The following is a 122285-nucleotide window of genomic DNA, read 5'->3' on the forward strand; positions in this document are numbered from 1 at the left end:
TTTAAAAATAAATAGAGCCAGGCGCGGTGGCTCACACCTGTAATCCCAGCACTTTGAGAGGCCGAAGCGGGTGGGTCACGAATTCAGAAGTTCGAGACCAGCCTGACCAACATGGTGAAACCCCATCTCTACTAAAAATACAAAAAGTAGCTGGGCATGGCGGCGCGTGCCTGTAATCCCAGCTACTCAGGAGGCTGAGGCAGGAGAATTGCTTGAACCTGGGAGGTGGAGGTTGCAGTGAGCCAAGATCAAGCCACTATACTCCAGCCTGGGCTACAGAACAAGACTCCATCTCAAAAAACATAATAAATAAATAACCACAGTAGTAGCTAGTAGTTAATGGCTACCAGATTGAACAGGACAGAGTGGTACTAGACTGTACGCTCCCTTTGGGCAGAGACTGGACTATCTCGTTCACTCTTGTGTCCTGGTACATAACACAATTCCAACGCATAAACAGCAGGTTGTTGTTTTATTTTTTAAAGACAAAAATTTTTTATGTAATTTTTATTAAGTAAAATAGCATCTTATTTTATTTAATGTGTTCGCCAGTATCCGAGGTGTAAATACTGCCACCATGGTTGATTTAAAATGGTTTAATTCTGGCAAGCAGAATTTTCAAATCTAACAATCTTCTCAGCCAGGAATGGTGGCTCATGCTGTAATCCCAGCACTTTGGGAAGCCGAGGTGGGCGCATCACCTGAGGTCAGGAGTTCGAGACCAGCCTGGCCCACATGGTGAAACTCTGTCTCTAAAATAAATAAATAATCAAAATAATCAAAACAATCTTCTCATACTAGCTTTTGAATGAATGAGCAAATGAATGAACAAATAAATGAGCAAATAACCTACCAAGGTGAGCTTCTGCATGCCCCACCCAAGGCAAAGAGGACTAAGGAGAGTCGAAGAATATTTCAAGATGCCAGCAGTCCTTTCGCTCCCTTTGCAGGTCCTCTTTGTCCCAGGAAACAGAACCTAGTGGGAGAATGAATGATTGAACTTCCTCAACCTTGCTTCATACACATCTCCAGCTTTGAGAAAGCCCAGAATTTTTCTGTTTTTTGAGACAGTGTCTCGCTCTGTCGCCCAGGCTGGAGTGCAGTGGCGTGATCTTGGCTTCTCAGCTCACTACAACCTCCACCTCCCAGATTCAAGCGATTCTCCTGCCTCAGCCACTCAAGTAGCTGGGATTGCTGGCAGGCACCACCAGGTCCAGCTAATTTTCGCATTTTTAGTAGAGACGGGATTTCACCACGTTGGCCAGGCTGGTCTGGAATGCCTGACCTCAAATGATCCACCTGCCTCGGTTTCCCAAAGTGCTGGAATTACAGGAGTGAGCCACTTCATCCGGCCTTTTTTTTTTTCTTTTTTAAGGAAAAAAAGAAAAAATCTCATCTTAATTTTTTTCTTTTTTAAGAAACTTTCCCGACCAGGCACAGTGGCTCACAACTGCAATCCCAGCACTTTGGGAGGCTGAGGTGGGTGGATCACAAGGTCACGAGTTCAAAACCAGCCTGGCCAAGATGGTGAAACCCTGTCTCTACTAAAAATACAAAAATTAGCCAGGCACAGTGGCTGGCACCTGTAATCCCAGCTACTCAGGAGGCTAAGGCAGAGAACTGCTTGAAGGTGGGAGGTGGAGGTTGCAGTGAGCCGAGATCGTGTCAGTGCACTCCAGCCTGGGAGACAGAGTGAGACTCTATCAAAAGAAAGAAAGATAGAAAGAAGGAAGGAAGGAAGGAGGGAGGGAGGGAAGGAAGGAAGGAAGGAGAAAGAGAGAAAAGAAAGAAAGAAAGGAAGAAAGAAAGAAAGAAAGAGCCGGGCACGGTGGCTCAAGCCTGTAATCCCAGCACTTTGGGAGGCCGAGGCGGGTGGATCACGAGGTCGAGAGATCGAGACCATACTGGTCAACATGGTGAAACCCCGTCTCTACCAAAAATACAAAAAATTAGCTGGGCATGGTGGCTCGTGCCTGTAATCCCAGCTACTCAGGAGGCTGAGGCAGGAGAATTGCCTGAACCAGGAGGCGGAGGTTGCGGTGAGCCAAGATCGCGCCATTGCACTCCAGCCTGGGTAACAAGAGAGAAACTCCGTCTCAAAAAAAAAAGAAAGAAAGAAAGGAAAGAAAGAAAAAGAAAAGAAAGAAAGAAAGGAAAGAAAGAAAAAGAAAAGAAAGAAAGAAAAGAAAAGAAAGGGAGAGAAACTTTCCCAAGTCACTTTAACAGTCTTTGTAACAGGAAGGCACTCAAACTGTAAATCTCCCTGTCATTTAGGAATGCTCAGTGCAAATGTTTAGAGACCCCAGGTACCACTTTCAACCTCTCCTTTGAAGAAGGGCTTTGTAGTCCTCCTCTGGGGTCACTTCTACATTCCAAAAATGTTCAGCAAAGGAGGCGCAGGTGCCCACTAGTGGGACAGCTCGGACCCAGATCCAGACCCTCAATTTCAGCCCTAACTGGTTCAAAACAGAGCATTCAAATAGCAATTGAAGCAACAAAACATAAAGATATAAGAAAGGTCACGAGTAATTCAGAGCCAAGGAATGTCAGGGCAGTAAATGCTGCAGGCGTTCATGGGGAGGACAATGGCCATGATTTGTGGCAGAAGTGAAACATGAGGGATGCTAAGACTTGTGTGTGTGGGGTGGGGGGGGAAGTGAGAAAATACTGAGAACAAAGTCCCCAAGGCTCAGCTGCATGCCCAGCAGCTAGTGGGTACTGCATAAATACAAGTTCATTGGCTTTCCTTGAGTTGAGTGGCTGGGGTCCCAGAGACTCTGAACCTTGGCTGGTGGCTGCAGCAGGGGCAAGATTGCAGGGGTGGGTACATGCCAAGCCCCAGGCAGCATGTCCTCAGGGAGATAACCTCTAGCTGGCAGGAGCAGCCAGGCATGCAGTGGGGCTGAGCTGAGCCAAAGCACAAAACAAAAAGGTCTTGTCCCTGTAGCTATTATCAGGGATGCCAACCCTCCAGCTGCCCCAAGACCCCAAGCCTCGATAAGGAGGTGGCATCCTGCCTGAAGAGCATGGCTCTGTCCAGCCAGGGTCTCAAAGGCCTACTGCCCACTTTGGTGCTACCTTGGGCCCTGTCTAGCACCAGGCCCAGTCACAAGGAGCTCCTCGGGACTATGGCATCCTTCTGTTGGCCAGATGGTCACAGCCCTGCTCAAATCAAAGCCTTCTTGGGGCTCCCTGGAGCTGTCGCTCATCTGCCACCACTTTCAGGCCTGTTACTCTAACCCAGCCCTTCCACACAAGTTCTCTGGCTTCTTCAAGTTCCTATCGAGTAATACAAAATCACCCTTAAAAGGCTCTATAGTACTGTTCAGTTCCTTATCTTTTTTTTTTTTTTTTTTTTTGAGACGGAGTTTCTCTCTTGTTACCCAGGCTGGAGTGCAATGGCGCGATCTCGGCTCACCGCAACCTCCGCTTCCTGGGTTCAGGCAATTCTCCTGCCTCAGCCTCCTGAGTAGCTGGGATTACAGGCACGCGCCACCATGCCCAGCTAATTTTTAGTAGAGACAGGGTTTCACCATGTTGACCAGGATGGTCTCGATCTCTTAACCTCGTGATCCACCCGCCTCGGCCTCCCAAAGTGCTGGGATTACAGGCTTGAGCCACCGCGCCCGGCCAGTTCCTTATCTAATAATTTCAAATCCCAGAAAGCTCTGAAACCAAAAGTTCTTCATAATTAACTTACGTGCAAAACCTAACATGAAGTTATTTATACTTTTTTTTTTTTTTTCTTTTTTTTTGGGACGGAGTTTCGCTCTTGTTACCCAGGCTGGAGTGCAATGGCATGATCTCGGCTCACCGCAACCTCCGCCTCCTGGATTCAGGCAATTCTCCTGCCTCAGCCTCCTGAGTAGCTGGGATTATAGGCACGCGCCACCATGCCCAGCTAATTTTTTTTTTTTTTTTTTTGAGACGGAGTTTTGCTCTTGTTACCCAGGCTGGAGTGCAATGGCGCGATCTCGGCTCACCGCAACCTCCTTCTCCTGGGTTCAGGCAATTCTCCTGCCTCAGCCTCCTGAGTAGCTGGGATTATAGGCACGCGCCACCATGCCCAGCTAATTTTTTTGTATTTTTAGTAGAGACGGGGTTTCACCATGTTGACCAGGATGGTTTCGATCTCTTAACCTCATGATCCACCCGCCTCAGCCTCCCAGAGTGCTGGGATTACAGGCTTGAGCCACTGCGCCCGGCCCTATTTATACTTTTTGTATGTGCCGTTTAGTGTGAATATCCATCCGTTTCACTGCAGCCGTACTAATATGATTGAGTCGATGCTGACAGGTGCCACAGACCACACCCCCCACTGTGGTTTTCCTTATTATGCATTTTATGCACCATATTTCCTTTCTGAAACCTGACAGATTCTGAATCCTGAGAGTCATCTGGACCTACAGGTCAGGTTAAGTGATTGTGGGCCTGCAGCAGAAGCCCCAGCTCAGAGTGAAAGGATTCCAAGCTTCCATGCCTACGTCCCGAGAGGTGCAGGCTCCTGATAGGCAGGACAGACAGACAGGGCCTCAGAGCTGATGGTGGGAGGGCTCCAGGAAGACAAGGCAGGGTAGGGGATTGGACGGCTCAGGGCAGTGCCTCTTCGCCAGCTGGGGAACCTCTGCAGCATTTCTAGGTGTTCATAGACACACAGCAGCTCAGGATAAGCCTGGTGCTCACGGGGGTGACTCCACCTCTTCCCGGCAGCCAGAGCTTGAGCAACAACTTATCTCCCCACCTGGGTTTCTTCATCATTGCAAGGAACCCACCTGGGAGCCCTGGGTGGGGACGAAAGGAACTGAGGCATGCAGCACACTTAAGGAACTCAGTGGGGTCAGCTACTTGGATCGTTCCTTTATTCAGTGTTTCTTGACCACCCTGTACCATGGTAGGCCCCGTGGGCAGGACAACGTATAAATTACCCTGTGAACTCAGGGACAGACAGAAAGTACACAAATAATTAAAAGCAACATTGAAGAGATTTCAGAAGAGAGTTGGGCCTGGAGAAAAGATTCTTGGGAGGTAAGAATTCTGCCTGGGGCATCAGGAGCCCTGGGTCAGGTCGGGCTGACTCATTTGGTGACTTTCACAATGTCCTTCTTCTCTGGGCTGTTTTCCTCATCAGCCAAATATAGATGTAGCCTTAGATCTCCTCTAAAATTCCTTCCATTTTCTTTCTTTCTTTTTTTTTTTTTTTTTTTTTTTTTTTTGAGATGGAGTTTTGCTCTTGTTGCCCAGGCTGGAGTACAATGGTAGGATCTCGGCTCACTACAATCTCCACTTCCTGGGTTCAAGCAATTCTCCTGCCTCAGCTTCTTGAGTAAATGGGATTACAGGCATGCACCACTATGCCTGGCTAATTTTTGTGTTTTTAGTAGAGATGGGGTTTTACCATGTTGGTCAGGCTGGTCTTGAACTCCTGACCTCAGCTGATCTGCCTGCCTCAGCCTCCCAAAGTGCTGTGATTACTAGCGTGACACACTGTGCCTAGCTGGCTTTCTTGCTTGCTTGCTTTTCTTTCTTTCCCTCCCTCCCTCCCTTCCTTCCTCCCTCCCTCCCTCCTTCCCTCCCTCCCTTTCTCCCTTCCTTCCTTCTTTCTCTCTCTCCCTCACTTTCTTCCTTTCTTTTTTTTTTTTTTTTGAGATAGAGTCTTGTTCTCTTGCCCAGGCTGGAGTGCAGTGGCTTGATCACGGCTCACTGCAACCTTGACGTCCCAGGCTCAAGCAGTCTCCTTCCTCAACCTCCCAAGTAGCTGGAACTACAGAAATGCACCACCACACCTGGCTAATTTTCTTTTTTTTATTATTATTTTTTAGTAGAGAATAGGTTTCACTGTGTTGCCCAGGCTGGTCTCAAACTCCTGAGCTCAAGCGATCCTCCTGTCTTGGGTTCCCAAAGTACTGGGATTACAGGCATGAGCCACTACATGCAGCCTCCCTTCCACTTTCCATGATGCTAAATATCTGAAGGTCTCTCATTTAGAAGATAAATTATACCTACTCTCTATGATTCCCATGGGTACAACCAGACTGAAGTGTGGAAGCCAAAAGAGGCAGGCTTGCTCAGGTGAAGAACTTTCTTTTTTTTTTTTTTTTTTTTTTTTGAGATGGAGTTTCACTATTGTTACCCACATTGGAGTGCAGTGGCGCGATCTTGGCTCACCGCAACCTCCGCCTCCTGGGTTCAGGCAATTCTCCTGCCTCAGCCTCCTGAGTAGCTGGGATTACAGGCACATGCCACCATGCCCAGCTAATTTTTTGTATTTTTAGTAGAGACGGGGTTTCACCATGTTGACCAGGATGGTCTCGATCTCTTGACCTCATGATCCACCCGCCTCGGCCTCCCAAAGTGCTGGGATTACAGGCGTGAGCCACCGCGCCCGGCAGGTGAAGGACTTTCTGAGATGCTCTCCTGCTCTCAGGTGGCCGCCTCCTCCTCATCCCAGCACAGCAGCCTGGGGTTAGTAAATTAGGTGAAGAGTCAGAATAGGGGGCCACACGGTCCCCTCCCTCCACAAGTCCATAAACTCAACCTCAAAAACAGCTTTGGGTTTGCAGAGCATCTGCCAATTCACCAAGCAAGTCTAACTTCATCCTGGCAGCAGATCTAAAAGACAGCAGGGCAGGGACACAGGCCCCAGTCCTCAAGGAGGCACGCGGGACGAAGACCCTGGGGATGGGCGAGGGAAGAGCACCCGGACATGATGTGAGTTACACTTTAAGGGAGATTGTTGGCTCATGCCTGTAATTCCAGCCCTTTGGGAGGCTGAGGCAGGAGGATCACTTGAAATCAGGAATTAGAGACCAGCCTTGGCAATATAGTGAGACCCCCATCTCTACAAAATGAAAAATTTTTTAAATTGACCAGGCACAGTGGCTCATGCCTGCAGTCCCAGCACTTTGGGAGGCCTAGATGGGCAGATCACCTGAGGTCAGGGGTTCCGCCTGGCCAACATGGTGAAACCCCATCTCTAGGCTGGGTTCGGTGGCTCACGCCTGTAATCTCAGCATTTTGGGAGGCCAAGGCAGCGGGATCACCTGATGTCAGGAGTTCAAGACTATCTTGGCCAACATGATGAAATCCCATCTCTACTAAAAACAAACAAACAAAAAAATAGCTGGGCGTGGTGGCAGGTGCCTGTAATTCCAGCTACTCAGGAAGCTGAGGCAGGAGAATCGTTTGAACCCGGGAGGCGGAGGTTGCATGAGCCGAGATCGCACCACTGCACTCCAGCCTGGGCGACAGAGGGAGACTCTATCTCAAAGAAACAAAAAAGGGCAGGAAGCTCACCGTCATCTATGTATATAATACACAAAATACAAATTATACACCAAATAGCAGAATATAATCAGTGTGGGGTTAGTGGCAACAAGGGCTGGCAGGGGCTATGGAAGGAGTTTGTGTCTCACCCTGCCCTTCCCTCTCCAGCTGGGCATTTCTCCCTCTGTTCCTGTTCTCTGTCTCTCCATTTCTTTTTCTTTCTTTCTTTTCTTTCTTTCTTTCTCTCTCTGTAAATATCTCTGTGTGTGTATGTGTTTCTCTGTTTCTCTCTCTCTCTCTCTCTCTCTCTGTCTCTCTCGCCCTCTTTCTCACTTCTCACACCTCACACTGGCTCCCACCCTCCTGGACCACAGGACACAGGAGGAGACGAAGCCCCTGTTCTTGAAAGGTGAAAGGTGCAGCTGGGCAAACACCAGGCCGACCCACCCACAGGAAAACACCTCAGGGCCGAGGCCCAGCAGAGGCATCTGTTTTGGCACCAGAGACAAAGGATTGTTCCAAGGATTAGAGAGAAGGAGCCAGGCTGGCTGGCTGGGAGTGGGAGGAGGAGGAGCAGGGAGAGGGGCTTCCTGGAAGGGTGGGCCTCACACTGACAGCAGACAAGAATGAATGGAATGGGCCGGGCGCGGTGGCTCAAGCCTGTAATCCCAGCACTTTGGGAGGCCGAGGCGGGTGGATCACAAGGTCGAGAGATCGAGACCATCCTGGTCAACATGGTGAAACCCCGTCTCTACTAAAAATACAAAAAAATTAGCTGGGCATGGTGGCACGTGCCTGTAATCCCAGCTACTCAGGAGGCTGAGGCAGGAGAATTGCCTGAGCTCAGGAGGCGGAGGTTGCGGTGAGCCAAGATCGCGCCATTGCACTCCAGCCTGGGTAACAAAAGCGAAACTCCGTCTCAAAAAAAAAAAACAAAAAAAACAATGAATGGAATGTTCCTTTGCCGAAGACGGCCAGGTGACCCCCCTCAGGACTGAAGGGCTTCAGGTAGTGCTCCCGCAGCAAGCTCAGAGACACGTCCAGCATCCTCCACCTTCTCAGTCCTGTCCAGGAGAAATGGAGTGGCAGGGGGAGCCAGGACACGAAGAAAGGCACATAGCCTGCCTGGGGGCAGAGAGGGGTGAAGAACGATCCGGCGGCTGGGGTCCTAACACTCCTGCTGAATTGGATCTCCCCTCCTGTAGTGCCCTCTCCAATGGCCCCATCCCAGCTGCACAGACAGGTATCCCTGGGCAGAGGTCAAACAGCCACAACGGAACCATCCCAGAGAGGTCATTGCCTCCATCCTTCTGTCTCTAGATTCTCTGAGACCCCCAGGAATCAGTTCAGGACTTCACTCTGGTGCTTTTATTTTCTCAGGACATGACTTCTGTGGGGGAGAGGGGCAGAGTCAGTGAGGCTTGGGACTGGGGGGTCACAGGAGAGAAAGGACACTCTGGGGAACCGCTGTGGGTAGACTGAACCTCTGGGATGTCCCCAGGGCCCAGAAGCTTCAGACCAGCCCCCTTGCTTTTGAATTTCCACCCACCTGCTTCTCCATTCCCCACACCCACTGTCCTGGGTTGGGCTGAGGTAAGGGCATGGAGAAGCCACATGGCACTCAGTGTACAGAATCCTCCCCCGGACTCTGCCAGGCCCTCTGGCCCAGAGTGGGTCATCCTGTCCTGTGCTACCTGGGAGGCGGGGAGGGACTGAGGTCCAAGCGCCACCGTGGACAGAGCCCCTGGCCAAGCATAGACACAGGGCCCCAAAAATCCCAGGCCTGGGAGATGAGGGACTGTGTCTCATGGCTCCCCCCATCCTACCCGTCCTGCATGCTCATCAAGGTACTTCTGGGCCCCTTGGGACAGCGGTGACAGCTCAGGGTGAGGAGTTGGGGGTAAGAGAGCATGAGCCCTTCATCTCTCTACCCTGAACCTCACTAATTTGCTTCCAGAATTATCTTTAAATCTACATTATTCCCCTATCACTACTTCCCCTGAAACACCTGTGACGGCCTCTCACTGTTGAAAGCATAAAATCTCCCCCTGCATTCCATCTCTTATATCAGCCTCCCTGCTCAAATGCTCTGCCTCCCCTTCGCTAAACCTACTGTTCCACCTGCACTGACCTCAGACAACGTTTCCCAGACTGCCTCCTGCCAGGAGTTCTCGCCACCCCTCCATGTCCTGCATCCCATGCCTTCCTCGAGGCTCAATGCAAATCACACCTCCTCCCTGAAGCCTTCCCTGTAACTCTGCGGCCACCCTCCAGCTGCCTGACAATGCTCTTTCCTCCTCTGACACTTCTTTTTTTTTTTTTTTTTTTTTTTTTTTGAGACGGAGTTTCGCTCTTGTTACCCAGGCTGGAGTGCAATGGCGCGATCTCGGCTCACCGCAACCTCCGCCTCCTGGGTTCAAGCAATTCTCCTGCCTCAGCCTCCTGAGTAGCTGGGATTACAGGCACGTGCCACCATGCCCAGCTAATTTTTTGTATTTTTAGTAGAGACGGGGTTTCACCATGTTGACCAGGATGGTCTCGATCTCTCGACCTCGTGATCCACCCGCCTCGGCCTCCCAAAGTGCTGGGATTACAAGCTTGAGCCACCGCGCCCGGCCTTCTGACACTTCTTATGAGCACCACTCATCAAGATTGTCCCTTTAGTACCTGGGGCGCCTGACCCCACATGTTGGCTGGTATTGTGTATTTGAATGAACATCGCCTTGGTAAGATAACGGAGCCTGCTCTTCCTCCTAGAAGAGACAGGACAGAGAAGCCCAGAGCAAGGGTCAAAAACTCCCAGGCTGAATCTGGGAGACGTCCACATACTGATGAAATGAGAGATCCTCCTCCAGGTTCTGACGCACAGGCTTGGTACCAGATGAGGAAGCCATAGGGGATGCAGAGAGAGACCCAAATTGGGAGACAAGGGCTGAGGGAGGGGGGATGGAGGGAACTGGGGAGCCAGCAGGGAAAGAATGCAGCGTCCATTCGAAAAGAAGGAAAATTGAAGCTTTCCTGGGGGAGGAGGGTGCCTGATCTTATCTGCTCTTTACATTCCAGAGGGCCCCTGCTTCTGCTTCCCATCTTAGAGAATACCTGAGAAGCCCTGCACCCTGCAGGGAGAAAGGAATGCAGGCCCTTCCCTTCCCCCACCCAGGCTGCCCCTCACCTCTGACCTCCTGCTGGCTGTGTGGTCAGACTCTTGGGAGCCTGGTTCTGGATCCCTTTTCTGTTTTATGTTCTTTGGTCTGCAGTGGGCTGATCCATTAAGCTGGATTCCTTGAGAGATTATGTGAGAGGGTCTGGGAAGTGTCAGGGCTCCGCTACTGCAGGAGAAAAAAAAAAGTATCAGAAAGAGCTATTGAGAGAAACAGCTGATTCTCCCAGTCAGTCTGCCATCCTCCCCCACGCCCCCTCCACACACACCATCGCCCTCGCCCCACCACCATATCATCCAGGCAGGGCGCTGACACGTCACCATTCAGCACCCACCCCCCTGTCCTCCACTTATGCTGGGGGACTCTGCATGATAGTCTCTGTCCTCAGTAGTAGATGCTAAGAGCTAGGATCCACCTATAAACAGGCTGTGAGTGGATAGAGACAAAGTCTTGTCTCGTAAGGTGAGCAGGCAGTGAGGTCAGGAAGGGCTTCACAAGCAGACGAAAAAGCATGGGCAGAGGCCTGGACCCCAGCCCCACTTCACACTACCTGCTGACCCTTTCCCCTCTCCCCCACATCAGATTTCTCTCCCTCTCCTGTCTCTTCTCTCCCTCAACAATTCCAGTGTTGCCCACCTGAAAACAAGCTCCCTGGACGACCTTCCCCTGTGTCTTTTTGTTCCTTCTCACAGCTAAGCATCTTAAATATCTTAAATTATTCTCTCTCTCTCCTTTTTTTTTTTTTGAGAGGAGTTTTGCTCTTGTTGCCCGGGCTGGAGTACAATGGTGTGATCTTGGCTCACCGCAACCTCCACCTCCCGGGTTCCAGCGATTTGCCTGCCTCAGCCTCCCAAGTAACTGGGATTACAGGCACGCACCGCCATGGCCAGCTAATTTTGTATTTTTAATAGAGACAGGGTTTTATCATGTTGGTAAGGCTGGTCTCGAACTCCTGACAGGTGGTCCACCCGCCTCAGCCTCCCAAAGTGCTGGGATTACAGGTGTGAGCCACTGTGTCTGGCCTGACATTATTCTCAAAAGAGGTCTATACACAAGCTCTCCCCTTCCTCACCCAGTTCACTCTTCAGCCCCTCGAGGCTGGCCCAGCTCCTGTGGCTCCTCAGAAGCGGCACCAGCCAAAGTTCCCATAGACGTCCACGTTGTTGAAATCGGTGGACACTTGACATTCCTTTTGTTCCTTGACCACTTAGCTTGTAGCAGGCAGATGCACACTCCCTCCTTCTTGAAATACTCTCCTTCCTGGTCTCCCGGACACCTTGTCCAGCTTTACTCTAGTTATAACTTCCCGGTTCCTTTTCCCAATTTGTCCTCCTTGACATGGTCTGTAACTTGATGTTTCTTTTTTTTTTTTTTTGAGACGGAGTTTCGCTCTTGTGACCCAGGCTGGAGTGCAATGGCACGATCTCGGCTCACCGCAACCTCCGCCTCCCGGGTTCAGGCAATTCTCCTGCCTCAGCCTCCTGAGTAGCTGGGATTACAGGCACGCGCCACCATGCCCAGCTAATTTTTTGTATTTTTAGTAGAGACGGGGTTTCACCATGTCGACCAGGTTGGTCTCGATCTCTCGACCTCGTGATCCACCCGCCTCGGCCTCCCAAAGTGCTGGGATTACAGGCTTGAGCCACCGCGCCCGGCTGTAACTTGATGTTTCTGATCTATAAATTGACCTGGTATAAAGTTGATGTTCCTCAGGGCTGTGTCCTGTCCCCTCTCCTCTGATTACTGGGGACCATTTTCTTGAGTCATCTCATACATTTTCCCCTGGTTTTAATTGCATCTTCTGTACTTCAAAGGCTTCCACATGGCGATGTCCAACCAGACCTTTTTGTGAACTCCAGAGCAGCCTATGGAATGTTCTACTCAATGCCTCCTTTTAGATATCTGTTAGGCATCTCAAATTTAACCTGTTCAAAACTGGATTATTGATTTTAGCTCCTACCAGCTGCTTCATAATTCTTGTTCATCTTAATGAATGACACACCATCCATCTAATTGCTTGTTCCAGAAACCTGGTAATCATTCTTGACACCTTCTTCTTTCTTACTCCACCCTATGGATCTAATAAATTAGTAACCCAGCCAGGCTCGGTGGCTCACGCCTGTAATCCCAGCATTTTGGGAGGCTGAGGCGAGCAGATCACAAGGTCAGGAGTTTGAGAACAACCTGACCAACATAGTGAAAGCCCGACTCTACTAAAAATACAAAAATTAGCCAGTCGTGGTGGCGCACACCTGTAATCCCAGCTACTCGGGAGGCTGAGGCAGGAGAATCACTTGAACTCCAGAGGTGGAGGTTGCAGTGAGCCGAGATTGCGCCATTGCACTCCAACCTGGGTGACAGAGCAAGACTCTACAAGCAAGACTCTGTAATTAATAACCCTACTTCCAAAGTATGTCCAAATCTATTCCTTTCCCTCCATTCACATCCAGTATCCAGCCTGTAGGCGTCTGTCCTCTGTACTACGACTGCAACATCTTCCTAACAGCTGGTCTCACAGCCACCAGCAACCACCCAGCGTTCCTCCACACTCCAGCCAACATAGTCTTCTTTAAAAATAAATCTCGGATGGGCGCAGTGGCTCACACCTGTGATCCCAGCATTTTGGGAGGCCAAAGTGGGCAGATCACCTGAAGTCAGGAGTTCAAAACCAGCCTGACCTACATGGCAAAACCTCATCTCTACCAAAAAAAAAAAAAAAAAATAGTTGGGTGTGTGGCATGTGCCTATCATCCCAGCTACTCAGGAGGCTGAGGCAAGAGAATTGCTTGAACCCAAGAGGCAGAGGTCATAGTGAGCCAAATTGGTGCTACTGCACTCCAACCTGGTGACAGAACAAGACTCCAAAAAAAGAAAATAAAAATAAAAGGTCAGGCATGGTGACTCATGCCTGTAATCCCAGCACTTTGTGGGGGCCAAGGCAGACAGATCATAAGGTCAGGAGTTCAAGACCAGCCTGGCCAAATAGTGAAACCCCATCTCTACTAAAAATATAAAAAAATTAGCCAGGCGTGGTGGCAGGTGCCTGTAATCCCAGCTACTCAGGAGGCTGAAGCAGGAGAGTCGCTTGAACCCAGGAGGAGGTTGCAGTGAGCTGATCGTGCCATTGCACTCCAGCCTGGGCGACAGTGCGAGACTCTGTCTCAAAATTTTATAAATTAAATAAATAAATGAATAAAAATCTCTGCCAGTGATGCAGACTTGTAGTCCCAGCTACTCGGGCAGCTGAGGTGGAAGAATCACTTGAGCCCAGAAGTTTGAGACCCCCTCTGGGCAACATAGCAAGACCACATCTAAAAAATACATAAATACATAATAAATAAATAAATAGAACTAGATCTCATCATATCTCTCACCTACTTAACACCCTTCAGTGACCTAGGAAGCATCCAGACTCCATGGTCAGTGCCCTGGCTCCCTCCAGCTCCCCCTTTTGCAGTCTCCCCTGCTCACCAGCCTCCAGCCACACCATCCACTCCACACACACTGCCTTAGCTCCCTCCCACCTCCTCCTCAGCCATTTCTCCCTTACCGTCCCAGACTCTGGTATACAGAAGGAGCTTGATGAGTATGAGGAAGGAACGGGGACAGAGGAAGGGAAGGAAAAGCCATGGTGAGAGGGTGACACTTACAGCAAGGAGCTGTATGGCGAGGGCAGGGGCAGGTTGAGGGATGAGGCTTCAGAGCTCCCTTAAACTATCCCTTGAAGCATTCTGTAATGAATCCTATCCCTTTAAGCGTTCAATAGCAAGACCTGCACCTGTTTGAGTTATTCTGTTTTATTTCTGGCACTGCATCATTATAGCTAGCCATCGGTTTTATTGAATGACGCTGATGCCTTTTTTGTTTGTTTGTTTTTCTGAGATAGAGTCTCACTCTATCACCCAGGCTGAAATGCAATGGCATGATCTCAGCTCACTGTAACCTTTGCCTCCCGGGTTCAAGAGATTCTCCTGCCTCAGCCTCCTGAGGTTCACACCACCACGCCCGGCTAATTTCTTGTATTTTTAGTAGAGACAGGGTTTCACCATGTTGTCCAGGCTGGTCTTGAGCTCCTGACCTCAAGCCTCGACCTCCCAAACCACTGTGTCCGGCACATTGTTGACTGGTGACTCCAGCTGCCCTGAGAAAAGCAGTATTACCTCCCTCTGCCCCCTGGTGGCCTTCTAGGTGCAGAGACCATTGTTCCAGGCTAACCCTGGCTGCTAGACTGTGCTTTGATTTTCTGGCTTATAGCACCACCATTTGGCCAAACTTGCTAATAGCCAGCTGCTCCATCCACACTCACCTCCAATTTTTCAACCTTCTCATTGGCAAAGTTCACGGAATCAGAGCCTCTTGGAGCTTAAACGATGGATGTAGGTGCTCTCCGGAGCCTCATCCAAGCCTGCAGTTCGTTCTGGAGGACCATGCTAGAGGTGCAGACAGAATGGCAGTGACCATGGTGCAGGAGTCAAGGAACTGGCCCTGTGAATGTCAGGCATGTGTCCCCCTGGGTTTCCTGGTCCTTCCCTATTTGCCCTTGCCCTGACACCCCTCATCCTCCTTCACGCTGCTTCCTACACAACGTTTCTCCGGATTGGTTCAGTCCTATTTACACAGTCTTTGATCTCTGCCTTTCTGATCCTCACCACACTTTAAAAAATAAATGTTTTCATTTTTCCTTATTACGAAAGCAGTCATATTTATAGTAGAAAATTAGAGGCCAGGCATGGCAGCTCAGGCCTGTAATCCTAGCACTTTGGGAGGCTGAGGCAGGTGGATCACGGGGTCAGGAGTTCAAAACCATCCTAGCCAATATGGTGAAACCCTGTCTCTACTAAAAATACAAAAAATTAGCCTGGCGTGGTGGTGGGTGCCTATAATCCCAGCTACTTGGGAGGCTGAGGCGGAGAATCACTTGAACCTGGGAGGCAGAGGTTGCAGTGAGCTGAGATCACACTGCACTCCAGCCTGGGCAACAGAGCAAGACTCTCTCAAAAAAAGAAAGACAGAAAGAAAATCAGAAAACAGGCCAGGCTCAGTGGCACACACCTCTAATCCCAGCACTTTCGGAGGCTGAGGCAAGTGGATCGCCTGAGGTCAGGAGTTTGAGACTAGCCTGACCAATATGGTAAAACCTTATCTCTACTAAAAATGCAAAAATTAGTTGGGCTTGGTGGCCTGCACCGGTAGTCCCAGCTACTAGGGAGCCTGAGACACGAGAATTGCTTGAACTGGGAGGTGGAGTTTGCACTGAGCTGAGATCGTGCCACTGCACTCCAGCCTGGGCGACAGAGCAAGACTCTATCTAAAAAAAAAAAAAAAAAAAATTAGAAAACATAGATTGGCAAAAATAAGAAAACTTTAAAACCATAAGAATACTACTACCTAGGGAAAACTATTGTTAATATCTTGATATGTATCCTTCAATATCTTTTAACACATGACTTTTTTTTTTTTTTTTCCCAGCCTGAGGCTCACCCACCAGGGTAATGGGTTTTTTTTTTTTCATTTCACAAAAGTGAATTGACTTGTGTTCACTGTTTTACATTCTCCTAGTCACATATAACATATATAATGGGAACATTTTTTCCTGTCAGCAAATACTCATCTTACAGCCAGGTGCATGGTTCAAACCTGTAATCCCAGCACTTTGGAAGGTCGAGGCAGGCGGATCACCTGAGGTCAGGAGTTCGAGACCAGCCTGACTAACATGGAGAACTTCCAACTCTACTAAAAATACAAAATTAGCCAGACATGGTGGCACATGCCTGTAATCCCAGCTACTTGGGAGGCTGAGGCAGGAGAATCACTTGAACCCAGGAGGCAGAGGCTGCAGTGAGCCAAGATCATACTATTGCTCTCCAACCTAGGCAATAAGAGTGAAACTCCATCTCGAAATAAATAAGTACTCATCTTACACAGATTCTAATAATACTATTTTCAAGGATTTAATAGTGTCCCCTCAATGAATTTATATTTCTTTCTTTCTTCCTTTTTTTTTTTTTTTTTTTTTTTTAGTTAGTCTCGCTCTGTCACCAGGCTGGAGTGCAGTGGTATGATCTCAACTCACTGCAACCTCCACCTCCTGGGTTCAAGCGATTCTCATGCCTTGGCCTTCTGAGTAGCTGGTACTACAGGTGCGCAACATCATGCCCAACTAATTTTTGTATTTTTAGTAGAGACAGAGTTTTACCATACTGGCCAGGATGGTCTTGACCTCTTGACCTCGTGATCCTTCTGCCTCTCAAAGTACTGGGATTACAGGTGTGAGTCACTGCGCCCAGCCTGGATATAGCATAATTTCTTTTTTTTTTTTTTTTTTTTTTTTTTTTGAGATGGAGTTTCACTCTTGTTACCCAGGCTGGAGTGCAATGGCGCGATCTTGGCTCACCGCAACCTCTGCCTCCTGGGTTCAGGCAATTCTCCTGTCTCAGCCTCCTGAGTAGCTGGGATTACAGGCACGCATCACCATGCCCAGCTAATTTTTTGTGTTTTTAGTAGAGACGGGGTTTCACCTTGTTGACCAAGATGGTCTCGATCTCTTGACCTCGTGATCCACCCGCCTCGGCCTCCCAAAGTGCTGGGATTACAGGCTTGAGCCACCGCGCCCGGCTCAGCATAATTTCTTTAACCATGCCAGGTGCAGTGGCTCAGGCCTGTAATCCCAGCACTTTGGGAGGCTGAGGCAGGTGGATCACTTGACATCAAGAGTTCAAGGCCAGCCTGGTCTACACAGTGAAACCCCATCTTTACTAACAATGCAAAAAAATTAGCTGGATGTGGTGGTGGGTGCCTGTAATCCCTGTTACTTGGGAGGCTGAGGCGGGAGAATCACTTGAACTCAGGAGGGAGAAGTTGCAGTGAGCCAAGATCACGCCACTGCACTCCAGTCTGGGTGACATGAGTGAAACTCTGTCTCGAAAAAATTTTCTTTATCCAGTCCCCTAGTTTGGGATTTCTACTTTGTTTTTAGTTTTCTGCTATCATAAACTGAACTGCAACAAGCATCCCTCTAGTCATTTGAAAAGTAATTTTGTATTGTGAATGTTCCCATAAATGGCATGCTTAGTTCATTAAACTGTGAGGACCTGGTAGTAACTGCCCAGTGCCCCTCTCCCCCCCACCCCGATCAGCACAGTGGATACTTATGTAAATCCCACTCACCTCAGCTCTCAACTTCTCCGGGACTCGCAAGGTCCTTACTCTTTTTTTCTTCTATAATTTTATGTTTTACTTTACTTTTTTATAGAGACAAGGTCTCGCTGACTTTTTTTTTTTTTTTTTTTTTTTGAGAAAGGGTCTAGCTATGTTGCCCAGACTAATCTCAAACTCTTGGCCTTGGGTGATTGTCCTGCCTCTGCCTCTCACAGTGCTGGGATTGTAGGCTTGAGCCACAGTGCCCAGCCCCTTACTCTCTTCTTACCTAACATCTAAGTTAGTATCCATCAATGTATTCCTTCAGAAATGAATGATATTTTTACCCTGGTGTTTATGTCTTTATAATAATACCTAATATTTTTACAATGCTTTGTAGTTTATTAACTATTTTATACAGAGCTACCACTCTTCGAGTGCTTACTGTGTGCCATGTACTGTGCTAAGAATTTGAAATAAATGATCCCTAAGCTTTCCAAGATAGGTAAGTATAAGCAGTCCCATGTCATGAAAAAGGAAACTACTGGGTACAGTGGCTCACACCTGTAATCCCATCACTTTAGGAGGCTGAGGCGGGCGGATCACCTGAGATCAGGAGTTTGAGACCAGCCTGGGTAACATGGCTCTACTAAAAAAATACAAAACTTAGCCAGGCATGGTGGTGGGCACCTGTAATCCCAGCTTCTCCAGAGCCTGAGGCAGGAGAATTGCTTGAACCCCGGAGCCGGAGGTTGTAGTGAGCCGTGATTGCACCATTGCACTTTAGCCTGGGCAACAGAGTGAGACTCCATCTCAAAAAAAGAAAAAGAAAAAGGAAACTGGGGTTTAGGACGAGGCCAAATGACATAGTAGAAAAAGCTTTGAAGCCGGGTGCGGTGGCTCAAGCCTGTAATCCCAGTACTTTGGGAGGCTGAGGCGGGTGGATCACGAGGTCAAGAGATCGAGACCATCCTGATCAACATGGTGAAACCCCGTCTCTACTAAAAATACAAAAAAAATTAGCTGGGCATGGTGGCGCGTGCCTGTAATCCCAGCTACTCGGGAGGCTGAGGCAGGACAATTGCCTGAACCCAGGAGGCGGAGGTTGCGGTGAGCCGAGATCGCGCCATTGCACTCCAGCCTGGGCAACAAGAGCGAAACTCTGTCTCAAAAAAAAAAAAAAAGAAAGAAAGAAAGAAAGAAAAAGAAAAAGCTTTGAAATCAGACCAGACCCAAGTTTGAATTACTTATTTGCTGTGAGTATCACAAACTGTCAGTTCACTCCATGGATAAAAATCAGATGTGAACACCTCTAGCCAGGGTGTGCACTCCTCAGCCTTCCACAGTTTGCACCACTCCCAGTGACCTACACCACTTTGCACACTTTCCTACCTGAACCCTGACAGTATGTGAATTTGAAAATATTATTCCATTTGCTCTTTATCAAGGGCTTTCTTTGTAAGGAGGGCAGGAGCATAACAAAGGTAGGAGGGTAAGAGAAATCCACCCTGAGTTAGGCAAGAATGGGATGTTTAGTCCATAATGAGTTTTATTTTATTTTATAATTTATTTTATTTTATTATTTCAAATATGGAGCGCTTCACAAATCTGTGTGTCATCATTGCGCAGGGGCCACGCTAATCTCTGTACCATTCCAATTTTAGTATATGTGCTGTAGAGGCGAGCACTATTTTATTTTATTTTTGAGGAAAAGTCTTGCTCTGTCACCCAGGCTGGAGAGCAGTGACACAATCACCACTCACTGCAGCCTTGACATCCCAGGCTCAAGTGATCCTTCCACCTCAGCCTCCTGAGTAGTTGGGACTACATGCATGCACCACCACACCAAACTAATTTTTTACTTTTTGTAGACATGGGGTCTTGCCATATTTCCCAGGCTGGTCTCAAACTCCTGGGCTCAAGGGATGATCCCCGCTGGGCCTCCCAAAGCACTGGGACCGCAGGCACATGCCACCATGCCGAGCTAATTTGTTTTTGTTTGTTGGCTGGTTTCTGTAGAGATTGGGGTCTCACTATGTTGCCCAAGCTGGTCTCAAATTTCTGAGTTCAAACCATCCTCCTGCTTTGGACCCCACCCCACTCCTCTGCCCAAAGCACCAGGAATACAGGCATGAAACACTATGCCCAACTTTCTCTCTCTCTCTCTTTTATTTTTTTTTTTTTCTTTGAGACAGAGTTTTGCTCTTGTTGCTGAGGCCGGAGTGCAATGGTGTGATCTCAGCTTACTGCAACCTCGCCTCCCAGGTTCAAGCAATTCTCCTGCCTCAGTCTTCCAAGTGGCTGTGATTACAGGCATATGCCACCACGCTCGGCTAATTTTGTATTTTAAGTAGAGGCAGGGCCGAGCATGGTAGCTCACGCCTGTAATCTCAGCACTTTGGGAGGCCGAGGCGGGCAGATCACCTGAGGTCGGGAGTTCAAGACCAGCCTGGCCAACATGGTGAAACCCTGTCTTTAAAAAATAATAAATAATAAAAATTAAAGATAAAATAATAATTTTTAAAATACATTTTAAACCGGGCGCGGTGGCTCAAGCCTGTAATCCCAGCACTTTGGGAGGCTGAGGCGGGTGGATCACAAGGTCGAGAGATCGAGACCAACCTGGTCAACATGGTGAAACCCCGTCTCTACTAAAAATACAAAAAATTAGCTGGGCATGGTGGTGCGTGCCTGTAATCCCAGCTACTCAGGAGGCTGAGGCAGGAGAATTGCCTGAACCCAGGAGGCGGAGGTTGCGGTGAGCCGAGATCGCGCCATTGCACTCCAGCCTGGGTAACAAGAGCGAAACTCCGTCTCAAAAAAAAAAAAAAAAAAAGAAAAGAAAAGAAAAAAAATACATTTTAAAAAAAAGTAGAGACAGGATTTCACCAAGTTGGCCAGACTGGTCTCAAACTCCTGACCTCGGGTGATCCACCTGCCTCAGCTTCCAAAGTGCTGGGATTACAGGCATGAGCCACTGCACCCGGCCATTCTTTCTCTCTTCTTTGGAAGACAGTTGGCTTCCATTTCTCTATAAGCTCCAAGCCCAGAACAGATAATAAGCCCATCAAATTGGCTGCACAGGCACCTAGAATGTTTGAGGCTAAGTCACATACCCAACTAGTGACACTTCCTTCAGGGAGCAGCACAGGGCTCCCAACCCTGTTGAGATGCAGGACAGCTGAGCCAGAAAATTCAATCATAGTAGACAGCCTCTTTCTCCAAAGAACATACACTTGTCTTCTGCCTCTAGCTGACATTCTGTGACTGCACAGGCAGCACTGCATCAGTTTAGCAATTACTACATAACAAACCATCCCAAGAGTTAGAGGCTTAAAGCAATAATTTGCTCACAACTCTGCAATTTTTGCTGGACTCAGCTAAGCAGTTCTGTTCATCTCACTTTGAGTTGCTTGAGTGGCTGCACTCATATGGACAGGACGGTTTACGATGGCCTCACTCACATATCTGGCAGTTACCTGGGATTGTCAGCCAAAGGGCCTCAGTTCTCCTGCATGTGGCTCTCCAGCAGAATAGCCTTGGCTCCTGGCCTGGCATCAGCAGGTCCCAAGAGAGTGAAAGTGGAAGCCACGAGATTTTCCACAGTCTAGGCTCCAGAAGTCACATATTGTCACTTCTGACACATTTGTTAGCCAAAGCAAGTCACAAGGCAATGCCAAATTCAAAAAGTAAAAAACATAAACTCTACTTTTTGCTTTTTTTGTTTTTTTTTTTTTTTGTTTCGTTTTTGGTTTTTTTGGACGGAGTCTCACTCTGTCACTGGGCTGGAATGCAGTGGCACAATCTCGGCTCACTGCAATCTCTGCCTCCCGGGTTCAAGCTATTCTCCTGCCTCAGCCTCCCAAGTAGAAGGCTTAGACATCTTAGATGTCTCTAAGAGACGAACTGAAAAATTCAGGACTAGTCCAGGACAAACTCACAGGGCAGTGGAAGGCAGAATCCAAATCTCCGAAGAGTAAAAAACTGAGGAAAAAAATTTTTAATCAGAAGAGCAAGACTGAGTGTCAGGTCCAAAGAGAAATGTTAGGCCATAAATGGGAAAGTAAATTACTGGGTCAGAAGCTAATAAAGAAATGTCAATGTCCAATAAGAAATGTATGAAGAAAAGGAGGTAAGAGTCAAGCCATGAGAAAGAATCACTAGGGCAGAGCACGGTGGCACATGCCTATGGTTCCAGCTACTTGGAGGGCTGAGGCTAGCAGATTGCTTGAGCCCAAAAGCTCCAGCCTGAACATAGCAACCCCATCTCTTTTAAAAAAAAGAAAAAGAAAGAAGAAGAAGAAAGAAAGAAAGAAGAAAAGAAAGAAAGAACCATTAGGCCCCTAACAGTGTGCACTTACGCTGGCTGCTGGAGGCAGGTAGGACTGAGAGCCTAAAAAACATTCTGAGGCCAGGCAAGGTGGCTCATGCCTGTAATCCCAGTACTTTGGGAGGCCGAGGCATGCAGATTACCTAAGGTCATGAGTTCAGGAGCAGCCTGGTCAACATGGCAAAACCCTGTTTCTACTAAAAATATAAAAATTAGCCAGGCGTGGTGGCATGCACCTATAATGCCTGCTGCTTGGGTGAGGCTGAGGCAGGAGAATCGCTCGAACCCAGGGGGCAGAGGTCGCAATGAGATCTCACCACTGCACTCCAGCCTGTATGACAGAACGAGACTCCGTCTCAAAAAAAAAAAAAAAAGAAAAAAAGAATATGCTGGGGCTCCACTCCAGCATTTAAGCTAAAGCTAGAAATACAGGAAATACAGGGTTGAAGGCATCCACTGAGCTCACCAGGAGCTCATCAGGAGCTGTGACACAAAGATATGGTCTTTGCGCCCATCTGAACAGGAGTGACAACAGAAGCTTCGGGAACTGATGAGTCACTAAGAAAAAATGCAGAACACAGTTGCAACTGGTGGCCCATGGGCTAAAGGGGCCCGAGGTACACTTTATTTGGGCTACACAGAGTTGTAATTTTTTGAATTAACTATCCACTTTTAAATGTTGGAATATTTCACACAAAAAAATCTGTATATCTAGTTTATCTTGAAAAACTGGAATATCTGGTAATGCTGGGGCCGATTTCACTTGACAGTGAGAGTCAGGATTGAACTGTGACTGGTGACAGAGTCTTGCTCTGTTGCTCAGGCTGGAGTACAATGGTGCGATCCTGGCTCACAGCAACCTCTGCCTCCCGGGTTCAAGCGATTCTCCTGCCTCAGCCTCCCGAGTAGCTGGGATTACAGGCACCTGCCACCATGCCCAGCTAATTTTTGTATTTTTAGTAGAGACATGGTTTCACCATGTTGGCTAGACTGGTCTCGAACTCCTGACCTCAGGTGACCTGCCCACCTCGGCCTCCCAAAGTGCTGGGATTACAGGCATGAGCTACTGTACCAGGCCTGTCACCTTTAAAGAAAGCACACAGGGCCGGGCGCGGTGGCTCAAGCCTGTAATCCCAGCACTTTGGGAGGCCGAGGCGGGTGGATCACGAGGTCGAGAGATCAAGACCATCCTGGTCAACATGGTGAAACCCCGTCTCTACTAAAAATACAAAAAATTAGCTGGGCATGGTGGCGCGTGCCTATAATCCCAGCTACTCAGGAGGCTGAGGCAGGAGAATTGCCTGAACCCAGGAGGCGGAGGTTGCGGTGAGCCGAGATCGTGCCATTGCACTCCAGCCTGGGTAACAAGAGCGAAACTCCGTCTCAAAAAAAAAAAAAAAAAAAAAAAAAAGAAAGCACACAGGGTAGGCTAGGCCACTGTAAGAAAATGTCAGGGACTTAACACAATGAAGATTTGTTTATTGTCCAAGCAAAGTCCAGGGTGAACGAGGCAGCTCTCCAGGGTGGTTTTCTTCCTTGCGATGACTCGGGGATCCAGGCTGTGTACTCTTTATGACTCTGCTTTTCCAACTTATACTCTACATGACCCCATCGGGGAGCCAGAGCTGGAAGGCTGCTTTCTGGTGCTTATACACTTCCAACACGAAGCAAAATGGTACTTGAACTATCCGTTTATTTGCCAAAACTAGTCCCAGGGCACTCATCAGGGGCCTGAGAAATGTGGGGCAGCTCAAGGATATTGAGTAAGCAATAAATGTCTCTGCCATATGGAACATGTGCTCTGCAGTTTGCCACATGCCTGCCAGGCTGCTTAAATCATTCATACGATCTGCCTGGCTCCTGGAGACACTGGCATTTGCAGTCTTTGGTACAAAAAGTGGGGAGTGCTGAGAGGAGGAAACCTTGTGGAATGCTACCACGGAGGAGCCATCACAATAGAACCCTACACTAGCCAGGCGTTTCCTGCTAGAAAACAGAACCTACCTACCCCTGGGAGGTGACCTGGCCATATCTTTCATATCTCCTGGTCACACTGCTGAGGGGGTGCCTGCTTCTTCTCCATAGATGAAGATTCAAAATGTTCTTATGTTACAACCTTTGCATATTTCAAATTCCTTATAGTTAAGAAGACTCTTCTGAATTCTACCTACCTTCCTTCCCCCTACATTGCATTTCTCCTCGTTGCTCTTGTTCTGCAGGGCTGCCTAAAGACTGAACTGAGCAAGAACCTGCACACTAGGCTCTGGATAGTACCGGTTCCCATGTAAAATGTTCAGGAAGACGAATTTATGTGTTTTTTCCTGAATAGTGCTTGTTTTACATAATTTTATTTGACCCACTGTTTACTTTTTTTTCTTTTTTTTGAGATGGAGTCTTGCTCTTGTTGCCTAGGCTGGAGTGCAATGGCACGATCTCAGCTCACCTCAACCTCCGCCTCCTGGGTTCAAGCGATTCTCCTGCCTCAGCCTCCTGAGTAGCTAGGATTATATGCACATGCCACAACGCCGAGCTAATTTTTTGTAATTTTAGTAGAGACAGGGTTTCTCCATGTTGCTCAGTCTGGTCTCCAACTCCTCACCTCGTGATCTACCTGCCTCAGCCTCCCAAAGTGATGGGATACAGGCATGAGCCACTGCACCTGGCCTTATTTTTATTTTATTTAGTCATTTATTATTATTATTATTATTATTATTATTTTATTATTATTGAGACAGAGTCTCACACTCTGTCACCCAGGCTGGAGTGCAGTGGCACAATCTCAGCTCACTGAAACCTTCACCTTTCAGGTTCAAGCAATTCTCATGTGTCAACCTCCTGAGTAGCTAGGATTACAGGCGCGCACCACCATGCCTGGCTAATTTTTCTATTTTTAGTAGAGATGGGTTTTCAGCATGTTGGTCAGGCTGATCTCAAACTCCTGACCTCATGATTTGCCTGCTTTGGCCTCCCAAAGTGCTGGGATTATAGGCATGAGGCACCACACCAGGCCTTTTTTTTTTTTTTTTTTTTTTTTTTTTCAATTTTAAATTTTTTTTATTTTTTTGAGACAGAGTTTTGCTCGTTTCCCACGTTGGAGTGCAATAATGCAATCTCAGCTAACTGCAACCTCCACCTCCCAGGTTCAAGCAATTCTCCTGTCTCAGCCTCCCTAGTAGCTGGGATTACAGGCACGTGCCACCACATCCATCTACTTTTGTACTTTTATTAGGGACAAGGTTTCTCCATGTGGTTCAGGCTGTTCACGAACTCCTGACCTCAGGTGATTTGCCCACCTAAGCCTCCCAGAGTGCTGGGATTACAGGCGTGAGCCACTGTGCCTGACCTACATTACTTTTTAAATTCTTGCTCTAGGGCTTAGAAAATACATCCTTTACTTTTCACAGCCTAGGGTTAATATTCTACTTCTTCACGTAGAAAGTAGTCCCAAGTAGCTGGGACTACAGGTGCGTACCACCATGCCCAGCTAATTTTTTGTATTTTTGTAGTAGAGATGGGGTTTCGCCATGTTGGCCAGGATGGTCTCCATCTATTGACCTTTGGTTTGCCTGCCTCAGCCTCCCAAAGTGCTGGGATTACAAGCAAGAGCAACCTGCCCACCTTTGTTTTTTTTTTTTTTTTTTTTTTTTGTAGAGATGGGGTTTCACCATGTTGCCCATGGCTCGTCTTCCAGCTCCTAGGCTCAAGGGATCAGCCCACCTAGGCCTCCCAAAATGCTGAGATTACAGGCATGAGCCACCATGCCTGGCCCAATTCCCACGTTTTATGCTAAAGTTGCATGTTTTACATCTAAATAATTATAATTCCGCAATATCATGTTCTAATATTTGCTTTTGGCAGTCAGGTCTATTTTAAATAAATTAAGAGGGACAGGGCACAGTGGCTCAGGCCTCTGTAACCCCAACACTTTGGGAGGCTGAGACAAGAGGACTGCTTGAGGCCAGCAGTTCAAGACCAGCCTGGGCAACATAGTAAGATCCTGGTCTCTACCAAAAAAAATATAAAAAATAAAAATAAGCTGAGTGTGGTGGCACACACCTGTAGTCTCAGCCTCCCTCCCTTAGGAGGCTAAGGTGGGAGGATCACTTGACCACAGAGATTGAAGGCCACTACATTCCAGCCTGGGTCACAGATAGAGACCTTGTTTCTTTTTTTTTTGCGACGGAGTTTCACTCTTGTTACCCAGGCTGGAGTGCAATGGCGCGATCTTGGCTCACCACAACCTCCGCCTCCTGGGTTCAAGCAATTCTCCTGCCTCAGCCTCCTGAGTAGCTGGGATTACAGGCATGCGCAACCATGCCCAGCTAATTTTTTGTATTTTTAGTAGAGACGGGATTTCACCATGTTGACCAGGATGGTCTCGATCTCTTGACCTCGTGATCCACCCGCCTCGGCCTCCCAAAGTGCTGGGATTACAGGCTTGAGCCACCACGCCCGGCGAGACCTTGTTTCTTAAAAAAAGACACACAGGGCCAGGTGCGATAGCTCACACCTGTAATCCCAGCACTTTGGGAGGCTAAGGTGGCAGATCACTTGAGGTCAGGAATTTGTGACCAGCCTGGCCAACATGGTAAAACCCCATTTCTACTAAAAACACAAAAATTAGTTGGGCGTGGTGGTGCGCACCTGTTGTCCCAGCTACTCAGGAGGCTGAGGCAGGAGAATTGCTTGAACCTGGAAGGCAAAAGTTGCAGTGAGCTGAGATCATGCCACTGTACTCCAGCCCAGCAACAGTGAGATTCTGCCTCAAAATAAATAAATGAGAGACCCACAAGCAAACATGTGTATTATAGTTTTTGTTTTTCTTGTTGTTGTTTTTTGTTGTTGGTTTTTTTTTGATACAGAATCTCTGTTGCTAGGCTCAAGTACAGTGAGGTGATCTTGGCTCACTGCAACCTCCACATCCCTGGTTCAAGTGATTCTCCTGCCTCAGCCTCCTGAGTAGCTGAGACTACAGGAGCATGCCACCACACCTGGCTAATTTTTGTATTTTTAATAGAGACGGGTTTTCACCATGTTGGCCAGGATGGTCTTGATCTCCTGACCTCATGATCCACCTACCTTAGCCTCCCAAAGTGCTGGGATTACAGGCGTGAGCCACTGCGCCCGCCCTATTATAGTATTTTTAATAAATCAATAATAAATAAAAATTATTTCAAAAAAGGAATGAGAAACAAACATGCCTTTTACACTCACCCAGTAACCCCACCATGTAAGTACTCTTTATTCCTTCCCATAGATATGCGTTTCCCTCTGGTATCTTTCCCCCTCAGTTTGAAGAACCTCCCTTAGTGTGGCTGTAATACAGTCCTTTCTTTTTTAAATTTTTTTAAATTTTTGAGACAGGGTCTCATTCTGTCCCCCAGGCTGGAGTGGAGTGGCATAATCTCAGCTCATAGCAACCTCTGCCTCCCAGGTTGAAGTGATTCTTGTGCCTCAGCCTCCTGAGTAGCTGGGACTACAGGTGTGCACCACTATGCTCAGCTAATTTTTGTATTTGTATTTGTATTTTTTTGAGACGGAATCTCACTCCGTCACCCAGGAAGGAGCACAGTGGCGCAATCCTGGCTCACTGCAACCTCCATCTCCGTGGTTCAAGCACCTTTGCCTGCCTCAGCCTCCTTAGTAGCTGGGATTATAGACACATGCCACCACTCCTGGCTAATTTTTGTGTTTTTAGTAGAGACAGGGTTTCACCACGATGGTCAGGGTGGTCTCGAACTCCTGACCTTGTGATCCACCTGCCTTGGCTCCCAAAGTGCTGGGATTACAGGCATGAGCCACCAAGCCCAGCCAAATATCTGTAAATTTATTACCTCAAGAACAGGAAACTAATATGCCCTCTGAATATGTTATTTTATTTTAGCAGGCTATTAAATTGACTAGACGCAAAGTACTAACTCACCCACTTGAAGTAGATAGCAGCTTGGATCTCAGTTTGTCTTTATTATTGTTTCCCTTAGCTGAACTGTTTGCAGCCTGCTCCATGCATGCATGGTTCAAGGACCAGCCAGAGATTTGGACAGTCTGCACACAGAACTCTGGCTCTCTTCTGTATAAGATTCCCCAGTCACTTTCTGGTAATTGAGGAGATCCTGGGTAATGCCTTCCTAATGACACAAATGTGACACAAACTTCAGCCTCCGACACCCCGCTATTCCACTCCACTTCAGTACCTGCTTGCAAGTTTCAACTCCCCTCCAAAACTGCTTGCCTTTGTGCATTCTCTACAGCTTTCAGATAATTGTGGAGTTTCTTTTTTTAGTTTTGTCCAGAGATTATCATTATCTATTCGAGGATTGATCTGCTGGGAACTTATTTACCAAACCAGAAACAGAACCCATATACAATCTTCATATATATTTAAAATTAACCATACACATTTGAAACTCAGCAATAAAAATCTTTTATTCTGGAGAAATATACATCTTTAAAGCAGTGATATATTCTGCTTGGATTGTGGGGAGAGACACAGAAGACAATAATAAATCAATTATTTTAGCTACTTAACAAAATAGAAGTGAGTGGCATTTTATTTTATTATTTTTTTGAGATGGAGTTTTGCTCTGTCGCCAGCTGGAGTACAGTGGCACAATCTTGGCTCACTGCAACCTCCACCTCCCAGGTTCAAAGGACTCCCCTGCCTCAGCCTCCCAAATAGCTGGGATTACAGGCACGCACCACCACGCCCACCTAAATTTTTTTGTATTTTAGTAGAGACCGTGTTTCACCATGTTAGCCAGGATGGTCTCAATCTCCTGACCTCATGATCCACCCACCTCAGCCTCCCAAAGTGCTGGGATTACAGATGTGAGCCACCGCACCCAGCCTAGTATTTGTATTTTTGTGTCTATTGGATTTCACCTAGCATAATGACCTCCAGGTTCATCCATGCTGTCAAAAATGGCAGGATTTTTTTTTTTTTTCTTTTTTTGAGACAGAGTCTCACTTTGTCGCCCAGGCTGGAGTACAGTGGGTTGACCTCGGTTCACTGCAACCTCTGCCAATGGGGTTCAAGCAATTCTCCTGCTTTAGCCTCCCAATAAGTTGGGATTACAGGTGCCCGCCACCACACCTGGCTAATTTTTGGGTTTTTGTTTTGTTATGTTTTTAGTAGAGACAGGGTTTCACCATGTGGGCCAGGTTGGTCTCAAACTCCGACCTCAAGTGATCTGCCTGTCTCGGCCTCCCAAAGTCATGGGATTACAGGTATGAGCCACCGTGCCTGGCTAATACTTGCTGTTTCTGAACCTTGCTGTCATTACCTAAAAATAAGATTAATCTCATCAACCTTGTAGGGCCACTGTGAAGATGAAATAAGCTAGTTCATTAAGTGTTTGTCATAACATTGGAATATTTTAGGTGCTCAGTAAGTAGAAGTCCCTCCCTACCCCATGCATCCCTATTTTATTTGGCTTTTCTCTGAACCTTCTGAAATCTATTGCCTCCAATGGTCAACTTAATTCATTTTTTTTTTCAAGAAGGAGTCTTGCTGTGTTGCCCAGGCTGAAGTACAATGGTGTGATCTTGGCTCACCACAAGCTCTGCCTCCTGGGTTCAAGCGATTCTCCTGCCTCAGCCTCCTGAGTAGCTGGGCTTACAGGCATGCGCCACCACACCCGGCTGATTTTGTATTTTTAGTAGAGATGGGGTTTCTCCATGTTCGTCAGGTTGGTTTCAAACTCCCAATGTCAGGTGATCTGCCTGCCTCCCAAGTGCTGGGATTGCAGGCATGAGCCATCTCGCCCAGCAGTCAACTTACTTCTTAAATTAATGGTCTTAATTATCAGATTTCATTCCCTTTTAATGATCCAAACCAGAAGAAATACAAAATCTCAAGCTTTACCTCAGTCCTACTGAATTGGAATCTGAAGTTAAACTCTGCAGGTGATTGTTAAACATTAAAGTCTGAGAAGCACTGGACTAGTACATATCTCAAACACAGCAGGGCCAAAACAGAGCCCACACACACTCTCGAAACCTGTTCCACACAGGCTCTGCCATCTAAGTAAAAGGCACTGCCTGGCAGCTCATGCCAAAATCTGGGGAATTCTCTTTGATAACTGTTATACAGGTATTGATCGACTTATGACCTATGCAACTTACGACCATTCGACTTTACGACCACAATCGCTAGCCATGACTGCTCCGTGTCTGGCAGTGCAAACGTTGCCCAGCTGGGCATACGACAGTGCGGACCAGCTTCCAGCAGCACTACCATCTCCGCGTGTACCATTTCAGCTGTTATCCGAGACTCAGTACAGCAATTTGTGTTTTGTGTCTTGGATATTTTTCATCAAACCCCTCCCAAGATGTCTACCAAGAGAAAATTGTTTTTGTCTACACCTCAGCCTGCCAAGAAGGAAACAAAGGCCATCGATCTTGACACGAAAATGAAGGTAATTAAGCAGTACGAAGGAGGAAAGAAAGTGAATGTGATCGCACGTGACATGAAGTTATCACACTCAACTGTGTCGGCGATTTTGAAAGATAAAGAAAGAATTCGTGAAGCTGTGAAAGGTTCTGCACCCATGGGATCAACAGTTATAACAAAGCAACGAAGCGGGCCCATCCACGAAATGGAGAAATTGCTATATATTTGGATAGAAGATCAAATTCAAAAACGGACACCATTCAGTCTTTTTACTGTGCAGATGAAGGCAAGAAGTCTATTTCAGACTCTGAAGGAGCGTGCTGGAGAAGATTACAGTCAAGAATTTGTAGCAAGCACTGGCTGGTTCCAGAGATTCAAGAAAAGATTCCAAATGCATAGTGTTCGAGTGACTGGAGAAGCAGCGAGTGCGGATGAAGGAGCCCGTAAGCTTGTTGATAGTCTGGATGAATTAATTACAGATGAGGGATAACTAGCAGAACAGATTTTCAATGTTGATGAACTTACAAATGAAGAGCTAATGGAACTGAAAGAAGAAAGAGTGGCGAAAGAGGAAAGAAGAGAAGCAGAGAAAGAAGAGGAGGAGCCAGAAAGAAAGTTCACCACTAAGGGATTATCAGACGGTTTATCTTTACTGAATAAACTTCTTATACATTTCGAAGCAATGGACCCAAACATCGAACGATTTGCAAGGATTGAACGGATGGCGCACGATGTGTTTTGCCCGTATCCTGAAATTTATGAAGAAAAAAAGAAACATACAATTCAGACAAAGCTCACCATGTTTATGAAAAAACCAACTCCGGTAACCCCAACTGCTGCCTCAGATGACAACATCAACGATCCACAGCCAAGCACCAGTGGCCAATAAAATGTTTCGTACATGTTTATATATTTTGATATGTTTTGCAATTGGGAAAATGTTTCCTATGATATTTTTTACACCTGTATTTTGTATTTTTGTATGCACTGTATTTTGTCATTTTGTATGTTTTGCAAATATTAAACCAGTTGTACTGGTAATGCAGTGTTTTACTTAAACCTGACGAATGTAAAAATAAGAAACAAAATGGTGTAGAGATGATACAAATGGCATAAAATGAACAAAGGAAATTATGATATATAACAATAATGAAAGAAAATTATTTTAAAATATGACTTAACGTTTTATAACATCATTTCACAGTACTGTACATATAGCCTACTCAACTTACGACCAAATTGTGTTATGACCGGTCTGTCAGAACCAATCGCCGTCGTAAGACGAGCACTAGCTGTACTTATTTAGGCAAAAGTGCTTAAGCCCATGAAAAGTAATGTGGCCCTACCAGTCTCACTGTCACCCAGGCTGCAGTGCAGTGGCATGACCTCAGCTCACTGCAACCTCTGCCTCCTGGGTTCAAGTGATTCTTCTGCCTCAGCCTCCTGAGTAGCTGGGATTACAGGCATTTGCCACCATGCCCAGCTAATTTCTGTACTTTTAGAAGAGCCAGGTTTTCACCATGTTGGCCTGACTGGTCTCGAACTCCTGACCTCAGGTGATCTACCCACCTCGGCCTCCCAAAGTGCTAGTATGACAGGCGTGGGTCTCCGCACCCAGTGAAGCAACAACTCTTTAACTGAACCTTCTCTTCAATTATTGTGTTACCGGAAAGGTGTCCAGATCCAGACCCCAAGAGAGGGTTCTTGGACCTCATGCAAGAAAGAATTCTGGGCAAGTTCATAAAGTGAAAGCAAGTTTATTAGGAAAGCAAAGGAATAAAAGAATCCGCCAGGTGTGGCAGCTCACACCCATAAGCCCAGCACTTTGGGTGGCTGGGGAAGGCGGATCACTTCAGCTCAGAAGTTCAAGACCAGGCTGGGCAACATGGGGAAACCCCATCTCTACAAAAATTAGCTGGGCATGATGACATGTGCCTGTGGTCCCAGCTTCTTGGGAGGCTAAGGTGGAAGGATTGCTTTAGCCCAGGAGGTGGCAGTGGCAGGGAGCCATGATCTCACCACTGTACTCCAGTCTGGATAATAGAGTGAGACCCTGTCTCAAAAAAAGAATTAAAAAGGAATAAAATAATGGCCACTTGGCCGGGCGCAGTGGCTCATGCCTGTAAATCCCAGCACTTTGGGAGGCCCAGGCAGACAAATCACGAGGTCAAGAGATCGAGACCATCCTGGCCAACATGGTGAAACCCCGTATCTACTGAAAATACAAAAATTTGCCAGGCATGGTGGTGCATGCCTGTAGTCCCAGCTACTCAGGAGGCTGAGGCAGGAGAATTGCTTGAACCCGGGAGGCAGAGGTTGCAGTGAGCCAAGATCGCACTGCTGCACTCCAGCCCGGTGCCTGGCGACAGAACAAGACTCTGTCTCAAAAAAGAATGACCACTTCATAGGCAGAGAGCAGCAGCATGGGCTGCTTGACTAAGAATACTTATAGTTATTTCTTGATTATATGCTAAACAAGGGGTGGATTATTCATGTTTTCTTGGAAAGGGAAGGGGGATTCTCAAAACTGAGGGTTCCTCCCACTTTTAGACCATATAGGGTAACTTACTGACATTGTCATGGCATCTGTAAACTGTCACAGCCTGATGGGAGTTTTGTTTTTTTTTTTTTTGAGAGGGAGTCTCATTCTGTCGCCCAGGCTGAAGTGCAGAGGCATGATCTCTCACTGAAATCTCCACCTTTGGTGTTTAAGCGATTCTCCTGCCTCAGCCTCCTGAATAGCTGGTACTACAGGCGCCCACCACCATGGCAGGCTAATTTTTGTATTTTTAGTAGAGGCGGGTTTCTCCATGTTGGCCAGGCTGGTCTTGAACTCCTGACCTCAGGTGATCCCCCACCCCCACCCCCGAAGCCTCCTGAAGTGCTGGGATTACAGGCGTGATCCACAGCACCCAGCCTGCATGCTATTTTATCATCAAGGTCTTTGCGACCTACAACTTGTGTTGACCTCCTATCTCATCCTGTGAGTAAGAATGCCCAACCTTCTGGGAATGCAGCCCAGGAGGTCTCAGAGTTATTTTACCAAGCCCTATTCAAGGAGTTGCTCTGGTTCAAACACCTCTGACAACTGCACTCTCCATTCAGTAGCCTGAGTAACCTCTTTTGTTTTTTCTTTTTTTTTTTTTTTTGAGACGGAGTTTCGCTCTTGTTACCCAGGCTGGAGTGCAATGGCGCAATCTCGGCTCACCACAACCTCCGCCTCCTGAGTTCAGGCAATTCTCCTGCCTCAGCCTCCTGAGTAGCTGGGATTACAGGCACGTGCCACCATGGCCAGCTAATTTTTTTTGTATTTTTAGTAGAGACGGGGTTTCACCAGGTTGACCAGGATGGTCTCGATCTCTTGACCTCGTGATCCACCCGCCTCAGCCTCCCAAAGTGCTGGGATTACAGGCTTGAGCCACCGCACCCGGCTGTTTTTTCTAATTAACGAATGACTTACATAAAGTACACAAATCTTAAGTATACAATCTGATAAATTCTTACTAGATATACATCCATGTAACTAGTACTCACATCTGGATACTACGGAATCCTTTTTAACATTTTATTTCAAGTCATGACATTTCTCTGTTTTAAATCATTCCATACTTTCCCAATCCCCTGGAGATAAAATCCAAACATGTCCCAAACCTGGTTACGCAGCCTCAACAAGATCCAGCGCTATCTGTCAAGCTTCATCTTGTACCACTCTTCCCTTGCCCTCATCACATTGCAGCAATCCCATCTGCACATCCTGTCTTCTCCTAAACCTCTTCAGAAGACATTCCCAGGGCTGGCTGCTTGTAATTTACATCTCCATTTGAACGTCACTTCCTCAGAGACCTTCTCTGACAGGCAATCTAAAGTTACACCCACTTTTTTTTTTGAGATGGAGTTTGGATCTTTTTGCCCAGGCTGGAGTGCAATCGATCTTGGCTCACTGCAACCTGCAACCTCCGCCACTCAGGTTCAAGCAGTTCTCCTGTCTTAGCTTCCCAAGTAGCTGGGATTACAGGCATGCATCACCATGCCTGGCTAATTTTGTATTTTTAGTAGAGATGGGGTTTCTCCATGTTGGTCAGGCTGGTTTCCAACCCCCGACCTCAGGTGATCCACCAGCCTTGGCCTCCCAAAGTGCTGGGATTACAGGCATGAGCCACCTCGACCTGCACCCAATCACTTTTTATGACACCACTTTAATTACTCACAGAATGATCGTTGTTGGTAATATTTTATTTATTAGCTGCTTATTATCTGTCCTTCCCCCACTAGAATATAACCTCTTTTGGGACAGTTCTATTTCATGTTGTACCCACAATGTCTATGGCAGTGCCTGGCACATGGTGGGCAACACAAAATTTCATTGAATGAATGAAATGGAACATTAGCTAGGGGAAGCATGGATAGCCCTGGGCTCTGAAATCCTAAAGGCCTGAGTTTTACTAAACCTAGTCAGTAAACTGGAGCATTAAAGGAGGTAAAAGTTATGGCAATTAAGTGTTCACCATTTGTTACCTTCTCATTCTGTCTAAACGTGTCTCATTAAAACCATTCTTACAGATGTTGATTTATTTTGCCTTTACAAAAAGTAATTTGAAAACAAACTCGGGCCACACGCAGTGGCTCCTGCCTGTAATCCCGGCACTTTGGCAGGCCACGGAGGGAGATAACATTTGAGCCCAGGAGTCCGAGACCAGTCTGGGCGACATAGGGAGACCCCCACCCCGCCCCACTCCGTGTCCACACAAATGCCTGATCCCATTTACTCAAGAGGGTGAGGTGGAAGGACTGCTTGAGCCCCGGAGGTTGAGGATGCGGTGAGCCGAGATCGCGCCACTGCACTCCAGCCTGGGCGACAAGGCGTGACCCTGTCTCAAAAAATAAAAATAAATAAAAACAAACTCAGTAATTTCTGATGTGGCTTTTAAAAACTAGACCGGGCGTGGTGGCTCACGCCTGTAATCCCAGCACTTCGAGAGGGCGAGGCGGGTGGATCGTCTGAGGGCAGGAGTTCCAGACCAGCCTGGCCAACATGGTGAAACTCTATTTCTACTAAAAATACAAAAAACTAGTGGGTAATGGTGGTGCGTGCCTGTAATCCCAGCTGATCCCGAGGCTGCAGGAGAATCTCTCGAACCCGAGAGGCGGGGGCTGCAGTAAGCCGAGGTCGCGCCATTGCACTCCAGCAGCCTGGGCAACAAAAGCGAAACTCCGTCTCAAAAGAAAAAAACTAATAAACTCAGAATCCTCCCTTTCAGAACATCCACTTATGTACACCCATCCCGACTCCATCAAGCCTGGGCTCAGAGCAGAGTAAGCGGAACCAGCAACGAAGCCCCGCCCTTTCCGCCCCTCCTCCGGCAGGAAGTCTGCGCGTCACGAAGTCTGCGCGTCACGAGGCCGGCAGGGGCTTAGCCCCGGTCCCGCGTCCGCGTGTAGCCGTACGTAAAGCGTGCGGGGTTTCGCGACAGCCCAGGCCCCACCCCTTTGGCCACATGTCGCGCATGTCTTCCTGTCGGACACTGTGCCACCTCGCCGCGCAACTTTACGAACCTAGAGCAGCACCGCCCCGCCTACTGTCTCCGTCCTCACCTCCCAGCCCCCTCCCAGCTTCGCGTCTCCGCTAGAATCACGTGATTGCCTCATCCGGGTCCTTTGCGTTCTCTTTCCCTCTCCCAACATGGCGGCCTCAGGTGAGCGAGCAGCCGAGCGCGGCCAAAGACTGGGCTCTGAAACCCTCCTCCGAGCCTGATCCACTGATTTCCTGGAGTCGGGGACCTGCCGGCACCGGTTCCTTCCCGACTTGAGGGCTGCGGCATGCTGGCGGCGTGGCCATGTTAGGTTGCTGCCTCGGGATGTTTGGGGGGGAGGGGAAGGACACCTTCCCCTCCCCCTTACCCTCTTTTCACTCTTTCTGCGCGAGACTGGAATAGGCAGTAATGGTGGACTCAGGCTTGAATTGAAGAAGGAGGCGCAGAAAGGTGTGCGGGTGGTGCGAGGCGTTTTCATAGACGTGAAGCACCGTGCTCGCGTGAAGGCGTGGAGGAAGGAAGGAGGCGGTTGGTGCGCGGACGAGTGCACATAAGACTACGTCTACGATGCGCGAGGCGTAGCGGACCGGAGTCGGGGGCAGGGGAAAAGGGGGGGCAGCAGTTAGAACGCGAGCGCGAGTCGGTGGAGGGGCGGGGGAAGGCAGCGGTGCGCGTGCGCGGTAGGAGACACGAGGGTAGTGGAGACGGGCGCGCCTTCTATGCGTGCGCTAAAACCCCGATAGGAAGCTTTTACGCCCTTGTGTTGCGCTCTTAATGTCGTTTTAGGTTGTGCTCTTCCCTTTCTAGGGTGTGGCCCCGTGCCTGTACTTTTCCGAGGGTACGTCTGTTAGGCTTGGAGGTTGGTGCTGTTGGAGTTAGGTGGGGGTGGGGAACCCAGTGTGGTGCGCCCACGTGTTGGAGAAGCACGGGTCTCCACCTAGATTTCCTTCTAGGTTTTTTTCTTTTACTTAGTTGGACGCATTTTTAGTAAGCGCAGCTATATGCCAAGATGAGGTTTTCTTCTGGCGCTTCCATATTGGTTGAATTTGGATAGCTCCAGTGGTAAATTTCAGCCTTTTTTTTTTTTTTTTTTTTTTTTTTAAGATAACTGTACAACTACTAGCAGATACTTTTAAAATAATGCTTACTGGTGGCTGGAGTTGCTTACTTCTTTAGACATCTTTGGAGGGGAGTATCAGTGCCATGCAAGTCTAGTTCCATTTCTAATGGGCTTATAAGAGCATTGATGACTTAACATCTTGTAACATTGATTTTAGTTTGGGGAATATAGTTTGTTTTCTCTGGCATGACCTTGCATTCTTCAAAACATTATTTGAAACTATCTTTGGGTGCTCATTTCTTACCCAGTAATTCATTTTCTCTATTGCAAAGGAGATAAGGGTTATGGCTGGCTTTGGAAAACGTTGAGAAAATTGAGGTGCATTTGAACGTCTTTCATTGGTGTAACACTTGATAGTTGACCGAGCACTTTTGTGCATGTCTCCTTTGATCTTGAGGTAATGTAGAGAGATGCTGGTGGTTCCCAGCTGAGGATCATTATTTAAGGCCACACTGCTGGCAGCTGGCAGAGCAAGGTCAAAACCTTTGAGACTTCTTTTTTTTTTTTTTTTTTTTTTTTGAGACAGAGTTTCGCTCTTGTTACCCAGGCTGGAGTGCAATGGCGCGATCTTGGCTCACCGCAACCTCCGCCTCCTGGGTTCAGGCAATTCTCCTACCTCAGTTTCCTGAGTAGCTGGGATTACAGGCACGCACCACCATGCCCAGCTAATTTTTTGTATTTTTAATGGAGACAGGGTTTCACTTTGTTGACCAGGATGGTCTTGATCTCTTGACCTAGTGATCCACCCACCTCAGCCTCCCAAAGTGCTGGGATTACAGGCATGAGCCACCGCGCCCGGCTAAAACCTTTGAGACTTCTTAGCAACTTAGAAGTACCAAGGTGTCATCTTCAGTTTAGGACGCTGCCCAAAAGCATCTGAAGTTTACAGAAGTTCATATTTTTTCTCCAGTGAGCAAGTAAAGTACTAACTATAGTTTAGACTAACCATTGCATAAAGTACTTACTTGGTCTGGATTTGCCACTTTAACAGTTTAGTATCGTAATTTAGTGAAGAAAATCTGAGTTTTCTTAACTTTTGTGGAACCTTTAGAGGCGGAAGACATGACAACAATTCATGCCCTTCGTTTTACCAAGTTGAGTGAAATTCAGACTGATTACAGGGGACTTAGTGACGTCCCATTCTCTTGTTCTTCCATATTTACTCTACCCCCTTGAAAACCCTCATCTTCTTTCTTAATTTTTTTTAGACAGTCTCGCTCTGTCGCCCAGGCTGGAGTGCAGTGGCTCGATCTCGGCTCACTGCAACTTCTCCCTCCTGGGTTCAAGGGATTCTCCTGCCTCAGCCTCCTGACAAGATGGGATTACAGGCGTCTACTTTTTGTATTTGAAAACCCTCATCTGCTTTAATTCACTTTAGTAAATCTTTTCAGCTGGTACTGGCATCTGAGCACAAGTCACATCTTTCAGTCTGCTCTTGAGGAATCTGGGGTTTATCAGATTTGTTTCCCCTCTCCTCTTTTCCAATCACATCGCCTTTATGAAGTAACCAGTATTCCCTGATGTGGGAAGTGAATCTTGTGTATTCTCTGTGAAGATACATAAAACTACTTCATATACCTCTTTTACTGTTAAATGAGACCAAAAAATTCTTTGCAGCAATACCAGTTTCCTCTGTGACCCATTGACCTTCAGGAACTAAGGTAGGTGTCAGAACTGACTATAGAATGAGGATAGTTTAAATTCGTAGAAACTTGTTACATTGAGCCAGTACACTTAATTCCTTGTTTTTGTTTCTTAAAAAGAATTCTTAAAGGCTGGGTGCCATGGCTCATGCCTGTAATCCCAGGAGGCTGAGGCCGAGGCTGGCAGATTACCTGAGGTCAGGAGTTCTGAGGCCAGCCTGGCCAATGTGGTGAAACCCCATCTCTACTAAAAATGCAAAAATTAGCCGGGTATGGTGGCGGGTGGCTGTAGTCTCAGCTACTCAGGAGGCTGAGGCAGGAGAATCACTTGAACCTGGGATTTGGAGTTTGCAGTGAGCCAAGATTGCGCCACTGCACTCCAACCTAGGCGACAGAGCAAGACTCCGTCTCAAAAAAAAAAAAAAAAACATAATGGCCAGGTACGGTGGCTCATGCCTATAATCCTAGCACTTTGAGAGGCCAAGATAGGCAGATCATGAGATCAGGAGTTCAAGACCAGCCTGACCAACATGGTGAAGCCCTGTCTGTACTAAAAATACAAAAATAAGCTGGGCGTCGTGGCTCGCATCTGTAATCCTAGCAACTCAGGAGGCTGAAGCAGGAGAATCGCTTGAACCTGAGAGGTGTAAGTTACAGTGGGCAGAGATTGCACCGTTGCACTCCGGCCTAGGCACAGAGCAAGACTACGTCTCAAAAAAAAAAAATGTTTAAAATTGGAAATAACATATATACGCTCATGCATAGGCCTTTCATTTGCATAACACTTCAAAAATGCCATTGTGTGACATCTCATTTGATATTTTTTGTTTTTTGTTTTGTTTTTTTGAGACCAAGTTTTGCTCTTGTTGCCCAGGCTGGAATGCAAGGGCGCGATCTTGGCTCACCACAACCTTCACCTCCCAGATTCAAGCGATTCTCCTGCCTCAGCTTCCCAGATAGCTGGGATTGCAGGCATGCACCATCATGCCCAGCTAATTTTGTATTTTTAGCACAGACAGGGTTTCTCTATGTTGGTGAGGCTGGTCGCGAACTCCTGACCTCAGGTGATCCGCCCACCTCAGGCTTCCAGAGTACTGGGATTACAGGTGTGAGTCACTGCACCCGGCCTTCATTTGATTATTTTTATGGAGAGATGTTCTGCAGTGGTTGTTTTCATACGCCGCTAACTCTCACAGTTAAGCAATGGCTTTAAGGGTTGCCTGTATTGTTCACAGATTACCTAGTTTCAAATTTTATCCTCTATCATGTATATGTTACTCTGGGAGTAAGATACCCAAAAGGCTGAAACTAAAACACTAGAAATACGGCTGGGCGCAGTGGTTCATGCCTACAGTCCTGGCACTTTGGGAGGTCAAGACAGGCGGGTCACCTCAGGTCAGGAGTTCGAGACCAGCCTAACCAACATGGAGAAACCCCGTCTCTACTAAAAATACAAAAAATTAGCTGGTGTGGTGACGCATGCTTGTAATCTTAGGTATTCAGGAGGCTGAGGCAGGAGAATCGCTTGAACCTGGGAGGTGGAGATTGTGGTGAGTCGAGATTGTGACATTGCACTCTAGCCTGGGCAACAAGAGTGAAACTCCATCTCAGAAAGAAAAAAAGAAAGTTTAAATACAAATACAGAATAGTGTCAATTAAGATAAAGTAGTGTTTCTAAGTAATATCATTGAAAAAAGAGGTATGTTTTCATCTCAAAACATTCTGGAATTCTCTTTTCATGTTGATAGTGGAAAGAATTGACTTGTACGGTATTTTGTTTTAAGTGCTTTATTTGTAATTAAGTTTGCATTCTCTGCATTTATAAGTACCACACTGAAGTCAGTTTCTTAGATTTATAATAGATATTGCTATGGTGCTGTTGGTGGGAAAGTACCCAAATCAAGAAGTTTATGTATTTTTTTTTTTTTTTGAGACAGAGTGTCGCTCTTGTTACCCAGGCTGGAGTGCAATGGCACGATCTCGGCTCACCGCAACCTCCGCCTCCTGGGTTCAAGCAATTCTCCTGCCTCAGCCTCCTGAGTAGCTGGGACTACAGGCACGCGCCACCATGCCCAGCTAATTTTTTGTATTTTTAGTAGAGACGGGGTTTCACCATGTTGACCAGGATGGTCTCGATCTCTTGACCTCGTGATCCACCCGCCTCGGCCTCCCAAAGTGCTGGGATTACAGGCTTGAGCCACCGCGCCCAGCCCAAATCAAGAAGTTTAACTTGAATTTGTGTAGCTCCTGTCTCCTGTTTAATGGTTAGCATGGTGTGCGATGGGCACTTATTTTGTTTGATTATGTAAATGATCAAATTGAGTATCCCTGAAGGGATAAGGAAAAAGTAGTATGGCATCTATCTTCTTGTGTCAAAAGGAAGTGATTGGGCACAGAGGGGCCATCTAAGTGAACACAGGGGTTAAGATAGTGGAGCTTTTGCGTTCTAACTTAGTTTTTATCTCTACTATGCTAAACTTACACAGACAGTCCCCAACTAAATCAAAGGGTGGTTTACACTGGGATCTTTTTGACTTTACAATGGGTTTATCCAGATGGTAAATGCATTTTTTTTTTTTTTTTTTTTACTTAAGATGAGTTTATCCTGACAATCTCATCATAAGTCAAGAAGCATCTATATAGTGCAGTAAAGGTGAGGCTGAAAGATGTTGATATTACATTGCATGAAGTGTCTTTTCATGGTTGGGATCTAAACACTAATTAGTTTAATTCTAGGCACTCTTATTTGGGTGGGTTGATTGCATTTATACAGTGTCGTTGGTTTAGGGAAACATTTGTTAATCATTAATTCATTATTTAAAGTGGCTTTTTTTTTTTTTTGAGACAGAGTCTCACTCTGTAGCCCCGGTTGGAGTGCTGCAGTGGAACGGTCTCAGCTATTGCAGTCTCCACCTCCTGGGTTGAAGCGAGGCTTGTAGAGACAGGGTTTCACCATGTTGGCCGGGCTGGTCTTGAACTCCCAACCTCAGGTGATCCTCCCACCTTGGCCTCCCAAAGTGCTGATATTATACGCATGAGCCACCTTGCTGGGGCTAAAGTAGCTTTTAATTACGGAGAATTTGGCAGAACTCACTCTTATTTTTTGAGATGGAATTTCACTCTTGTTGCCCAGGCTGGAGTGCAATGGCGCAATCTCGGGTCAACGCAACCTCTGCCTCTTAGATTCAAGCTATTCTCCTGCCTCAGCTTCTTGAGTAGCTGGGATTACGCATGCGCCACCATACCCGGCTAATTTTTTGTATTTTTAGTAGAGACAGCGTTTCTCCATATTGGTTAGGCTGGTCCTGATCTCCTGACCTCAGGTGATCTGCCTGCCGTGACCTCCCAAAGTGTTGGGATTACAGGCTTGAGCCACCATGCCCAACTAGAACTCACTTTTAATTACAGCTTTATTTAATGTAATTCATATACCATAAAATTTACCCTTTTAAAATACACAGTTTGGACCATGTCTAGTGGCTCATGCCTGCAATCCCAGCACTTTGGGACGTCAAGACAGGAGGATCACTTGAGCCCAGGAGTTCAAGACCAGCCTAAGCAACATGGCAAGACTACGTATCTACAAAAAAAAATTTTTTTAGACTGGGCGCGGTGGCTCAAGCCTGTAATCCCAGCGCTTTGGGAGGCCGAGGCGGGTGGATCATGAGGTCAAGAGATCGAGACCATCCTGGTCAACATGGTGAAACCCCGTCTCTACTGAAAATACAAAAAAGTAGCTGGGCACGGTGGCACATGCCTGTAATCCTAGCTACTCAGGAGGCTGAGGCAGGAGAATTGCCTGAACCCAAGAGGCGGAGGTTGCGGTGAGCTGAGATCCGCCATTGCACTCCAGCCTGCGTAACAAGAGTGAAACTCCGTCAAAAAAAAAAAAAAAATTTAATTATCCAGGGATGGTGGCATGCACCTGTGGTCCCAGCTACTTGGGAGGCTGTGGTGGGAGTATTGCTTAACCCTGGAGGTCAAGGCTGCAGTGAGTCATGATCTCACTACTGCACTGCAGCCTGGGTGACAGTGAGACCCTATAGGATTTGGTGGGATTTGGTATATTCAGAGATGTTCAACCATCATTAGCTAATTTCAGAACCTTTTCATCACCCCCCAAAGAAAAGTCTTTTATGTAGGACAAACGTTTCCTTTTCATTTACCTTTTCATTTACCGAACTAAAAACATCACTTAGAACATGGTTCTCAACTGAGAGACAGTCTTTTTTTTTTTTTTTTTGAGGTGGTGTCTCGCTGTGTCACCAAGCTGACGTGCAGTGGTGCAGTCTCTGCTCATTGCAACCTCCATCTCCCAGGTTCAAGTGATTCTTCCACCTCGGCCTCCCGAGTAGCTGGGACTGCAGGCACACGCCACCATGCCCAGATAATTTTTTTGTATTTTTAGTAGAGAAAGGGTTTCACCATGTTGGCCTTCAGAATGGTCTCAAGCTCTTGACCTCGTGATCCACCCGCCTCCCAAAGTGCTGGGCTTCCAGGCATGAGCCACCCACCTCACCTGGCCCCTGAGGGAATATCTTTTCATCCTAAATCTCCATCCCACCCCAGAGCATTTGGCAGTGTCCAGAGACACTTTCGGTTGTTACAGTGGGATGGGGGTCGGGAGTTGCTATTGGGATCTAATGAGAAGAGTGAGAGATACTGCTAAAATAACAAGAAATGACCTAAGCTTAAATGTCAGTAGTGCAAAATGGAGAAGCTCTGAGTAAAGAAATAGGCTGGATTTATTTTAGTATCTGTTATAACAAATCCTGTTTATTAAGAAAACCACAGTGAAACCCCATCTCTACTAAAAATACAAAAAATTAGCTGGGCATGGTGGCACGTGCCTGTAATCCCAGCTACTCAGGAGGCTGAGGCAGGAGAATTGCCTGAACCCAGGAAGCGGAGGTTGCGGTGAGCCGAGATCGCGCCATTGCACTCCAGCCTGGGTAACAAGAGCGAAACTCCGTCTCAAAAGAAGAAGAAGAAAAAAAAAAAAGCCACAAATGTGTTGTCTCTTGTTTAAGGACTTCTGGACTTAACCAATATTTCTGTTTTTAAGATCTTTTATTAAACCTGTGTGGATATATAAAGAGCTAGAGGTATGTTTTCCCCACTGTAGTTCATGTATAAATAGTTGGGACACATTTTGTTTTGTGAGGTGATTGATTTGTTAAGTTTTTAACCAGTTCACATAAGATTTAGAGGAAATTAAAGAATTAGATCAGTTCATTATTGAATTGCAAAGGATCAATAAACCTAGAGCATTAAACAGTGCTTTACTTATAAAGCAGAGGGAACCCTGTTGAAATCTAAAGATGTCATGGGCCTAGGTATTGGGGGAGCAAAGGGCATGGAGGATTTAGATGACTTCTTTTCTCAGTTATTGGAATGAAATCGAGTGGAACAGACACAGGCACCCACTTTAGGTTTATTGATTTTGCTATTCAACGGCTAATTCCTTTAAACCTGCTGCTTATATTGTGCCTGAGGCAGTGCTGTTGCTAGAGTTAAAGAAGCTAAACATCTTGTAAGGGAATTTTAGCCTGTTTTTTTTTAAGACTCATCCAACAGTAATTTCTTAACCAGAGGGCTTCGGAGTGGGTGGCAAACAGGACGGGAAAATGTATGATTTGAAAAACATTCTAAGATTTAACAGTGTTTTAATATTTTTTAGTCATATTTAATTTGTTTGGAAATTGCAAATAACATTAAAGAAGAGACCTGTTTGTCCAAGGAGTGGAGGGGTAAGAGTTGAGAAGCTGATCTACAAAGTTGATTTAAGCCAAATCAGACTAAAGGGCAGATTAATTCCAGATTCTGCTGTTTGGGTATAAGATACGTATATAGAACAAGTAGGAAAGGGATATCTTATTCAGGTTCTTCTGTTCTTATGTTGAACTTGACCTCATTGTTTGTACTGACCACCAGTTCTACTTTTATCCTCCCAGTGGAAGGACAGGTTAATAACTGGATATTAGCCGATGATACTAGATTAAGCCCCATGAGGGTAAGGATCTCTAGCTAGCATCATGTGAATTCCAGACACTATTTTTGAATTAAAGGATATGAAAAAGTCTTAAGTCCATGCACCATAAGTGGTTTACCTCATGTCTCAATCATGTTAGCTTATTAAAATCTCCCATAGATCTTTGCACATGAGGCTGGGCATGGTGGCTCATGCCTGTAACCCCAACACCTTGGGAGGCCGAGGTGGGCGGATGATTTGAGGTCAGGAATTCAAGACCAGCCTGGCCAACATGGTGAAACCCCATCGCTACTGAAAATATAAAAATTAGCCAGGTGTGATGGCGCATGCCTGTAATGTCAGCTACTCGGGAGGCTGAGGCAAGAGAATCACTTGAACCTGGGAGGCAGAGGTGGCAGTAAGCCAAGATCATGCCACTGTACTCCAGCCTGGGCAACAGAGTAAGACTCTGTCTCAAAAAAAAAAAAAAAACCAGAGGCCGGGCGCGGTGGCTCAAGCCTGTAATCCCAGCACTTTGGGAGGCCGAGGCGGGTGGATCACGAGGTCGAGAGATCGAGACCATCCTGGTCAACATGGTGAAACCCCGTCTCTATTAAAAATATAAAAAATTAGCTGGGCATGGTGGCGCGTGCCTGTAATCCCAGCTATTCTGGAGGCTGAGGCAGGAGAACTGCTTGAACCCAGGAGGCGGAGGTTGCGGTGAGCCGAGATCGCGCCATTGCACTCCAGCCTGGGTAACAAGAGCGAAACTCCGTCTCAAAAAAAAAAAAAAAAACCTTTTTTTGCATATGAACTGCAGCAGTGTAAGTGCTATGAGGCCCAACATCTCCATAACTGTATTCTTTGAAGGCTATAGAATAATGCCAGGTGCAGTGGCTCGTATCTGTAATCTCAGCACTTTGGGAGGCTAAGACAGGAGGAACAGTTGAGGCCAAGGAGTTCAAGACCAGCCTAGGCAGCCTAGCAAGACCCCTGCCTCTACAAAAAGTTTTAAGATTAGCTGGGCGTGGTGGTAAATGCCTGTAGTCCCAGCTGCTCAGGAGGTTGAGAGGAGGATTGCCTGAGCCCAAAAGGTCAAAGCTGCAGCGAGCCACGTTTGCAGCACTGCAAACAAAAAAGCAGGGGTGGGGGGCGGGTGAGGAGGCATGTAGGATGGATTCAAAATGTGTTTTGGTTGATTATAGATGATACTTTTGGAGCTGTATTAATTAGGCCACTTGAGAGATATGGAAATTACCATGTTTGTGGTCAACTTTTTTTATTTGATCAGATTCATCTAGTTTGCATATTCAGACCTTAATACATCAGGTTCTAATGGTGTCCACAAGGCTGTGTGTTAACACTGATAGCAAACTTGGTTACCTTTATTTCCTGAAAGTTGAATTTTAAAAGAAAGTCAGATACCAAGTGAGAACACAACCTTGAGTTAAACAATTAAAAATCAGGTGATAGAACATGCAGGAGAAATTTATGATTATTAAAACCATGAAACCGATCTTTTTTACAACAAAGCTGCTTGCTTTTTCTTAATCATGTAGTGGCTGCTCTCAGGCCAGTTCTGGAAGTTTCCTTAGTCCCTTCTGCTCTTCTGAATTAGTTCTTGATTGGTGGTGACATCTCAGAAGTTCTGAGGACCACGAAGAAAGCAATGTCAGTTCACAAGTTGGGTCTTTTTTTTGTTTGTTTTTTTGAGATGGAATCTCACGCTGTGGCCTCGGTCTGGAATGCAATGGCATGATCTCTGATCTCTGAAACCTCCGCCTCCCAGTTGACAGGATTCTCCTGCCTCAGCCCTCCTGTGTAGCTGGAATTACAGGCACACACCACCACACTGGCTAATTTTTTGTATTTTTAATAGAGATGGGTTCACTGTGTGGGCCAGATTGGTCTTGAACCCCTGACCTCATGATCCACCTGCCTCGGCCTCCCAAAGTACTGGGATTACAGGTGTGAGCTACCACATCTGGTCATATTTTCTTTTTAGTATTACATCTTCATATCCAGTGTTACGGTAGAGAAGGAAATTTTTTCTAGAAGATAGAGACATCTAGGGTATATGAGTCTTACCATTTGAATACTTTCAACTAACAGTACATTTTACCATGGTTTTGATAACCTGCCATGGAACTAATAATAAGCTGCTGAGAGGCAGGGATCCCTTGGTATATAGAAAGAGCCCTGGACTTTTTATGAAAAAATTTGGGTTTTAGCTCCAGCTTAGCTAGCCAATGTCTCTGTAACTTTACAAACATCCAATGTTTCACTTAACCTCTCTGAAACTTAGTTTCCTTCTCTGTAAATTGATAGTTGTGGCCACGTACCATGTCTCAGCCCAGCATTTTGGGAGGCTGAGGCAGAAGGATCACTTGAGCCTAGGAGACCAGCCTGGGCAACATAGGGAATACAAAAAATGTTTAAAAATTAGCTGAGCGCCGGGCGCAGTGGCTCAAGCCTGTAATCCCAGCACTTTGGGAGGCCGAGGCGGGTGGATCACAAGGTCAAGAGATCCAGACCATCCTGGTCAACATGGTGAAACCCAGTCTCTACTAAAAATACAAAAAATTAGCTGGGCATGGTGGCACGTGCCTGTAATCCCAGCTACTCAGGAGGCTGAGGCAGGAGAATTGCTTGAACCCAGGAGGAGGAGGTTGCGGTGAGCCAAGAGCGGGCCATTGCACTCCAGCCTGGGTAACAAAAGTGAAACTCTGTCTCAAAAAAAAAAAAAAAAAAAAAAAAAAAAAATTAGCTGAGCATGGGGGTGTACACCTGTGGTCCCAGCGACTCAGGAGGCTGAGGTGGGAGGATCACATGAGCCTGGGAGGGTTAAGGCTGCAGATAGCCATGGCCACACCACTGCACTACAGCCTGAACAACAGAGCAAGACCCTGTCTCCAAAAAAAAATAAAAAATAAAAAAAAGCAGGGGCCAGGTATGGCAGCTCACACCTGTAATCCCAGCACTTTGGGAGGCCAAGGCAGGCAGATCACCTGAGGTCAGGAGTTCAAGACCAGTCTGGCCAACATGGTGAAATCCGGTCTCTACTAAAATAAAAAAATAAACCGGGGGGGTGGCAGGTACTTGTGATCCCAGCTACTTGGGAGGCTAAGGTAGGATAATTGCTTGAACCCACGAGGCAGAGGTGACAGTGAGCTGAGATCATGCCACTGCACTCCAGCCTGGGTGACAGGAGCAAGATTCCGTCTCAAAAAAAAAAAAGGATAGTTGTGATTTCTTCCTCACGTGTTTTTTTTTTTTTTAACAAGTGTCGATCCTCAAAAGTGCTATACAGAATGTGTTACGCGAGATGGATTTTTACTGATCTTTTTTATCCAAGGAGCAGGGAAGGTAGTAACTGAATAGAAGCAGTTACAAAATTAAAAGCTCTTAAATGATGAGTGAATATAGTAGAAGATAAAAGGTTGCCCCCACACGCCAGTCATACTCTCTAGAGGGTATCTCAAACACCTGGACCCTTTTCCATACGTAAATGTGTGTTCCTGCATAATAAGTATTCTACAACTTTTAAATTACTTATTGCTTGCTTTTTCTTTTTGTGCCACTATACTGTGCTTTATCTTTATTTATGTCTGCATAGTACTCCTTCATAGAAATGCCATAACTTAGTTATTTGGGGAGTGTCTCTGTTGCTTGTTTTTCTCAATATGTTTTACAACATTGCATTGTACAACTCTGTAAATACCTGAGTATTGGTGAATAATCTTTCTCTTGCCTTTTAAAACAGCAAAAAAGAAGAATAAGAAGGGGAAGACTATCTCCCTTACAGACTTTCTGGCTGAGGATGGGGGGACTGGTGGAGGAAGCACCTACGTTTCCAAACCAGTCAGCTGGGCTGATGAAACAGATGACCTGGAAGGAGATGGTAATTTTTCTTTTGTCATCATGTTTGGAATGTTTATTATTTTCTACACAAAACTGTTTGATAGTACTTCACACCATTTGTAATCTGAAAAGAGCTTACTCATTTTGTAGCACTTGAAATCTTACATATTTTGTGGAATCTAAGGTTTAATCAGAGGTTTGGGCTATCACACTTTACAGTGAAGACTGAAGTGGTCATTTAAGAGCGCTTTGCTAGTTCTTGTTCTTGAATTAACAGATTTCTTGAGTTGCTATTCTTTTTGTCCTCATTTTCTTCATTTTGAAAGTAGGAACGAGATTATCTTTTAAAATTTCTTCTAGGTCTAAAATTCTGTGGGGTTCATCCTCATAAAGTGATGTTTCAGGCCGGGCATAGTGGCTCACGCCTGTAATCCCAGCACTTTGGGAGGCCAAGGTGGGTGGATCATGAGGTCAGGAGATGGAGACCATCCTGGTTAACATGCAGAAATTCTATCTCTACTAAAAATACAAAAAATTAGCTGGGTGTGGTGGCATGTACCTATAATCCAGCTATTCGGGAGGCTAAGGCAGGAGAATCGCTTGAATCCACCCAGTAGGCAGAGGTTGCAGTGAGCCAAGATCTCACCACTGCACTCCAGTCTGGGTGACAGAGCAAAACTCCGTCTCAAAAAGAAAAAAAAAAAAGATAAGATGGGATATAATGAATATAAAGTACCCGGCACACAGTAATATTCCATAAAGAGTTGTATTTATGGAATAGTATTTCTTTGCTACATAAGGATTAAAGTGTCATAATTCATCTCAGAAGCATCTTTTTTTAAATGCCCTTATTACTGAACCCTCACTTTTTTTTGGTCTGTTTTCCAATATAGCATGTTTAATACTTGGCAGGTAACATGGGTCCTCTTGTTCTATGACAGCAATGAGAGAAGTTTCTTGTAATTTCTTCCATTCATTCCTCTATCCTAGTTTCAACAACTTGGCACAGTAATGATGACGATGTGTATAGGGCGCCTCCAATTGACCGTTCCATTCTTCCCACTGCTCCACGGGCTGCTCGGGAACCCAATATCGACCGGAGCCGTCTTCCCAAATCGCCACCCTACACTGCCTTCCTGGGGAACCTACCCTATGATGTGACAGAAGAGTCAATTAAGGAATTCTTCAGAGGATTAAATGTAAGTATAGAAGTTGTAATAATTAACTAGATATTGAGGATAATTGTCTAAAAAAGACTAGTTGTGGAATGGGCAGTTCCTCTTCATGGAAAAACAATTAGAAGTATAATTTAAGGCTGGGCTCAGTAGCTCACACCTGTAAGACAGCACTTTGGGAGGCTGAAGCGGGTTGATCATTTGAAGTCAGGAGTTTGAGACCAGCCTGGTTAATATGGTGAAACCCCATCTCTACTGAAAATACAAAAATTAGCTAGGTGTTGTGATACATACCTATAATTCCAGCTATTTAGGAGGCTGAGGTAGGAGAATCACTTAAACCTGGGAGGCTGAGGTTGTAGTGAGGTGAGATTGTGCCACTGTACTCTAGCCTGGGTGACAGAATGAAACTCTGTTTCCAAAAATAAAAAAATGGAAATATAATTTAGGATTTTTTTTTTCTTTCTTTCTTTTCTTTTTTCTTTGAGGTGGAGTTTCACTCTAGTTGCCCAGGCTGGAGTGTAATGGTGCAATCTCGGCCCACTGCAACCTCCGTCTTCCAGGTTCAAGCAATTCTGCCTCAGCCTCCTGAGTAGCTGGGGCATGTGCCACCATGTCTGGCAAAGTTTTTTGTATTTAGTAGAGACAGGGTTTCACCATGTTGGTCAGGCTGGTCTCGAACTCCTGGCCTCAGACGATCCACCCTCTTCAGCCTCCCAGAGTGCTGGGATTACAAGCATGGGCCACCACACCCAGCCTGAATTTATCTTTTTTTAAGGGTTAAATTCGTATCATTCAAAATATAGAAGGTATAGTAGGGCATTTAGTAAAATCTCTACCATCCCTCTGCATCACTTTTCCTCCTGAGGTAACCATGTTCTTGTATATTCAGAAACATTCATGCACATACCATAATGCTTTTTAGTCCCCTCAAAGAATGGCAAATGAAGAAGAATGTTGGAAACTTAGTTGTTGTTTCTTATTCCTTCAGATCAGTGCAGTGCGTTTACCACGTGAACCCAGCAATCCAGAGAGGTTGAAAGGTTTTGGTTATGCTGAATTTGAGGACATGGATTCCCTGCTTAGTGCCCTGAGTCTCAATGAAGAGGTAAAGAAAACAAGAGTGGGCATATGAGGGGTGTAAGTTCACAAATCTCATGTTTGTCAATCCAACTGATTTTTTTTTTTTTACGTTGAATGAGTGGCTCACTTCAAAGATTACCGTATCTACAAATAAAGGTCTGCATTATTGTATTTTAATTTTTATTTTTTGAAGATGGGGTTTCACCATGATGGCCAGGCTGGTCTTGAACTCCTGACCTCAGGTGATCCACCCACCTCAGCCTCCCAAAGTGCTAGGATTACAGGCATGAGCCACTGCGCTGAGATAGGCCTGCATTATTTTAACAGTATATCACTTAACATTCAACGTCTAGCAAGTCACACTTCAGCAAATTCAGTAGGCCCCAGTAATTTAAAGAGGTGCTCAGATGGAAAATTGTGGTAGAAACCCGCCACACACCAGGTCTCTAAGTCTCACATTGGTTTGCTCAGTGTTGCCTCAACAATTATGGCTTTGCTTTTTCAAAATAATCTGACCTGGTAAAGGCAAACAGAAAAATCAAAGTTTGTTTAGTATTGAAAGGCATGTCTCATTTTCAGGAAGTGTTATAATGGTATTTTTGTTCATGTAAGAGGATTTGGAAACATTTCCAACCAAGGAATATTTTACAGGAGAGTGACAATAAACATCTAGTCCTTCTGCTTGTTAACACTGCCCACAAATGTTTTCCCGTTCCAGGACTTGAGAGGCTTATATCTAGGAAGAGAAAACACTTCCTCCTTTAATTCTGAAAACCCCTTATTGCTGATTGATAAGGCAGTTTCTAATGCTATTTGTGCCATAATTCTGTAGTCCAAATTTGCCATATGACATGATTAAAATGAACACCTCTTAGAAATAGTTTTGCTGCCTCATAATTGAGTATCGTCATGACAGTCCATAGTCAGTGTGAAATAGAGACTAAAAATTAATGTACTTAGTTGAATTTAAATGCATATGAAGGTCTAATCTTGTTCCAGAGTTACTGTTACTGGATTATTTTTAGATTTTATTACCATCACTGGTCTTTACTTAGTCTGGTTAAGAAAAAGAATGCCATGCAATTGTTACTATTTGATGTTTACTAGATTAACTATTACTTAATATATTGTTGTGGTTCATATTTAGGAGTTACTTTTTTACTAGAGATTTCATTATGGTGGTGTTTAATATAGTTTTAACTAAAAATCACTTATCCTTCTTCAACTTAGATTCTACTATGAAATGAGGAAAAATCAGCAATAGAATTAATAGGGTTCAAATTGTATGAACAGTGATGTAGGAAAAGGCAGTCAGAGGGTAGCTCTGGAAGAACTTATTTATCCAAAGGTAATATTGAGTGAAAGAACCTAAGATTGTAGACGAAGTATGCTTTATGCAATTTTGCTAGAATAAAGTATTAGTAGGGGCTCTATAAATGTGTTGGGTGTTTTTGTTTTTAAGAGACAGGGTCTTGCTATATTTTCCAAACTAAACTTGAGCTCCTAGGCTCAAGTGATCCTCCTGCCTCCGTCTCCCAAATAGCTGAGACTGCAGGTGCATGCCATTGCATCTGGCTTCTATGAATTTTGGATAAAAAAATAATTGCGTATTTGCTAACATCAAATATGCCTTTTATTTAGCTAGTTACGTGAGAATTATTTTTAATTTACTACACTTGACAAATTACCTTGGATAGTTAAAAAGTTGATTCTGTTCTGTGAAATTCAGATTTGTAAAAATAGCATGGTCATTGACCTGATATTCAAGGCCAACTTAAATTTGTTGAATTTTTAAGTCTTTATAAAGGACGCTTTAGCCCACAAATTGGAGTGTTAGCTAGATTACAGTGTTTTCCTTTATCTTCCTTCCCCTAGTGCTTCTGCTATGCCCAGACGTTCAAGGTCACTCAAGGGATTTGTGCATAATGGGGCAAAAGGTTGGTTAATATGGTCCTATGCTCTCAGTCTCTAGGTAACAGGAGAATTCGAGTGGACGTTGCTGATCAAGCACAGGATAAAGGTAAGGAAACTGGTGGAGATTTCTGTTTGGTAATGGTAGGATGACGCCAAGGCATCCTTTCCCCGAAAATTTGAATAGGGGTAGTGGTGGGCCTGCCTGAGTCTATAGTAACAGTTTTCAACCAGTTTTGCACCGCAGGGGACTTTTGCCAATGTTTGAAGACGTTACAGCTTGTCACAATGAAATCCAGGGGTTAATGCTCTAGTGGATGGGACAGCCCCCATCTATAAAGAATTATGCAGCCCAAAATGCATGTCAAGATTGAGAAGCCCTGATTGAACTAGATGAACATTAAATGTATGATAAATAGGTTAGCTGTCTAACAGCACATTGGGCACAAAAGGGACCTAATTTGTATATGTTTTAGGAACTCCTGTCCTACACAGAATTTGAGATAGCTAAGCATTAAACCAATAGGAAAGAATGGGAGGAAAAGAATTACTTCGGTTGAATTGGAACATGTACTTAACGGGGCCTGAGGTAACTGGGATGACAGTGTGATATAAAAGTGCAAAATAGGGTAAAATGGAGTTTTCTGTGTGTGAGAAATATTAGGCAAAGTTATTATGAGCTAACTTAAGGTTTTTGTTTTAACGTATCTGTAGACAGGGACGATCGTTCTTTTGGCCGTGATAGAAATCGGGATTCTGACAAAACTGATACAGACTGGAGGGCTCGTCCTGCCACAGACAGCTTTGATGACTACCCGCCTAGAAGAGGTGATGATAGCTTTGGAGACAGTAAGTTTGTGTTTATGAAGTTAGTTTGTTCTGTGCTCTGGGAGGCTGTTTAGTAATAGGACAGATGTATTACAGATGATCACATTAAAAGAAGGGGGAAAGCAGCTGAAGGAAAATTTTGGATCATATCCAAAAGAATTGATAGATGCAGAAAACAAATTTGAAAATAGTTTTTTTTTAAGAAACGTAAACAAAGGGACAGACATTTCTCTTTCTTTGGAGACAATTGTTTATAAAGAAACCTAGCTGGGTGTGGTGGCTAACACCTATAATCCCAACACTTTGGGAGGCCAAGGCAGGCAGATTGTTTGAGGCCAGGAGTCAGGCCAGCCTGGCCAGCAAAACAAGATCCTATCTACAAAAAAAAAAAAAGATGCGGTGGTGTGCACCTGAGCCAAGAGTACTGCCTGAGCCAGGAGGTCTAGACTGGGTGACAGAGCAAGACCCTATCTCAAAAAAAAAAAAAAAAAAAAAAAAAAACCAAAAACCCAACAGATTACATAAAGTGAGCTATTTAAAATAAAGAGATCAGGCTGGGCATGGTGGCTCACGCCTATAATTCCAGCACTTTGGGAGGCAGAGGCAGGTGAATCACCTGAGGTCATGAGTTCGAGACCAGCCTGACCAATATAGAGAAACCCCATCTCTACTAAAAATACAAAATTAGCTGAGCATGGTGGCGCATGCCTGTAATCTCAGCTACCTGGGAGGCTGAGACAGGAGTATTGCTTGAACCCGGGAGGCAGAGGTTGCGGTGAGCCAAGATTGTGCTGTTACACTCCAGCCTGGGCAACAAGAGTGAACTGCATCTCAGAAGAGTTCACCATGGTTGCTGGGTGAATGCAGCATGCAAAGATCAGTTGCATTATTATATGCTTATAGCAAATAATTAAAATGTAATTTTTTTAATAAAAATATTGATTGACTTTAAAATACTCAAGATACAGCAGTGAACAAAGATATAGCACTGAACAAAAACAAAATCCTATCTTTATTGGGCATACGTTGTTATAGTGGAGGGAAGAGACTGTGTGTGAATAATTAAACGGTTCAGGGACAGAAAGATAGAGGAATGGGAAATAACATGGGGTAGGAGTAGAGATTAATTACATCCACCACTTAAATCTAATAAAAACCTTTATGGGAAAAATTATGCAACTGTATTACAATATGCAAAAATAGACAACACTAATTATTTTTAAAATGGAAAGAAGCTACCACCTAGTAAAAATAAGTAGTGGTTTGTCTGTAATGAAATACTTTGTAGCATAACAATAGGGATAAAATTCAAAACATGCCACATTAAGGGGAAAAAAATCTGTATAAATTTGAAAACAATACCATGTATTAATGTATAAGTTGTAAAACTATAAAGCTATGCACGGTAATTTAACCACCCTTGTGATTGTTGGTGGGGGTAGGGAGGATTCTGTTGTTACATATATAACATATTTCTTTTAAACAAAAAACAAACATGACAAAATACGATATTCACTAAACCTAAGTAATAGATTCATAAGTTCGTTATAATGGCTTCTTTACCTTTTTTTAATACAAATGTAAATTTTTAACTATATACTTTTTTTTTTATTATTATGGCTTCTTTTCTTGTCTTTATGTTTGAAATCGTTGAAGTAAAAACAGAAAAAGTTAAATTTACAAACTCTGTTGATTTTTTTGTTTGCTTTTTTTTTGTTTTTTTGAGATACAGTCTCGCTCTGTTTTCCAGACTAGAGTGCAGTGGCAATATTGGCTTACTGCAACCTCTGCTCCCAAGTTCGGTGTTCCTTGTTTCTCAGCCTCCTGAGTAGCTGGGAATTCAGATGTGTGCCACCACACGTGGCTCCTTTTTTTTTTTTTTTTTTTTTGAGACGGAGTTTCACTCTTACTGCTTAGGCTGGAGTGCAATGGCACTATCTCGGCTCATTGCAGCCTCTGCCTCCTGGGTTCAAGCGATTCTCCTTCCTCAGCCTCCCAAGTAGCTGGGATTACAGGAATGAGCCACTATGCCGGGCTAATTTTGTATTTTTAGTAGAGATGGGTTTTCACCATGTTGGTCAGGCTGATCCCGAACTACTGACTTCACATGATCTGCCCACCTTGACCTCCCAAAATGCTGGGATTACAGATGTAAGCCGGCACTCCTGCCACAAGCATTTTAATTTTGTGAAGTGCCTTTTCAGCTTTGTACCAAATATAATTGGGGAAGCAGTAAAGAATGTAATTCCTATTAGAGGAGAGTTCTTAACCTTATAAGATGTAGAGGGAAGAAGAACGGGGCATAGGTCTGAAAAATAAATCAGCAAGTTTATATCTGACTTTTTACGCGTCTTTGTGATACAGCAAAGCTTTGGGAAGACCTGTCTGAGGTGATTAAACTTCAGCATTTATGCAAGAGATTCTATTGTTAACAGGAAGAAATGGCTCTTGAAAGAAAAAGCAGACAATCAGACCAAGGGTCCTGTTTTGAGTCCAGGGGCATGACTTTTCTCACCTGAAACCTTGAATTTAGAGCAAGCAGGATGGATAACGAGTGAGTGTGCTGTTGTTATCCAAAGCGGCCACAAAGTAGTTAACCTGAGTTAAAGATCCAGACCCCTATCCCAAGCATTGAGGCAAAAAACAGAAACCCGAGGGGTGTTGGGGGCGCGGGGGTATTATACCAATTATTCCTATGAAATGTCAGTAATAGCATATGCCACTTTTCTTCAGTATGGATCTGTGCTTTCTCAGGAAATGCAAGCTTACCATAATTTCAATATTATCCAAATAAAGTGTAAATTTGCATCTCCAGAAATTAAAAACTCATTTCAAAATAAACACAGGGCTGATTTTCTTGTGTGTGTCCTCTTTTAGATCATTTCTATAATGATTTTACTAACATCAGCATGTTCTTCAATATATAAAGTTTATAATACCGGGATATGTTGTATCTGGTCAGTAAAAATTATGTGGTTTCCAAAATGAAATCATTATTTAAAAGACAGCAGCCACAAGAAAAAGATCCCTGTTTGGCCCCCACACATAAATTATCAGCCCTGAAAACATTTGTGGGGTTTTTTTTTTAGTTGATTTATATTTAGAAATTCAGATTTAAAAAAACATAAAAATCTGTGTTGCCAGCTTCTCAGAAAACTAGAAGATCCTAGCAACAGTCAGCTGGAGCTAAATAGCAGCTATCCCTTTCATAAACAACTTAACGCTACCCACAGTTTGCTGTCTGAGCTACTACATTTCTTTATACAGATTTCTAGTATTTAGGGTTCTCTGATACTGAAATGCACACATGTGTATGTAAAATATACTTTATAATATAAACAACATTGCAGTGAATGTCTTCGTACGTGTATCTTTATCACACATCCAGTTATTTCCTCAGGATAAATTCCTACAAATTGTTGGCCAAGAAGGGTGTACATGACATCAGATTTTTTAGTGCATAGTTCTAATAAAACTTTCAGTATTTGTATTTATTTATTTATTTATTCATTTATTTATTTATTTATTTAGAGAGGAAGTCTCACTCTATCACCCAGGCTAGAATGCCCTGGCACAATCTTGGCTCACTGCAACCTCTGCCTCCCTGGCTCAAGTAATCCTCCCACCTCAGCCTCCCAAGCAGCTGGCACCACAGACGTGCACCACCATACCTGGCTAATATTTTGTGGTTTTGATAGAATCATGGTTTCACCGTGTTGCCCAGGCTGGTCTTGAACTCCTGAGCTCAGATGATCCACCATCCTCAGCTTCCCAAAGTGTATTTATACTGTTTTAATTTATCATCAGCAGTGCAGAAATTGATTTAAGCTCCTAAATTTCGCCAACACTAGATGTTATTTATTTTAATCTTTGACATTTTCATGGTAGAAAGTGATGTCCTGTTAGTCATATGTTGCATACATTGTTTCTCATTTTGTTTGCCTCTTAAGGTAGTCTTTGAGGCTGGGTGCTATGGCTCATGCCTGTAATTCCAGCACTCTGGGAGCCCAAGGCTGGAGGATTGCTTTAGTCCAGGAGTCTGAGACCAGCCTGGGCAACAAAGAGAGACTGTCTCAGCAAAAACAATGTTTTAATTAAAAAATAAGTGGCCTTTGGACACATGGAAGATTCCAGCTGTGTACTTTTAGTGTCTTGTGCTTACTTTCCTTTTTTGTACGTACATATACATCTTTTCTCCTTCTGGAAATTCATTGTGGAATATTTAGAGTTTTTTTATTTCCAACCCACCCTTCCCAAATTATTAGCTGAGCAACATTTATTTCACCAGGGAAACAGATAGAAAATTGAAATCAGATAGAAAGCAGATAGAAAATTGAAATACAAATTCTTCCAAACTGATCTGATAGCTTACCATGTTTTTATTAATGGTGTCAGAGAAAGGGGATGGTGTTACTTTTCTCTTTTCTCTAGAGTATCGAGATCGTTATGATTCAGACCGGTATCGTGATGGGTATCGGGATGGGTACCGGGATGGCCCTCGCCGGGATATGGATCGATATGGCGGCCGGGATCGCTATGATGACCGAGGCAGCAGAGACTATGATAGAGGTAATTGCTCTCTTTCAGTAACTTTTTGCCTTTTTTTTTTTTTTTTTTTTTTTGGTCTCTGCTGTGATTATTATAATTTGGAATATATTTTCAGGCTATGACTCCCGGATAGGCAGTGGCAGAAGAGCATTTGGCAGTGGATACCGCAGGGATGACGACTACAGAGGAGGCGGGGACCGCTATGAAGACCGATATGACAGACGGGATGATCGGTCATGGAGCTCCAGAGATGATTACTCTCGGGATGATTATAGGCGTGATGATAGAGGTAATAGTTTTATTTTGCTTACTTCATGGAACAGAAACTCAGAAAACTACAGAAAATTTCGGATTGGGTTACAGACCACTGAGTCAGGCACACATATAACTTGCACATTGTACAGGAAGCAGCAAAGCATAGTAGAAAGAGCTTTGGCTAAGGATGACATCAGTAGAAGTAAAGCAGTCAAATTCTTTTCATCTCATATGCCTTCACAGATTTTTCAGTTAAAATTTACTGAATAAACAGTAGAAATGGAAAAAAAAAGTTTGCCAGATACTGTTATGTTGTGATCTCAATAAATTATACTTAAAACTGATTTTAGCTCCATTTTTCAAGTGAGAGAAATGAAACTGGGACTAAACATAGTCCTGTAGCCCATAATTGTTACTATGTGGTTAAAAAACACACGTTAAGGCCAGGTGCAGCAGCTCACGCCTATAATCTCAGCACTTAGGGAGGCTGAAGTGGGCAGATCAGGAAGTCAAGAGATCAATACCATCCTGGGCAACATGGGGAAACCCCATCTCTACTAAAAATACAAAAATTAGATGGCCGTAGTGGCGCACACCTGTCGTCCCAGCTACTGGGGAGGCTAAGTCAGGAGAATTGCTTGAGCCCAGAGGCAGAGGTTGCAGTGAGTTGAGATTGCGCCACTACACTCCAACTTGGGCAACAGAGTGAAACTCTGTCTCACAAAACAAACAAAACATCATCACTGATTTCAGTACCATTATACCACAATAAGTGATGTTCATTAATTATAAAGGTGGGTTTTGGTGCACCTATTCTAAAATTATCCCCTAATAGTATAACATATAAAATGTTAACTGCTATAAACCTAAACTGTTAGAAAATACTAATAAATGGCCACCATTTCTGTTCTAACTTTACTGATGTCATATAAAAGGTTATGGTATCTGGCCTAGAATTTTTTTTTTTTTTTTCCTGAGACAGTCTGGCTCTATCGCCAGGCTGGATTGCAGGGATGGATCTTGGCTCATTGCAGCCTCTGTCTCCCAAGTTCAAGCGATTCTCCAGCCTCTGCCTCCTGAGTAGCTGGGATTACAGGTGCCCACCACCACACCCAGCGAATTTTTGTATTTTTAGTAGAGGTGGGGTTTCCTCATGTTGCCCAGGATGGTATTGATCTCTTGGCCGATTGTTTTCTATCTTTAACATATTTGTGTTTTAAACTTTGTGCCAACGGCTTTATATCCATCATCTTCTGTGATTCCCTAAGAAAAGAAAATGTATCTAGACAACTAATAAAACACAGTGAGATGACAAAATTCATCAGAGCCATATGGCAGTTCTATTGTGGTGAAATCTTTATTCCCTTAAAATATAATACTCAGGCCGGGCGCGGTGGCTGACGCCTGTAACCCCAGCACTTTGGGAGGCCGAGGTGGGTGGATCACAAGGTCAAGAGATCGAGACCATCCTGGTCAACATGGTGAAACCCCGTCTCTACTAAAAATACAAAAATTAGCTGGGCATGGTGGCACACGCCTGTAGTCCCCGCTACTCAGGAGGCTGAGGCAGGAGAATTGCTTGAACCCAGGAGGCAGAGGTTGCGGTGAGCCAAGATCACGCAATTGCACTCCAGCCTGGGTAACAAGAGCGAAACTCCGTCTCAATCAATCAATCAATCAATCAATCAATCAATAAACAAACAAACAAACTCAATTTTTTTTTTTCTAAAAAGTAAATAAAAAACTTAGTCCAGGCATGGTGACTCACATTTGTAATCCCAGCACTTTGAGAGACCAAGGCAGGAGGATTGCTTGAGCCCAGGAGTTCGAGACCAGCCTTGGAAACATAGTGAGACCCCATCTCTACAAGAAATATAAAAGTTAACTGAGCATGGCAGTAGCATTTGTCTGTAGGCCCAGCATCTTAGGAGACTGAGGTGGGAGGAACGCTTGCGCCTAGGAGGACAAGGCTGCAGTGAGTCTAGATCAGGCGTCCCCAAACTACGGCCCGCGGGCCTCATGCGGCCCCCTGAGGCCATTTATCCGGCCCCCCGCCGCGCTTCAGGAAGGGGCACCTCTTTCATTGGTGGTCAGTGAGAGGAGCACAGTATGTGGTGGCCCTCCAACGGTCTGAGGGACAGTGAACTGGCCCCCTGTGTAAAAAGTTTGGGGACGCCTGGTCTAGGTCATACCACTGCACTTCAGCCAGGGCATCATAGTGAGACCTCATCTAAAAAATAATAAGTTTTTTAAAAACTGCATTTTTTTTTTTTTTTTTTTTTTTTGAGACGGAGTTTCGCTCTTGTTACCCAGGCTGGAGTGCAATGGCATGATCTCGGCTCACGGCAACCTCCCCCTCTTGGGTTCAGGCAATTCTCCTGCCTCAGCCTCCTGAGTAGCTGGGATTACAGGCAGGTGCCACCATGCCCAGCTAATTTTTTGTATTTTTAGTAGAGACGGAGTTTCACCATGTTCACCAGGATGGTCTCGATCTCTTGACCTTGTGATCCACTCACCTCAGCCTCCCAAAGTGCTGGGATTACAGGCGTGAGCCACCGCGCCCGGCTAAAAACTGCATTCTTAAAAGCTATTTCCTCAAGCAAGAAGCCTAAAAATAATAGTTAACATTTAGTAAGCATTTACTCTGTTCCAGCAGTGAGCTTAGTGCTTGTACAAGTATTGTTTCTTAGATTTCTATGTGGTATAGGTAAAATTACAAGTTAGAAAAGTGGAGGCTCAGATGTGGGCCTTGTGTTCTCCTTGGCTCTTTGTATTTATTTATTTATTTTTGAGACAGAGTTTTTTTTGCTCTTTGACGCAGGCTGGAATTCAGTGGCACAGTCCTGGCTCACTGCAACCTCCACCTTTCAGGTTCAAGTGATTCTCCTGCCTCAGCCTCCTGAGTAGCTGGCAGTAAAGGCATGAGCCACCATGCCCGGCTAATTTTTGTATTTTTAGTAGAGATGGGGTTTCACCGTGTTGGCCAGGCTGGTCTCGAACTCTTGACCTGGTGATCTGCCCGCCTCAGCCTCCCATAGTGCTGGGATTACAGGCATGAGCAACCACGCCCAGCCCCTGTCCTTGACCTTTTCCTCTCACACTGTTCTTACTTCTCCACCAGTAGCTGCATACCTGATTTTTTCTCTTGCTCTGTTCTTGCTCTTACCCCCATTTCCCCTTAAGATCTGCCCTCTTGTCTCGAGTCACTGCTGCTACCTTTGTTGAGGCCTCATTGCTGCATCCACATTACTGGCCATTGCCTCCTAACAGAGTTCCCTGCCTTGCTCCATTCTTCATATTGGCCCCAGTTGTCTTTCTGGCATAAGCTCTAATAACTTTATTCTCCTCCATTTAGACCTTTCTCATTTCCCATAGCCTGGAAGATAGTCCTGTGACATACATGGGTCTTCACTGTTTGCCCACCATTTACATTTTCTTTTTTTTCCTTCTTGAGACAGGCTGTCACCCTGTCGCCCAGGCTAGAAGTACAGTGGCATGATCAGGGCTAACTGCAGCCTAAGCCTTCTGACCTCAAGTGATCCTACCTCATCCTCCCCAATAGCTGGGACTACAGGTGCATGCCATATGCCTGGCTAATTTTGATGTTTTTTATAGAGATGGGGTTTTTCCACATTGCCCAGGCTGGTCTTGAACTCCCAAGTTCGAGTTATCCACTTGCCTTGGCCTCCCAAAGTGCTGGAATGAAAGTGTGAACCATCTTGCCCAGTTGTATTCCATTGTTTTTTGTGGGTTTTGTTGTTGTTGGTTGGTTGGTTGGTTGGTTGGTTGGTTGTTGTTTTTTGTTTTGAGACAGTCTTGCTCTGTCACCCAGGCTGTAGTGCAATGGGGCGATCTCAGCTCACTGCAGCTTCCACCTTCCAGGTTCAAGAGATTCTTCTGCCTCAGCGTCCTGAGTAGCTGGGATTACAGGCGTGTGCCAACATGCCCAGCTAATTTTTGTATTTTTAGTAGAGGCTGGGTTTCACCATGTTGGCCGGGCTGGTCTCAAACTCCTGACCTCGGGTGATCCGCCCACCTCATCCTCCCAAAGTGTTGGGATTACAGGCATGAGCCACCATGCCTGGCCTTGTTTTCTTTTATTAATATCTTAAATATCTTAAGTGAGCTACTTTGTCTGAGCCCCAGTTTTATCTTAGTAAAATGGAGGGGCCATAATACAGATGCAAAATATGTCCAGGAGCCTACATAAACTGTCAGCGTAAAGCCCTCATAGAAAATTTAGATCTTGGCCGGGCGCGGTGGCTCAAGCTTGTAATCCCAGCACTTTGGGAGGCCGAGGCGGGTGGATCACAAGGTCGAGAGATCGAGACCATCCTGGTCAACATGGTGAAACCCCGTCTCTACTAAAAATACAAAAAAAAATTAGCTGGGCATGGTGGCACGTGCCTGTAATCCCAGCTACTCAGGAGGCTGAGGCAGGAGAATTGCCTGAACCCAGGAGGCGGAGGTTGCAGTGAGCCGAGATTGCACCATTGCACTCCAGCCTGGGTAACAAGAGTGAAACTCGGTCTCAAAAAAAAAAAAAAAAAAAAAAAATTTAGATCTTGTTAAACAATACCCTCTGTCTGCAGGTACTACATGCATTTATAGGAAAAGTATAAAGTCAAATGTGGGCATGATAAAGTCCCCATCTAGTGGTTATTTAGAGGACAGGGTGCAATTGGTCATGTCATGAGGAGGTTTTAGCTTTTTGTTAAAGTATCATTACTTAAGCCATGTGATTATATACATAGGCTTTCTTTATAGTCTCTGTATCTTTTGTATATCTAAAATACTGAGGATACTAACAATGATTTTTAGAAATTTAGAAATTTTAACTTCCTTGAAACAGGTTTCTCTTGAAAGAATTCTGATGGCTTGAATCAAGGAAAAAATCAGACTGCCTTAAGAGTTTATTTGTGGCCGGGCGCGGTGGCTCAAGCCTGTAATCCCAGCACTTTGGGAGGCCGAGGCGGGTGGATCACAAGGTCGAGAGATCGAGACCAACCTGGTCAACATGGTGAAACCCCGTCTCTACTAAAAATACAAAAAATTAGCTGGGCATGGTGGCGCGTGCCTATAATCCCAGCTACTCAGGAGGCTGAGGCAGGAGAATTGCCTGAACCCAGGAGGCGGAGGTTGCGGTGAGCCGAGATCGTGCCATTGCACTCCAGCCTGGGTAACAAGAGCGAAACTCCGTCTCAAAAAAAAAAAAAAAAAAAAAAAAGAGTTTATTTGTTCAGTGTTCATGCTTTGCCCCATGAACCACCTGCCAAATTTATATTATACACAGAGACAAGGGTATAAGATCTAGAGGCTTGGCCAAGATGGGTGGGATCACTTGAGTTCAGGAGTTCAAGACCAGCCTGGCCAACATGGTGAAACCCTGTCTCTACTGAAAATAAAAAAATTAGCTGGATGTAGTGCCATGTGCTTGTACTCCCAGCTACTCAGGAGGCTGAGGCAGCAGAATCAGGGAGGCAGAGTTTGCAGTGAGACGAAACTGCACCACTGCACTCCAGCCTGGGTGACAGAGCCAGACTCTGTCTCAAAAAAACAAAGAACTAGAGTCTTGCTATCATATTGTATAAGTTCTTAACACCCAGATTTTGGAGCAAGATACTTTCATCCAGTAGTTTAATCATGGTCAAAAATTTGTTCCCATATAAAAGAAATCTTAATAGATTATTAATTTATCACTTCAATATTAACGATTTTTAGTCTTTCCCGTGGTCTAGTACTACGTTATGGATGTGATAGAAAAGTAATTGAACTTGATTATTCAAGCTACCTATACTCTTTCTTTTCTTTTTTTTTTTTTCTTTTTGACGTAGTTTCGCTCTTGTTCCCCAGGCTGGATTGTGCAATGGCGTGATCTTGGCTCACTGCAACCTCCACCTCCCGGGTTCAAGCAATTCTCCTGCCTCAGTCTCCTGAGTAGCTGGGATTACAGGCACCTGCCACCATGCCCAGCTAATTTTGTATTTTTATAGAGACAGGGTTTCTCCATGTTGGTCAGGCTGGTCCTGAACTCCCGACCTCAGGTGATCCACCTGCCTCAGCCTCTCACAGTGCTAGGATATTATAGGCACGAGCCATAGCACCTAGCCTAAGCTACCTATTTTCTAATGATCTCCCATTTGCCTTCTGTGGATTGGTTAGGCCACTAACTTGAATCTCATATAGCATTTCATAGGAGTTATATCTGGGAATGTGGCTTTCAGCCATTGGCTTCTGGTGATTTAGAAAACTACTACTTAGAGTTTCATTTAACTTAGGTCCGCCCCAAAGACCCAAACTGAATCTAAAGCCTCGGAGTACTCCTAAGGAAGATGATTCCTCTGCTAGTACCTCCCAGTCCAGTCGAGCTGCTTCTATCTTTGGAGGGGCAAAACCCGTTGACACAGCTGCTAGAGAAAGAGAAGTAGAAGAACGGCTACAGAAGGAACAAGAGAAGTTGCAGCGTCAGCTGGATGAGCCAAAACTAGAAAGACGGCCTCGGGAAAGGTAGGTTGTCTTCATGATGGATATCCCAATCCAATGGATCTTAATGGGCATTACATCCCCAGGGGCACTTGGGAAATTTTTGTCATTATTACATCAGTGGTTGTCACTGAACATTTTTAGTGGGCTGGGGCCGGAGGTGTTAGGCAGTATGCAGTGTTGAGGGACAGTTGTACATGATGAAGAGTTGTTCCCTGTCCATTACAAAAATGTTTACTATTAAAAGCTGGTATTGTATCTAAAAGACTAGAGGCCTCCTATAAGTAATTGTCCTGAAAAACTAAGCCTGGTAATGAACGGCTTGTAGAACTGTGTTAATATTTAAAAAGGACAGTATTGAAGATTATGTAGGTGAATGTTACTAACCGTATTGATTCTTGCTGAAGTATTTAGGGCCAAAGTGTGTCTTATTGTCTGTAGCTTTCAAATAGTTTGAGGGAAAATTGTATATGTATATACACCTATAGATGAAGCAATTATGGTAAAATATTAATAAGTGATGAGGCCGGGCGCGGTGGCTCAAGCCTGTAATCCCAGCACTTTGGGAGGCCGAGGCGGGTGGATCACGAAGTCAAGGGATCGAGACCATCATGGTCAACATGGTGAAACCCCATCTCTACTAAAAATACAAAAAATTAGCTGGGCATGGTGGCGCGTGCCTGTAATCCCAGCTACTCAGGAGGCTGAGGCAGGAGAATTGCCTGAACCCAGGAGGCAGAGGTTGCGGTGAGCCGAGATCGCGCCATTGCACTCCAGCGTGGGTAACGAGCGAAACTCCGTCTCAAAAAATAAATAAATAGATAAATAAATAATAAGTGATGGTTCTTAAAGGGACAGCATGGATCTAAGGTGGCCTTCATTGAGCCAGGCATGATGTGTATTTTGTGAACTCTTTTGTACAGACACCCAAGCTGGCGGAGTGAAGAAACTCAGGAACGGGAACGGTCGAGGACAGGAAGTGAATCATCACAGACTGGGACCTCCACCACATCTGGCAGAAGTAAGTCAGACCAGGGTGGGTATCGTGTTATTGCTGTTTTCCATAAACTATCCTTAACCAAATTATGCAGAGATGTTGCAGTATTTAAATTCAGTCATGAACTCTTAATTTGGGTTGCATGAGCTGATTGGAGTTTCCTATCTGGTGCTCCAAAGAATCTGAGGAATGAGTACCAGAATAGACCTAGATGATCTGCTTAATAATCTACCACTGAAGTGAATACTTGACTGTTAGGTTTTTCTCTTCATTTTATATCATTTTTTTTTTAATTTCATATATTTTCATTTTATGTCTTGATATCATAGAATTTTGTTTATTCAGAACAGGCATAGGCTTGGGGTTCTGTGTGAGCTGTCTCCAGGACCAGCCTTTTTTGATGTTATCACCAGAGCAGTGTTCTCAAGCCGTGTTATTCTGGGTCTTTATTCTTCCTCACTAGTTACTGGTTGATCAAGCTTTTTAGTGTTTTGGAAATCTAACTGGTTCAATTGTAAAACCTCTCTTCCCTTTTCATGATGTGTGTTTTGTTTTGAGACATGGTCTTACTCTGTCACACAGGCTGGAGTGCAGTGGCATGATGACAGCTCACTGTATCCTCACTCCTGGACTCAGGTGATCCACTTCAGCCTCCCTAGTACCTAGGACTACAGGCATGCACCACCACACCCAGCTACATTTTTCTAATTTTTGTAAAGATGGTTTCCCCATGTTGCTCAGGCTGGTCACTGTGATGTTTTTTAAGGTCTTTCCTCCTACCTGTAAACTGATTTGTACTTATTTTTTTTTTTTTTTTTTTTTTCCCCTTTAAATAAAGATGAGGTCTGACTGTTATCCAGACTGGTCTCGAACTCCTGGGCTCAAGTGATCCGCCTCAGCCTCCCGAAGTGGTAGGATTACAGGCATGAGCCACCACACCCAGCCGTGTACTTGAGCATTTCAAAACATAGCTCAAGACCAAAGTGATTTGGAAACTCACCCAGGTGTTGTAGGAGTTTTCTGGAAATGATTAACATGTTTTAATGCCCCTTTCTGTGGCTAAGTAAAAGTATAATGTTGAATTGATATATACCTATTTCTGTAGAACTTGCATGTAAAACATAGAAAGAAGGCTGGGTGGGGTGGCTTATACCTGTAATCCCAGCACTTTGGGAGGCCAAGGCAGATGGATCACAAGGTCAGGAGTTCAAGACCAGCCTGACCAACATGGAGAAACCCCATCTCTGCTAAAAATACAAAAATTAGCTGGGTGTGGTGGCAGCCGCCTGTAATCCCAGCTACTCAGGAGGCTGAGGCAGGAGAATCGCTTGAACCTGGGAGGAAGAGGTTGCAGTGAGCCAAGACTGTGCCACGGCACTCCAGCCTGGGTGACAGAGCGAGATTCCATCTCACAAAAAAAAAAAAAAAAAAAAAAAAAGGTAGAATCTGATGCAACAGGCTTCTAGTTGTTTATTTTTAAGACAGGATTTTTTTTTTTTTTTTTTTTTTTTTTTGGGAGACAGTTTCGCTCTTGTTACCCCGGCTGAAGTGCAATGGTGCGATCTCGGCTCACCGCAACCACCACCTCCTGGGTTCAAGCAATTCTCCTTCCTCAGCCTCCTGAGTAGCTGGGACTACAGGCGTGCACCACCATGCCCAGCTAATTTTTATATTTTTAGTAGAGACAGGGTTTCACCTTGTTGACCAGGATGGTCTCAATCTCTTAACATTGTGATCCACCTGCCTTGGCCTCCCAAAATGCTGGGTTTATAGGCGTGAGCCACCGCACCTGGCCTTAAGACAGGATCTTACACCCAGGCTGGAGTGCAGTGGTATCATCATAGCTCACTGCAGCCTTGAACTTCTGGCCTAAAGCAATCCTCTTGCCCCAACATCCCAAGTAGCTGTTAGGACAGGTGTATGCTACCATGCCTGGCTAAATTTTTTTAATTTTTGTAGAGATGGGGTCTTGTTACATTGCCCAGGCTGGTCTCAAACTCCTGGCCTCAAGCAGTCCCGCCTCAGCCTCCCAAAGGAGGCTTCTCATTTTGAGAAGATACTTACTGCCTTTAAAAAAAAAAAAAAAAAAAAGCGTAGGTTGTTTTTTGTTTTGTTTTTTTGAGATGGGGTCTCACGTTATCAACCAGGCTGGAGTACAGCGACATGATGACAGCTCACCTCATCTTCCCTAGTAGCTGGGGCAGTAGGCACATGCCACAATACCCAGCTAATTTTCCCATTTATTTTGAATCTGGGGTTTTACTATGTTGTCCAGGCTGGTCTGAAACTCCTCAGCTCAAACGATCCACCCCCACTCAGCCTCCCAGTGTCCTCTAAGATTACAGGTGTGAGCCACTGCACCCAGCCAGTAGGTGGTTTTTCATAAATGCAATTGTATCATTGTGTATGTGTGATGAGTTTTAAGTTGAAGTTGAGCGATGGTTACTAGAATTTGGGGTTTCATCATAGGTCCTCTTCACATATGTATATTCTCCACGTCAAGACACTTTTAACATTGAGAATGCAGACAGGCTGTTAAAGGATACTCATTCCTCAAAAGGTCAGATGGCTGGGTATCCCTTAAGATGTATACATTGTCATTATTTTTCCTATTTCTCTGTGCATCAGTAAACCTTGTTCTCGGAAATACTTGGAAACCACTGGTTTAGGGATAAATCCGTCTTTGCGTGCCAAAACTGATGTGGATCGTTTTCCACACTGTTGAGATGATGGTAGATGCATGAGCATCTGCATCCTGATAATTTGTTCTTTCACTCTGGCTTCACAGATGCACGAAGGAGAGAGAGTGAGAAGTCTCTAGAAAATGAAACACTCAGTAAGGAGGAAGATTGTCACTCTCCAACTTCTAAACCTCCCAAACCTGATCAGCCCCTAAAGGTAATGCCAGCCCCTCCACCAAAGGAGAATGCTTGGGTGAAGCGAAGTTCTAACCCTCCTGCTCGATCTCAGAGCTCAGACACAGAGCAGCAATCCCCTACAAGGTGAGTCAGCTTGGAAGCAGTAGTTGGTTACCTGTGCAGATTCTTAAATAATGTGATGTGATGATGGAAGATGCCTTAACAGGATACCAGCATTATATAGTATCTTATAAGTTATGCTGGCTTTGTTCTCTTAGTGTGCTGGAACTGGCTTATAAGACCCAGATCTTCCATCTTCTGGAGTTTTGATAGCCAGTTGGCATCACTTTGGTAGCTTGAAATCAGCTATGATGGGAGTACTAATGCCACACAAATCTGCAAATACTATAAGTCAGAGTTTTCCCTTTTGCCACGTATTGGCAGTATGGTAGGGGGTAACTTTCCTTAATTTCTCTAAGTCTCATTTGTAAAGAAAATAGCAATACTATTAGCCGGGTATGGTGGCAGGCGCCTGTAATCCCAGCTGCTTGGGAGGCTGAGGCAGGGAGAATTGCTTCAACCTGGGAGGCGGAGGTTGCAGAGAGCCGAGATGTGCCATTGCACTCCAGCCAGGGCAGCAAGAGTGAGTCTCCATCTCAAAAAAAGAAAATAGCAATATATGTCCTGCATGAAGTGATGACTAGAAAGCATATGGCATTTAGTGTTTAAATTACTACTTTCATTGTTTTCTTTCCCATATTTTAATGTTCATAACATTGAGTATGATTTTGTTTTCTGTAAAGCTTACTGCATTTGGAGGATGATTATAAGTTTATTGGCTGTTTTCTCCCTGATACAACTGATGAATGTGATTATGTGTTTTCCTTCTAGTGGTGGGGGCAAAGTAGCTCCAGCTCAACCATCTGAGGAAGGACCAGCCAGGAAAGGTGAGCTCATAGTGTGGGAAATGGGTTTTCACCTAGAGGCCTAATAAAAAGAACTCTAAAATCAGATTTTGAAGAGCAATGTGTCTTGCACCTGATACTGTGTTAAGAGTTCTTGGGTTGGCTGGGTGTGGTGGCTCACACGTATAATCCCAGCACTTTGGGAGGCCGCGGTGGGAGGATCACCTGAGGTCAGCAGTTCTAGACCAGCTTGGCCAACATGGCAAATACCCCATCTCTACTAAAGAATACAAAAATTTAGCCGGATATGGTGGCACACTCCCAGCTACTCAGGAGGCTGAGGCAGGAGAATTGCTTGAATCTGGGAGATGGAGGTTGCAGTGAGCTGAGCTCACCCCATTGCACTTCTAGCCCAGGTGACAAAATAAGACTCCATCCAAAAAAAAAAAGAGTTCTCGAATTATCTACCTTTTCTTGCCAGTAGAGGGAGGAGTGGCCTCTTTGGAGAAAGCATAAAACTCTGCCCTTTCCTGGTAGAACATTTCCTTGAAAGGAGGAGAAAAAAATCGGAAATTAAGACGTTCAGTCCAGATTAGAAATGTCACCATCAGCAGAGCCAAGGTCGCTGCAGAGCGGCACAGACTTTATTTCCAGCTTGCTTTTCAGGATGGCATATCCCTGCGTGGAACTTTTTAGTGGATTTTGTTTGGTTTTGTAGTTTTATGTGCTATAGAGGACGTGGGAAGAAGGGCTTCAGGAAGGAAGTCTGGACTGGGGCCAAGATAGTTTCCCTCAGTACTCGTGGGCTCAGTTTTCCTCAGCTTAAGGAAATCTTAGGAGAGTGGCGTTGATCGTTTTACTTGCCTTTTATTTGTTTGCTTTACTGCTCAAGCAGATGAAAATAAAATAGATGGGATGAACGTCCCAAAAGGCCAAACTGGGAATTCTAGCCGTGGTCCAGGAGACGGAGTGAACAAAGACCACTGGAAGGAGTCAGATCGGTATGTTTGTTCTCTTTCTCATTATCATCTTTCCTCTGACCCACATGCTTTTGTAATTAAGAAGTTAAGTTCTTGGTTCTCAAAACACTGCCAGATCTCTTATTGTGAACAAACTGAAGTCAGCCAGCGTAGACAGTTAAGCTTCTGAAAATCTAGAAGTAATACATCATCTGGATAACAAGGACTGTTGAGTGCCTTGAAACTGCATGCTTGTAATACATGTTTGTATTAGGCGAATCCTCTCCTAAAGACATGGTTTTATGCTTACGTCTCTGCAGGAAAGATGGCAAAAAGGATCAAGACTCCAGATCTGCACCTGAGCCAAAGAAACCTGAGGAAAATCCAGCTTCCGTAAGTGTTAAAGGCTGCTCCCAATTTCTTAGAATACTTTTTGCCATTGGACTTGTTTACATTTGGAATACAGAGTGGTTGGAAATAAGGTATTGGTCTTTATCCGAAATAGCAAAAGAAGTTTAGCCTTTTCCTGGTTTCTGCCTTCCTCTGTTCTCATCCTTCTGCAAGGTGTAGAGGTGGCGTGAGACTACAGTGAGATCACATGTGCCTCTGACCCATTCCCTAGCTCCTCTCCAGCGGACGGTGCTGATGAGCAAGCAAGTGGGTGTCATCTGTCATCCCCCATTGCCAAAGGATCGGCATCTTGTGTCTTGGGTTTTGATGTGTTCATTCAAGGCCTTCATTATCCTGTGATTCTCATGTTAACAGATGTTCAGTTCTGCGAGCAAGTATGCTGCTCTCTCCGTTGATGGTGAAGATGAAAACGAGGGAGAAGATTATGCCGAATAGACCTCAACATCCTGTGCTTTCTCCTAATTTCTCTCCACCCTGGAACATTCGAGAGCAAATCAAACCTCTATCCAGACAAGACAAAATAAAACTCACCATCTCCTGGAGACCTTTCTTACCTTTTTTTTTTTAAATGGAATTCTTTTGCATGCTGCTGCAGCCTTTAAAGTATTGAAGTAACTGGAGAATCGCCAATATAGCCAGAGAGAAAGAGACTACAGCTTTTTGTGGAAAAGTTGTGGTGCGTTGTGTCACCATGCACTTGCCAGTGTGATTAGTGCCTAGGGGCCTCCATTGAGCAGAAATGGTAATGACAGTGATAAAACGTCTGGAATCTGGTTGGGCAGTAGGGGAGGGAGGTATAAGGAAAAGTATGAGATTTCTACCTTTCAGTTTTTATCCTGTTGTGGCATATATGAATTCTCAAACATTATCTGAATAAATTTTCCACTCTTGGAAAGGTAGATTTAGCCTCAAGTTGTTTTAGCTTCCAGGAGGCTGCCAGCCCCTCCTCATATTTAATTCTGAGTTTTGGGGGCCAGCCTAGGGGAAATTCCTTCGTTTTTTTTCTTTAACCCCCCAAGGGGGTAGTTGGGAGTGAGTCAATAGATCATAAAAAATAAGACTATTGGACCAAAATATGGGAAAATCGTGGTTTGAAAAACTGCTTTTGGGAGGTGATGAGTCATTTAGCACCAGGTAATAGGGAAAAATTGTGTGACCTCCAACAAACATGAATGGTTATTTCCTGGAGCCGGAAGCATTTGGGGGTCGTAATTCCCGGTACTTTTTGTGCCCTGGTTTTACCCTTTCTAAGCACTGTCCTTTTTGAAAATTCGAATATATCCACATTCTGTTGAAACCTTGACAGGATGTCACAAAGTTCTTCATGCTACTCTCAGCCTCCCAAAAAGCTGTCTCTAAGTCACAGGCGACCTCTTGGGCATTTTCTCTCAGCCATGGAGAGCTGTGAAAGGAAGATTCGCTGCTTTTCTCAAGCAAATCTTGATGTCTTTTGGTTCTCACTCCTTGTCTGCTCCTGATGCTTTGACCCCTTTTATAGATCAGAGTGCTCTAGAATAATGGATGATCTTGGATGATAAATAAAGGTGGATAAATAGGAACAGGGACAGTTAAATTGGGAGCGTTTCCTGCAATCTCGAGTCCCATCCGTCCCCCGCCCCCCTGCCCCACCACCACCACCACCACCACCACCAGGTTTCCTTCACTGAAAATGCCACACCAGTGCTTCCTGGATTTATGGGGTGGCCAGACCAATGTGTGTTTTTCTTTTTTTTTTTTTTTAAAGCTTCCCTTGAGAGAATAAATGGTAATGGAGAGAACTATTTAACAAGGTCCTGGTTTCTCTTGCAACACAGTAGCTAAACTTGCCTGCTTTTATGTGCAGTTTTGTAGGGATCAGCTTCGTAGACAGTATTAGCGGAGAAATGACACCCTGATCTTGGTTTGCAAGCCCTTCTCCTGTCAGCCCTAGATTAGGTCCTGTTCAGCCATTCGGGGGTGTTGGTTTATGCGTGCTGCAGCAGTGGGCATAATGAATATAATTTACCCAGTGGACAAAGGTGTGTACCAAGTGAATTTAAATAATTGGTGTGGATTGGCCAGTAGCTAAGAAGTGGGCTTTTAAAGATACTAAAGATTGAAAGGTTTTTTGTTTGTTTGTTTTTTTAAAGAAAAACCATTGATTGTGGATAACGAAAAGCTAGGGTTTGCCCTCTTCATGTCTACTCTCCTTTCAAATAGTTGTATCCAAAACGCTTTTTCCCTCTCCCCAACCTTGCCCCATTAAAATATAAACGGGGATTGGTTAATGTCCCTCTCCTGAATACATGTAAAATTTGTACAAAAATATCTTCTATGAAAATGATTTGTAATCTGTAGACTTATTACCTGGGAGATGTCTTGAGATGTAAAATCCCATCCTTTGGGTTGTGGGTTTTTTGTTTTCTCCAAATAAATCTGATCTTTAAAGTTCATTGTAATGCTGAAGTTCTTTATATACTCTGCAATCCGGTGGTTTTTACTGGAGTCCACTTGCTCCTCCTTCCCCCACCATCTCTGAAGTTTTCTTTCAGCATTGGAGACCATATTGTCCAAGATAAGACGGTGGAGTTACAAGGGAGTCTATTTCAGTGTTTTAATCAACGCCCCCTAGCTCCCCTCTGGCTTCCCCAGCCCTTTGGCCTGGTGTTCATTTTTTAATCACCTGGACTTGCCTGCAGTCTATTTCCTGTACGGTTTATTTTAATTAAGATGCGGGAACTCAATCTTCGTGTCCTTGGGGCGGTTCCCTCATAATCCCCCTCCCTTCAGCAATCTGGAGAGATGCTGCGCCCTTGAGTCACACCGCACTGGTGGACCAGAGATTCTGGTGACAGGCTGGTCTAGGTTACCAGAACAGAGGCCACTTTCTCTTAGTCATACTTCAGACTCAGTGGGAATTTTCCAAACAGCTAGGGACAGACTGGTCATTGTTGCAAGGCAGGAAAGGGGTTAGGACAGTGGCAGAGAATCCCTACTAAGGTCACAAGGAGGTGGAACGTAGAAAGGAGCCTGGGAAACCTCAGTAAACAATTCTGGGGATTTAAGAGCCAAGAGGAGGAAGGAGTTAACACAAATGGCATTTCCCAGCCAATTGGAGCAGTTGCTTTTCTATTTTCTGGCCAGTGCATTTATCTCTGTTCTCCAAAATTGGCAAAGTTGAGGGATATGAGACTCAGTGAGCTGTGATAATGTAAAGGCTTTTCAATGCGGCATTAGGTGCCCCTGTTGCCCAGGGTGTCCGGGGAACCTGCAAGGTAATGCTTGTTCACTGCCTCTCCACAGGAATCGGTTGCACTCACATTCTCGTCTTCTGTTTCAAGCCACTCTTAGCTGTGCAGTACTGAGGTCTAGGTAAATCATGGAAAGAAGAAACATACAAATAGGAAAGGCTTATTTAAAGAGATTTACGATGATTGTGTACAGAAAGGGTGGAGGAAGGCCCTGTGTCCCAAAAGGTACTTTAAAGATGAGTATGGCCAGGCACAGTGGCTCACACCTGTAATCCCAGCACTTTGGGAGGCTGAAGCAGGCAGATCACAAGGTCAGGAGTTCAAGACCAGCCTGGTCAATATGGTGAAACCCAGTCTGTACAACATACAAAAATCAGCCAGGCGTGGTGGTGCGCACCTATAGACCCGGTTATTTGGGAGGCTGAGGCAGAAGAATCGCTTGAACCCTGGAGGCAGAGGTTGCAGTGAGCCGCAATCACTGCACTCCAGCCTAGGCGACAGAGTGAGACTCCCATCTCAGAAAAAAAAAAAAAAAAACGTGTGTCAGCTGTGTGTGGTTGCTCATACCTGTAATCCCAGCACTTTGAGAGGATGAGGCAGGAGGATCGCTTGAGCCCAGGACTTTAGAGACCAGTCAAGTCAATACAGTGAAACCCTGTCTCTACAAAAAGAAAAATTAGCCATGCATGGTGTTATATGCCCATAGTCCCAGCTGCTTGGGAGGAAGGATCACTTGAATCCAGGAGGTCAAGGCTGCAGTGAGCTGTGATCGCACCACTGCACTCCAGCCTGGGCAACAGAGTAGGACTCTGTCAAAAAAAAAAAAAAAAAAAGTATGGATCCACCCAGAAGCGCAGCTGCAGAAATGGACTCAGGACTCGTTGCCAAATCTTGTAAATCCTGAACTACTAGACAAGTAGGGGAAAGTGCAGATGCAGCATCCTACTTCACAAGGGCCAACTTTAGGCTGGTTTGGTCCCATTTGTATCTGAGTCCACATTAGCCTAGTTTCTTCTAAACAGAATCAAGCAGTATACTCTGGATCCCAAGGCACTGAGGGTCCCAGTTTGTGCTGAGGGCGTCACCTCAAATGCTAAGCGAGCTCACAGCATCTGGTTTCACAGGAAGTGAGAGAGCTACGCATCTGCTCCTGGGAAGCATTATTTGTCAAATAAGCCTCGTTTCTCAGCAACCATGGTAGCCCCAAGGGCCACAAGTGAAGGGGGGGCTTGCCTTCCCTTACCCTCCCCCAAAAGAAATTTGGAAGAGACCGAGCTGAGCTGCTCCCCGCCCAGCTGCAGCAACCTCCAGCTTGGACAATAAAGCCTCTGTCCTCAGCCAGGAGATCCGCCTCTGGAGTTGGCTCTGCCCCTTCCCCCGCTCTTCCTGGTTCCCAGCACCCAAACCCTCTACTAGAGTTCTCCTGACCCAGTGGTCTCCAGCCAGGACAGCCCCACACCTTCAAATCCACTCCCTATACAGTCCCCGCACCCCAAGGATCTGAGCACACTTGGTTGCAGGCATGGGGTCACCCCAGACCATGGAAGAGGGGGTTCCACCTTCAATGCCAAGATGGACCACCCTCTGCATAGCCAAGGTAAGAAAACGTGTGGCGGGAGGTCAGGGGTGTTCCTGAAATTGTTTGACCTTTATTAACAACCTGGCTTCCTCCTCCATCCCTTCTCCTTCCTCCCTGAAGCTCCTGCTACTGTGAGCTGGAAATCAGGATGCCTGGCTGGCTCTGTGAACCACTCATTTTTGTTTCACGCCCACAGAGCTACCTCCTGCATCACTCCTCATTCTCAGCCTTTCTCGTCAGCTTCCTTCCTGCAGTCCCCTTCCCCACTATCCCCATGCTGCAAGTATGAATCCAGCCTGAGCTGGGAGTTCGGCCACCCATCTTGTGACCCTTTTCCAGTTCCTTGGAACCTCAAAAGTTCCTCCCATGGGCCTGCCAGGAAGGCAGCAAAACCAGCATGGGTGTGAGGTTCTAGCCCTTACCCCTCACCTCTCTGGGGTCCCATGAAGTTCCTCTGAGTCCCAATCTCTCTACTGGCAACTTTAGAGCTTAGGTAAAGGTACCCCACGGCACCCATTCCAGGGCCCAGCCAAAGACCCTAAGGAATGCTGGGAAAAGCAAGATGTTAAAAGAGCTGGTTGAAGGCTCCAAAGACATGAACACATTTCGTTATCTCACGTATGTCAACTACGTATCTTGCCAAAATACACAGGACAACCTCCAGCCCTGCCCTTTCACCGGGAGCCTCCAATCCCGGCTACTCTCCTCGGTATTCCCCCACCCCCACCTCTCCTGTCGCCAATCCCGTGACTCCCACTGCCCTAACCTCTGAACCTGCCTACTGGACACCAACTCAAGCAAGATCAGTAAGATCAATGCTACCCAGTCCCAACCATATCCACCCCCTCCTAATGCCAGTCTCTGGGTGTCGGGGGACACACACTCATCATGCACTGCTTCACTGACTCTTCTTCCCTGTCAGGTGCCCCACCCACTGGAAATGAGAACCAGTCTTCCCAGCCTTTGCCAAAAACAAGATGAGCACGGAAAGGACCCCGCTGAGATGAGACAAGAAGGGAAAGGAGGCCTTAGAGCCAGTGGTACTGGCCGCTTTGAGCAGGCACTGGGCATTGAGCCCTGGGCACTAGGTTCTCAGAATCCCAACGTCCTTTCCCCCGCCCCTTTTCATCATGGAAAATCCAGCGGGGAGGGTGAAGGAGGGAGAAAGTTTCAGGAAGTGCTCACTGCTAAAGGACGTTGGAGAATGTAGGAATGGCAATAGGTTCAGAGCTTCTAGGAAGACATCCCCTACCTTGTCCCTACCTTCCACCTTCCCCTCCAGGGTGGCACCACTCAAACCTGCTCTAGGGCCCATCCACTCCATTCCATGAAGTTCCTATCAAGTACCAGGCGCTGCAAAAGAAGGGAATGAGGTTAGACCACAGAAAGAACTTCCATCTCCACTTGGAAAGGCTGGACTCACGTTCAATGTAAGGAAGACCTTCTCAGAGGTCTGTGGAGTAAGAATGATGGTCCAGCTCTTTCAAAACAGGGCAAGGGCTGGGCACGGTGGCTCACGTCTGTAATCCCGGTACTCTGGAAGGCGGAGGCGGGGTAATCGCTTGAGCTCGAGTTGGAGACCAGCCCGGGCATGGCGAAACCCCGGCTCTACAGAAAACTAGTTGTGCATGGTGGCGCCCGTTTGCAGTCCCAACTACTCGGGAGGCCGAGGTGGGAGGATCGCTTGAGCCTGGGAGGCAGTGAGCGGAGATCGCGCCACTGCACTCCGGCCTGGGCGACAGAGAGAGACTCTTGTCTCAGTGAATGAATAAGGCAGGGCAGTGGATGGGATGGCTGGAGCTGCTTGCAGGTGGAGATGGGGGCTTGAGCCTGATGGAGAGGTCCTCAGCTGTGAATCCTTTGGGACCAGGGAAGGGTGTCCAGTGACTTAAGCCAAAAGTAACACCAGGTGGCTTCACCTGATTCAGGTGCCCGCCTGGGTAGGGGACGCTAGCACCACCACGCCAGGCCACGGGTGGTCCTCTCAGGTCAGGCCCAAGCCCAGACACACTCCTGTGGGGAGGGTGAGAGGCTGGCAGTCCCCTGTCCCCTGCTTCCTAGACCCTTCTGGACCTATGCCCACCGCTTCTTCTGCGTCTGTCTGGCTCGCGTGTTTCTTTTTGCCTGTGTCCCGCCGGGTCAGGCTCTCCCCGTCTCTGAGACTTTCCCGTCCCCGTGTCCTCCGCGGCCGTCTCTCTCCAATTCTCTTCCCCTCTCTTAGCCTCCTCCTGTCCCCAGCGTGTCCCCGGTGCGGCCCCGCCGGCCGGCTGTGCACCCTCTCTCCCCTCGGCTCTTTGTGAGTGAGGGTTCGCGGGAGAAGGTGGGGAGAAGAGGAGGCCGAGGGGCGGGGAGCGGGCGGAACGTGGGGATTGGAGCCGGGAGGGGGGAGGAGGACGAGGAGGAGGAGCGGGCGGCGGCGGGCGCGGGGCGCGGCGGGGCCGGGAGGGAGCCCAGCCGAGCGCGGCCGCCGGCTCCCGCCGCTGCCTCCTTCGCATCTGCTCGGCGCGGGCCCGGGCGGGATGGGCTGGCCCGGGGGCTCCCCCTGCTGCTGCCCCGCCCCGCCGCGCCCCCGCCCCGCCGGGCGCCCCCCGCAGGTGAGTGGCCGCGCCGCGCTGGGCGAGCGGCGGCCTCTGCGTCATGGCCGCGCGGGCAGTGCGAGGGGCGGGCGCCAGGGGGCGCCGGAGGTCGAGGGGGCGCGGGGCGCGGGGCGCGGCTCGGGGCTGGGGCTGGGGGCTCTGGCTGGCCGCGGCAAGTTGGGAGCAGCGGGAGGTCGGGGCAGTGACCAGGGGGCGGGGCGCGGCTTCGATCCTACTCGGTCGGGCCGCCACGCCTTCCAGCGCCCCGGGCGCACGGGGCCACACGCCGTGCCACACACGCAGGCCCGGGACCCGGCAGTAGCTGGCAGCGGCGCTGGGGCCCCGGCCTGGCTGGGTGCGGGCGAGCGTTTTCCTTTCTTACTTCGTATGTGGGACACTGAGGCCGTAAGCGGGCACAGAGGAGGCTGATTCGACTCGCCAGCCCCGCTCTGCGGCCCCCATCCTCCAGACCCCTGTGGGTACACCCCCAGAGCCACCGCCCTCCCTCGCTCCTTCCCTGGGCCTCACCCCTCCTCCGTGGCAGCCAGAGGAGGGGTGAGGCCCAGCCTCCCTTCCAACCACAGCTATTTCCAGGAAGGGGGGTGTGGGTGGAGGGGTTTCTCCAAACAAACCCACGACTTCGGAGAAAGAGGGGGCCCGCCTTGGGGAGAGGCTGACAGGCTCTGAAATGTTCCAGGCGGGAGGAGGGCGAGGGTCTAAGAGGGTCTGGTGATGCCTTCCCAACCCTCCCGGAGTGAGCTACTTTTTCCCTGCGGACTGGCTCATAGCGACGCCATCGCTGCCTCCCTTCCGAGGTGCGTGTGCCACAGGATGGGAGTACTCACAGGCACAGTGGAGCTGCACCACCCCACCCCTCACCGCATTCACTGTTTCGGCACCTCCTTGCTGGGGCTGGGTGGGGAGTGTGAGACCGGTGAAGGTCCGAGGATGCCTGGGGACCTGTTCCAGGTGAGGGGACTTTCAGCCCCTCTGGAGGCAGCAGGTGAGAGAAGCCTGCTGGAGGAATCCTATGTGGGGCCATGTGCCATAGGAGCAGAATTGGGGACTGGACAGAAAAAAGCCACCCCACCGATCACCTTGTCACACTGCCCCATCTCCCCCAAGCAGGGCTGGGGGCTGGACCAGGCCAGACCCGGTTGCCCACACTGGCCAGGGGCCTGGAATGTCCTGGGCCACAGCCAGGCTGGCAGGATAGGGGTGGGGTGCAGAGCCAGCGCTCCTCTCCAGTTACAGGCTGGGGGCCCAGGCCTGCCACACAAATGCCACCTTCTGGCCAAGGTATCCTGGGGACATACTTCTCGGCCTGCAGAGTTGGAGCTTCAAGGGAGAGGTCTCAGGCTAGGCCCAGCCCCCGTCAGGTCCTCAAAAGGGTCTCAAATGGGGACCCACAGCAGGCTTCACCCCAGAGAATGCAGGATTCTCCATCCTAGATAACTCATCCTGACAGGTATGAAGGAGCGGGAGGCAAGCTGAACAGACCCCATGGGAGACGCCAGGGCTGGGGGAGTTGCCTGAGTACTGGGACATTCAGTAAATACCAGGCAAATGAGAGGGGCACATTTGCACATTCTTTCAAATGACAGCTCCAACCAGTCCCAGAGGCTGCTGTCCAGGGCTTGGGGCTGAAGACTCCCAGGCCATTAACCCCTTAACTTTTAGGAAGATTACTCCCCGCTTTCTAAGGCCCCATCCACCTCCCTCCCTTGACTCCCAGGACAGGAAGTCGGCGTTGTTCCCAGGAGGGAGGCAGGAGGCCCATGGATGGGGGTGGAGTGTGTGTTGGGAGGGGAGCCTCCTGTCCAGTCCTCGGGCCCTGGGACAGCTGCTGAGGAAGGAGGGCAGACCTGGGAGAGCCATGAAGGTAGTACCCAGGCTTCGGGGCTGCGGCGGGGACAGGGTGCAGCCCTTGGGTGGAGAGCCCAAGTTGCAGGGCTGGCAAGAGGGCTAGGGGCCTGCAAAGTCATGTCTGAAATAAAGCCAGGGAATGGATGAGTAGGGGGGCACTGTGTCAGGAGCAGAGACTGGGGCTCTCAGGAGAAAGGCCTCAGATGCCTTCGGCTGCAGCAGGAGAATGGATTACTCCCCAAACCTGAGCAAAGCAGTCTTGTGGCTGGACCTTGGCCTTGCAAGGTGTATTGAGAGCAAAGGCGGATGCCTGCTTTCCTTTTTGTACTTCATAACCAGTGAAACTGAGGCAGGAAGCTGGCCCCCAGATCCATTTTTACCTGACCCTCAGGATGCACTCAGGAGCCTGGCCCGGCCAGCCTGTAGTAGTTCCCAGCTCCACTCCCTCCCCAGCGGAAGTCCCTCGAGAGCTTGAGAGTTCAGGCTGGAGCCTGGCTGGGACACAGTGTTCCCCACTTGTCCTTTAGCCCTGCCCTGAGACCAAAATTCTCACCCGGCCCCACCAGGGGCTGGATCTCAGCACCATGGATCCATGCAGATCTCTGGAGAGTGTAGTGTCCCAGGTGTGGGACAACTCCAGAGTTGGGGGGTGGGGGGAGTAAAAGATCATAGGCTGACACTCCCAGCAGGGTAGATCCTGGGAATCTGATCTCCTGGCCTCCCCCACATCCTCCCGCTCCACTTCCTGGAGCAGCGACCTGCCCCCTTCCCGCCTGCACTTCCCTCCACTTCCAGGGCCGGCCTTCTCCTCACACCAGCCAGACAGCCTACCCTCCGCCCAGGGGAAGCGGCTGCCTCCGCCAGGCCGCTTCCAGGAAGCCCCGGGCCAGGCCCCAACATTGTTCAGGCCCTGGGGCCAGCACCCTGGCCAGCCGAACACCATGAAGTCCAGCGGCCCCGTGGAGAGGCTGCTCAGAGCCCTGGGGAGGAGGGACAGCAGCCGGGCCACAAGCAGGGTAGGAGTGCCCACCGGCTGGGCAAAAGACGGGCAGGGGCGGAGGTGCGGGCAGTGGGGGAGGGGACCCGGAATCAGGCCAGGCCCTCTTCCCAATCTCAGCTTCCGCAGCCGTCTCCCCTGGCCCAGCAGCCCCTCCGGAGTGGCCAGGGCTGTAGTGTGAGAGTGTTTGGGTTAGAGTGGGTCCCGCTGTCTGTTCTGGCTCTTTTCTCACCTTCCCTGCTCTAGCCTGGGCCAACCCTAGGGGGTCCTGGCCCCCCAAACCTAAGCCTCAGATGCCTCACCGTAGGACTTCACCATGCACTATCCTGGAGTCCTAGAGCAGGCTAAGGGATCATCAGGCACCTTCCCTGGCCCGGAGAAGTTTGACGGAAATGGGGTGGAAGGGCGGCAAAAGAGAGAGAAGAGGGGGTCAGGAGTGCTTTGGAACTGGCGGTTTGCTTTCCACTGACAACAGCCATGTGTGTTGCTAACACCAACATGCTCCCAAGTGTCCTAGCGGGTCTCACAAAGGTGGTCCAGTCCAGAAGAGTTGCAGGGACAGTCAAGAGACCAGAGGTGCTGCCCACATCCTGATCACTCCCTTTCCCAACTTCCCGGCCTTGCCCCAGAAGCAGCAGCTCAGGGGCAACAACCTGAGATACTACTGTGATGGGTCCCGGGGAGGAGGACAGCAGGAGTCTGAACTCCAGAGGAGAATATGGGTAAAACAGAGGTGGCAAGGAGACAAGCTGTCCCCAGACAGAGGATGGGAGGAGTGAACCCACAGAGGGAGGGGAAGGCACTGAGATAGGTCTGGGCCGTAAGGGGCATCCCAGGCTCCTGCGTCACTGCACCTCTGGGTCAGGAGGGGCTGAAGAGGGAATCTGGTCCACTCTTTTCTCATTCAATGCCTTGAATCCCAAGTGCCAGGGAGCAGGGGGTTGGGGGAGAGCTCACAGCATCCAAAGGCAGCTAAACATCTCTCCCCAGTGACAGGCCTCTGTCTCTCCCTCCAGCATTACCACCCGCCTTACACAACTGCTGTCTGCTGCCTCAATGCACAATGAGTAAACATGTTGTTCTGACCGTGGGGGAGGAGGGTATGTCAGCTGCCTGGAGCGTGGGGACAGCGGGAGCTAGGGGAGCAGGACTGGCTCAGGCCACTCCTGCCGGCTCAGTCTGGTGCTGCAGGACTGATATACAACACGTATGTCTGGAACCCCCCTGCTAACTCTGCACACAGGTCTCCATGCGGGGAGGGCAAGACAGGAAGAGTAAGGGAGTACCCCTACCGCACCAGGGGGAAAGCTTGAGCATGTGGGCTTTCCACAGGGGCATCACACATCAGGGCCACGTGAGGGGCCCAAGTGATATCCTGGAGAGGAGCTGACCCAGCAAAGGTGACGCAAGGGGTCAGATTCCATGCACAGTTGAGGACAGGCCCCATGGCCGCCCTGAAGCAGCGGTGGCCAAGTGCGTCTTGCAAGTTTGAGGGCTTGATCTGGATGGGGGAAAGCAGTGCAGTGCTAAGGCGAGGCTCCTGCCAGTTCCGGAGATGGGGACGGGCCCACTGGGAACTCACAGCTCTGTTTGTCCCTCCTCCCTCAGCCTAGGAAAGCCGAGCCTCACAGCTTCCGGGAGAAGCTTTTCCGGAAGAAACCTCCAGTCTGTGCAGTATGTAAGGTGACCATCGATGGGACAGGCGTTTCGTGCAGAGGTGAGGCGCTGTCCTGTGACTCTGACCCTCCACTCAGTACCACTGTGCTGCACAACTCCAGCAGGCCAACTCACACGATCTCAAAAGTAATATGCTGCTCGATGGATTGGGCACAATGGCAGCTAAGAGGCAGCCACCGCTTGCTTCGGATGGCCCTGGATCCCCGTGACAGACATCCCCCACAACCCGTGTTCTCTACCACCTTCCCGTCCTGGCTTGTGACAGTGTCTTCCTTCCCTCTCTTCCTCGTCGCCTCCATCCCCACCCCAGAACGTTACCCCTGGCCTGGGCAGTGTACCCCACTGCCACACTCTTCCCTCAAACCCTAGCCCTGCTCCTTCGCCCCAGCCATCCCAGTCCTAGGGTCTGGTTCCAGGGTCTGGGAGATGTGGGAAGGCCATTCCTTCCACTGTGCCACAGGCCCCTGCTAACCCCTCTCCCCCTGTGCTTCCCCCAGTCTGCAAGGTGGCGACGCACAGAAAATGTGAAGCAAAGGTGGGTATCTGATTCTATCTGATAGGGGAAGAGGGGTCTGGAGTCCCTGCCTCCTCCCAAACAGGCTTCTCCAGCCACACTGGCATCAACCCTCCACCTCCACCCCTCTCACCATTGGGGAACCCCTCCTGGGTGGGAGGGGGTGCTGTACTGGGCCCTTTAAGAACCACCCTACTCCGCCTTCTGGAGGGCTGGCCAGCCCAGGCGGGTGGACAGCAAGACAGCGTTTGTCTTGGTGCTGTGCCCAGGCTGCAGCTGGCGAGAGAATGGGGGTGGGGAAGAGGAGGAGAATGAGGAGGAGGAAGGGTGGGGTGGGTTGTGGGGGGGAGCAGGATTTCAGAGACTGGGCAGCCGGATGGGCTGTGTCTTCCCTCTGGGGAAGGGTCCTCGAAATGCCTGGGCGGGTCTTGCCCTGGGTCCTGGAAAAACTGGGCCTTTCCAGGTATAAGCTGTAGATAGCACCCACTGTCCACTGGGGACCCAAGACAGCCCTATCTCTGAGGAGGTTCCCTGGTCCTTTCCTGCAGAGCAGGGGGAGGAGGGTCCCAGGGCCCTGGAGCTGACTTGGGGGAGCTGTGTGCCCAGGGGCGGGGTCTCCCGGTGAAAGAGGCCAGTGTCCGTCCCTGGCCATGGCCTGCCTGTGTGGCTCTATATATAACTCCTGCCCTGCAGCTGGATGAATGGGGGTCTGTGTGGGCCGGGGGCTGAGCGCCAAGAGCAACAAGTGGGGGGTCTGGGGGGTGGGGGACTGAGAGGCCAGAGGGGAGGCACCCTTAAATAGCGCAACCTCAGCTGGAGCCTGTGCCCATCCACTGAAGGCCCCTCCACCTTCCCCCTGAAGCTGAGGGGCCGCCCCATCCTCAAGCCCAGGAGAACCCTTCACCAAGAGCTCACTTCCTCACTCGGTCCCCTTCCAGGTGACTTCAGCCTGTCAGGCCTTGCCTCCTGCGGAGCTGGTAAGTGCACTCCGGGATGGGATGGGATGGGAAGGGAAGGGCAAGGAAACTGGCCATGGTGTCCAGAGGTCTAGTGGCTCCAGAGAGGGCCCCCAGGAGATGACCTTGAACTGAGTGCTATGAGTATTGCTCATCCTACCCCGAAGGAAAAAACTGAGTCCTCTTCCGATCTTGTGCCCTTGGGCCTGCTGGGGGTAGGACTCCTCTCCCCTTGCCCAATACAGCCTTCATGAGGACACTGACATTCCCTTCCACTGTCCCCAGGCCCACACTGGTCCTTGCCCCTGCCCTAACCACTCCCTTTTCCTCCCCTATCTCCCTCTAGCGGCGGAACACGGCCCCAGTCAGGCGCATAGAGCACCTGGTAAGGTGAAGGTGGAGGAGGTGGAGGAAGCAGGTAGCTTTGGGAGTAAAGATCTAGATTTCCTGAAGACAAAAGTGCATGGCTCAGGAGTGGGCGGTCTAGAGTAGGGGGGCACCCAAAGAGATGTCCAAACTCTCTGTTATCCACCAGGGATCCACCAAATCTCTGAACCACTCAAAGCAGCGCAGCACTCTGCCCAGGTAAGTGAGGGTGCTGGGGTGGTCCCACGTGACCCTTTTCCGCCGGCCACACACCTCAGCCCATGGCACTGACCCCCAACGAATCTCCCCGGGACAGCCCCTCCCCACCCCAAAACGGTATTCTCCCTCCGGACCCACCCACCCTCAGGACCCAGCAGGCCTCACCTGCTGCCCAACAGCCAGCCTTCCCATCACACTAGCCACCTCCAGGTGCCCCGCCCCTGTGTTCATGCATAGGCTCCTCCTCCCCAGGAGCTTCAGCCTGGACCCGCTCATGGAGCGGCGCTGGGACTTAGACCTCACCTACGTGACGGAACGCATCTTGGCCGCTGCCTTCCCCGCGCGGCCGGATGAACAGCGGCACCGGGGCCACCTGCGCGAGCTGGCCCACGTGCTGCAATCCAAGCACCGCGACAAATACCTGGTGAGGGGCGGGGCCACCGGGAGTCAGCCAATGAGAGGGCTATGAGGTCCAGATGGGCGAGGCTACCCACTGACGTCTGACGTCACCAGCGGAGGCGCGGCCTCCAGGGGGAGGGACCAAAGTGGTGGGGGCGGGGCCGGGGCCGGGGCCAGGAGCGGGGCCTGGGGTGGAACGGAGAATCCTGGAACGCTGGCGACTTGGCTGTGACTGGCTAGACCGGCCTTAGCCACCTTCTTATTTTATTTATTTATTTACTTTTCTTTTTTTACGGGGTCTCACTTTGTCGCCCAGGGTGGAGTCCAGTGGCGCGATCTCACCTCACTGCAACCACCGCCTCCTGGGCTCAAGCAATTCTCCCACCTCAGCCTCAGTAGCTAGGACTTCAGGCGCGCGCCACCACGTCCACCTATTTTTTGTTTTTTGTATCTTTTGTAAAGACGGGATTTTACCATGTTGGCCAGACTGGTCTTGGACTCCAGGGCTCAAGCGATCCACATCTGGCTAATTTTTTGTTATTTTTAGTAGAGATGAGGTTTTACCAACTTGGCCAGGCTGGTGTTGAACTCCTGACCTCAGGTGATCTGCCTGCTGTGGTTTCCCAAAGTGCTGGGATTAAAGGCGTGAGCCACCGCGCCCAGGCTGCACCTTATTTTAGAGGAAGATTTTTACTTAGGATCCACCTCCACCTTGTGCCTCGTTTCCCTGAGGTCACTCTGTCTAAAGCCCTCCCCCTTTATTTCAGCTCTTCAACCTTTCAGAGAAAAGGCATGACCTGACCCGCTTAAACCCCAAGGTATGAAAGAAATGGCCTGCCCAGCCATTAAAACAAGCCACCCCCAACCCAGAAGTCCCCAGCTCCCTAGTTATTAATAGTAGCAATTGGCTTCTACTTCACTATTAAGCACTTTCCCACCCTCCTATGACATATTACTGGAGACACCCCAAAACGTGGTGCAGCAGGCATCAGCCCATTGTATGGATAAGGAAAGTGCTGAGGCTATTGAGTGCTGGCAACCAGCAGACCCCCAACCTTGCCCTAGGACACCTATGCCCTGCCCTCTTTCCACCCCACCCATCTCTCTCTGTTGGTGACTCCCAGCCCCAGTTGCACCCCTGCCCTCTCCCCAGGTTCAAGACTTTGGTTGGCCTGAGCTGCATGCTCCACCCCTGGACAAGCTGTGCTCCATCTGCAAAGCCATGGAGACATGGCTCAGTGCTGACCCACAGCACGTGGTCGTGCTATACTGCAAGGTGGGGTTAGGGTTAGGGTTGGGGTTGGGGATGGGCCAACCCCACTGCCAAGTGGGCCAGGACCTCGGGTTCCCAGGTGCCCGGAGTCTCCAGGGTCTGTCAGCCTGGAGCCCCCAAGACCTTCATCCCTGTCTCTGTCTCTCAGGGAAGCAAGGGCAAGCTTGGAGTCATCGTTTCTGCCTACATGCACTACAGCAAGATCTCTGCAGGGTGAGGCTCCCGGTGCCGGAGTAGCCCCTTCCCCAATGGCCCTTTCTCCAGCTGGCACCTTAGGAACCCCCTCCCCTGGAGCCCACCTCTTCATTGAGAGAGCTCTTTGCTGTCAACTTAGCATTTCCACCTTCCTTGTATCACTTGTACTGCAACACAGTCTGCAGCAGATGGTCTGTAAAGTTTCCTGGGGTAGCCGTAACAAAGCGCCACAAACAGGGTGGTGTAAAACAGTGGAAATGTATTGTCTCGCAGTTCTGGAGGCCAGAAGCCCCAAACCAAGCCGTCAGCAGGGCCGTGCTCCCTCTGAGACTCAGGATAGAATCCTTCCTTGTCTCTTTCCAGCTTCTGGTGGTGGCCAGCAAGCCTTGGCATTCCTTGGCTTGCAGACACATCACTCTCATCTCTGCCTCCAATATCACTGTTCTCCCTGTGCGTCTCTGTCTGTGTCTCTTCCTCTCTTCTTATAAGGACACCAATCATATTGGATTAAGGGTCCACCCTCCTTCAGTATGATCTCATCTTAACTAATTATGTCTGCAGCGGCCCTATTTGCAAATAAGGTCACATTCTGAGGTACATGTCTTTTGGAGGGATATAATTCAACCCATAAGGTGGTCTTACTGCCCCACTTTACAGATGAGAAAACTAAAGTTCAGGGAACAATTGCCTGAGGCCCAACAATTAGTAAAGTGACTGTATGTGGTGCTTCGAGTTCTCTTTACCACCACTCTGGGCTTCCTCTAGACTTAGGGGATCATATCTCTCTTCCCTCCCCTGGGGCATAGGGATGGGAGGCCAGGATGGAGACTAGTCCCTAATACCCTACCCCGGCCTTGGTGTCCTCAGGGCGGACCAGGCACTGGCGACTCTTACCATGCGGAAGTTCTGCGAGGACAAGGTGGCCACAGAACTACAGCCCTCCCAGCGTCGGTGAGCAGCGGGGTAGGGATGGGCTGCAGAAGCAGCTCCCTCCATGGCTACCAAGGCCACCAAGGCCAAGACTCTCCTATTCATGCAGCACACCTTAACTGAGTGTGCCAGGTGCTGTGCCAGGTGCTGAGAGTTCAAAGTGGACAAAGCCCCTGCTCTCATGGCGCTTACATGCAAGTAGGGTGGAAGGCCATAAACCTGGGAATAAACAGATGAGGACTCCGTCATAAAGAACCCGAAGGACAGTCAGGTCCTGCCATCATGGAGTGAAGCAGAGATCTGGGGGAAGAGCTTTAGAGGCAGAGGGAGCAAAAGGGATTGAGGTTAGATGCAAGGAAGAACTTTCCGCTCACCTGGAAGATGGGAAGGCAGTGCTAAGGAGAAGGGCCAGACTTCTAAGGGTGGATGGCTGAAATGATACAAGGTGACCCCCTAGAGGGAGGGGCTTATGTTCTCCTCAACACACCCTCCACCAGATACATCAGCTATTTCAGTGGGCTGCTCTCCGGCTCCATCAGAATGAACAGCAGCCCTCTCTTCCTGCACTATGTGCTCATCCCCATGCTGCCAGCCTTTGAACCCGGCACCGGTGAGTCCGCCTGAGATGTACTCCCTAGGGAGAGCTATCCTCCCCGCCTTTGCACTCAGCACCCCTCACGTGCCTTTTCCTCTGCCCCTCCAGGCTTCCAGCCGTTCCTGAAAATCTACCAGTCCATGCAGCTTGTCTACACATCAGGAGTCTAGTGAGTGCTCTTTTCCCAAGCCCCTGACCCCTCATGGCCAGGGCACCTCTTGCTCCCTGGATTCCTGCTTCTCCAGCATCCCCAGACACCTGGGCAGGGCTCAGTCTCTGGTCTGCTGGCTCCTCTGGAGTATGCATAGCCGCCTCTGCACACAGGAGCCTCTCCATCTCTGCCCACAGTCTCCCCTCTCTCCCCACAGTCACATTGCAGGCCCTGGTCCCCAGCAGCTTTGCATCAGCCTGGAGCCAGCCCTCCTCCTCAAAGGCGATGTCATGGTAAGAGTCCTGGAGAGGGGGCAGGTGGTGGTGGTGTAGCTGCCCAGTCACCAATACGAGACAGATCGGAGAGCGAGTGGGGAGATCACCTTGAGATGGAGGCAGGGCAGAAGCTGTGACCCGGCAGTCCCCAGGCTGGAAGCGCAGAAGAGGACATGAGGCCTGACCCCCAGCCTCCCGCCTTTCCCCAGGTAACATGCTATCACAAGGGTGGCCGGGGCACAGACCGGACTCTCGTGTTCCGAGTCCAGTTCCACACCTGCACCATCCACGGACCACAGCTCACTTTCTCCAAGGACCAGCTGGATGAGGCCTGGACTGGTGAGTCCAAAACAAGTGGCCTGGGGCTGGAGCCCCAGGTGGCAGGCGGGCAGGTGGCAGGCGGGCAGTGGAGCGTGGTATGGGCCAGGGGCTGGCTCTTCACTGTCCGCTCCCCATAGATGAGAGGTTCCCCTTCCAAGCCTCTGTGGAGTTTGTCTTCTCCTCCAGCCCCGAGAAGACCAAAGGTAAGAGCAGGGGCATGGGCTGGGGACTGAGGGCTCCCTCTCCCCTGCCCCCCAACACTCGAGTGGCCCTCCACAGGCAGCACTCCACGGAACGACCCCTCGGTCTCTGTTGACTACAACACCACTGAGCCGGCTGTGCGCTGGGACTCCTATGAGAACTTCAACCAGCACCACGAGGACAGTGTGGATAGTACGTAGGGCAGCCTGCAGGGTGGGAGGTCCAGGGTTGTGGCGGGAGCCTGGGGGGCGGTACCAGGGAGAAGCACACTCCCTCCTCCCCAGGCATAGCCTACTCCTGAGAGACACCCTGGGGTGGGGGCGGGATGTGGGGAAGGTATCTCTAGTGCCATCCCACCCTCTCATGAACTCTCTCTCTCCTTCCCTTTTCCCCACTTGCCCTCCCTCCCTGATCCTCTCCCCTACTCAGGCTCCCTGACCCACACCCGGGGTCCCCTGGATGGCAGTCCTTATGCCCAGGTGCAGCGGCCCCCCCGCCAGACCCCACCGGCACCCTCTCCAGAGCCTCCCCCACCCCCCATGCTCTCTGTCAGCAGCGACTCGGGCCATTCCTCCACGCTGACCACAGAGCCGGCTGCTGAGTCCCCTGGCCGGCCGCCCCCTACGGCTGCAGAACGGCAGGAGCTGGATCGCCTCCTAGGAGGTTGCGGAGTGGCCAGTGGGGGCCGAGGGGCTGGGCGCGAGACGGCTATCCTAGATGATGAAGAGCAGCCCCCTGTGGGTGGAGGTCCCCACCTTGGAGTGTATCCAGGCCCCAGGCCTGGCCTCATCCGCCACTGCTCCTGCCGCCAGGGCTACCGGGAGCCCTGCGGGGTCCCCAATGGGGGCTACTACCGGCCAGAGGGAACCCTGGAGAGGAGGCGGCTGGCTTATGGAGGCTATGAGGGATCCCCCCAGGGCTACGTCGAGGCCTCGATGGAGAAGAGGCGCCTCTGCCGATCGCTGTCGGAGGGGCCGTACCCCTACCCACCTGAGCTGGGAAAACCAGCCACTGGGGACTTTGGCTACCGTGCCCCAGGCTACCGGGAGGTGGTCATCCTGGAGGACCCGGCACTACCCACCCTATACCCATGCCCAGCCTGTGAGGAAAAGCTGGCGCTGCCTACAGCAGCCTTGTATGGACTGCGGCTGGAAAGGGAGGCAGGAGAAGGGTGGGCGAGTGAGTCTGGAAAGCCCCTCCTGCACCCAGTGCGGCCTGGGCACCCGCTGCCTCTGCTCTTGCCTGCCTGTGGGCATCACCATGCCCCGATGCCTGACTACAGCTGCCTGAAGCCATCCAAGGCAGGCGAGGAAGGGCACGAGGGCTGCTCCTACGCCATGTTCCCCGAAGGCAGGTATGGGCATCCAGGGTACCCTGCCCTGGTGACATACAGCTATGGAGGAGCAGTTCCCAGTTACTGCCCAGCATATGGCCGAGTGCCTCATAGCTGTGGCTCTCCAGGAGAGGGCAGAGGGTATCCCAGCCCTGGTGCCCACTCCCCACGGGCTGGCTCCATTTCCCCGGGCAGCCCGCCCTATCCACAATCTAGGAAGCTGAGCTACGAGATCCCTACGGAGGAGGGAGGGGACAGGTACCCACTACCTGGGCACCTGGCCTCAGCAGGACCCTTGGCATCTGCAGGTGAGGGGTACCAGAGTGCAGAGTGCCCAGGGCAGAGGAGGGTTCTGGAAGATGGTGGGGAAGACAAGGGAAAACGGTGAGAAATAACTAAGCCAGACAGAAGAGCCCCATCCTGCTCACAGCCCACCTCCCCTTCACTGCAGAGTCGCCAGAGCCGGTGTCCTGGAGGGAGGGCCCCAGTGGGCACAGCACACTGCCTCGGTCTCCCCGAGATGCCCCATGCAGTGCCTCGTCAGAGTTGTCTGGTCCCTCCATGCCTCTGCACACCAGCAGCCCAGTGCAGGGCAAGGAAAGGTATGCAGAGGGCCAGGGTGCTCAGGCACTTCCTTGTACAAGCAGTTGATGAAGGCGGGTGGGGTGGGAGCAGCCACAGTGGGGCCTCTGTTGACCATCTGTCCTTCCACCCTACAGCACCCGGCGACAGGACACTAGGTCCCCCACCGCAGCACCCACTCAGAGACTCAGTCCTGGCGAGGCCTTGCCCCCCGTTTCCCAGGCAGGCACCGGAAAGGCCCCTGAGCTGCCATCAGGAAGTAGGCCTGAGCCTCCAGCCCCTAGCCCCTTCTCTCCGACCTCCCCTCCCAGCTCGCCCAGTGACTGGCCTCAGGAAAGGAGCTCAGGGGGCCACTCAGATGGTGCCAGTCCTCGGAGCCCTGTGCCCACCACACTGCCTGGCCTCCGCCACACCCCCTGGCAGGGCCCTCGAGGCCCCCCAGACAGCCCAGATGGGTCCCCCCTCACTCCTGTGCCTTCCCAGATGCCCTGGCTTGTGGCCAGCCCAGAGCCGCCTCAGAGCTCACCCACACCTGCCTTCCCCCTGGCTGCCTCCTATGAGACCAGTGGCCTTACCCAGCCCCCACTTCCTGAGAAACGCCACCTGCCTGGGCCGGGGCAACAGCCAGGACACTGGGGCCCAGAGCAGGCATCGTCACCAGCCAGAGGCACTAGTCACCATGTCACCTTCGCACCTCTACTCCCGGATAATGTCCCCCAACCCGCAGGTATAAAGGCCTTGAGGGGGTTGGGGTTACCTTGAGAGAACTCCTTCTTCCCGATGGAGCATGGATGGGGGCCCCGGCCACCCTGGGGTCTGAACTCACTCCTTCCCTGTCCTAGAGCCTCCTGCGCAAGAGAGCCAAAGCAATGTCAAGTTTGTCCAGGATACATCCAAGTTCTGGTACAAGCCACACCTGTCCCGTGACCAAGGTGAGAAGCCAACTCCCCCCACCTCCCCCACCCTTCATCCCTCCCTCCAGGGCATCTGTCCCGGCTTTAAGTACCATCCTGTAAAAGCCCTTGGCTCCTCCTGTCTCAGCAGTGTTTACTCTTGGCTGAGACTTTACCAGCAGGTGACTCTGGGCTTTGGATCAAGGCAGTGAGACCCAACAGTGTCAAAGCCCCTGTGAACTCTAAAGCCCTGTCCTCAGACTCTTACCACTACCACAGCTGTCAGGGCAAAAGAGACCCATGGAGCTTGTCAGCAGAGGAGCAGAGCTGCACGGGGCTCAGTCCGCCCTGCGAAAACTTCTCCTCCCCATACTCCTCACCCTACAGCCATCGCCCTGCTGAAGGACAAGGACCCTGGGGCCTTCCTGATCAGGGACAGTCATTCATTCCAAGGAGCTTACGGGCTGGCCCTCAAGGTGGCCACACCGCCCCCCAGCGCCCAGCCCTGGAAAGGTACAGAATGCCCAAACCTGAGTGGGGTTGGGGGGAAGTGCGGGGGAGGTGCCAGAGGCAAGGTGACGGCGGAGTGGGTGTGCCGGTCTTGCTGCTGTGGAGGGGACAGGGAGAGGCGGAAAAGACCTCAGCTGCTGGGGAAAGAATCCCATTAGGGAAGAAGTTGGAACCTGGAATCCTGAAGTCGCAATCTTTCCCTCCCCTCCCTTCAGGGGACCCCTTGGAACAGCTGGTCCGCCATTTCCTCATTGAGACTGGGCCCAAAGGGGTGAAGATCAAGGGCTGTCCCAGTGAGCCCTACTTTGGTGAGAAGCAGGAGCCTGGGGAAGGCTACATTGGGTTGGTTTAGGGCGACGCCAAGGGATCTCAGGAGGACGGAAGGGAAAGCCAGGGCACCCTGGACATTCCTCAGGACATTCCCGCCTCCTCCCCCACAGGCAGCCTTTCCGCCTTGGTCTCCCAGCACTCCATCTCCCCCATCTCCCTGCCCTGCTGCCTGCACATCCCCAGCAAAGGTGGGTGTCTGGTCATCTGTCCTCCCCACCTCTCCCCACCCCCTGCAGCCAAAGCAGAATCCAGAGGTCCTGGCTCCTCACCTGCTCTTGGGGTGGCAGAGGGGAGTGCTCCAGCCTGGGGAATGCTCTGCCTTCTGAGCCTCTCTGTTGGTTCTCATTGCCCTCAGATCCTCTGGAAGAGACCCCAGAGGCTCCAGTGCCCACCAACATGAGCACAGCGGCAGACCTCCTTCGTCAGGGTGCCGGTAGAGACTTCCCCTCCGCTCCCCTCCCTCTCCCTGGGCACCATGGGGGCACTGTGGATTTGGGCCATGGGGCACTGAAAGGCCTTGAGGTGGGTAGGCCCTGGCCAACCCAGGAAGGCAGGGGAGCCCCATACTGGTAGGGATGAGGAATTGGGTCCTCAGCCTAGGTTCTCAAAGTCTCATGAACAAGAGGATCATGGGTAGTGGCAGGGAGAAATTTGTTAGAATGCAGATTCTCAGGCTTTGCTGCCTCGCTTCTGACCATAGATCTGGTAGAGTTGTGGAATCTGCCTTTTTAACAAGTCACCTATGTGACTGTAAAGCATGTGACAGCAGTAGCTGGGGAATGTGCAAGAGTTGGTGGGGGTGGCTAGGGGATGGGCACTCCCTTCCGACCCACTCCCTGCCCCTGTAGCCTGCAGCGTGCTCTACCTGACCTCAGTGGAGACAGAGTCACTGACGGGCCCCCAAGCCGTGGCCCGGGCCAGCTCTGCAGCTCTGAGCTGCAGCCCCCGCCCAACACCAGCTGTTGTCCACTTCAAGGTGTCAGCCCAGGGCATTACACTGACGGACAACCAAAGAAAGTATGTGTACTCAGCCCCTGTGGACGCCCATGCTGAAGGCCCCTGGGGGCCCCTGTTGCTGAGTGTGACCTTCCCGACCCTCCTCCTTGCAGGCTATTCTTTCGCCGCCATTATCCAGTGAACAGCATCACCTTCTCCAGCACTGACCCTCAGGACCGGAGGTGACCCTCCCTCTAAACCCTTTGCCCCAAAGCCCCCTGGTCCCACCAGGTCCCAGCCCCAGCCCCCCTTCAGCAGCTGTCCCCTGGGGTGTGCATCTTCACAGTTCTTCTCCTTCTGCAGATGGACCAACCCAGATGGGACCACCTCCAAGTAAGCCTCCCCACGAGTTCAGCCTCTGCCCTCCAAGGGACCAGGGCACCTCCGTCCTGTCAACGCTGGCATTTGATTCGTCTCACCAAGGCCAGCTACACTCCCGTGTGGAAGGAATATTAAGCCCCCTCCCCACCCTTTGTCACCCTAGGATCTTTGGTTTTGTGGCCAAGAAGCCGGGAAGCCCCTGGGAGAATGTGTGTCACCTCTTTGCAGAGCTTGACCCAGATCAGCCTGCTGGCGCCATTGTCACCTTTATCACCAAAGTTCTACTGGGCCAGAGAAAATGAAGGAAGGCCACAAGCTCAGAGCCCACATCAACACTGCACCACTCCCAGCATCCCACAGCCCTCACTTCCCCTGGCCTGGACCCAGGAGCCCCAGGAGCCGGCACCCGCCCTTAGGAATGAGGAGTGAGCATTAGGCCTGGGACGTTGTTCTCCTTCCCCGCCCCCAGCCTGCTAAGTGAAGTAGAGGGCCCACAAGATGACCTTGCATGTGAGCAGATGGCAGAGACGGGTGTGTGAGGGGTGAGGAGGCATTAGCAGTTGAGCCCAGGAGGAGATCAGGACAGCCCCACCTGCAGGAGACCGTCAGCCCTCCAGGGGGCTCAGGCCCTGCCAGTTCCACCCAGCTGCAGGTCGCAGCATGGTGGGGAGAGGGGAGAGGGGAGAGGGAAGAGGGGTGGGGAGCAAGTCACTGCCTTCCCCTCTAAGCAGAGATTCAGAATAGGATCACATGAATAGGGGAAAAAAAAAGAGAGTCTATTTTTGTCTAATAATAAAGAATTTCTATAAACTTTAACCGAAATTGGAGTCAACCCTTATTTACAGGAAGGTCAAACGCTCATCTCCCAGGGGACGTATCTGTACTTCCTGGGACATCCCAGGGACCAGGCCTCTAGCCAGGTCCATGGAACATATGATTCCCATCTGCCCACAAGCAAGCTGCCCTCGGCTGCCCCCATCCGGCAGTCCTGTTCCTAGCCCTGCGGATTGGAAAGGCTCCTGCTTCCAGCCATACTGATAAATATGGAAACTCCATCTTTATTGGCTGTATAAACATCTCTGGTCTGTACAAACATTTCATACATCATAGGGTGGGGCCTGAAGCGAGGGCCAAAGGGGGGCCCAGCAGCACAACAGGTCACCTGCTTTCCCCACAGCCCTACCCGCTCTGTGCAAACCAAGGCCAACAGCTCCTGCTTCCTCTTCCTCCCTGGAGAAGTCACTGTTATGGGGAGGGGGTCAGGGGTCAAGGGGTTAGAAGGAGATAGAGAGCTTTGTGGAGAGGACACATGTAAGTGCTAGAATCAACCACTGAAGCAAAACAGGCAACTGGCACAAGCAGCAAGCTGGGGCAAGGGACAGGGCAGGAAAAGGGGAGGGAGTGGCCACGCTGCCCCGGCTAAGGCTCTGGAGTCTTGTCTTCACCCTGGCGGGGGAGACAGGCCCCAGAGCCTCAGTCCCAGTTCCTAGGAGCTAGGGGCATGGGTGACATAGGTAAGGAAAGGATGAAAGGGGAGAAAGGCGCGAAGGCCCCAGGGCCCTGTCACCTCGAAGCCCCTCTCTCTTAAACATGCAACAGCCACCCACCCATGCGAGTCCAGGTACGGGGAGCCAGAGACGAAGATTCTCTGTGGGTGCCTGAGCAGGCTGGGGTGGGGAGCCAGCTCTCGAGGGAAAGAATGGAGAGCCTGGAGGAGTCTTCTTGGGGCAGCAGCTAGTGAAAGGACAGAGAGGGCCAAAGAGCAGCCCCTAGCCCTGCCAGGGTAGTACGACAGCAGCAACTGGTTCACATAACCAGGACAGAAAACAAAAAAGGAATTCAAGGAGAAATACTAGTGAGTAGGGGAGGGGGCTGCCTACTCCACCCTCTACAAAGCATCATGCCCAAATAGCAGCTAAGAGAAGGTGCTCACGCCTCTCCACCTACATGGGGCCAGTAAGGGAAAGGCGGACCCAGAAGCCCACTGACTAAAGCGAGTGGGACCACCCACATACCAACATCATTCTTTGGGTCCATTCCTGTCCAACTAGGGACTCAGGCCCAGGGACTGACAACAGTGGCAACGCCAGGTCAGAAACGTGGCCACAGAGAAGCATGACAGGGGCCTGAGCCAGTAGGGGCAGAGTGACCACATACCTCCAGGTGCCTGCTGGGTAAACAAATCCTCTGGGAGTCAGGAACTGGGTGCCTGCTCCAGCAGAGGGTGGGTAGGGAGAAGGGGCAGGTCTGGAGGGGAGGCCCTAGCCACTCAAGGGGTGCAGATCTACTTTGACTTTCTCCCCGCAGCTTAGCATTCCAATGGTCGGGAAGAAGCCTCCAGAAGGAACCACAGCATCCTTCTTCCCAATGATCTTGCCATTTCGAGTGAAGAAAACCTGGGGAGGAGGTGGGGAGAAGAATGGAGCAAGCAGGCTCTGGCCTCTTCTCTGAGGATGCTGGAGCTCCACAGGCCTGAACCCAATCACCCCAACTTCCAGAGGGGCTAGAGAGGGGCAGTTAGGGGGATATGGGAAGTGACCACCAGAGGGCGTGCTGAGGCTGGAAAAGAGCTTCCCAAGACCGTCTCCCCATCTAAGCAGCCCCTGGTGCTCAGAACACCTCCTGGGCAGCATCAGAGCTTCCCATCTTTCCCACCCTGGCTCTGAGTTCTGTTCCCCACTAATACCCAGCCTTTGCCCAGACCCAAGAACCCTGGTCCCACCCCAAACTCTGCCCACTCACCACCACCTTCCTGCCCTCATGCTCTGGCTCTATCTCTTCTCCATCCTCTTCCTCTTCCTCTTCCTCCTCTTCCTCTTCCCCTTCCTGGTGCAGGTACATGACATTCCGGACGTTCCGGACGGCCCGGGCAGTTGGAGACAGGATCACTGTATCACAACTGTCATCACTGTCCCCTAGGAGACCGGGAAACCTGAGTTCCTGGGGTGTCCTTCCACCCTCTGCCCCAAGCATTCTGGCTGGCCACCCCAACCCCACTCACCCTCACTGTCCAAAATGTAGTCCCGGGGGAACATGATTCCACAGCCCATGATGTCCCCTTTGTAACAGCGTGGCCCAAAGGGGTCCCCCACGCCGCTGCCATGGAAGATCTTCCCGTCGTCTGTTGGAGGGAGAGGAGAGGACACACACTTGAGGAAGGAGGGCTGACGCTATACCCCTAGAGCAGCCCTGTGAAGCTGAACACTTCCCACCCCTCAGAGGAGGGGAAGGGTCAGGATGGAACGAAGATGGAGAGAGAGGCTGGGGCGGTGGCTCGTGCCTGGAATCCCAGGACTTTGGAGGCTGAGGCGGGTAGATCACCTGAAGTCAGGAGTTCAAGACCACCCTGGCTAACAGGTGAAACAACTCCACTAAAAATACAAAAGCGAGCTGGGCATGGTGGTATGCGCCTGTAATCCAAGATACTGGGGAGGCTGAGGCAGGAGAATCACTTGAACCTGGGAGGCAGGGGTTGCACCACTACACTCCAGTCTAGGCAACAGAGCGAGAGTGGGTCTCAAAAAAAAAAAAAAAGACGGAGAGAGAGATGTGGGAAGGGGGCATCAGATAAAATTAAGAAATGTAAAGTCCATGCGCTCAAGGGGGTAAGGGGAAAATCCCTCAGGAAAGGAGTCAGAGGAGGGGGCCCTAAGGAAGGAATGAGCACACAGGGAGGGCAGGCAGGGAGAGGTGGGTTGGGGAACTCTGGGCTCGTTTTCTTCTAAAGAAAGCCCTAGGCCAGGCGCAGTGGCTCACATCTATAATCCCAGAACTTTGGGAGGCCGAGGCAGGCAGATCACTTAAGGTCAGGAGTTCGAGACCAGCCTGACCAACATGGAGAAACCCCATCTCTACTAAAAATATAAAATAAGCTCGGCGTGGTGTCACATGTCTGGAAGTCCCAGCTACTTCGGAAGCCAAGGTGGGAGAATAGGTTGAACATGGGAGGTGGAGGTTTCGGTGAGCCGAGATCACACCATTGCACTCCAGCCTGGGCAACAAGAGTGGAAAAAAAAGAAAGCCCTAAATGAAACAGAGCAGTGAAAAAAAAAAAAGAGAATGAGGAATCTGCAGGATCTGCAGGAAAGGCACAGAGGGAGCCAGCGCAGAGGGCTGGAATGTCCCATCTGGGCCCAGATCTCCCTCCCCTGTCCTGTTCCCCTGGTTTCCGGAGCTGGAGGAAAACAGATGAGGAAGCACTAGCGATTTGGGAATGGGGCGGGGGGGGGCGGTCCGCCAGCAGCAGGGCAAGGAGCGAGGCTATTTGAGAGGGGCCAGGAGAGGGGAAAGTGGATGTCCCTATGCCTCCATTCTCCCACCATCCCACCTTTCCCAGGCAGTCCAATATTCACCTGCATGATAAGCCACAGACCCTCTGCTCCAGCCAGGGTGCCTGTTCTTGGGATAGTCCTGCACCAAGAAGAAAAAAGAAAATCTATAGTCCCATGCACAAACAAGAGGACAGCAGAGAGGCGAGCGGCATCTGAATCTCTGGAACAGGCCACAACCCAGACTACCCTGCAGGCACTGCGGCTTCAGGGAAACCAGGGAGAGTGAGGAAAGTATTAGTCAAGCATTTAAGGCCAGAACCACGGCATGCCCCACTCCCACCCCTAGGCCTCAGTGTGTGGTGCAGTCACGACCTGTCTCAGGTCCTCAGTCACATGGGGTCTGTACTCTTGCACAGCAGATACATACAACTGTGTTCTGTCTCAGCTTAGCACCCTCCCTCCAAAGCCTGGCTTCCCCCAAGAGCTTCCCGGCACTGCCCAGCAGCCCCAGACCTGAGCAGCTCCATGGGCAAAAAAGCTCAGCCCTTGTGCCCACCTTCCGTGCCAGCCCCAGGGCGATGTAGCATTTCTCTCCAGGGTCCACGATCTCCACCTCGAAGTAGTGGCTTCGGGTACTGAGTGGGTGCCGCGCCTGGGCCAGCCCCACATCCACGATGCTTTTGCCCTTCCCCAAGTACTCCAGCAGCTGTGGGGGAAGCGACAGATGGGGGTCAGGAGACAGGCTGACAACACCCTGGAAACCTGGGCCCAAGGCAGTCTGGGTCCCACTTTCCCAGGTCTGACAAAAACTCCTGGCTGAAAGAGAAAGAATCCAAGAGGCACAATGTGGCCCCAAAGTTCCAGGCCAGCATGGAAGAGCAGGATGCGGGGGGAGGCAAAGGGGAGAGCATACGCAGGGGGAGCCCCTTGCCGAATGCACCTCCCCTCTCCCGCCACCCGCCGCCAACGCTTTCTGGGAGGCCAGAGAAAGCAGCACAGCAAGGGGAACGGCACACGGGAGGGCTCTAGCTGCATCCTTGCCCTGCTGAAGAACCCTGCAGCCTTTCCTGCTGGGAAAGATCCCAGGATCCCGAAACAGGGGAAAGAAGCAGCAAGACCAGGCTGAGAGGAAACTTTCTCAGGGGCCTAATGGGGACAGGGAAGATGCAGAAGTTAGGTGCCAAGCCCAGATATTCAGGGCAAGGGGGTGAGCTCAGAAGGCAATTCTGCCTGGGATGGGTCTCTCATAATTTCTCAAGGTCCTTGTTTTATTTGGCTGTGAACACAGCTGTTCTTAGCTGGGTCGGGGAGGTGTTGAGGGGAGCCCAGGGACCCAGAACGCCCAGCTGTACTCCCTCACTTCATGTGAGGGAGGGAAGAGGTCAAAAGGAAGACAGGCAGGCTTAGCTGTTCTCGGCCCCTCACTGCTCATTCAGGCTGGAGTAGGGGCATGGAGGTAGAAGAGGGGAGATGACTGATGGGGTCTTGGGGCTCTTCAGTCCCACAATGGTCCTGCCTGGGCACGATGGGGCGGCAGCCCCCAATCTGGGAGGATTTATTTGTCAGTTGTCATGGTAATAGTGATGACTCAACCCCATCCTCTCTTTTCCCCACCCTCAGCATCACCTGGGATTCCTTAATCCCCTTTTAATTAGCCCAACTGCCCCTCAAGACTTTCTTCTACCCTCCCGCCCCTGCAGCCCTGAAGAAAACATGCTGCCTGGGGACCTCCTCCGTGTCTCCCTGACAAGCTTTGGGACACCAGCCTCTCACCTCTCACAGACTCCTGCCTGAACAGGAAAGGAATGATGCCTGCCTGCATCAGCACAGAAGCCTGTGCGTGTCTCCAGCAGAGGCTGCTCCCACACCCCGACTCCCCGCTTCAAATGGCCAGCTGCTTGGCTCAGGTGCTTAGAGTGGGGTGCCACTAACCCCTTCTAAGAGTAGGACCAGAGGGGCTTGGTGCCCTTCTCAGCCCTGGATCCCCAAAGCCCTGCCACCTCAAGTCCATCCTTCCCTCCTCTCCAGAGATAACTGGGGATGGATGAGGGGAAAGCCGGCATGCACAGGAGACCACCTAAGCCCATCCAGCGCCAAGACCACACTGTTTGAATTCTGTATTCTGTTCTTGGTGTATTCTCTGCTCAGTCTGGGTGCCTTCCCTGCATCTCTCTCCAGCAAGCCAGGAGGGGTGTGGCCGGGTGCACATTAACTAGTTTAGACTCCACCCAGGCAGAGCAGCCCCCAGCCCACCCTCTCCACCCAGCACTGCAGAACTGGGTGGGGGACCCCACAGCTGCCCTTGACCCATTCTATCCAACTGGCCTCAGTATAGGAAACACTGTGTTCATTTCCAGAGCCAAAAGACAGCCGATCCAGATCCGATCCTTGGGAAATACCCGCCCAGCCCTTCCCTTTGCCTCAGCCCAGAAGACAATAGCGGCTGCACTTCTGTCTCCGGATGGGGTGGGGGTGCTTTCCCATGCTAAAAGCCAGAACAGACTGCCCCAACCTGGGTCTCTAAAACCCACTCCCCACCTGCCATCTGTACAACACTTCAGATAGAATGCTGACATCCTGGACAACTAGGTACCTGTACAGTGTACAGGTGAGCCTTGTACAGTGTGCCCTCTTCAGAGGGGACCACCCAGCCCTCACAGTGAAAGCCACCCATTCTCCTGCTCCTGGACAAAGATCCCCCAACGTTTCCTGAGCCTTCCCAAAGAACTTACAGGGGTGGAAGCGGAGGGAGTATTTGGCCTCCCTGACAGATTTTTCTTGAGTATGTTTCTCTGCCTCCTTGGCCTAAAGCTGTTAGAAACCTAGAGGAGGAGTGAAGGTTAGCCCTTAGAGTCTGAGCTGTTAGGACCTCGATGCTGGTCCCTCAGTCTGTGCCTCAGAATCCAACAGACCTGGGTTCAAATTCTAACTCCTATGACTTAATAGCCACTAACCTCAGGCAAATGGCATTCACTCTTTAAGTCTTGGTTTCTTCACCAGTAAAATCAGGATAAAATTACCTGCATTTCCAAAAACATGGGGGGAAGACTCAATGAAGTGACCAATATACATTGCTGCCTCTCCCTAAATCCAGAAATGGGGTTACACAGGAACTGCCAGTCACAAACAAGGAAATGATCTTTCATCTTAGCTCTTACTTCCAACTACAGTAGTCCCTTAGGCCAACCAGGACGATGACCACTCCCCAGACGACTCTATCCTACGTGTCCACCTCTCAAACAATGCCCAATCAACAGAAATGTGCCTCTGCGTTTCTGGTGGGGGAAGAGGGAGCCCTTTCTTTGGGTCTCTCCCCCACCACATACCCACCACCAAAGCCCCAAGACACCAGAGGTGACTCAGTGCCACAGAGTGGCGGCTGCAGATCAGAGTGTGGACAGCTTCCTGTACTCCACACCCTCCCTCTACCAGCGCCTTCCCAGCCTCTTCTCCCCTGCTGGTATCCTCTCTCCTCCCCTTGCCAGCAGAGACCCTAATCTCTCTTGACAGGAGCAAGGAAGGTCTCAGTGCCCTGAGGGCCCAGAAGCAACTGAAACAGGAACCAAATACACACTCTCCTCTGGCCAGCTCAGGCCCCAACAAGGCCTCCTTCTGGGCTGGGTCTGAGGAGGACCCCTGGCAGGGTGGGGCCTCATTCACCACCCTGTGTGTACCAAAGCTGTTGTCCCTGTCACTAAGGAGTTGTCAGAGGAGCTGTGAACAGGGCACAAACACAGAATGAGTCGAATCCCCTACCACCCTCAACCCCACTCCCATATTACCTCACTTTGCGAGGCCTCGGTTCGGGGCAGGGATGAGGCCAAAGGCAACACTCCCATCCCTGAGCAAGTGCCCTAGCAATTCCTCAACCCCCTCAGAACTCTGGGGAGGTGGACTCTTCAAGGAGGGGAAACAGGCCACAGAAGGCAGGGAAAGAATTCCATTCAAGAAAGAGTCAGGTCTGTCTATATCCAGAGACTCAAATCTAACAAGTGTTGCGGTCTGGTGCAGTGGCTCATGCCTCTAATCCCAGCAATTGGCTGAAGTGAGCCAGCACTCCAGTCTGGGTGGCAGAGTGAGAGCCTGTCTTAAAAAAACAAAAAACAAAAAACAAACCCAAAAACAAAAATGGAGTGGAAGAAGGCACATGTCCCTTAGGAGGCTCATCCCCAAGTTGGCCCCAGAGGAATGAGTGCCCCAGGAAGAGTATTCCCACCCTGCCTCTCGGCCCGAGCTGGGGTGAGGCTCTGAGAGTCCCATCAAGCCACTCGGCCCGAGCTGGGGTGAGGGTCTGAGAGAAGGGCCCAATTCAACAGCTAATGTCTAAAAAAGAAAAATACTCTTTTTTTTTTTTTTTTGAGACAGAGTCACTCTGTCACCAGGCACTAGGCTGGAGTGCAGTGGCACAATCTCGGCTCACTGCAACCTCCACCTCCTGGGTTCAAGCAATTCTCCTGCCTCAGCCTCTCGAGTAGCTGGGACTACAGGCGCACGCCACCACGCCCAGCTAATTTTTACATTTTTAATAGAGACAGGGTTTCACCATGTTGGCCAGGATGGTCTCGATCTCTTGACCTCGTGATCCGCCCGCCTCGGCCTCCCAAAGTGCTGGGATTACAGGCTTGAGCCACCGCGCCCGGCTCTCAAGAAAAATACTCTTTTTTTTTTTTTTTTTTTTTTTTTTTGAGACGGAGTTTCGCTCTTGTTACCCAGGCTGGAATGCAATGGCGCGATCTCGGCTCACCGCAACCTCCGCCTCCTGGGCTCAGGCAATTCTCCTGCCTCAGCCTCCTGAGTAGCTGGGATTACAGGTACGTGCCACCATGCCCGGCTAATTTTTGTATTTTTAGTAGAGACGGGGTTTCACCATGTTGACCAGGATGGTCTTGATCTCTCGACCTCGTGATCCACCCACCTCGGCCTCCCAAAGTGCTGGGATTACAGGCTTGAGCCACCGCGCCCGGCCGAAAAATACTCTTAAGTAAGTGGCCTGAAGGTGTTGGGGGGAGGGTGGAGAGGAAGGAAGGCTATTTATAAATGTCTACAGGATTCTGCATCAATTAGAAAAGATTGCCTGGGAGGAGCTGGGAGCAGACTGGGGACAGGTCCAGGCAGAGAAAGGATGCCAGGAAAAAACTCTTGAGGAGAGGTCAGAGATGAGAGCTGGAACATCAGTCCCAAGTTTAACTCTGTAGATACTGTCAGAATGATGGTAGACGGAGGGAATAAAAGGAAAGACGTGAGAGTCACGGAGTGGGCATCTGAGGCCTCCTGGCCCTCGGCTGCTGCAGCCTGGAACCCCAATGCCAGAAGGGGTGCAGAGTGTCAGAAGCAGCAGGACAGCACATTTCCTGCCATTTTCCCTGAGCTCCACTCCACCGGGGGAGGCCTGGCTCCTAATCCACTCCCACCCCCCACTGCTTCTGTTTTGTTATCAAAGACTGAGTTGAAAACAGCCTGGGTCGGGGTGGAAAGGCCAGAGAGTGGAGAAAAAGGCCAGACCAGGGGCAAGGGGGTAGCAGAGGGACAATTCGAGGTGGGAGGGCTGAGCAGCCACTGGAGGTCAGGGCCACATCCTGGACTTGGCGTCCATTCACTAGCAATTCAGCACAGTGTATTGGGGCAGATAAGAATTTCCCTTTCTCAAGGTTCACTCGTTTCCCAACAAAACTTAAAAGCCCGGAAGAATTTCCCCTTCTCAAGGTCCACACATTTCCCAAAGAAGCTTAAAATCCATACTAAAGCAGGTATGCGGAAAAGATAAATGAAGCAAGCTTTGGAGGTGCAAGGATGCTCACTGAATCTTCATCTGCCTCCATTCTCATCCTCTATAAAATGCAAGGATAAGATAACAGAGACTGACATTGACGCTTCCTCAGAAAAGATGGCTGAGAACCTTCTACCACATGTGTGAGGCTTCTGACCACACCTGCCCCACAGCACTTTGAATGAAAAGCCTGGGCCAGCTGAGCTGGGATCAAGCCAGAAGGGCAATCCAGGCATTTTGCCTGCAGATCAGCCCCTAGCCCCTCAAAGGCAGGTATGCAAGGCCATGGAAGACACCAGAAGCTGAAGGAACCAAAATGAGGCGAAGCAGAACTACTCATTCCCAAGGTCAAACCACTAACCTGAGTTTCCCTAATGAGGAGGAAGTGAAGAAAAGGGAACCCATGCTAAAGAAAACCTAGATCTGGACTCCAGGACTCACATCAAGAGCTCAGGCTATCCTACCGAACCCCACACGGACACTGTCCCGACTCCCCATTCCCAGCAATTCAGACGTGACCATGTGCCCACAGGTGTTCCGCCCAGCCTCCTCTGTCCCAGTCCCTCCCATCCTCCCACTCGCTACTTACAGTCCCACAGACTCTGACGTCATGTAGCCGGCCCCATTCGTCCTCGTAACTGTCCACCATCATGACGCTGTCGTCCTCGCGGCCCAGCTCAGCATTGAGGTGCAGCCGCACCTCCTCACCCAGGGAGTGCATGCCCACTGCTGGGAACAGCCCATCCGGGGACATAGGCATGATGGTAGAGCCCACCTGCAGCAGAGGGAGAGAGGGAGCTGCCACCTGGCTCGCTTTTCCATAGCCCGCCAAATTCTCACAAGGGTACTTTTAAGATGATCACACACGCGCTGACAGATTTAAAAATGAAACAACCCAGAGGTGCAGAAAAGTTTACAAATGTGCTAAGTACTCCTGGCCAAGCAAGGTATCTACGGAGCTAGAAGACAAACACGTCTCCTGACTTGCTGCCAAATACATTCAGTACGTGTGCTGGACAGGAGAGTGCTGAGGCGCAGACACTAAGGCAGCAGGACCCTCGGCCAAGGCCTGAGAACCAGTTTCCAAGCGGGGAGATGGAGTGGGATAGAAGGAAGCGAGCCGCATGTCTCCCTCTTCTACTGGCTCCTGTCCCATCTCCTCACCGTGCCTAGTCTCTCTCTGAAGAGGATAGGGAAAGACGTGAAACAAGGAAAGCAGGACCCAGAAAGGACATAGCCCCAAGAGTACTCAAGTCAAAACCCAAAGAGGACCTCCAGCTTACACAGCCAGGCCATAATCTTCCCCTCTCTTTTCTCTACTCAAAACCTTCCCCCAGATCACCCAGTTCTGTTCCCCACAATTCCTGCTCATCCTCTGCTCCACTAACTTGCCTCTCTCTGCCTGTCATCTGGGCAATGTCCCAGCTTCCTCTGGCCATGGGAAGTGTCTTCTCCTACACCCAGGAGACTTCAGGAGAATCTGAGGCTGAACTAGAGGAGATGGGAACTCAGTGCAAGGGTCCCTGGGCAAACGCCCGCCAGCAAACGCTTCTTAATCACTGTCCATAAATCCTTGGGCAGATTTCAGCCATGTAAATCCCACCCAGGATTTCCCACTCACCCGCTTCCCGTTTTTGGTGAAGAAGATCTGGGCAGTCTGCACATCAAAGGACACAGGCTCAATGCCACAACCAATCCGGTCCCCAGAGTTGCACTTTGACCCAAACTGGCGGCCCTTGGCTCGACCATTGTACAGCCTGCAGACAGAGTAGTACAGACACAGGACCCGAGCCTGGCCTCCCAACCTCCCCCCAGCACTGACAGCAGAGGCCTTGTCCTCATCTTGCGGCTCCTGGTCACTCTGTGATGGTACCCACGTATGTCCTGGTGTAAGCATCACCCTCTGCTCCAATCTGTAAGCCTTCAAAGGTAGCTGCCAGGCCACCTCCCTGTCCTGACCAGAAAAGTCTATCAAACACCCAATGGGAAAAGCCACCCTGAGGTAGTTCTTCAGATCTGAGGTTCCCAAATCCATAGGAAAAGGGCCAGGTTGCACAGGAGGCAACTCACTTGCCATCATCAGCATGGTAGGCTACAGAGTCGGGCAACCAGCCAGGCTGGTGATCCAAGCTGTAGTACTGAGGGACCAGCCCCACAGCAATGGTGCCCCGAACTCCACTGTCCACAATAGACACCTGGAGAGAAGAGAGCAGGGCACAGTCAGCAGGGTTGGAAAATGGGATGAATTGCTGGGGATGGGGGAAGGGGACTTAAGAAATTAAAGCGGGCTGAGGCTCAAAGAGACAAAGGACAAGGAATCAGAAAAAAGGATACTCGGGGCGGGGGGGGGAACTGGGGAGAATGCATGTCTATTTCACTTAGAACATTACTTCCAAGCTTTGGAGAAAGATAGGAGATCATAGTATATGGTGGCTTTGGGTTAGGGGATGTAAGTCACGGTCTGGGATATGGGTCAAAGTCTACCTAGGTAAGGGGCAGGAGAGCAGAAGGGACAGGGTGACAGGTCTCCAGGGCACCTATCTCTCAGATGAGGGGCCATGCTATCCTGCACCTTTTTCCCAGCAACAGGACAGCCCTGCTGGAAAATTAAACGGCCCAGGTCATGCACCTAGTAAAGGAGCTCTCTGGGGCTTAATGATCTCACCCCCGAGCTCACTCCCTGCTCTGCCCACCCACTGCCTTCCTCACCTCAAAATAATTGCTGTCCTTGGTCAGGGGTCGAGAAGCCACGTAGCAGCCAACTTCACCAGAGTTTCCATGGTAACTGAAGGACGAATGAGGGGGGAGTTCTGTTAGCAGCCTAGCCTAAGAGTAGGGGGAGAGCCCCAGCATCTCCCACCCTTACCCTACAAGGTAAGGTCACCTCACCCTACTCCTGTTGCAGCCTCCAGCTGGAATCCAACCCATACCAGACCAGTGCAAACCTGATTTCTTCATTTCCAGGAGGAAAAGAATGTAGAGCCTCCCTTACTTGCCTCTGAGAGGTCTCACAACCCTGTCTAATCTCAATCTCTCATGCTGCAGCTTCGGCCCTTTTCCTCTGGCTCTGTCCTCAGTGGAGCTGGAGAACGCTGGTCTCTATCCTCTGTACCAAAGCCCTTCATCGATTGGAAGACAGTGATTCAGTTCCCACTCCTCAGCTTTCTTGCCTCCAGCTAAACAGTACTACTTCCTTCCCCCTTCAGTGGAATTTTGTGAGAGCGTGGGCTCAGAAGGAGTCAGGGAAAGGGTTCAAGCCAGAAAACAGGGAGGAAACACACACACAAACCAAGGGACAGGAAAGACACAGGAGGAGGTAGACAGGGTACATGACCGAACAGCCCTTCCCCAAACAGGAAATCCACTGCCTTTGAAACAGCCACTCTTCACTGGACCCCATCCCTGAGACAGAGGCAGGAGACTTAGGTATCCCACTGGAGTCTTCTCAACAAAGCACCTGGGAAGCTCCTGAGACCCCAGCAGCCTCCTGTGTCTGACCCAGCTAGGACAGACCCTTGCTGGATTCCCTCCTTGCTAGATGAGGACAGAGCCACCCAGTGACAGAGGCAGAGGTGAGTGTAGGGATGGGCAACATGCACTGCTCCACTCAAAAAAAAGGCATCTGGGTGGGCAGATCACTTGAGGTCAAGAGTTCGAGATCTGCCTGGCCAACATGGTGAAACCCTGTCTCTACCAAAAATCTAAAACATTAGCTGTATGTGGTGGTGCATACCTGTAATCCCAGCTACTTGGGAGGCTGAGGCAGGAGAATCGCTTGAACCCAGGAGGCAGAGGTTGCAGTGAGCTGAGATCACGCCACTGCACTCCAGCCTGGGTAACAGAGCAAGACTCTGTCTTAAAAAAAAAAGAGACCGGGCACGGTGGCTCAAGCCTATAATCCCAGCACTTTGGAAGGCTGAGGCGGGTGGATCACGAGGTCAAGAGATCGAGACCATCCTGGTCAACATGGTGAAACCCCGTCTCTACTAAAAATACAAAAAATTAGCTGGGCATGGTGGCACATGCCTGTAATCCCAGCTACTCAGGAGGCTGAGGCAGGAGAATTGCCTGAACCCAGGAGGCAGAGGTTGCGGTGAGCCGAGATCGCACCATTGCACTCCAGCCTGGGTAACAAAAGCGAAACTCCGTCTCAAAAAAAGAAAGAAAAAGAAAGGCCTGTGGAGTCAAGAGCATCCCCACTTCCCAGTGCAGTGTACGCAGTCCCCTTCTTCTGAACAAAACCCCTTTCATCTCTAAGATCTGAAACAGAAAAGTAAATGTGGAAGCATTCCCCTGAACTCACCTTAAAGTATCTCCATCTACAAGGATATGTTTGAACCTCTCCTGATATCGGAAAGCCCGGACCTCTCGAATCTCCCGGATCCTCCGGCGCCAATTCAGAAACCGGTAGTGCAGGTTGAGGTCATCCATCTTGTTCATGAGAACAAACCTGCCAAGGGAAGAAGGGGATTGAGGAGGAAGCAGGGCCCTAAGTAAAACATCTCAGTCTGTGTGACCCAGAATGTAGAGAAGGCACTGGCCTGGAGGCCAGCTGCCCAGATTAACCTTAACAATCCCCATCTTCATCCTTCCATTCAACAAACATTTACTGAGCTCCTACTATGCACACTCTCTTCAGTGCTAGGGATAGAGCTGTGAACAAAATAGACAGGATTCCCCTTCTCACAGGCTGGGAGGTAGACATGACAGGCAATAAACAGACATAATTTCAGGCATCGGAGAAAAGAACAGGGTGATATGACAAAGAATCTGGAGGGCCGGGCACAGTGGCTCATGCCTATAAACCCAGCACTTTGGGAGGCCGAGGCAGGCGGATCATGAGGTCAAGAGATTGAGACCATCCTGGGCAACATGGTGAAACCCCATCTCTATCAGCAAAAAATAAAAATCTTAGCTGAGCGTGGTGGCACATGCCTGTAGTCCCAGCTACTTGGGAGGCTAAGGCAGGAGAATCACTTGAACCCAGGAGGTACAGGTTGCAGTGAGCCAAGATCTCACCATTGCACTCCAGCCTTGGAGACAAAGCAAGACCGGTCTCAAAAAAAATAGAATCTGGAGGCAGTGGACAGAGTGGACAGAGACAGTCTCTCTGAGGAGGTGACATTTCAGTTGTAAAGGAACTAGGCATATGACAAGACAGGCATATTACAGGCAGGAAGGACAACCGCAGGTCCTTGGGTGGAAGAGAGCTGGCATGGTAGAGAAACAGAAACAAAGGCCTGGACAGCTGGTGTGTAGGGAATGTGAGGGAGAATGAACAAGATGAGAATAAGGCAGGAGTCAGATCAAGGCTATACTGACAGTGGTAAGGAGTTTGGATTTTATTCCAAGATGGAAACCTCTGGAGGATTGCAAGCAAGGAAATGCCATGACTGGCCAGATATGATGGCTCATACCTGCAATCCCAGCAACTTGGGGGGCTGAGGCAGGAGGATCACTTGAGGCCAGGACTTCGAGACCAGCCTGGACAACATGGGTGAGACCTTAACGCTACTAAAAATCAAAACAATGAGCCAGGAGTGGTGGTGTACATCTGTAGTCCCAGCTACTAAGGAGGCTGAGGACGGCTTGAGTCGCAGGTTAAGGCTGCAGTGAGCTCTGATTGCGCGGCATTGCACTCCAGCCTGGCTGACAGAGCAAGACCCTATCTCAAAAAAAAAAATGCCATGAGCTTAATCAGTTCCTAAAGATCATTCCAGCTGCTGTCTGGAGAACTGATCACAAGAGGATCAAGAACAGATGTCGGCAAACAATTCAGAGATTGTTGCAGCAGTTAGGATGAGAAATGACATCCACTAAGATTAGGTAGCAGCGCAGATGGATGGAAGTGGGATGATACAGGTATTTAAATAACCATCAGTGCCAACGCATAAATGAATGGATTATTTTTCCTGGGAGCCAAAAGCGAGAAAGAGGTGAAATACTCTTATCTTCCCATTCCCCAAACACTGGGACAGGGGTTTTCTCAATGCCTAACATTGCCTTGCACACGGTAGGTGCTTAGGAAGCCTTGGCTCGGCTGAATTTGATCCCGGTGCGCAACATACGACTCTAATGCTGTAGCTACAACCCACCACGTGGCCCAGAAGAGTAGGCACCTGTTCGATAGACAGCCCTAAGATTCCACTCCAGGGCACTCAGCCAGGGTTCGACCCCAGGTACATGCTGGTTGCCCAGACCCCCCACAGTCTTGGCACCGGCGAGTGGCGGCCCTACTGGGCCCTGTCTCCTCCCTGGGCACAGCCTGATCACCAAGATGAGACCCGGGAGCAGCGGGGCCCCAGCCTACCCATGTGCCTACGCCCAGTCTCCCCAGGCCCTGCACTGGGCCGAGGGTGCGCCGACGGAGGAAACCTACTGACCAAGAGCACAGGGCCCCGCCCCTGGCCTCGGAGCCCCCGCCCAGGACCCCCACCTCCCACTTCGGGCTCCGGGGAGATCCGAGGCCTCCGGGACCCCGCCCCCGATCCACGCCTACCGGGGCCGCCGCGTCCTCCTCATCCATAGGCCTCTCAGCTCCGCACACAAGCTCTTCGGCCGCAGCCACCACACACATCCGGGTCCCCGCCTTTCCTTAGCCCCTCGAGGCCCGCCCCGCCCCCCCACCTAAGCTAATCAGCAACGGCCTCTGACGACGGGCAGCTGCAGGAGCCAATCGGAGGGCGCAGGCAGGGTGTGGGGCGCTGCCCGCTGCCCCGGGTACCTAGCGCGGGGCCGGGTCTGGTAAGCCCGGCAGTCGATGGGGTGAGCGGAGGCGACGTGGCGGCGCGGACGCTGCTGGGTGACAGGGCGCCACTGAGGCGGACTGGGGGCGGCTCCTGAGCGGCGCCAGGCGGGACTGGATGTGCGGAGGAGGTGGGCACGCTCGCACAAACGTTGCGTGTATTACTTGTGCCCTCGTTCCGCGCCAGACTTGGTGCTAAAAGCTCTCCCAGAATGTCCGTTTAATCCACCCTGCAGCCTTATGAAATAAATCTCATTATCTCCCTTTTACAGATGAGCCGGAGGCTGGCCTCGATAGCTTGCGCGCTTGACTGTTACCGTGTGTCGTGTACCCTCCCGAGCTCCGTGTCATGGCACCGCTCTCTCTAAGGCAAGAACGTTCCATTGCAGGAGAGAGCTCGGGATGCGGAAGGCACAGTGGCACCAAGCGGCGTGCTGTGGAGGAGCACAGGGGTGTGGTGGATTGAAGGAAAGTTAGACTGGGGTCAGAATGTGAAGGGACGAAGACACTAACATTGAACACCTGCCAAGCTGTGAACAAAGTGGGCGGGATTCCCATTCTGACCTCTACGAAGGGGTGTCTACTGCCGTTCTGGGAGATTGGGCTCCTAGATAAAGACTTCCTTGCTCCCCTCTCATTGCCATATCTCTCTTTTCAGGACAGAAAGATTCCCCCCTGGCCAGGCGTGGTGGCTCATGCCTGTAATCCAAGCACTTTGGAGGCCAAGGCGGGCGGATCACCTGAGGTCGGGAGTTCAAGACCAGCCTGACCAACATGGTGAAACCCCGTCTTTAAACAAAAAAGAAAGAAAGAAAAAGATTCCTCTCCTCTGTAGCACCTCATTTATTTATTTTATTTGTTTTTTAAGCACTGTGGTTTGGAAGCACCTCATTTATAACACTATTACCTCTTGCTTTTATCATTGGAGTCACTTGTGTGTGTAGACTGTGAGCTCCTTCAGACCCCCGAGTCTTAGCACACTAGGTACTCTCAAGCGTTGAGTACCCTTTGCAAGCAAAGCCATCATCTCGCATGCAGTAAACAGTGTCCACTCGGCATAATGGAAATGGGTGATGGGAATAGATGTAGATGGGAAACAGGGAAACCTGGATTAGAGCCCCAATTCTATGTGACTAAAAGGTCAAGGTCTTGCTGTTCTCATCCCTAAACAAGAATTACTGAAGTCTGTATTCTCTTAGCTCCCTTCCAGGCTCTGAATGACTCCGTTCTGAATAGCTGCTCTTCCAACTCGTCCCTGCCGCCTTCTGATTCCCCCATTGCTTCTCCTCTGCTCCTCTTCTTGTGTTATGAAAATACCTCAACGCTGAGCTCAGCTCTTCCCAAAGCCAGCAGAGAGAGACTATCTTAGGAGGCTGCCAGAGTCATGTTCATCCCAGACCAGGGCTCCTTCCAGAAACTAGCTTAGCTGGCTAGGGTCAGACATGGAGAGAAATGGCAGAAGAAAGTGTCTCCAAACTGTTACTGATGGTGGGTGATTCCATTCGGGATTTCCTCATCTTTTTTTTTTTTTTTTTTTTTTTTTGAGACGGAGTTTTGCTCTTGTTACCCAGGCTGGAGTGCAATGGCGCGATCTCGGTTCACCGCAACCTCCGCCTCCTGGGTTCAGGCAATTCTCCTGCCTCAACCTCCTGAGTAGCTGGGATTACAGGCACGCGCCACCATGCCCAGCTAATTTTTTGTATTTTTAGTAGAGACGGGGTTTCACCATGTTGACCAGGATGGTCTCGATCTCTCGACCTCGTGATCCACCCGCCTCGGCCTCCCAAAGTGCTGGGATTACAAGCTTGAGCCACCGCGCCCGGCCAAGGATTTCCTCATCTTTAAGTTCCAGGTGTGGGGCTGGCCTTTTTGGCAAATGCTGCATCCATTGGCAGGCCCAGGACCCAGTTGGTAGTTTGTGCTTGGTGCCTACATATATTTGAATAAACAACTTTATTGCCATATAACTGACATACAATAAACCATATACATTTAAGGTGTACGATTTATTCCTTTCTTTTTAAAATTAGAGACAAAGTCTCACTGTGTTACCCAGGCTAGTCTCAAACTCCTGAGCTCAATCAGTCCTCCCATCTCAGCCCCAAAAAGAGCAAGGATTACAGATATGAGCCACTGCACCGGGCCAAGGTATGCAATTTGACAAGCTACATAAACACCCATGAAAATGTCACCACATCCAAGATTGGGACCATATCATCATCATCCCTAAAAATGTCCTCATGCTCCTTTATAATCCCTTCCTCCCACTCTTTTATCCCTAGGAACCACTCATCTGCTTTTTGAAACTTTTTTTATTTTTTTGAGACAGAGTTTCTCTCTGTTGTCCAGCCTGGAATGCAATGGGACAATCTTGGCTCACTGCAACCTCCACCTCCTGGATTTAAGGGATTCTCCTGCCTCAGCCTCCCGAATAGCTAGGATTACAGGCTCATGCCACAACTCCCAGCTAATTTTTATATTTTTAGTAGAGATGGGGTTTCACCATGTTGCTGAGGCTGGTCTCGAACTCCTGACCTCAGGTGATCTGCCCACCTTACCTTCCCAATGTGCTAGAATTACAGGCATGAGCCACCACACCCAGCCCACTAATCTGCTTTTTGGTTACTAGCTTAGTTGGCATTTTCTAGAATTTTATATAAGTGAAATCATACAGTAAATGCTCTTTGGGATGGGATGTATCTGGCTTCTTTTGATCAGTGTAATTACCTTGAGGGATTCATCCATGTTGTTCTTTGTATTATTTATTTATTTATTTATTTATTTAGAGGCAGGGTCTTGCTCTGTTGCCCAGGCTGGAGAGCAGTGGTGTGATCAAGGCTTACGCAACCTCAAACTCCTGGCCTCAAGTGATCCTCCCACCTTGGCCTCTTGATCGTTCCTTTTTATCGCTGAGTAGTATGCTATTGTTTGAATATATTACAATGTATTGTTCACTTGTTGATACTTGGAGTTTTCCAGTTTGAGGGTATTACAAATAAAGCTACAGTGAATATTCATGTACAAGTCTTTGTATGGACATATTTCATCTTCTTTCTTTCTTTCTTTCTTTTTGAGACAGAGTCTAGCTCTGTTGCCAAGGCTGGAGTGCAGTGGTGTGATCTTGGTTAATTGCAAGTTCCGCCTCCCCGGTTTAAGTGATTCTCTTACCTCAGCCTCCTGAGTAGCTGGTATGATAGGCACGTGCCACCATGCCCAGCTAATTTTTGTATTTTTAGTAGAGACAGGGTTTCACTATGTTGGCCAGGCTGGTCTCGAACTCCTGACCTTGTGATCTGCCTGCCTCGGCCTCCCAGAGTGCTGGGATTACAGGCATAAGCCACCATGTCTGGCCACCAGAAATCTTTTATCTATTATTTTATTGATTTGTTTCTAACTTTTTGTTTCTAACTTTATTGATTTGTTTCTTTTTGTTTCTAACTTTATGTTGCCCATCCCCAACATAAGGCAATCATTCTTTTTATTTGACTGAAAGCAGTCTTTCTCTTGCTCTAGAAATTGCACACGGATTGAGTATTTGGAGAATTTAGCAAACAAGTCTGTATTTAAGTTATTCACACCCTTGATGTTTTTCTACATTATGAAATTTTTTGTAGGATTGGAGGGAGGGAGAGTATCAGGAAGAATAGTTAATGGATGCTGGCCGTAATACTTAGATGATGGGAGGATCTGGGCAGCAAACCACCATGGCACACATTTACCTGTGTAACAAACCTGCACATCCTGCACATGTACCCCTGAACTTAAAAGCTGGAAGAAAAAAAAGAAAAACAAAGGTTTTTGTGTTTCAGTGAAAAGCATTTTGAACTTGGAATCTAATGGATTCCACCATTTAGCTTTTGGCTTCTGGCAAGATATTTAACGTCTTTGGATATGTCTTCTTATCTACAAAGTGGAGATGGTAATAGAACATCATGAGACTTGTACCAAAAATGGGTAAGAATTTAGTGAATTTGAGTTGAATCTGAATAGATCTGCCCCCTCTTCAGATTGACGAGCCTTCATTGTGTTTGGTTAGCTCTCACAGGCTGTTTGCCCAGCCTGCTGAAACATTGCATTTCTCCGGATCTTTTCCAGTCCAGTGAGGTCTTCCAAGGCACAGATTTCCAGCTGTAAACAAAACAGTTTTGAAACAGGGTATCATCATTCATTCAATAAATTCTGACTACCTTCATATGAGCCAGAAACTGAGCTAGACACTTCATTTATTACAGAAAAAAATCACTGAGTGTCTGACATGTATGTTACATGAATTATCACTAACACTCCTAACAATCCTGTAAAGTAAATATTACCACCCGCATTTAACAGAGGGTAGATACAGGATATGGCCCCTGTCCTAAAGGAGTTGATAGGCCAGTTAAGAGCTGCCGGAAATACAAGACAAATTATAAGAGATGTCAAGAAGGGACACGTGATTCTTAGAGACAGGTGTGCCTCCTCTGCCTGGAAGCCTTTCCCTCAATTCCTTCCCTCACAAATTCCTCTTCCTCCAAGATTCAGCCAAAGTGTTATCTCCTCTGTGAAGCCTTCTGTGATTCTTCCGGGCAAGCTTAAGTCTCTCTCCTCTTGATTTACCTGTCTGTTTTCCTGATAGACCATGAGCTCCTTGGGATTAGGATAAATAGACTTACTCAATTTCACCCACACCTTGATAATAAAAATCAAAGAGCTCACAGAGAAGCAGCAAAAGGTTAGAAGGGTGATCATGAGAGTTTGCAGGTGTGAATTCAAAGAGTATATTTGGTCATGATGTATATTTTGTCAAAAAGTGTATATTTGGTCAAAAAGTATATTTTGGAAGATAGTAATAGGGCTATAGAACTAGTGGCTTTAACCCCAAGAATTTGGACTTGACACCGGAGTAAACAGGGAGTCATTGAAGGTTTCTGAGCAGAGGAGTTATTTGCTGTATTTTCATTTCAGAAAGAATAGTTTGTGTATAGAGTAGATAGTGTCTGAAAACTGGGCAGTCCATAGGAAATGATTGCCATGGCCCAGGTGAAAGATGATGAGAACCAAACCGTCATGATGGCTTTGAAATGAAAAAACTGGCTGGTGTGGTGTCTCATACCTGTAATCCCAGCACTTTGGGAGGCTGAGGCAGGCAGATACCTGAGGTCAGGAGTTCAAGACCAGCTTGGCCAACATGGCAAAATTTTTTATTTTTGTCTCTACTAAAAATACAAAATTTAGCCAGACATGGTGGTGGGCACCTGTAATCCCAGCTACTCAGGAGGCTGGGGAATGAGAATCACTTGAACCGGGGAAGCAGACGTTGCAGTGAGCTGAGATTGTGTCACTGCACTCCAGCCTGGCCGATAGAGCAGGACTCCACCTAAAAATAAAATGAAAAAACTGGCTGGGCACAGTGGTTCATTACTATAATCCCAGCACTTTGGGAGGCCGAGACAGGCAGATCACCTGAGGTCTGAAATTGAAGACCAGCCTGGCCAACATGGAAAAACCCCCTCTCGACTAAAAAATACAAAAAATTAGCCAGGTATTGTGGCATGCGCCTGTAATCCCATCTACTCAGAAGGCTGAGGCAGGAGAATCTCTTGAACTCATCTACTCGGGAGGCAGAGGTTGCAGTGAGCTTGAGATGGCACCACTACACTCTAGTCTGGGTAGAGAGACTACCCAGAGTAGTAACAGAGAGACTCCATCTCAAAAAACAAAAACAAAAACAAAAAAAAACCTAGGAAAAAAATGAATGAAAAAACTTTAAGGCCAGATAAGGGAATCATTAGAAGGACTGATTAAAAAGAATAGCTAATTTGATGAGAAAAGAGAAAAGAGTGGAGGATGGCCGGGGAGACTGGGAGAGTGATGAAACCACTGACGAAAATGGGAAAGCTAAGGAATGGTTTGTGGGAGAGGATAAGTAAGGTTTTAGATGCGTTGAGTTTGAAATAATAACAGGCAGAAAGTTCCAACAGGACCTTAGCAAATGTATTCTGGTTTATTTCCCACTTTCTTCCTTTGAATGCCTAACATTCTGATAGCCCTGTTGGCCATGATGACACATTAAGGCCCCAGAATTTAACTGTAGATGGCCTATGGAATGGCCCTTCTCATAGTCCAGGTGATCATGTTTAAACCTTTGAGAGTGGCAACTCACAACCCATGAAGAGGTCTCCGGAGTTGGGCCTGCCCATCAGATGCTTCTTACAAAGATCTCTAGCAGCATTCCCAAAGATGAGTAGGAGGCCACTGAGGTAGAGAAGATAATAATGAGACAGCAGAGAGGGTCATAGAAAGCTCAAGTTCTGAGTTCAAATCCCTATTCCATCACTTATCCCTTTGAAGCCTCAGTGTGCTCCTATGGGAAGAATAATGGAAATAATAACAGCACCCACCTTATAAACTTATAGTGAAGATTAAATGTAAAATGTGGCTCTGTCCTGGTGTGTTAGTCCATTTTCATGCTACTGATAAAGACATGCCCGGGTCTGGGCAATTTACAAAAGAAAGAGTTTTACTGGGCTTACAGTTCCACATGGCTTGGAGAGGCCTCACAATCATGGCAGAAGGTGAAAGGCACATCTCACATGGTGGCAGACAAGAGAAGAGAGAGCTTGTGCAGCTAAACTCCCATTTTAAAAACCATCAGATCTGATGCGATTTATTCACTATCACGGGGACAGCACAGGGAAAGACCTGCCCCCATAATTCAATTACCTCCCATCAGGTCCTTCCCACAACACATGGAAATTATGAGAGCTACAAGATGAGATTTGGGTGGGGACACAGAGCCAAACCATATCACCTGGACTTAAAAACAAAACACATACACATATTGACACTGTCCTAGACTTTTAAAAAAGGTAACATGTATTGCACTTGGCATATAGATTTATATTTAAAAATGTAAGCGGCCGGGCACAGTGGCTGTCTTTTTTTTGAGTCTCTCAAAAAAAAAAAAAAGTAAGCTATTGTTATATCCTCTACTCAACTGTGATCTTGCAAGCAGGGAGAGGATGGGTAAGGTGGTTCTTGCCTGTAACCAGAACACTTTGGAATGCTGAGATGAGCAGATTACTTGAGGTCAGGAGTTCGGGACCAGCCTGGCCAACGTGGACACAGCAGCCAATTTTTTTTTTTTTTTGAGACAGGGTCTTGCTATGTTGCCTGGGCTGGTCTTAAACGTCTAAGCTTAAGCAATCCTCCTGCGTTGGCCTGAAGCAGGAGAATCACTTGAACCCAGGAGGCAGAGGTTGCAGTAAGCCAAGATCTCACCACTGCACTCCAGCCCAGGAAGCCACAGAGCGAGACTGTCTCAAAAAAAAAAAGAAAGAAAGAAAGAAAAGAAAGAAAGAAGACAGTGGGCATGCCTTTTTTACTTCTAAATCCTCAGTTTGGGGGCATGGACACACAGAGTTTTGTTCTAGAAATTCAGGTTGAACCAATAGATCGCACCACTGCACTCCAGCTTTGGCAACTGAGCAAGACTCTGTTTAAAAAAAGAAAAAGAAAGAAAGAAAGAAACTAAAAAAGTGCCCACGAAACAAAAGGATGGGGGCATATCATAAGGGATTGAGGGAAGGCACCCGAAAGAGCTCTCAATGACCGAGGCTGAAACAATTTGAGCAACAAAATAGATCATAGTATTAGATTGTAACTCAAGGTATAAGATAAAGATACATGAATGCATATTGATTGTATTAGTTTGCTAGAGCTACTGTAACAAACATAAATTGAGTGGCTAAGACAGGTATACATTGCCTCAGCGTATTGGGGGCTAGAGGTCCAAAATCAAGGTGTCAGCCGGGCCCTGCTCTCATTGAGACTCAGGGCAGAATGGGCTTTCTTGTTTCTTCCAGCTGCTAGTGGTAGCCGGCAATTTCTGGCATTTCTTGACTTGCAACTGTGTCGATTCAGTCTCCCTGCCTCAGCCTCTGGAGTAGCTAGGATTACAGGCACACGGCCACCACCCATGGATAATTTTTTGTATTTTTTTAGTAGAGATGAGGTTTTGCCATGTTGGCCAGGCTGGTCTTGAACTCCTGACCTCAGGTATCTGCCTGCCTCAGCCTCCCAAAGTGCTGGGATTACAGGTGTGAGACACCGCACCGGCCAGTTTTTTCATTTCAAAGCCATCATGACGGTTTGGTTCTCATCATCTTTCACCTGGGTCATGGCAATTATTTCCTGTGGACTGTCCAGTTTTCAGACGCTATCTACTCTATACACAAACTATTCTTTCTGAAATGAAAATACAGAAAATAACTCCTCTGCTCAGAAACCTTCAATGACTCCCTGTTTACTCCAGTGTCAAGTCCAAATTCTTGGGGTTAAAGCCACTAGTTCTATAGCCCTATTACTATCTTCCAAAATATACTTTTTGACCAAATATACACTTTTTGACAAAATATACATCATGACCAAATATACTCTTTGAATTCACACCTGCAAACTCTCATGATCACCCTTCTAACCTTTTGCTGCTTCTCTAACTGTGAGTTCTTTGATTTTTATTTTCAAGGTGTGGGTGAAATTGAGTAAGTCTATTTATCCTAATCCCAAGGAGCTCATAGTCTATCAGGAAAACAGACAGGTAAATCAAGAGGAGAGAGACTTAAGCTTGCCCGGAAGAACCACAGAAGGCTTCACAGAGGAGATAACACTTTGGCTGAATCTTGGAGGAAGAGGAATTTGTGAGGGAAGGAATTGAGGGAAAGGTTTCCAGGCAGAGGAGGCACACCTGTCTCTAAGAATCACGTGTCCCTTCTTGACATCTCTTGTAATTTGTCTTGTATTTCCAGCAGCTTTTAACTGGTCTATCAACTCCTTTGAGACAGGGGCCATATCCTGTATCTACCCTCTGTTAAATGCGGGTAGTAATATTTACTTTACAGGATTGTTAGGCGTGTTAGTGATAATTCGTGTAACATACATGTCAGACACTCAGTGATTTTTTTTTTTCTGTAATAAATGAAGTGTCTAGCTCAGTTTCTGGCTCATACGAAGGTAGTCAGAATTTGTTGAATGAATGATGATACCCTGTTTCAAAACTGTTTTGTTTACAGTTGGAAATCTGTGCCTTGGAAGATCTCGGCTTGGCTCGCTGCAACCTCTGACTCCTGGGTTCAAGCGATTCTCCTGCCTCTGCCTCCCAAGTAGCTGGGACTACAGATGTGTGCCACCACACCCGGCTAATTTTTTGTATTTTTAGTGGAGATAGAGTTTTACCACATTGGCCAGGATGGTCTCGATCTCTTGACCTTGTGATCTACCCTCCTCAGACTCCTTAAGTACTGGGATTACAGGCATGAGCCATTGTGCCCAGCCATAATTTCTAGTACTGCATGATGCTCTATATCATCTATTTTCCCTGTCCTGGTCCCAGAATCAACTATTTCTCCAAGAAATGGAGAAACGTTCTTCCTTTTGTTAGAGAATGGTATTTAGAAACCTAGATCTAGCTTCGAGGTATGCTACTGTTATTGCAGCGTCATCGCTCCTAGGCCCTCTGGAGCAACAGAGTTAGGTAATACATGTATGTATACTAACCATGTGTATACATGTGTATATAGATATCTGTCATCATTTCTGTATCTATTCATCTGGCTATATACTAAGCTAAATACAAGTTCACACTGCTGTCTCCCATTCTAACCCAGTACCACAGATTTCCTCATAGCCTTTCCCCAGTGGCTCTGTGACTTCTCCCTCTGCCAGCGAGAAACCTGGCTCCCGACATCCATTACTTATTTGCTTAACCCCAATATATATATAAAACAGTTTCAAAACGTTTAACCCATGCCCGAATGAAAGACAGATGTAGCCAGGCACGGTGGCTCAAGCCTGTAATCCCAGCACTTCGGGAGGATGAGGCGGGTGTATCACAAGGTCAAGAGATCGAGACCATCCTGGTCAACATGGTGAAACCCCGTCTCTACTAAAAATACTAAAAATTAGCTGGGCATGGTGGCGTGTGCCTGTAATCCCAGCTACTCCGGAGGCTGAGGCAGGAGAATTGCCTGAACCCAGGAGGCGGAGGTTGCGGTGAGCCGAGATCACGCCATTGCACTCCAGCCTGGGCAACAAGAGCGAAACTCCGTCTCAAAAAAAAAAAAAAGAAAGAAAAGAAAAACAGATGTATCAGTTACAGTCGTGTTCTGTAGCGTGCATCTGTCTTTTGTCTTTAGCCTTTGAGTTTCCAGTGAAAACACTGTTTCGAAATTTACTTAGGCCAGCTCCTTTTCTTCTTACCCTCTGCAGTGTGTGTGTATCATCAATGTGTAATATAATTAGATTCATTTGTCACAGTCTGCATTCTATCCCAGAATACCCTGGCATCCTGGCTGATTTTCTCAGTTGTTTATCCTATGTTGAATAAACAGATATTAGCACTAAGCTCCCAGGGAGCACAAGTCCTATTTATCTTCATATGTCCCAGTTGCATCTACATAAATAGGTGCCGTGCCCTGTGAATCCATTGAATGACTAAATATACTTTAATTCATTTAATTACAAAAAAAGCAAGAAGCAGATCCTCAGTTGCTCCTTTTTGTTCACTAATGATTCCCAACTCCCAACCATCAGGCTGGCTCCAGCTCAGTCTAGAAAAGTTCTGTTCCGGCCGGGCATGGTGGCTCACTCCTATAATCCCAGCACTTTGGGAGGCTGAGGCAGGTGGATCACCTGAGATCAGGAGTTCAAGACCAGCCTGACCAACATGGAGAAACCCTGTCTTTACCAAAAACACAAAATTAGCCAGGTGTGGTGGCGAATGCCTGTAATCCCAGCTACTCAGGAGGCTGAGGCAGGAGAATCACTTGTCCTGGGGAGGTGGAGGTTGCGGTGAGCCAAGATAGCACCGTTGCACTCCAGTCTGGGCAACAAGAGTAAAACTCTATCTCAAAAAAAAAAAAGAAAAGAAAAGTCCTGTTCCCTTGTTCCCTTCCCAACTCTTGTTCCTTTGACCAACATGGTGAAACCTCATACTACTAAAAATACACAATTGGCCGGGCATGGTGGTCCGTGCCTGTAATCCCAGCTACTCAGGAGGCTGAAGCAGGAGAATAGCTTGAACCTGGGAGGCAGAGGTTGCAGTGAGCCGAGATCACGCCATTGCACTCCAGCCTGGGCAACAGAGGGAGACTTTGTCTCAAAAAAAACAAGAAGAGCCGGACAAGGTGGCTCACGCCTGTAATCCCAGCACTTTGGGAGGACGAGGCGGGTGGATCACGAGGTCAAGAGATCGAGACCATCATGGTCAACATGGTGAAATCCCGTCTCTACTAAAAATACAAAAAATTAGCTGGGCATGGTGGCCCATGCGTGTAATCCCAGCTACTCAGGAGGCCGAGGCAGGAGAATTGCCTGAACTCAGGAGGCGGAGGTTGTGGTGAGCCGAGATCGCGCCATT

General features: G+C 48.7%; 3 protein-coding genes, 1 long non-coding RNA gene and 1 other non-coding gene across 19 annotated transcripts; 2 read left to right on the plus strand and 3 right to left on the minus strand.

Moving 5' to 3' along the window:
• Positions 1-19145: 19145 nt before the first annotated feature.
• On the minus strand, positions 19146-19249 carry LOC120365143 (U6 spliceosomal RNA). Its single transcript, XR_005580162.1, has one exon. It is a non-coding gene; the product is annotated as a U6 spliceosomal RNA (small nuclear RNA).
• A 16549-nt stretch (positions 19250-35798) lies between these two features.
• Positions 35799-73254, plus strand: EIF4B (eukaryotic translation initiation factor 4B). 5 transcript variants are annotated; one of them, XM_010349857.3, is made up of 15 exons: positions 35799-35976; positions 48312-48449; positions 49400-49608; positions 50576-50692; positions 52633-52687; positions 53293-53406; positions 57838-57975; positions 58070-58243; positions 64488-64716; positions 65616-65728; positions 68478-68691; positions 69439-69494; positions 70345-70453; positions 70732-70804; positions 71177-73254. In XM_010349857.3, the coding sequence occupies exons 1-15, from the start codon at positions 35964-35966 to the stop codon at positions 71255-71257; spliced, it is 1833 nt and encodes a 610-aa protein (XP_010348159.1). In that variant the 5' UTR covers positions 35799-35963; the 3' UTR covers positions 71258-73254. The 5 variants fall into 5 exon arrangements, with proteins under 5 accessions (XP_010348159.1, XP_010348155.1, XP_010348156.1 ...); XM_010349853.3 differs by having other exon boundaries at positions 35801-35976; positions 53293-53427; XM_010349854.3 differs by having other exon boundaries at positions 35802-35976; positions 53293-53427; positions 70348-70453.
• LOC141585120 (uncharacterized) lies at positions 72542-75407 on the minus strand. Its single transcript, XR_012518445.1, has 2 exons — positions 74620-75407; positions 72542-74169 (listed from the first exon to the last, which is right to left on the minus strand). It is a non-coding gene; the product is annotated as an uncharacterized LOC141585120 (long non-coding RNA).
• Positions 75408-75567: 160 nt separating this feature from the next.
• On the plus strand, positions 75568-94923 carry TNS2 (tensin 2). Of its 11 annotated transcripts, none has more exons than XM_074402667.1 (29): positions 75568-75649; positions 82679-82787; positions 83245-83282; positions 84200-84238; positions 84564-84602; positions 84753-84802; positions 85055-85226; positions 85969-86019; positions 86355-86477; positions 86623-86687; positions 87537-87620; positions 88097-88209; positions 88303-88363; positions 88563-88638; positions 88830-88959; positions 89079-89144; positions 89221-89334; positions 89572-90783; positions 90927-91077; positions 91195-91784; positions 91900-91989; positions 92338-92463; positions 92676-92768; positions 92901-92978; positions 93146-93223; positions 93639-93807; positions 93900-93968; positions 94090-94119; positions 94271-94923. In XM_074402667.1, exons 1-29 carry the CDS (start codon positions 75575-75577, stop codon positions 94407-94409), a joined length of 4230 nt encoding a protein of 1409 aa, XP_074258768.1. In that variant the 5' UTR covers positions 75568-75574; the 3' UTR covers positions 94410-94923. The 11 variants fall into 11 exon arrangements, with proteins under 11 accessions (XP_074258768.1, XP_039327576.2, XP_074258772.1 ...); XM_039471642.2 differs by lacking the exon at positions 75568-75649 and adding an exon at positions 78083-78225; XM_074402671.1 differs by lacking the exon at positions 75568-75649 and adding an exon at positions 78796-79675.
• Positions 94924-95139: 216 nt separating this feature from the next.
• On the minus strand, positions 95140-110755 carry SPRYD3 (SPRY domain containing 3). The gene is made up of 11 exons (XM_039471643.2): positions 110645-110755; positions 108449-108595; positions 106855-106930; positions 106216-106340; positions 105767-105902; positions 104735-104920; positions 98935-99084; positions 98460-98517; positions 97109-97228; positions 96850-97022; positions 95140-96503 (listed from the first exon to the last, which is right to left on the minus strand). Exons 1-11 carry the CDS (start codon positions 110665-110667, stop codon positions 96369-96371), a joined length of 1329 nt encoding a protein of 442 aa, XP_039327577.1. The 5' UTR covers positions 110668-110755; the 3' UTR covers positions 95140-96368.
• Between the last annotated feature and the right edge of the window lie 11530 nt (positions 110756-122285).

The sequence above is a fragment of the Saimiri boliviensis genome, chromosome 7 (assembly GCF_048565385.1).
Source record: "Saimiri boliviensis isolate mSaiBol1 chromosome 7, mSaiBol1.pri, whole genome shotgun sequence".
Lineage (NCBI taxonomy): Eukaryota > Metazoa > Chordata > Mammalia > Primates > Cebidae > Saimiri > Saimiri boliviensis.

Excerpts from the sequence above, each read along its gene's own strand:
- TNS2 (XM_074402665.1), top strand. The coding sequence starts at position 79,805 with ATGACAGCTCCAACCAGTCCCAGAGGCTGCTGTCCAGGGCTTGGGGCT. Across the intron at positions 82,788-83,244 it reads GACAGGCGTTTCGTGCAGAG|TCTGCAAGGTGGCGACGCAC; the intron begins GTGAGGCGCTGT and ends TGCTTCCCCCAG. Across the intron at positions 88,210-88,302 it reads AGCCTTTGAACCCGGCACCG|GCTTCCAGCCGTTCCTGAAA; the intron begins GTGAGTCCGCCT and ends CTGCCCCTCCAG.
- SPRYD3 (XM_039471643.2), bottom strand. The coding sequence starts at position 110,667 with ATGAGGAGGACGCGGCGGCCCCG. Across the intron at positions 106,931-108,448 it reads GTAGATGGAGATACTTTAAG|TTACCATGGAAACTCTGGTG; the intron begins GTGAGTTCAGGG and ends TTCGTCCTTCAG. Across the intron at positions 97,229-98,459 it reads GTCTGTGGCTTATCATGCAG|ACGACGGGAAGATCTTCCAT; the intron begins GTGAATATTGGA and ends TCCCTCCAACAG.
- EIF4B (XM_010349853.3), top strand. Across the intron at positions 48,450-49,399 it reads AGATGACCTGGAAGGAGATG|TTTCAACAACTTGGCACAGT; the intron begins GTAATTTTTCTT and ends CCTCTATCCTAG. Across the intron at positions 52,688-53,292 it reads TGATCAAGCACAGGATAAAG|ACAGGGACGATCGTTCTTTT; the intron begins GTAAGGAAACTG and ends ACGTATCTGTAG.